A 112,241-nucleotide genomic window follows, 5' to 3' on the forward strand; every position below is an offset into this window, starting at 1 on the left:
AGACAACTCACTCACTCATTCACACCTAGGGACAATTTAAACCGGCCAGTTAACCTGAAATGCATGTTTTTTGGAATGTGGTGGGAAACCGGAGTGCCCAGAGGAAACCCACGCAAGCACGGGGAGAACATGCAAACTCCACACAGGAGGTTCGATCTCATGACCTCAGAACCGTGCCGCAAACGTGCTAACCACTGCTATCTGAAATCATGCGATGTTTTATATTTTGTCCATGAGTACTTTTGTCAGTCAGCTTCCTTTTGTTGCCCCCTGGCTGCGCTGCTTCCAGATGTGTGCCTTCATATTCAAGCATTTAAATGATCACATTTCAGTCATTACTTGATGGCAGGGTTAATAATCTCTCGAGAAGCCTTCACAAAGACTTCTGAAGGCCATGAGACATAACATCAGTGTTCAATAAAGCCATATCTGTCAACTTGTATGTATTTGCTGTACAAAGTACGTTCATTAACCATTTTAAGACGTGTACGACGTACAAGAAAATCTGTACGGAAAACGCAAATTTGTCAATTATGGGTACCATCCGGTATACACAGACTATCACGAAACGGCAAGTCAATCAAGTCAAGCGAGTTCACCGCGGTAGCCTCTATCTCGGTATTGTTTTTTTCGTTGCAAACGAAGCGACATCGGATTTCATGTGGTAGTTGTGTAGTGAAAGGAAGTCCGTCTCTTTTTAGAGAACCGCCTTTTTCGGGTCAGCTCATTAAAGAGAGCCGGCTCTCAAACGGCTCATTTGCTTTGATGCATTATATTACGAGTTATGATGTTGTATAAAGAAGTTAAGAAAAAAAGGAAGTATAAAAGGAGAAAATGAAAAAAGACAGGTTTGTGGTTATCCCTTTAATCAGTATATTACCATCAATAATTTAATGCAGAAAATGAATTAATAATTTGAATAAGAAAATGTATTATTCTACTTAGTTATATTTGCATGTATTTTTTCCTTCCACAGTGAACGTCCAAGCGACTTCATTTTTGAACTTTTTTCATAATAAACCTCATTCATGTCGAGCAACTCAGTATCTCACAACAAAATGTTAATTAACAATATATGTGATATAACGAAACACATGTACAATATAACATGTTAAACTACATAAATAAACACGTTTGAAAAAAAAATATGGTGTAAGATTATTTTGTATTTTGTAAGGGAAAATACAACAGTTTGTAAGGGCATGGAGCCCTGGAGCTCGACAGGTATGCTAAAGCTGTTGATTTAGCGAATCAGATTAGAAGTTGGTCTGATAAGCAACCCCAGAGAAACATCAGTGCTTTGTTGTACGAAAATGACCACAAATATATTTAATTGATATGATATATCTGAATCATAGATCGATATACAATGATTCAAATAATTATTGACATTTTTCTCCATAATTTTCTCCATTAAACATTAAAAAAAGAGAATCTCTCTCTCTCTACATAATTATTGCACTATTGTTACAATGTACTTTTCTTCTTCATTGCATTATAATTGTAACTTAGGACAGTTCCTCTAAGCCCTATGTTCTAATTTTTGCCTATTAATCCCTATAGTCTTCTTTTTTAGTCTTTATATTACATGTTTTACCCTGGAGTGCAATGTCTAATCTCATGGCTCGTATATAGATTCACAACATTGATATCAATGACGATAAAGATAATTTTAATATTTGTAATAACAATTCCAGTAGAGAACAAAGGGCCAGAAGTTATTAATATAGAATAATATTTTCCTCAATCACATGACAATATTTTGTAAAACAAAATACGAATTTATTTTCTAAACAGTGTGACTTTTACTTATTTTCTTTAGTGAAACCGATCTCATCTCGTTTAGCCGCCGTTGACAGAAAATAACTTGAACACGGGCAAATGAAAATTAAAAAATGATTTTAATGTATAACACGCGTAGTTTCCTGAAAAAATACAGCAAAATAGGTCTGCAGAGATGTTAAATGGCCGAAAAAAATTGGGCAATGTATTGAGAAACCGAACACAAAAGTAAAAAGTTGATCATCTGGGCCAGTTTTTCAAGTTTGTTCTTTATTTGAGTCTGGTGCAAAAATAGCTCTTTATTTTTTTCCCTTAAAGTGGGTGAGACATTTTTACATTTTTAATACAAAGACTTTCAGTAAACACGTGGGAGATGTTTCAAAAGACCACACAGAAAAATAAATTTCTTGTTTTTTGGTGCTTGCTTTTAATAAAAAATAACACGTTTGTGTTACTATAATCCCTCTGTTCCCTATTAACCGTGATAAATGAGGGATTACAGGGATTCATTTTGTAAAGTGCTGATTGTGTATGTCCCTTCCCGGACCCAGTACGACCACTAATCACCCGTTGGAAGTAATGTTGTGAAGAATGATGTTTGTTGCATCAGTTTACATGAAGATATTATGTTGAATCAGTCCAATTTAAGGAGTCACTAACACACTTTTAAAAATAAAAATGAAAACATACACGTTTGTATTTTTTTTAACACAATCATCAAAATCAAACCCCGCCCACATTCAACAGTAGCAATGTGAAGAGGGGGAGGGGCTCCAGGTGCTGAGACACGCCCCCTTTTTGACAGGTCGAGTCATGTTTAATTCTATAGCTTTTAATCACAACAAGTCTGAAAAGGTTGTACAGACTACTATTTCCACCATACCCTGATCTAAAACCTTCATGAGGGAAAGGATAAAGTCAAAAACCTTAGGATGCGGGGAATGAAGAAACCCTGGGGCCGCTCGCACATTGTGATTAGATTGCTGAGAAAATTATCCATGTAGTGTATAAAATACGATTTATTTTTAGTTAAATTGACAAGAGAAGTGTTCTTTTCTGTTGCTTCAGTCTTGAGTAAAATAATATATATCATAATTTTGGATTGTGCATACTTAATAAAGTCTAGGTGTTCTTATAGCAGACCACAGCATTTTGGGTTCAATTATTGATATTTTTTCCCTTATTTTTTTCTCATTTGTTTATTTATCATCATTTCAATCATCAGATCATTTCTTCCTCATGCCATGAGGCTCTTTAACTCCACCCGGGGGAGTAAAAGCCCACATTACCCTATTTTTATTACAGTGTGTATTTTCCGTAGCACTATTTAAATACTCTATATCAACAATTTTTATTGGGTATTTTTGTATTCTATATCTTTTATTTTATTTTTCCACACAAGGATACTGCTGGAAGTGTGAATTTCCCTACGGGGATGAATAAAGTATTTATCCATCTATCTATTTGTATAATTACGGGAGGGTTTGTAAAATAAACAATAAAGAACTTTGATTAAAACAATTGCCATGAGTATCAGTAGCCTAGATGGTAAGGCGCCCGCTTTGAGACTGGGAGGTTCGGGTTCGCGCCCCGGCCGAGTCATTCCTAAGACTTAAAAAGTGGTCGGCGGCGCCCTCTCTTGGCTGCGGCTGCATCGGGTCAGATGCAATCGACATTTCGTTCTGTGTACATTGTTACACAGAATGACAATACAAGGAAATTATTATTATTATTATTATTATCAAAACTTCAATTTTGATCTCAATAGTCTTCTCTGATCGCCAGTGAAGAGTGGAATGAAACTATAGAATTCAACCTGCTCACCCAGAAACTGATTCACAAAAAACAGATACTCTTTGAATCAAAAGAACAAAGATAGCAAGCTAAAAGACAAGGGTGCTAGCTAGGCTGTTAGCACCCTGTAGAACAAGGGTCACAAATGCAGTGCCCCCAGGGAACACCTGAGAGGCCCACAAACCAGTTCTGAAAAACCGGATGCTCACTGGTGATACATTAAGATTTTATAGGAAATTAGGATATTGATCTCTAACTGGCTTTCAGTCTCTTGATAATTTGTATACGAAAATAACTCAGTGCCTTAATACAGGGTGTTCCAAAACGTTGACTCAATTTTTTAGGCCAAAGATTCTGACAATTTTCATTGGAATGACCTTACTTTTCACGCCTTGTGTAAATAAGTTACAAGGTTTTGAGTGTAGCGCTTGGCATTTCTATCTTTTCACGTTAGGAAACGCATTCCACTTCAAAAGATAAAGCATTTTGCGGTTTAAAGTATGCTCGGATTCTGTCCCCAAAGAAAGTTCGATTGGCCTTCTTCACAAATTTTTCAGAGAAGGAACCAACAACAACAAAAATTAAGGCCAGGTTTGTGAAACCTTCCTGCATAGTCCTCAGAAGAGTGTTAGAAGAGCAAGTGTGGAAATCCAGATTCCACAAACAACAGTTTTGTCAGGACCAGAACGGAGACAAGACCCACTTGCGTTACGTTTCTCTCAGTTTTATTGTAAGAAAGGAAAGGGTTGCCCCCACGATCCGTTGATCGCCGGGTGCAGAAAGCAAGTCGCTCTGAACGCGGAAGTGGGACTTCCGTGGCGAGCGTTGGCGGTGTCGGGAACGGAAAAATAGGTCAGTAGCAAAAACCTGGTCGGGGCCGAAAGCGAGTTGTAAGCCAGGAAAAGAGAGTGGATGTGGTCGAGGACAAAAAAGGTCGAAAGCCGGAACGGGAGAGTAAACGGTGATCAGGATCAAAAACGGGTCGAAGCCGGGGACAGACAGGAGCAAAACACAGGTTGGAGTCGGGGTCGAAAAAAAAAAGGCTTGCCTAGGGTAAACTGAGGTTTGCAGACGGACTGACAAAAGCGGACAGATAGGAGCGGGTTTAAATAGGGACAGGGAGCCAATCAGAGTCCGAGGCGCCAAATGAGCGGGCACAGGTGCTTCGCATCAGTAATCATTATAAGTTTGGTGGATTCTGAGGAAACAATTGCAATTTAAATCTTACAGGCTGCGGGCTCATTCAGGCTTTGAGGGAAGGTGATGAGGGAAAATCTAAAAGAATTGAAAAGTGTTGACTTTTTTGATGATCACCCGGTTTTTAGTGATGAAACTAAGTTTCACACGAGTGGCAAAGTCTCGACTCGAATTCTGCTGAGTCCATCAAGTAGTTTTTGAAATATAGGCATTTAGAATGGCTACAAGCATTTCGGAACACCCTGCAAGGCAAGCGTTTTAGTGTTGGACTGAGTGTATTTCAACTATGCTTTGCATAATTACTCCCACCTACTAACATAATAATAACATAGTAACAACATAGTAATAACAAGCCAAGTTATTTCAGAAATGCATACGAAACTGGTAGCCCTTTGCGCTAATCAGGAAAGTCAGGTGAAGTCATGTTTATTTGTGACGCCCTTAATCACTAGAAGTCTCCAAGGGCTGCACAGACCGCAGACTATTACAGACTATTATGACGTAATCCCTAATCTAAAACCAACATGAGGACAAGGAAACCTCAAAACCTCAGCATGAGGAAAATGATTCTTCATTGAACTTTGTACATTCCTGCGTATTTTCGCCTCCAAGCTGCCTCAAGTAGTCGGGAATCGTAATAATGAAACATGAATCCCAGTACAACTGCTATAGAAGGTTGAAAAAGTGAGGTTTTGCTGTGTAAATAGAGTGAAATACTTTCTGTAGTGTTGTTTTCCATGAGGAACACGAGACGAGTCCGTCCTCACAGGAAGTTGGTTTTGAGCGTGATACTAGGTGACGATTTGGCTGCGCCACGAGCTGCAGAGTTAGCGGTCGCGCTACCTTTCTCGTGGCTAGCGCTCTCCTGGCTTCCCTTGAGGGCGGCTTCCAAGCGGGACTTGAGGTGAGGAGAGGTTGATACGAGAGACCTGATACAAGAACGAAAAGGAGACATTTGAACTTGTGCTAACAGTGATGCTAATAAGAAAATAAGAGATATTTGGTTGCGAAATACAACAAGGATTTCCTATTCTACTAGCCTGTGTTTGTTTTTTTAAATCAACAGAGGAAAAATGACATACCATATTCATTTTGTGTATAGCGAGCATTTTTTACCTGTTTGCGCAATGACTGATTAGTCAAAAATATCCATGACCATAATCGCAAAACATTGAATGCAAGCACATCTCTCGACCCACGAAACACCTATGGTCTATATGTCAGGGACCAGAAACGGAGACAGGACCCACTTGCGTTCGTCTCGCTCAGTTTTATTGAGAAGAAGGAAAAGGCTTGCACCCACAATCCGGTGATCGACGGTCACGGGTAGCTGATCGGGGAAAAAACAGATCGATGGCTAGGACGGGGGAGCAAAAACGTAATCGAGTTCAGAAAAGGGGTTGGAGCCGGGAATCACACAAGGATCAGGACAGGAGAAAGTCAGGGTTGAAAAGGCTTGCCTAGCGGGACCTGAGGTTTGCAGACGGACTGACCATGGGTGTCAGGAATACGGAGGTTTAAAAAGAGATAAGGTGCCCCGCATCAGTACACATGACACTATATTAAGTAACAATAACCAAATCACAAGTTTTACAATAAATATGGTAATTTTGGATGGCTCGTGAGCAAAGGGGAAGCGCTTCTTCATTTCTTTCCCTGCCTCGCCAACACTAGAATGTGAGTTAAAGCCCCAATGTGTAACATTTGACCACTCGATTCAGATTCAGATTCAGATCTACTTTATTGTCATTCTAGTACACGTGTATACAGAACGAAATGTCGATACATCTGACCCGCACAGTTTCCTTCAATGTACAGATATAAATAAAATGTTGTATTGAGTTGGAGTATTGAGTACTAATAATATACTAAATAATTATGGCTATGTATAGTATTTTACAGTAGTGCAAATAGTGCAAGAGGAGCAGCTAACCAGATGTGCAAAATGGGCAGTCAGGTAAACAAGTCAGGTAAACAGCAACAATAACACTGTAAGTACAATAGTGTAGGATGGCAGGAAAAACATAGCAGGGACCTAAGCTGGGATTCCACTGAGTAAAAGAAATAAACATTTCTCCACTTAAGATTTTTTTTTTTTTTTTTAGAAAATAACATTGTATTTTGCCTAGTATTAGCACAAATGTTTGTTTTTTACTAAATGAGAGTTTTTTGTACCACTAGGAGGCACTAAATCTTGCACACTGTGCCTTAAAACATTGCTGTTTTATGCAATTGCATACCTGTCAATTGGTATGTTTTCCCTGTTTGCTAGTTTTTTTTTTTTATCATTTCAAATTGAGTACGCTGCATAACAATTTTTGTTCATTAGCTCAGGAAGTACAGCGCTCGTCTTGGGATCAAGAGGTCCCAGGTTCGATTCCCGGCTCCTCCATGTTACATGTCGAAGTGTCCTTGAGCAAAACACTGAATCCCTAATGCCCCCAATAAGCAGGTAGGCGCCTTGCATGGCTGACTCCCGATTGGTGTGTGTGTGTGTGAATGGGTAAATGTGAAGCACATTGTAAAGCGCTTTGGGAGGTCTTCATTGACTTGAAAAGCGCCATATAAATGCAGACCATTTACCATTCGGTAAAAAGACCTCATTTTTTTCATCAGACCAATCTTGTTTTGCCCATTTAAGATTCTAATCCGGATTCTCTCAGTCACTGGTATCAGACAACATCATTGTAGATTCCTAATATTGTTTCGGTAGTCCACATAATCTGTTTTGCGGTGAGTTAATAGGTGCTGCATCGTGCTTGAATGGTTTATTATCGCTTAATAAGGGGAAAAACAATCATTATCGTTGGCTGAGGTTAACAGATATGCCCTTACCAATTTCTATAGTTACAGTTAGATGGCAACTCTGGCTGCAAAGAGGAAGCGTCCGGCATATCACGCCTCTTTCAAGCTCAATGTTGCCGATCATGCGGAAAGTCACGGAAATTGAGCAGCTAAATAAAAATTAATTGTGCTAGAGACTAATGTTAAAGAACGAGGGGAAAAAAAGTTGTTCCGAAAGATTAATAAAACCCCAAAAAACATGACAAGGGAAACAACTTTTCGGTGTATCTGATGATGAATCGAACTTTGAAGGACATTAAAAAAATATTGTAAATGTTATCGGTATTGTGTTCATAGTTTACATTTTCAATAATTGATTTGTATCATGGCCGCATGTATTCAACACGTTTATCACTTACAAGCTTAGTTTGAGACAAGGCAAAGTGAAACAAGGTCTTAAAAAATTAGGGGTGTGGTTAATACTCACGGCAGGGGTCGGGAACTTAAGGTTTGCGAGCCAGATATGGCTCTAGTCATGAGTACATGTGGCTCGGAGATAAAATTCTGAACATGTAAATTTCTTCTGTAGCAATCCATTCTTGAAAAAAACGAGTTTGATGCCTGCATAAGCTACATAAAACCAGTAATGGTGGCGGTTCGGTCCAATGCTCCCTCTTATTTTCCACGTGTCTGAGCGTTCACACAAAGTCGGTGAGCCAGGCAACTTTATGGCTGGGCAGACAACTCTGAAAAGGCAACTTTTCGGAGTTGTCTGCCCTGGTTTTCGCTAACTTTTTGTCATGAGTTTCAGACACTAATTTTACCCACCTGAAGCTGGCAGGGTGTTGAGGTCCCAAACGCATAAGGTCCTTGAGCGCCGCCTGGTGGAGTGAGCGGGATGGAACTGATGCCGAGCTCAGTGCGTTCTCGTCCAACAAGAAAGAGATCAGCAGAGGAAACAAGATAGCAACCAAAGAAGCACCTGGCAACACAACAAACAATCTTCTTTCGGATTCAGGATTTGTAAAGTCACAGTATATAAAACTGGAAACTAACGATGGGCCTCATCCGCTGCTTGCACCAGAACCTCAAACGCGGCCACCGCCTCCAGAACCCCCTGCAGTTCCTCCGGACTTTGTGGCCTGCTTCGCTCCACGTTCTGCCGAGCCAGCGCAAATTCCAATGTGAAACATCAGCCAGGGTTCATAATGGAAGCAAGCCGGGCGGCATTACCTGAAGGAATTTGAGCAGTGGCGATGCAAGAGCGCGGATGTGCGGCACCGCAACTTCTTGCGGGGCCCTGAAGAGGGACGAAAGCAGCTGGAAACATCGACAGGATACCTGGAAAGAAGAATTCGATAAATCAATTCAATTTTTGTGTTTATATCATGGCAAAAAAAAGGTTTGTTTAGTTTAACAGCAAGGATTGCGCATTATAGAATCAGATGATTCAATTTTAATACAATTAATGTCTTGAATATGCATTTAAGGAAATAAATACAGTTTGACGGCTATAAGAATAAAGTTTTAACAATACTTTCCTGGAATGAGTTTTATATTTTATGCATTAATACTACATTATTTTCATTTATTCACACTATCACATTCACAAGTATAAGGTGTCCAGCATTATAAAAGTATTCTTACACAAGGTAATAATTGGGATTTAAAGGCAAACATAAGAGTTATATTTTAAAGTAAGCTGATGTATTTGAAAAAATATTTTAACAACAGTGAGGTTTTAAGTATTTAAATGTAAGCATGTTAATAAAGCAAAGTCTTAACATAATAAAAGCAATGTATTAAAATGGTATGTCATGCTATAGAGTGTTTAAAGATGAGAAAAGTTGACTGACGCCTGGGTCCTTGTGCTCCATGGCGGCATTGAAGCGCTGAAGAATGAGGGCACGTAGCGCCGGCACGGTTGCCCACACGTCCGGACCAGCAGCCAGTAGGAAGACTGTCAATGCCGTCAGTAGCGTGGCCTCGTCTGCTATGTCTGAACCTGATCGCCACACACAATCCCGCGGTAAGAGTCTGTTTTTGCACCTTGGCGGGTATATACAAACCTGCGTTCCACATATCAACAAGCGTTTTGAGAGCCGAGCGCAGGATGCCGTTCCACGCGTCTCCGCTTTTCTCTTTGCGACTTGGCCGTGAGCCAAAGACTGTTTTAAGGGCCTCAAGAAGCGCCTGCACTATTCCGGCCACCCCGATACCGGATTCTGCATCCAAAGCTTCCGGGAGAGGACACACTAGGAGTACCTGCTTGACTGGAGCTTCTGTGGAACACAAAAAACGTTTACATTTGAGGTAAGATCGGGTCTAAAAAAAGTCCAGCCCAGCCCAACCAAGGCCCGCGGGATTAAAGCCAAACCCAGCGAGCCTGACCAATTAACTTGATTTGCAGAACTGAACCCGAAACAAATTTCATATTTATTTTGTAAGGACTCAGAAGCAGAAGAGCTAATTTAAGATAATAAATTAAAGCCTGTTTTATGTAACAAAGTCTAAGTTAAACAAGTCTGTGAAAACATTTATATCTTTTTACATTTCTGTGTCTGCAGAGGTTACATTAACTGAAAATTTTCCATCTTTGACGGATTTTTTTGAAAGAGTTGACGGGTAAATTTTAAGGCTGTACGTCGTTTTGACAGGTTGAAAATCAGGCCATAAACCATAGCAGAGGTATGTCTTTAAGAATCTAGCGCGGCACTTTTGAGAAGTAGAGAAAAGGCAGCGAGACAACGAAGAAAAAGGACGAGTGAATAATGGAAAAAAGTCAGCGAGAGAGAAGTCTGGCTAGACCCAAACGTAATGATTGACATTCAGGCTTGGCCCGAACCCGAGCTAAAGATCTTACCTATAACATAAATAAACTGTGAGTGTGTGTGTAGGCGTTACCATGATTCGCCTCAGGTTGTATAACAATCTCCTTGAGCACACCCAACAGCAGGTAGAGGATTGTGGGTAGGATGGACACACTCCCTAATGAGACAAGAAACTCAAATCTGAACAAACGCTTCCAGATATTCATTGGCCGATAACAACATTGACATGAAGACTTTGTCAGTGCGTCACCTTCAGGTGAGCAGAGGGACGGAAGCTGGGAGAGGACGCACAAGGCTGAGGAAACTAGATGACTGTCGCTGTCACTTAAACTCCACACCGAACACCCAGGACCTGTAATCCGCACATATGAACAAAAACGTATTTGCATACGCACAACAAGAAAACAAAATAAATTATTTGCAGTCAAGAAAAAAAACACCCAAATGAAAAAATGTGAAAAACTACTCATAAAAATTAATCCTCATTCATAAACACATGCAAAGTTGCCCCTTAGTTAGTCTGTGCCTTGTTATAAATATATTTTATTTCTATTATTGATTTTGTTTTTATTCTATTTGAATCATGTTGTATGTCTGTGTATTAGGTGTTCCGTGTTGTTGTTTGGGGAAAATGGAAGTTATTTTATTGACTTCTTGTACAATGAATATTTTTATAAAGCACTTTAAGTGTTGATTCATTAGTTGCTGTACAAATAAATTCCTGACCTGCAGTGGCATTTCCTGTCAATTTGGGGCTAAGGGCAGGCATTTTCCTAAGAAGCACTCGGAGGCAGATCTCCAACGCCCCAAATACCAGCGAACGTCCCGGCACCAGGCCGCCCGTGTCTCGACCCTCGCCGAATTCTGGCAAGGTCTCCTTTTCTGACGCGCCGTCATCCGCTGTGAATGCAAACAGCAAAAGGATCAGGTCGCTGTTTTTAAAACAAGAAGCCTTCGAGGTGCATAACCATCGGCACTGCGACGCTTTTCTATGATGCACTCCTGCGCGGCGGTGACTATCTGTCCTAGGAGGTCCAGCATAGCCGCTTGGATACTTGCTGACTCCCGGGTAAGCATCAACCTGTGGAGTACACTGAACAGCTCCACACTGACCAGCTACAAGACCACACAAGCATATGAAACATTTAGTGGGTGAACTGCGCTATTACAAATGGTGATGCGCTGACCTGGTCACTTGCGATCTTAGCTCGGGTCCAGGGAACCTCCAGTAGTGCTTGCAAGGCTTGCAGACAGGAAGTGATAGTTTCCATCTGCTCCTCGGAGTGAGGGGAGCACAGGAAATGAACGCTAAGGCCTGCAGCAAAGAAAGAACGTGGAGGTAGAATGCACAAGAGCCTAACCGGTGAGCAGCGGCTTCATGGCAGTATGTTTACCCAGGATAAGGTGTAGCTGCTCAGTGTTGACATCCTCTGGACTCTTAGCATCCACCGAGCCGCTGCGTCCCATGGTGGTGGGCGTGACTGGCCGTGACAGATTGGCAGGTGCGTCGTCGCACGTCACGAAACCTAAAGGATGCACAAAGTGTGACAGAAGTGAAGTCAGGACTCTTGAGACGTGAGAATAGAGGAAGGAAGGAGAGATGGCTGCAGAACAAAGGTAAGATCTTGAGCGTGCCTTTCCCTCTCTTAAAATGCCGCACAAACTGGCTATGGTTGATGGTCATATTTTCAACTCATTGATGGAGAATTATCGATTATGTGACCTCTGCAGACACAGAAATACAAAAAAATAAAAATGTTTTTGCAGTCTTGTTTAATTTAAAGTTAGTTACAAAAGACAGGCTTTATTAACGATACAATACAAAACAATAAATAAAACATGTCATTATCATAAATCACCTCTCGTCTTCCTGAGTCCTTACAAATAAAATAAGAAATTTTAAATTTGCTTTAGGCTTGTTCCTGCAAATTAAGTTAATTGGTCAAGCTGTGTCAGGCTTTAATACCCACAGGCCCGGGTTAGGTCAGGCTAGATTTCTTAGGCCTGATCTTACCTCTAACTGCAAAAAAAGTGGAAAACAGGAGGTAAAGGAAAGATTGATGAGGATATAGAGGGGTACAGGCGGGAACAAGGAGGATTAAATAGAAAAAAAAAAAAGAGTCTTCATTGACTTAAAACATTGAGGAGACGAGGCCTGGACCTGTGCTGTGCAACCAGAGTGCTGTGGCGTGCAATATAGGCGCCCAGGAAGAAGAGTAGTGACTCAAAGTTTGGTTTGCTGTCTCTGCTGTGAAGAAGGAACCTCCTGTTGTGATGAGGAGGAGGTGTCAATAGGAAAACAATGAGCCTACACAGCACCATTGATTGTTATCTACCTGTTACCCGTGCTTGTGTGTCTCCCTCATCATCAGCACAGTATTGCGTCAGCACACTGTAGTCCTGCAGCACCGCCAGCCACAGGCGGCTCAATTTGGGAAGATCCGATTGCACCAGGGCCAGAAGGGCGGCCCCTTTTTGCTCTGAGCTGCTCATTATGTCGGGACATGTCTCCCTTCGGCTCCTCTGGACGGCCGTGATGTAAACCTGAAAGGTTTGCGATCAGAATTGGTAAGGCCAACAGCGATTCACTCTGCTTACCTGAGCCCAGGCCTTGAGGACCGCCAGCGTTTCCATGGTGACAGTTGCCTCGTTGTACAGCCGAGCGCATGCCTGGCTACCTGCCTGGACTTTGGCTAAAGAGGAAGCCAGGAGCCGGTGCACACGCTGCACATCGCGCAGCTCGCTCAGCACGCCGCTTGAGATCCACGTGCTACACACCTGAAGATGAGGTTTGACGGGGAACAGATGGAATTTTGAGAAGAGTGATGAGGATGACAGAGGGTAGGGTGTAGTGATGAATGAGTAAGAGCAGGAAAAGTGATCAATAAGAAAGAGGGGGAAGAATGAGGAAGCAAACCGGAGGACAGTTGAGAGTGAGGAGAAGTCTGAAAAACACTGAGGAAGTGTGGTGCCTACCTGACATGCCTTAGCGGTCACGTTGGGAGGTGCATCTGCAGAAAAAGCAGGCCTGAGAGCAGCCCCAACCTGCGTGCACACAAAAAGAAAAATACAACACTTGTATGAGCGAGTATGAGGTCTATGCTACTTTTGACAAATGTGCATGTAAAGCATTACATTAGCCTGGTACTGCTCAAGGATGGCGTGACCAGGAAAGTCGGGTTCTCCGACGTCCTTGAAGGGAGCGATGATGACGAGCAGGGCGTCCAGTCCCGCCAGGCGGAGACTCTCGCCGGGGTCCGTAGCAGCCATAAAGGCAACGCGCACCAGATCCCCAAGATGCAGCACCAGAAAGTCTGCAAATAAAAATTGACATAGCATTGTGAAATACATATTGGAAAAGTTGGAATATTGATGAATTTGAATTAACACATTTATGCGTTGACAATTGTAAACATCAAACATCCATTTTAACAAGGCTGCAGATAAATTAATGAAATTGAGATCAAAATTCCAAACTTTGATAAGGACATTTCAAAATGGCTTTCACCATTGGACAAGTGCTGGCGTCTCTCTTGCGCCAACGCCAGGTCAAAGTGCGCGGGGTCGCCTCTTTGGCACTGGGCGATGAGCCGACAAACGCACTCCATGGCGAAGCGACGCGTGGACTGGCGCAGTGCCGCAAACGTCCCTCCCGACTCCGCCCGAGCTCGGAAGGCCGAAGAGTCGTCATCAGCTCCAGGGTCCGCATCCTCATCTCGATCTGCCTCAATGCCGGAACTCCGATCTGCGACGAATAGTCAGTAAACGTTTTGAGTATTGCCGATGTTGACGAAACCCACCAGTGGAAGCAGCCAGGACGTCCTTGCAAAGCTTGATCCAGTGTCCCAACATGCCACTGGCAACGCTTGATGTCATCATGTGGGCCAGGGTCTCCTGGATGTCCTTCCGCAGTCCTGGCTCGGACTCCTGGTCTAGCAAGGAGAAGAGAGCCCCTTCCAGACCCACCTCCTTCATGGTAACGTCTGAAGCAGGGCATCACAGATAATGAACAAAAGAACAGACATACGTAGTAAAACAATGTGTGCTGACCCAGTTGTGTATTATCCCTCCGCTGCAGTTCCTTCACTTGCGTGACGGCGAGCTGGCACACCTCTAGCGCCTCCCGCTGGACCAGCTGCCTCAGGCAGGACACTACTGCCCTCCGTAGACATAGGTGAGAGCTGCACAGGTTGGCCTGACAGTCACACAGGTTTTACATTTGTTCAAAATCAAAGTAGTCAAAGCCTGTACTTGACACACAAACCAAAACCCAAAACATGTAATTACAACCAAGTTAGAACGTAATGTGTTAATTCAAGACACTCTGGCAGAATCCCACCACCTTTCGCTGGGGAAGAACATGCATCCCCTCACACACGCTCACAACCAAACAATTCACAACATGTTGTTAAAGAACTCGTTCAGGTGTGCTGATTAGTGATAGAAGTAAACCTTCTGCATGCGTTGTGTTCATTTGGATTAAAGGAAACACGAGCAACTACTACCATTGAGCTGTGTTAATGACAGATGCACTCAGAGGTACCTTAAAGGAGACATATTATTGCCTTTTTCAACTTTGAAAAGTTCCAAGCAGTGGTATTTGCTTCTAAAATATTAATAAAAGTACTTTGGTTGAAATCCAGCAAACTCAAAGAAAAAAAAAGGATGAAAAGCAATTTCAAGGCCTTGATTTGAGGAGGCACCCTTTGTCTAAAGGCAAGTACACCAGCTTTGCAGGAGTTAAGGTATTGGCAATTAATGTGCTATATTCAGTTTTTTTAAATTACAGAGGGTTACGAAGGCATCAACAGGTCACTAAAATACACAATTGTTGACAACAAAATACATTGGCAACCTAAAATGTAGTGATAGTCAATAGCAACTACTTGAAGTCATAATTATTTTGGAAAACAGTCAACTAATTAATTTTTACCTTGATTGCTCAATTTCACTTCTATTAAGGATTACATTTTTGCACAAGGTATTCAAATGGATTTTTGACATAATATGTTCCCCTTCAAGTGTTTACTAAACCTGACAGTTTACTCTGGTGAAGAGAACACCTACCAACATGGAATATTCCAGCAAAATCTCCTGTAAGAGATGACACAGGTTTTTGATGCATTCACACACACACACACATGCACAGAAACACATTCAATGAGTCTGACTTAGATCCAAGTAGGAAAGAGACCATATATTAATTAATTGCATTGATTAGGCCACGCAGTGTTTTTTAAAAACATTTAGTCTTGATGTTTAACTGCATTACGATCAAGTGAAGAACCTGTTTTAAATCCTCCTAAAGAAGATAGGGCCAAGGGTCTGCTTTTAGTAGCGCCCTATTAAAGTTCTGTTTGGAAATTGTCACCACATTCCAGTTTAATTCAAAATATATAAATCTGGTTTACCTGTGTATCAATAATTGACCCACAAAACAATTTCAAGGCCCATTGACAACAACAAAAAAGTCGCATGGATCCACTTACACACAGTGCAGGCACAAGTGTGGCCAGATGGACGTGTTGTGGGCAGAACATATGCAGCTGCTGCAAGCAGGAAATGGCGCGGGCCTGAACTAGACAGTCCGGCATGGCCTGCATGGCGCCGCATCCCACCAGACAACTAGAGCGCAGCGCTGCCACATTTGAACCCTCGCCTGAATAACAACAGAGATCACATTGTGAATTTTGTCCATCCCAGGCGATGAGTGAAAGTTTCACCTTGTAGGTCCGGGCCCACGCAAGTGATGAGCGCCTGCAGACATTGTCCCAGGTTTCGGTGCACCTCGGGGTGGGTCGGCGTGTTCAGGAGCAACAGGCGCAGCACCAGAGAGACTGAAGGCTCGGCGTTGGTGCGGTATAGACTGCACGACAGGTCTACCAGCAATGACAGACTATGCAGGGCCCACGTCTGTCTCACAACAAGAAAAATCTTAAATACTATACATCAGGGGTCCCCAACAAGGTGCCCGTGGTCACCAGGTAGCCCCCTAAGAAATCCTGAGAAGCTCGAGGACAGGTTTTGAAAACAGCTGAACAGTAACGGGTCATTGTGATTTTCCAGGAAATTTGATTTCTAATTGGCATGATGTTTTAATGGTTGACTGAACCTATTTTAACTACTAACAGTTACGATATAATAAAATAGTAACAACATAGTAATAACATGTTATAATTTTGGACATGCATTTCAAACTGGCAGCCATTTGAGCCAATCAGTGACAAAAATAGTTGTCAGCTTCAGAAAGATTGGTGACCCCTGCTATACACCTATAACATTCTATATACTCGTAAAAATAAACAATAAAATTAGAAAAATAATTGCTAGCGACTAAACACATTGTAAATCCCTTTACTAAATTCCAAGGACCCCAAAGAGAAAACCTTTGATAAAATCCCCAAAATGCAATCTCAACTTTTTGGAACAAAGTAGACCAGGGTGTCCGTGAGCATCAGGTAACCTAGAACACCTGAGAAACTTGTGGCTGGTTCTGAAAATAGCTCACCAATGATGGGAAATTCTTATTTTCCAGGTAATTTGAATTTAAACTGACATAAAAAATTATTGACATCAGTGTCTTTAAATACATGATCAATTATTCCCCAGTTTTTTATTACACTCAGTGCCTTTATATAAGGAAAATGTTTTATTAGTTAATGTGAGCCTATTTTAATCCTACTTCTAATAATACCAACTTAACAATAACAATGTACCGACATAGTAATAACATGATATGTTGTTATTTTAGAACTGCATATCAAACTGGGTGCCCTCCGCACAAATCACTGACAAAAAAGTAGATTTTAGTTCCAAACATTTTGGTAACCAACCAGTGAGTTTGCTCACCTGAATTGAAAAAAAAATCTTGATTTTAATCACATTATTAGCCCACATTTCTAGATAAATAGCTTGTGCCCGTCTTGCAATTGCACACCTGCACTTCAGGTGAAGTGGTGTCCTGACTTAATGTGAAAATGACTCCCAGACACGCAGAAAGATGCTGAGGTGAGCTGATGCCTCCAACGTAACGATGGAGCGCCCCCAGAGCCAGCGCGCAGCCGCTACGAGATGCTGCGTCCCGAGCGCCCTTTAGCCTGAACGGTGACATTTTGTTGTGAGCTCATTGAAAGAATTAGGAAAATCTATCACCTACCTGTCAAAGCAGAGCAGTGAGACTGAAACGGTAAAGCCAGCATCCCCAACGACTTGAACGAGTCGGGACAGCCCCTCGGCTGCCGCACAGCGAAGGGAGGCACTGTTGCTGTCCAGCGCCCCCAGCAGGAGAGACACTGCTAGGACACGGGCCTCCTCCGGGCGCAAAATACCCTGCCCAGGGTCCTGATTGTAAAAAAAATGACTTCTTCAGAAAATAGTTCTTTATAAAACACACAGTATAAATATAAATAAATAAAACAGGAGGAATCAAACTGTTTTGCCACATTTTTTTCTTGAATTTAGTGGGGATTGTGCTGAATTTTCTGGTGTACAAAACATGACTAGAAACCTCCCCCCCTTCCATTCCCGCTAAACTTCTTCCCCTTTCATTCCATCTGCAGACCGGAGAGTCACGCCCTACCCACCCACATTTCAATCCTTTGCTCTAACTTGTTTTCCATTGTAATTAAAAAAATCTATCCCTGTGTTCTTGAGTCAGGTAAGGCCTATGTTTGACGATTCCTGTTTGATGACACCCCTTCGGGGTGCAGGACCAACGGGTCGAGATCTTTAGATCGCGTGTTGGACCCCATGTATGTGGCCAAGACGTGATCCATCACCCCGGCTCTTTCAAGGTAACTTGTGCACGAAATGGACAACATGCTGTCGGGTTTTTGGGAAGATGTTACGATTAGCACGCCTTGTTAAAGTAAATTCCACAAATGATGCCGGTTTTATAGAATCCCAGGTTTCTCACACGAATTACAACTTTGCAATCTCTATTCAACTCCAACTCTCCTTTCTCCACATGGTACCTTTTCTTTTGTTAATCAGAAGCGCACAATTTTCTCTCGTCAACAACGTCTTTTTTTGTATGGGTTTTCCTTGCCATGCAAATAAATCATAGTTTGTTTAGAATCAACCCATGTTGCATTATTTAATTGTCTGTCTACGTGTTTCCTTCAGACTGATCAATCAATATCAATGAACTGCAAAAACGATCATTTAAAGCTAAAATACAACATGTTTGGAGACATGCTTCCTTTAGTTGAGATTGTATTTTGGGGAATTATCATTGGTGTGTCACTGCTGGTCAACTCCATAACCACAGAATTAGATTCTAAACCAAAACAATATAATTTAAAGCAACTCTCATTACATGGGGTGGTCATATTTCCTCATTAAATCACAGTTTGATAAGTAATTATTTGCAGCAACACTAAGGCTCTGTGTTAAAGGGTTTTCATAACAAATGGATTTGTATTTAAGGTTGTGAATGTAAACAAAATCTCATATCTCTTAAGTAACACTTAACATGGACATGGAAAATAGTGTAGTACCTTAAGCAGACAACAAAGAGCAGCACAGACATGGATCTGGACAGTGTGCTGTCTGTGACTCTTCAGTTGTTTGGGAGTCTTCACAAACTGCTCCAGAATTTTAATCCTTGTGCAAACAATGTCAGTCATCAAAACAGGAATGGATCCATCTGGCTTTGAAAAAGAATCTGAGAAAAAAACCTTTGAGCGGAGATGATGTGTGGGAAGAGGAGTCCAAAGAGGCGACAAGCTGCAGCTGACAAAGTAGCGGCAGGAAGAAGAGGAGCGGGGGCCTCATAGCCTTTGTCGCAGAGGGCAAACGGGTCATTGTCCAGAGATCCAACCATCGGAGACACCTGTGGCAAATTATTCATCAAACCTTCGAGCAAAGTTAAAGATGCTGTACAGGACTTGGAACTTTGTTACTCTCTGCTGCCATCCCCTGGCTTAAAGTCAGGATTACAGCCTTAGCTCACTCATGATGCGCGTCCAAGTAAGTGCATTTCTTCACGGTTCACAGATCCCTTAAACCACCTGGGGCACCACTTACTGTGGTGTGTCTTGGGCAAGTAAAGCCATTTCTTAGACGTGCTAAAGTAAGATATTCTTTTTAGGTTGGCGTTTGGACTCTACTTGAAGCAGGCCTTTTCTTACACCCGCTATTTTCACGCTATACTAACAAATCCAACAAAAAAAAAAACGTAAGGAAAAGCACGTCACTCTCCAACACTCCCCCGACACCACATAATGCCTCCTACCTAATGTCTCATCTCATCTCATTAGCTACACCGCTTATCCTCAGTAGGGTCGCGGGGGTGCTGGAGCCCATCCCAGCAATCATCGGGCAGTGGGCAGGGGACACCCTGAACTGGTTGCCAGCCAATCGCAGGGCACACAGGGACAGACAACTCGCTCGCTCATTCTCACCTAGGGACAATTTGGACCGGCCAATTCACCTGAAACGCATGTTTTTGGAATGTGGGAGGAAACCGGAGTGCCCGGAGGAAACCCACACAAGCACGGGGAGAACATACAAACTCCGCACAGGAAGTCTGGAGCTGGATTTGAACCCACGCAGGAGGTTCCCAAGACATGAACTGTGCCGCACATGCACTAACCACTGTGCCGCCGTGCTGCCCTCCTACCTAATGTGTTCCGACTTAAACAGCTTTGCTCAGTTTAAGATAAAAGGAGATGGGAACAGTGGGGGAAAAGAATAAGGGCTCTTTGAACTCAGTTGGGCATTGTTTACGCATACTTAATAAAGAAAATATTGAACTTCTAACTTTTTAAAGAACCTCTCAAACGAGCCACCCCGCCTTTAAGAAGCACATGGATTCTGGTCGGCATTTTTATGATGGTGGGACAAGAACCCAGAGCAGACCAGCATTTTCTATAACGTCCACTAATACCATTCAGGTATCTTAGAGACGTAACTCTACATATGCACAAACATTGCAAAATTTGAATGTTGTACATTTTGGGGCATGCAAACTAATTTGTCATAGGGTCGTGAAAATGCTGTAAAAAGGGGCCCAAAACCATCTTACTCTACACCGAAAACATCCAAGGCAGCGTCTAGTTATTGATCTTTGATAATCAGCAAAAAGTTTATAAATAGTAGAAAACAGCCTAAAAGTTCAGGTTTGCCCTTTTACCTGATCCTCAATGTATCCTTGCTTGCTTTCGTGAAGAGCGGGACTAATCAGCGGCAGGTCATCGCGGTGACAGAGAGACGGTAGCAGAATGAACTCTAAACACGGTTGGTGGAGGTTTTCAGAGGCCAGCAGGTCCGACACGAGCTGGTTCATCACCAAACCGAAACTCTCTGATAGACAGATAAAAATCCCTTTTAGCCCGTCTCACTTGAAGACGGCGAAAGAGAATACGGTGCTGCCACCTTGGTAGACAATTGGCGGCAACACGGCGAGCAGCTCGTACACCCGTAGCCGGTATACCATTGTCCACATCGTCACGGATGAACCGTACGAGCCGACGAGGCTGGGAAGTCTACACATGCAGAAAGAAAGACACATTTAGATCTGGTTTAGGCTTAGTTTGGCTTGATGTGTTTAAGGAACAAGCAGATGCTCACTAACTTCGGCAGCAGGCCTGTGGCGCAAGTGATGGGTGTGATAAGGTGACCAATGACGTCATCTGATAACTTATCCTTGCAGTGAACCAGCAGGTTCTTCATGGCTTAAGACACACACACACACACATTCAATATGCAAAAAACACAACACATCTTATGTGGGTGTCTACTGACCGAAGAGCGCCCCGGCTCGACCCTCCAGGGTCACCTTCCAGGTAAAGTAGTCCCCCCGCCTTAACTCCATCTCTTGCTCTCGGAGGGAGGCCGGAAACACGCAGCGCCACAAGAGGAGGAGACGTGGGAGGTGCTCGTCCACTATCGCTGGGCCTGAACAAATAATTTCAGGGTTGGGATCTAATAAAATATTGCAGACAGTTGATCAAATAATGTTGGATGATCCTTAAATGAGCTACACATATTTCCAGATAATAGTCTTTCTTTTGCCATATTTTTCTCTTTTTTCTTAATCTCTCTACATCTTGCACTCCTCCTTTTTTGTCACATTTTTTCATAACCGGTTTTTCTATTTTTCATTCTTTCTCTTATATGTCGTTCCTTTTATGTTTTTTTCTTAATTGCTTATTATTTCTTTCTCTTTCTTTATTTCATTCTTTCTTCTTTTCTTTATGTCAATGTTTCTATGTTATATTTCTCTTTGCTGTTTTGTTTCTGTTTTTCATGTTTCCTTTTATTTAGCTTTTTTCTTTTTATCTGTACCTCTCCACATTTTATTTTTTATTCTCTCTTTTTTTCCTTTCCTTTGGTTGTCTTTCCTTCCTTCTTGCTCTTGTCTCCTTTATTTCCTCCAATTTTCTTTCTATCTTTTTCACTCACATACTTTCAGTTATTTTTCTTTCTTTCTTTTTGTCTATTTTTCAACTCTTTCTTTCTCCCTTTTCAACTTTTTCATTTTTTCTTTCACTAATTTCAACACAAACGATTTATTTCTCTCTTTTCTCTCTTTAATTATTTTTTCTTTCTTTACCCTTTTATTCTTCCTTCATCTTACTCTCTCAATCTTTCTTTTGTTCTCTTTTTCAGGTGTCTTCTGTCTCACCTCCCTAATTGCCCCCGCATGCATGCATGCAAGTGCACCAGCGTGCAAGTACAGAAGATAAGTAAACATGTTATTTGAAACCCTTTTACTCTTAGCTGTGATTGTAAAAGCTGTATTGTAAGACGTGCTCTCAAACTTGAAGTGTGATCATTATTGGTGAACGAGAACACTAGCTGTGATTAAAACATTCTCTTTTTAACACCAGGACAAGCCGTCATACTAGTTATCAGCCCATACGAAGTACTGTGCAAAGTGAAATGTGTTACCCAGAGTGCAAAGCGAGGCAACGAGCAGCCAGCCGGCCTGCGTCCTCTGTAAAGAGATGCGACTATTCTGGGAGGCTGTACGCAGCAAGTCCTCAGCAAGATCCACAACCACCTACACACGCAGATTGAATTTAGAAAGCAAGACGGATGCAGCCGTCATGGCCGACTCAACTCAAGGCCAACAAACCTTTCCCTTAATGTGCGGGATTCCAAGAGGACAGTGCTGCACGGCTGCCACCAGGGCTGCAACAGCAGCTCCAAACCCGGAGACGGCTTCGGGGCTTGACTTGAGTGCCGCCAGGCGCTCTGAGCAGCGATCCAGCAGTGGCGAGCACTGGGACGGCACCGCCATGGCCACGCAACGCAGGCACCAGGCGGCAGCCAGGCGGGCCGAAGATGCCGGGTGGAGGAGAACCGACACCACTGAGTCCAGGAGGCCTGTATGCACATAAACAAGTGATTCTCAAATTGTGTGGAGGGTCCGGGGGGTTTCTTTTTTTCAGAACAAAGTGCAGTTTCACCTTCACTATGCTAGGGGAGAGTGGCGCTCTCATTACCAAAGTATGTACCGTAAATTCCGGACTATAAGCCGCTACTTTTTTCCCAAACCTTCAACCCTGCGGCTTATTCAGTAATGCGGCCAATTTATGTCATTTTTCTAACAGCCGCCAGCGGCGCTCGAGTACAAAAGGGAAGATTTAGACCGGTGGAATATATGCGCCGAGGAAGACTGCAACTTCTTAGCTTGTGCACAAATTAAGTTAGCGTAGACATATCCTCATCATGCAAATTGCAAAAAGAAAGGCACATGACGTAGCTTTCAAGCTAAAAGTAAACGAGCAGTCCGATAAAGAAGGAAACAGAGCTACTCCACGTAAACTTCACTTTGTGAGCGTGTTGCTAGCGTGTTTTTGAATAAGGGAGCGTGGGACGACGTCTATATGACAAAGCCTCTTTCCCATACTGGGGAAGGCAACTTTGATGACGTCAGTTATAAGGAGGAAGATGAGGACGGTTTATCGTGGTTTCTACAAGCACGGTATGTTTTTATTAACAGACCCGTTTACTGTGTTGCGAGCGTGTTACTAGTAGCGTTTTGCTACCCTTCACAGGCAGGGTTTGGGATGAAAGTTATAATATTATAATTAAAGCTTTGAAAACTCTCTCGGTGTATCGTCTTTCTTTGTAAATATGTGTAACCCATGTATAATATGTATTTGCACCTGTATATTTTTGTAATGTATTTATTTGAGACACTTTTTCTGATATGTTTTGCGAATTAAAAAAGAGGGGCGGAGCAAACGCGGGCTGATGGGAAGTGGGGTAAAGGTGAGTGAGACCTGTTGTCGCGGCGGACAATAGTGGATATATATTTTTCCCACCCTTACCTTTGGAAGTATATACTTTTTTTCCTTGGATTAGTTTAAACGGGTACCCGGACTCTGCAGGTCTGCATCAAACCTTAAGTACCGGTATCATTTTCTGTTCATTATGACGGCTGTGGTTTTTGAACTGTGTACTTAATATTCAGTTACAATCGCAGGACTCAAAGCCGGGTTCGCGCAAATTTTGTGATTGTGTTACATCTTTAAATGTGGGCGCATGCGGCTTATATACAGGTGCGGCTTGTGTAAGTACAAAATCGGTTTTCCTCTTAAAATGTGGTGGGTGCGGCTTATAATCAGGTGCGCTCTATAGTCCGGAATTTACGGTACATGGAGCATTTTTTTCATTTGCATTTCATTTGGTTTAAGATCAAGTAATAATGTAATTGTAATCCTGTGCAGTCCTTTGAGACATTTTTGTGATTAAAGGCTATATAAATAAATGTGACTTGACTTGACTAAATTTGCGTGCTTACACACAATTGTGGACAATTTAAGTCTAGCGGATTCTCAGGTAATATCCTGGAAGAATATTTGAGAGGGATGAAAACAGAATGAGGGAGACAAAGATAAAACTAAAAGAGATAAAGAGAAAAACAAAAGTCTCCCTCCATTTCAGCTCTAATACGGATAATCTCTGTTACTGGTAGCAGACGATAACGTTATTGTAGATTGCTAATATCGTTGCGATACACTAGCAAATGCTATCCTCGATGAAGCATTCATTATTTGTGTGTATGACAGAAAATAATAAGGAAGCCCTGAAATAAACACACACCAAGGCTTAAGCGTCCCATGAGGCCACGTGACAGATACACAAACCTGACTTTTTTTATGCTTTACCTGTGCTGCTGTCAGTCAAAAGTGATGCTGCCGTGGAGCCCAACTCCTGGATGAGAGCTCCCAACTCCAAAAGGCAGCAGACCAGCGCATGTTGACTGGTGGTGATGTCAGCACAGCCAACCTTGCCCTCCACCGTCCCATCAGCCCTCACACCATCTTCACAGAAAAAGCAAGCACGCACAAATAAACATATCGTCCCATAAACCAAAGTTAATTCTTGCTGATGTGCACTGATTACTTAAAAAAAAAATCACTGTACAGTATACACAAATAAAGTTGTGTTACTTGAGCAATTTGTCAATCTGGGAAATGTATTGAATTCATATTCTTACATGTGTTTGGACCAATTTTTTACAAAGATAAGCAAAAATATTCCACACCACTAATTTTTTTTTATCCCTCAGCAAAATTCTAAATGCTCGAAACCACTATGAGATGTTGTGTTTTTGAAAATAACATAATAAAATGTGAAGTATATAGAGTGATATTGTCAATGAATACTTTTTAATGGCTTCCTGATACAAATGTACAATAACACAGCATCTGGTATTACAAACCAAGGGTTTTCCTCTGTTTTTTGTACTGTGTCATCGTTCAAATTTAAAGCTACAACCTGAAATATTCTCTTGTAGTTGCCTTCAAAGAAAAGTCTACCACAGACATTTTTTTCCTTTTGGAGGTAATAAATGAAGGATTGGGATTTGGATACGGTTCAGAACAGAGGCAAATATTTTCTAGCGGGTCAGAGATGTTTTCTATTGTTTTTATATTATATATTTTCTTGGGAATACCTCAACATAACCTCACCCAAGTTGTGCTTGTGCGCCGCTACAGTGGCGCAAAGGTGTTTGGCGGCATTGGCCTGAGCTTTCTCGCCGAGAAGCGAACCCACAGTGCTCCTCAATATGAAGGAGACGCAGCAGCGGGTGAAAGCAGCGTCTCCTAGCGTGGGCGTTGCCCTCACGTTGGACGCCAGGCCCATCAGAAGAGACAAGAAAGACGCAAAGTTGGCCTCCAACCAGGCGCTGCCCATCATGGAAACAAGAACAACGCATGACTGTGGAGGAAGCGGAGGAGGATCAGTGTTCAGGTCAGCACCTCTGTAACGATGGGTGTTAAAAAACATTTTTTTCCTTTGGGAATGTACCTGCGTGACACCAATACGAACTTCTTTGCTCACGGAGCTGGTCCCCTTCAGCATATCTCCGCTGGCCCGAAGAAAGCCTGCACCACCCTTGATGAAGCCCACAGACAAGAGATCCATTACTTCCTCCAGGGCACTGCGACCTCGAGCACTCTGTCTGGGAGATCCTGGAGGGGAGAAAGCAACACAATCCAAGACAACAATTTAGGGTACCAAACTTCAGACTACTGATGCCTAAAACAAGGATGTCAAACTCATTTTCACCGAGGGCCACATCAGCGTAATGGTTGTCCTCAAAGGGCTGGATGCAAATTATAAATGTCACTAAATGAATGGTATGTAAAATAAATGTAACTACTCATTCAAGTAAAATGTATTATTAATTCAAGTCACAAATGTTACAGTTGCATTGAAAAATGTCACTAAACATATGTTTTGAACTAAATTTAACTCTTAAAATTCATTCTTTTTACGTTTTTCGAATCATTTGTTTCTTAAATCCACCAATTGGCGTTGCTATGGGAATACTGGCATGCAGTGGCACTAGAGTTAAGCTCTTAAGGCCGAGCGCGGCCTGAAATTCTGGTCGCCTCATGCCTAAAATGTCAATCATTATGTTTGGGTTAGGGCTGGGCTTCTCTCTCACTGCCTATTTTTTTTTTATTTATCCACCCGCCATTGTTATTTGTTTATTTTTCTTTGTGGAGGATCTAAGCGGTTTATTCCGCCCCCTTCTCGCGCAGCCTACGTCTGCATGCTTGTTGGCGCGTCCACGCTCTCGTGGATGCGTCCACCGGCTACTTTGCGCGCGAGGGGGACAAAATCCATCGCGCTGATCCTTCACAAGAAAAAGAAACTTAAAACAATGACGGGTGGATAATTAAGAAAAAAAAGTCAGCGAGAGAGAGGCCCTCCTCCTGGGAACTTCTCAATCTTGTTTCAAGTCAAGGTACTTTTTTTTTAGTAAAAGAAAAAACGCCTGAGGCGCAACAATAGTAATTCATGTTTAAAAAAAGTCCTGGATTAATGTTCTTACTTGTTGAGGTTTAATTTGTCATGACGAGCTGTAAAGTAGTCTGAGTGGTAGCTTTTATCAAAAGACCCTAAATGTGTGGCTTACGAGGCATGATGTGTAAATATTAAAATTCATTTTGTTCTAATTTTCTATTTTTATCAATAAAAGTAGCAATCGGGCAGCGCGGCGGCGCAGTGGTTAGCACGTGTGCGGCACAGTTCTGAGGTCGTGGGAACCTCCTGCGTGGGTTCAAATCCAGCTACCGGCCTTAGTGTGCGGAGTTTGTATGTTCTCCCCGTGCTTGCGTGGGTTTCCTCCGGGCATTCCGGTTTCCTCCCACATTCCAAATACATGCTTTTCAGGTGAATTGGCCAGTCCAAATTGTCCCTAGGTGTGAATGAACGAGTGAGTTGTCTGTCCCTGTGTGCCCTGCAATTGGCTGGCAACCAGTTTAGAGTGTCCCCTGCCTACCGCCCGGAGATGGCTGGGATGGGCTCCAGCCCCCCCGCGGCCCTAATAAGGATGAGCGGTACAGCTAATGAGATGAGATGAAAACTAGCAATCTGTTGTCATCTACTGGTACAGAAGATTAATTACAATGACTGATGACTGAAAGACAGCACTTAATATTTGCACTTTTTTTTTTTTTTACAACTAATTATCAATTTTTTGTTCCTAGTTGGATTCAATTTGACCAATTTGCTGTGGCACACCCGTATTCTGCAGGAAAAAAATCATTGAGGACAGGAGACAGGTCCAGTATATGAAATCTCCATTAGAACAAATGACAATGAACTCGCGTACCTCCTTGATTTTTGGGATCCAGGGCTGCCGCCAGCAAACTCCCTAAAAGCTTGGCGACCGCCACGCGGGTGTCGTGGTCGGTTCCTTCGAAGCCTCGGAAGCAAAGAGTAGCAGCGTTCTCCAGTTCGCTGGTCCATAGAAACACTGCTTCACGCTGCAGCTCCAGAAGGCACTTTAAGCAAAAATGGCAACATTTTAAAGTGCACCATGATAAAACATCGAGTGCTGGACGCTGGTGTCGCTGGAACCCACTTTGGATGCGGCGCATCGCACTGCCATGGAGCGGTCTGTCAGGCAGGTCCTTGCTGCTTTGTAGACATCACGGTGACCCGAGGCACCACTAGCGCCAAGGCCTCGCAGCATCTTTTCAAGTGATGCCATGATCTCGTAGCGACCTTGTGACTAAAGAAGTTTAAAGGTCAATTTAGGAGACTTTGGTTGAAAACTTAAACCACGATTTCATTTGTTAATCTTTGTCATGGTTGCCACGGCGCCCAATTGGCTGCGCACATGAGTGTCACGGTTGCCATGGTGCCCAATTGGCCCCGCCCGTGTGGCGCCAGCTGCGGCTTGTTGACAGATTGGCCCCCTGTCGGTGTTTAAACCCCTTTTGTCGGTCCGTCAGCAAAATCTCTGTTTTTACACGGAAAGTCCTTTTTCGGCTATCCAGTTTTTGCTACTGTTTGTCTCCCGCTATGATCTGTTTGATCTCGACCACATCTGCTCTCCCGTCCCGAATTATGACCTGTTTTGATCTCAACCACGTCTGTTCTCCCGTCCCGAATAACGACCCGTTTTTTATCTTGACCACGTCTACTCTCCTCTCCTGGCTTTCGACTTGTTTCCGATCCCGATCACGTTTTTGCTCTTCTGTCCCGGCTACTGACCCGTTTTTTTCCGTTCCCGACACCACCATCGCTCGCCACAAAAATACTACTTCCGCGTCTGAGCAACCTACTGCCCGCGACCAGCGATCTCCGAATCGTGTGTGCAATCCTTTCTCTTCTTCGCAATAAAACTGTGAGTAACATTACGCGAGTGGGTCCTGTTTCCCTTCTGGTCCTGACAATCTTGGTGATTACAATTTTACTGGGTTTCAAACAACAAAATAACTCCAACCCCAAAAATATTTATTCAAGGAAGCTTTGATTATAAAAACCATCGAGTGCAAAATGTTAGAAAATAAACTGACAATACAGTTATTCATCCTGTACCTTGTACCTAACAGCAAACGGATAACTTCATATTTCATTGCAACAAATCCTTACCTCGATTTCCCAATTTAACAAATGTTGAAATCATCCATTTTTAAAAATGGCGTATTAACCAATCAATGTCAGCCCTGTCCTACCTCTATTGGCCTAAACTCTAGAAACAGTTGGGTCAAAAATGGACCAACCCAATAAATGGCATGATTTGACCCAACATTGGTGTTGCTTTGCAGAAATAACAACCCCAAAAAGGTGCAGTATTTTAGTTTTGTTGTGCAAGAGGATTCCGAAAGAGTTTAGTTTTTAGAATAGAATAGAATAGAATAGAATATAAAAGAATAGAATAGAATAGAATGGAATACAATGGAATGGAATAGGTCATTTTTGTCATTAATATCAATGTTGTCAAAAATTGTATGCAATGCTTTGACATGGAACTGCAGATTAGAACATGTAATAAAGATTTTATCAGCATAACTAAACAAAACAAAAAATATTTACAATGTAGTGCTTAGAAAACTGGCCTAAGTTATCATAATAATGCAATGAAGTACAGCAAAGGGCTACCAGGTTGATATGCAGTTCTAAAATAATATGTTATTTCTATGTTCTTACTAACTTATTACCAGGTTGTAATCATTATGGGTTAAAAATAGGCTCAGTCAACAGTCAAACATGATGCAAGTTAGAAATCAAATTATTTATAAAATCAGAATGACCCATGTTATATTTTCAGAACCAGTCCGTGGACCACTCAGGTGGATTTAGGGCCAACCAGATTGGAGACCCCTGTTCAATACAATCTGAGTCAAACAATTGGTTGAATTAATCTAGGTATTGGGTTCATCCCACTTTTTATACGTGTTTTTAGTGTGGAGACGGAATTACACGGCCTTTGAGAAGATTCTACTTCACACATGTACCAGTTAATTACTATCTTATAATGAAAAATCCCAAATTATCACAACCCTGGTACAAGCTGTAAAAGATCTGTAAAAACAAATCTGCATTTAATTAACAACACGCACCTCTGCATGCTTTAAGGCTTTGAGCAGGTTGGCCAGGGTGTCCTTGAAGAGGCTGCCCAGCATCCGGCCCAGCTGCTCGAACAAGGCTCCGAGACACGCCACAGCTGCCCTGACACACGCAAACACATCCGACGCACGTGATCTTGTGAAAATCTACCAAAGTGAGTTGTTTTATCACGGAGAAGCTCACAGCTTGTTAGGGAGAGCTGATGGAGAGTCATCTTTGATGCGGATGATGTCATTGCACCGCTCCACCAGTGCGCTGGAAGGGACAGCATCGCCTAGGCGGAAGAGCAGCGCCAGGCAATGGGCCAAAAGTCCCCGGGCAGGCGGGCCCGGTGACCCCACCAGAATGCTGGAGAGTTGCTCTACCAAGCGGCGCTGGTTTTGTTTGATAACACTCTGCAGCAGACGACGAATGGTTAATGTTTATTTACACTTCAGTGTTCATTTTACCTCTGAAAAGTGATTGGTCCCAGGGACTCGCATGCTCAAAAATCTATGGGTCCCAACAGAGATCTATGGGTCCCCAAAATTTAGTGTTATCGCGGTTGAAATTGTAAATCGGCGACAAATATATGATATAAATCTATATATTCATTCAGTTTTAATCATCACAGTTTATTGGTAATACGAATCAGTTATCACTTCAAGATTTTTCAGTTCACAACAATATTGTACATTATACAAAATATTATTGCTGAAATAATTATATGAATCTATATTTTCATTCAGTTTTAATCATCACTGTTAATTGGTAATACAAAGCAGTTATCACTTCAGATTTTTCAGTTCACAATATTGTACACTATACAAAATAATATTGCTGAGATATTACATATTCATGCAGTTTTAATCATCACAGTTAATTGGTAATACAAAGCAGTTTTTCAGTTTATATATACTTCGTGGTTTGCTGTCCCGCCATAGTTGTAATGCCTTCTCAAGGTCCAATCCATTATCATCCTCCGCAGAGCGTAACCAGGAATATAATTGAGTCCATTTGGGCAGAAAAGTCCTTTTCTTGCTAGTATTCTTTAGGTTATTTTCTTTCGTCGAATTGTTCGCTTCAAGACACGTGTTTTCCTTGCCTTCGCGGTCTTCTGAAGAATTTCTCTGCCTTTTTTTCGTGCCGGAATTATTGCCGTTGTTACCACTTTCTGTGTTATGTTTCGATTAGTTACCGACACTGAAGAAATTACCAATTTTTTGTTGATTTGCACCTAATACCAACTGTTTTTTCGGAGGCATACTTCTCTTTCACTCGACAACCGCCACAACAATGACGTTATCTCGAAGCAACGAGATTTCGTTTGCCGAGATCGGCGCGAGACCAAAACAACAATGGCGGATGGCAGATCTGCCTGACAAAAAGTTTGGAGTGCGGTAAATCTTTGTTAAAAAAAAAAGTAATCGGGTAATAATGACAATTTGGTGTCAAAAACGATGCGTCCCGGGGATGCACGTTGATTTGACCCAATGCGTCCCCAGCAAAAATGATGCGTCTAGGACGCAGGGACGCGGGCAAACGAGAACACTGACACTTAATACTCACTTTACACATAAAGCAAACAGTGCATTTGCCCAAATCCTGGAAAAGAAATATTCTCTTTTTCTTAACGACCTGTGAGTGTGGGGTTGTGCTTACCTTCTCGCTGGAAGGCAGAAGCTTCTTCAAACGGCTGAGCCAATCAAAGATGAACTCAGCTCGCTGATGTTCACTCAGCTGACTGCACGCATTCTCATCGAGCAGCAAACTGTGGACGCTGGCCATTTGCTGCTTCTTCGCAGGGAGAAAAACCATTCCCAACTCATTAAATATGGTGACTACATTTCCCACAATGCAACATACTCATGTCCGATATTTGGATTGTTTCATAGGTCAATCATAGACAATTCATCACATCCACTACACAGCATGATCTCCAAATGGAAGAGCAGCTTCAGCGACAGACTGCTGTCACAGTCTTGTTCCACGGACAGACTGAGGAGATAATTTCTTCCCCATGCCATGAGGCTCTTTAACTCCACTTGGGGGAGTAAGCTTTTACTCACATTAAACCCCAGTCCAACATTTGCATAATACCCTATTTTTATTAAAGTGTGTATTTTATGTAGCACTATTTAAATTCTCTATATCAACACGTTATATTGGGTATTTATGTATTCTATTTCATTTTTAATTTATTTTCAACACAAGGATACAGCTGGAAGTGTGAATTTCCCTACGGGGATGAATAAAGTATCTATCCATCTATCTATCTATCTAGCTTATTGGTCCCAGTGCGTTATGTATCAGTAGAATTGTACATACACTAGTAATATTTTTGTTGCAATAGGATGTATTTCTGACAACATCTTATCAGAACTTAAAATAAAGTATACATCGCTTGCAAAGCAAACTCTCCACAAAATCTCCATTCAATGACGTGGAATCCTTCAAGAACTTATTGTTTAAACAGAAGTCAAGCCCCGGTGCTGTGGAATGCTCTGCCCTTTGAGATTCGATCTGCAACCTCAGAGGAACTGTTTAAATCTACGCTTAAAACACAGTTATATTCTAGAGCTTATGGATGACCTATGTTCCATTGCAGCCTGGTCATCCTTCAATGGGGATTACCTCATGTGCGGTCCCTTCTTAAGGTTTCTTCAGTTACCTCATGTTGAGGTTTTTGAGGTTTTCCGTGCCCTCATGTAGCTTTTAGATCAGGGGATGGTGTTACAATAGCCTTTAGTCTGTAATAGCCTGTTGTCTGTGCATCCCTTTGAGACTTCTTGTTGTTAAGGGCTATACAAATAAAGACAATACATTTTCTACACTTTATAGTGGCATTGGTGAGGATGAGTGAAATCCAATGATACAAAGGGTAAGGACATTTTTTTAAAACTTCAGTGACTGGGAGAGTAACTAGCATGATAGCACTGAATGGCTAATGGAAATAGGTAATGACAAAAGCCTAACAAAAATTAAACAAACAAAACAGGTTATTGGAAGCAGTTGTCGGTAAAATATATTGTTTGGAATTCAGCAGTAGTGCCGCAAAAACAATAAAATAAGCCGCTTTTGATGAGTTCTCACCTTGTTTTGACGTCGCAGTTGGCCCAAAAAAAGCGGCGGAAGTGACTTCTAAATAACTTCCGGCTGTTTTTTTTTTACCAAAATAAAGTACAGTCTCCAAAATACACGATAATTCTATGAAGTTTGATATAAAATGTTGTTACTTTCGAGTGTAGATTTAACCAGTTGCTTTTATTGCTCTTTACTCAGTTTTCATACACACTACAATTCCATCTATTTGCAGTTTTTGAATACCAAACTCGGTGGATTTCAATTTTTTTTTTAATAGTAGATATATTTTACAATTTTAAGCGCATTTAGGAGAAAAAATATTACAGGATCAAAAGATTATGGAAAAATGAAAGAGTGAATTAATTAATTCTCAAACTGTTGAATTCCAATTGCAGAAACATAACAAATATGGCAGCAGCAGGAAAATGTGAGATAGAAAAAGAAACTTAAGAATGATTAGCTGTGCTGAATCTCCAAATGCATGTCACAAAAACCTGACCAATCCCCCACAATGTGAGTAAATAATTTGATTTTGTGACTGATGCCATTATTATCAAAAGGGTTGAAACTTATTGAATGCTTTATTGAACAATCATCACATAAAAAACACAATAGGTCATTTAAAGTTGTGCAGCAACAATCACGAAAACCCAGGAAAAAACAACTTTAGGGGATCAAAATTCACAATAAATAGATTCAATACAAATTGTATTTCACACAGATTGCAGTAGTTTTGATTCTGTTCTTATTTTGACATTAAAAACTGATCGCAAATCATATTCTTAAAGGGACAGTATGTATTATTTAGCGACTTAGTGGTTAAAAGAAACCTCATTCATTAACAAAAAGAAAACTATATTTATTTGGATAATGAGCAAAATACACAAACTTTAATATCAACACGCATTTTTTAAAATACTTGTGGGTTGAGAAATGTATTTTTATTTTACATAACACAAGGCTTACCAAGAGGGAGCTGACATCGTGCTGCGACGGGAATCCCTAAAAAACAAAAACCTGTTTTTTTATCTGTTTCCTAGTTTTTTTCTTCTTTTTTGATTCCTTCCTTCTCTCTTATTTCATTTTTTCTTGGATTTTTTTTTTCATTTTCTTTACGTTTTACATTGGGTTTTTTTCCCTTTTTGGTTATTTTTATGTTTTTCCACATATTTGAATGAAGTTTTTACCTGCTGTATTTATTTGATGTTTTAATGTATCCATTGGGAGTGGTGTTCTGTCCATTGTCCAGTGGTTTTACTGGTGAGTCTACCATTGAGTCCGTCATAACCGTGTAATACAACTTGCAAAATCCAGTTAGATCTATTCTTAATAAAGCTTTCTTATGAAGATGTCCTTTACTTTGACTGGAAAATCCCAATCTCAGTTAAGGTTATTTTTCATCTATCCACACCCTTTTCTTAAAAATACAGTGGACAGCGATTACTATGCTGATTTAACAAGGACTGTGTCCTGTTCACAAGCCCAGAATATTCTGTTTATTTCTTATTTTGTTTCTTTGTAATAAAAGTCCTCAAACAAACTCCCTTCAGCTTTTGTTTCTTCATCCAAATACTCAGTCTGAAACATGAAAGTTGAATTGAACACGCAGCGGGACACGGATTGTCTACGCTTACATCTGTTAAGGAATCCGTGAACACATTACAGTGATATATAGTGACAGCAAATAATTGAGAAGCACTGACTTAAAGCACTGGGAAAAATATAAAAACAACCCGAAAAAAAGTGTTGTTATTTAGTTCCCAATGAGAAAGATAACATTTTTTGTATTTCACATTCAGGGTTTTGCGCGACGGAGCGAGTTCGGCGGACGCGGCGTCACCCGGTGCAGATAATGAGATGAGATCTTTTTTTTTTTTTTTTTTTTTTTTTGAAGGGGCGTCGCTACTTCGCAGATTTTCACTTTTAGCGGGTGGTTTTGCTCCCCATTAACCGGGTCTAAAATATAATGATTTTAAATAAATAAATAAATAATATATATATATATTTTTTTCTTTTTGAAGGGTCGTCGCTACTTCGCAGATTTTCACTTTTTGCGGGTCGTTTTGTTCCCCATCAACCGGGTCTAAAAAATAATAATTAAAAAAAAAAAAAAAAAAAGTTATTTATTTATTTTGAAGGTGCGGCGCTACTTCGCGAATTTTCACTTATCGCGGGTGGTTTTGGTCCCCATTAACCGCGATAACCGAGGTCTTACTGTATATCATATCCCAACAATATGAGTTTTTATCGACACTTTTAACAGCAATTAAATACATTCACGATTTCATTATATCATATTCTAACAATATGAGGTTTGAACGATTTTTATCAAATATTTTGATTTTTTTAAACCTTTTGTGAACAAGGAGTTCAGGACGTGTAATCGATAGCCGAGCGAATGGCACTACGAAGTGAAAAGCTTCTGGAACTTTCCAGTATCTACCGTCCGCAGTTAAGCGAGCTGTCGGGGCGGGCATTCCGTCAAATGATTCTCGACGAATGAGGAGTGCAGATTGGATTTAGCAGCAACAAGAATACATCCGAAACACGAGCAACATCAACCTTGCCATTTTTGGGACGCAATATCTGCGATCTACATCCGGGGACTTGTGTTATGACTGATGTTTACATTAGTTGCTAGCTCTGCAAAGATCAAGCGACGGCTAAAGCTAGCAGCTACCGCTAAGCGAAAGAAGGGGAACCGGGTGATCGTCTAGCCATGTTCGGTTGTTTGGTCGCCGGCCGGCTGGTGCAAACCGACGCCGCCCAGATGGCATCGGACAAATTCGTCTTCAACCTGCCGGACTACGAAAACGTGAACCACGTGGTGGTGTTCATGCTTGGCACCGTGCCCTTCCCTGCAGGAATGGGCGGCGCCGTGTACTTCTCCTTTCCGGACCCGGTGAACGGAGTACCGGTGTGGCAATTGCTCGGCTTCATCGCCAACGACAAACCGAGTGCAATCTTCAAAATCTCCGGTTTGACGGCGGGTGCAGGGGGGGCGCACCCTTTCGGCAGCATGGCATCGGCCGCTCCTTCCGTGGCGCAGGTGGGGGTGTCGGTGGAGCCGCTGGAGCAGCTCGCGCAGCAGACCCCGGTGACTGGGGCAGTGGCGTCCACTTCGGACACATTGCGGTTGTTTACGCAGAAGATGTTGGATAGTTTGTACAATTTTGCAGCGTCGTTTGCGGTGACGCAGGCGCAGATGACGCCCAACCCCAGCGAGACTTTCGTCCCGTCCAGCTGCATCCTCAAGTGGTACGAGAACTTCCAGAGACGCATGAACCAGAACCCGAACTTCTGGAAAAACTGAACCGAGAGACGCGTCTTGGTGCACTTTTTTACTTTTTGCGCAACCAGACGACACCACGTATCATGTATTTTGTCAAATGTGTTCAAGTTCTTGTGCCAAAAGAAGCAATCTGAATGACAGTTCAGGAAGTGTAATGAATAGCCGAACATGACGTTTTTTTAAATATTTGGGGTCGCTGAAGTCACTTTGAAATTGTCTTCCCACAATATTGTTTGATGAGTTGAAATAAATCTATTTTAAAGAGAAAAAAACTGGTTTGTTATGTTTTACAGGATCATACTTCGTTTGGAAAAGCTGAAGGTAGAATGTTTTCACCAGTAAGTAACAATGCCCGTATGGGTTTAAAGACCCCTGATGTTTTTTTCCTTTCCGTACTTGTGCGCTTTTATCTTAGCAAAGGTGTTTGGGGCAGAATCAAGAATGGGGCGGGAGGCAGGGTGTAGAGTGATTTTATGCCTGTCCCTTTGGATTTATTGTTAGTGTAGCATGAAAATGGTGAAAGTAAGAAAAAGTCTGTTTGAAGTACCGTATTTTCCGCACTATAGGGCGCACCGGGTTATAGGACGCACCCCCAAAAAATAGTTTTTGGTCCTATATTTTCCATACATAAGGCGCACCGGATTATAAGGCGCTACAATGGGAACGTCGACAAAACAGTCAGATAGCTCAGCGAAACTTATTACCCCCTTAACATTCCCAAAGCTTGCAAAGAAGCAAATACGTGTCGTAGACACGTGCGGATGCGGTGTCCGTACGATGTCACTCAAATGGATCGTTCCAAATATCATTCGGAAGGTTAAAGTCTTGGGATTCAAGAAATGCCAACCATTCCTTAGTTTCTATTTTCTTTTTCGCTCGCAACTTTACTGTGCATATGACAACAAACACTTGGAATTGAGTTTCATTTAAAAAAAGACCCATCACAGAGATCACTCTGAAACAAGATACTGGGAAAATATATAGCCGGAGTAGCTCACCGAAGTCGTTGCGTTCAAAAATAATGTGCAACCATGGTCCTCTTATATCCGTAAGTGTAGTAAATCCAGGAGAGTAAAATATTTACAAATACAGACTGGTAAAACATGTTTGCTCTATGCCGTAGACAACCAAACTTGCTATTCACATTCATCTTTTTCGGCCAATTGCAGGCTTTGTTTTGCCCCTTTAGCCTATGCGAGCCTGTAAATGATAAAAAAGATCCGCCCCCTTGACCTCCGAATAACTTTAGCCAATAGTGATCGATTCAAATGATGATTGACACATAGGTTAGCCAATGAAATGCCGGTATAAAAATCCCAGCATACACCGCGGACTACTTGGCGTTCGGGGGGAAATCTAGTCGGCGGCTGCTTGCCTTTGTTGCGAGACCTTGCGACTTAATATTGATCCATATATAAGGCGCACTGTATTATAAGGCGCATGGTCAGTTTTTGGAAAAAAAAAAAGGCTTTTAGGTGCGCCTTATAGTGCGGAAATTACGGTAATCTCAAAGAGCCTCAATCGCCAATCCAAAATCCCCACATAGATTAAAAAAAAAATGATTTGAGTGCATCTAAGAAATGCATGCGCATCATGATGAGCTAGACTGGCTGCAATGATGACACAAGACAGTATATAGCGGCAGCGAGTACAAAAGTTCCAAATTCCGTACAGCCCCTTTCAGCCAGGCATTCCAAATTTGACAAGCTGGATCAGATTTCACCAACGTGGTGCTTACGGGCACCGGGTAGCCCACTAAGAAAACCTGAATAGTATGCACACCAGTTGTGAAAGTATATCTTCAGCAATGGGTGACTGAGATTTTCTAGGAAATTTGATTTCTAACTGGCATGAGAAATTGCTGTGCTCTATGTCTTTAAATACATGATAAATTCTTCCACAATGCGATTTAAAATGGGTTCATAAATTCTACATAAGTAAATCATTCTATGCCCTTGAACAAGGCGAATGTTTCAGTGGTTGACTAAGTCCATTTTAACACCTAATAATTACAACACAATTGTCAACACCAGAACGGAGACAGGACCCACTTGCATTGCGTTTCTCACAAGTTTTATTGGAAGATAGAGAAAGGGTTGCGGCCACTATCTGGTGATTGCTGGACGCGGGAAGCAGGTCGCTCTGATACTCGGATTGCGCTCCGAACGCGGAAGTGGATCTTCCGTGGCGAGCGATGGCGGTGTCGGGGACGGAAAAACGGGTCAGTAGCCGGGACAGGAGAGCAAAAACGGGGTCGGAAGCGAGTAAGCCGGATTAGGAGAGAAGACGTGGTCGGGGACAAAAAGAGGTCGAAAGCCGGGACGGAAGAGTAGACGTGGTTAGGATCAAAAACGGGTCGAAGCCGGGGGACAGACGGGAGCAAAAAAGAGGGACAGGTGGGAGTCAGGGTCGAAAAAGTCTTGCCTAGTGTTAATTGAGGTATTGTTCCCGCTTATTTTGTCCTGTTTAATATCAGTTTTCAGTTTAGTTTCCGTCTATTTTTGTCCTGTTTATTATTTTCTCCAGTTTCCGTTCCTGTCTAGTTTGTCCTGTTCATTTTCAATATCCTGATTCATGATCTATCCTGTCTGTCCTGTCCTGTCTGGTATTGACCCCATCCGTCCGATATCCACTCGGGCACTTGGAATCGATCTCATCTGTCTCTGGCTTCCTGTCTTTCCACGCCAGACGGCTGCCCAACGTGCATGACTCCCCATTTCCCGTAAAATGAAAAAGCTTGTGTGAGAACGTCACGCGTTTGGGTCCTGATCCTGTTCTGGTTCATTACTGTTATAAGGCAAAACCAAGGCATTTTATTTCTGTGCAGCCCAATACCAAACGACCCACGGCCCGTTACCAGTCCCCCGCCCAGTGTTTGCCAACCACTTCCCTAAAGTTTACCTTCTTGTCTTCTAAAGAGTTGAAATTTCAAGCAGATTTCAATGAAAACACGACTAATCATGATTTGACTGTCTTTATTTTGCATGAATGTAACTTGATTCTCGTCACGATAACCATAAAGGCAAAAAAACACTATATATCTTGTAAGAATACAATAAATATAAAAATATAAATACACAGTATTGCACATGTCGTATTTAAAGTGCCGCGTTGCCATGGCAACCTGACCCAAACATGCTTTCTTCCGAAGTGTAAAAAAAGGTGGGAGTGCAATTTGAGAGAGATCACCGGTGCATGCTGACGTCATTTCCGCTTGCTTGGAGGGATTTCCCCGAGTTTTGCGGTGCGCTCGCGCCTGTAGTTCCATTTGTGTCCACGTGGATGCGCCAGCCTCAAGACGCCAAGCGTCCGTGCACCTTGAAGCTGTAGAGGCAAGTGTAGTTGGGGTCCCCCCAGTTGCTGTGCACGCTCAACCTGACGAGCGTGCTCACACCTTCGTTCTGCAAGAACATCGGAGAACATTTCTCCTCAATGAGAGGTTTTCTGTCATGGAGCGTGTCCTACTCACTGCCACTTGGAAGTTCTGGAACATGCCCCCGTTCTCGTTATATCTGAAGCTCCCCAGCAGAACGCCATCAGACTCCGAAGACTCCAAGCCCTGCGGAGAGAAGGAGTCAGGGCCGCATGTGACATAGTATAATAGTGTCAGGACCAGAACGGAAACAGGACCCAATTGCGTTACGTTTCTCACAAGTTTTATTAAAGGAAAGAGGAAGGGCAGCGCCCACGATCCGGTGATCGTTTGACGCGGGAAGCAGGTGTTGTGGAATAGAAACTTGCATTTGTAGAATAGATTTGCATACATTTGTTCAGGAGACTTGCTGACATGTAGAAAGACTTGCTTAACTTTGGGAGAAATGTTGCTTACATTTCGGGAAGGTCTCGGCGGACGAATTAGTATAAACAATCCTCCTTAAGGGAGGACAAGAGATAACGGCAAAGGGCAAACTGACCCAAACTTAAAAGCATTTCCAAGAATTGATGATTACAGAATCCGTGGCATGTACACGTGAAAGGGACGGGCTACACCGTTTACACATGCTGTGTTGAAACTATAAAGACCCACGCATATCTGAGATTCTCGGAGTTTTGTCTTGTTGAGATGGTTGCAACAATAAACAAGAGCTCCCTCTCACGCCATTGATTCCTGCATTCTCTGTGAACGCGTATGAGACGAATTCTTGATCATCATTATCTTCTTCAACACAGGTCGCTCTGAACGCGGAAGCGGATCTTCCGTGGCGAGCGATGGCGGTGTCGGGAGCGGAAAACAGGTCAGTAGCCGGGACAGGAGAGCAAAAACGTTAGCGTAATCTTCCGTACGAAAGATTACGCTAACGCGAACGTACGATTAGCCTGGGTAAGCTTCATGTTTACGTTCATGGTAAGCATTCAGGGTGTTGGAACGGATTAAAACGATCTTCCGTACGAAAGATTACGCTAACATGAACGTGTAAAAATAAAAAAATCAGGTCGTTTACACGTCATTTAGCACCGGGGTCTCCACAACAAGTGTTGAGCGGTTAAAGGATAAAGAAACGATTTATGAATAAACTCCCACATTTTCTTCATATTTTGCTATTATTTCTTTCTTAAATGCAATAGTTGTACGCACTACTCTTCTTTTTTCACCTGTAGCAACTTTGTTGCTTGGGCCGCCCTTTTTCCGAGGCATAATTAGGGGTTAAAACACTCCGTTCACGGATCTTCAAAACGAAAGCAAAAAGAAGTGCGCGGTCACGTGACAACAGTTCTTCACGAGGGGAGGGTGCAATCTACACCCATACGCCGCTCATCATCGCCCCTAGCGTACCGGCATTCGAACTCCGATTTTTTGAACGAAAAGCGAAGCAAGAATTTCTCGAAATTTTTGGTCGAGAATCGATTTGTTCGAACTGTGAGGCGTTTGAAAACCGAGGTTCCACTGGTATACTGATTAAAGGGATAACCACAAACCTGACTTTTTTCATTTTCTCTTTTTATACTTCCTTTTTTTCTTAACTTCTTTATACAACAATCTCATCTCATCTCATTAGCCGTACCGCTTATCCTCATTAGGGTCGCGGGGGGGCTGGAGCCCATCCCAGCCATCTCCGGGCAGTGGGCAGGGGACACCCTGAACTGGTTGCCAGCCAATTGCAGGGCACACAGGGACAGACAACTCATTCGCTCATTCACACCTAGGGACAATTTGGACCGGCCAATTCACCTGAAATGCATGTTTTTGGAACGTGGGAGGAAACCGGAGTGCCCGGAGGAAACCCACGCAAGCACGGGAAGAACATACAAACTCCGCACAGGAAGTCTGGAGCTGGATTTGAACCCACGACAGGTTCCCATGACATGAACTGTGCCGCACAAGCGCTAACCACTGCGCCGCCGTGCTGCCCTATACAACAATAATGATTCGTAATATAAAAGCAAGTGAGCCGTTTAAGAGCCGGCTCTCTTTAATGAGTTGAGCCGAAAAAGCCGGTACTCTAAAAAGAGACGGACTTCCTTTCACTACATAACTACCACATGAAATCCGAGGCGGCACACAGTAGCATCAAACCGCTCGCTTCGTTTGCAAAGAAAAAAAACGATACTGAGATAGAGGCTACCGCGGCAAACTCGTTTGACTTGATTGATTTTCCGTTTGGTGATAGTCGGTGTATACCGGATGGTACCCATCATTGAAAAATTTGCGTTTTTCGGTATAGATTTTCTTGTACATTGTACACGTCTTAAAATGCATAATAAACGTAATTTGTCCAGCAGGTACGGGGTACTCACGTAAACGGAGAAATCCTTGGGCGAGTGTGGAATTTTCCCAGTGGGTGAGATGCTCTTGGTGATGTGGCCCATGGTGACGCTGGTGACGACCACCGGGTGCGAGAGCTCCACCGTCAGGTTGCCCTGCTGCCCGGCGAAGGCCCAGCAGTTACCCGGGTTCAGCTCCGACGCGCCCTGAGGAGACAAACGGGGCCGCGTCAAAGAGGCCGAAGACCGGTAACCGGCACCAGAACGGACTTCACCTCGATGACCACTTGCGCCCTGACGGCCTGGCGGAAGTCCCAATCCCAACCCAGGATGGACAAGCGTAGAGTCTTAACCTTGTGTGGCGCCGACGTGCCGCTGCAGAAAACTTTGGCACCTGTTGACCCGAAAACAAGCGCGCCCCTGCGGCGTCAAGGTTTGTCTCAAAATGGTCTTTTCTTTGACATGTTTCCAGCATTTTTGTCTTTTGTCATGTTCATCATATGTTTGGCTGGTGTCTACCGTAGTCTTTCATTTTCCTTTTGTCTGTTTTGCTTGTCAGATGTTTGTCTTCTGTCTATCACGTTTGTCTCATTGTTGTCTTTTTTTCTTTCATGTTTGTCTCATATTTGACTCATCTGTCATGTTTGTGTCAAACTTGTCTTTTGTCGATCATGTTCATTTCACTTCAGTCATTTGTTTTTCATTTTTGTCTCATTTATGTCTTGTCTGTCATTTTTTATCTCACATTTGTCTTGTCTGTCATTTCTGTCAAATATTTGTCTCCATCGAATTATGTTTGTCTCATTTTTGTTATTTGTCTTCAATGTTTGTCTCATATGTGTTTTGTCTCTCGCCTTTGACTCGCATTTGTCTTTTGTCTGTCAGGTTTGTCTCACATTTGACTTCTGTCAATCATGTATGCCTCACTTTGGTCTTTGTCTTATCTAATGTGTCTCATGTCTCATATTTTCCTTATCCATCCTTTTTGTCTCACATTTTTTGAATGTTTCTGAAGCCCGTCTGTCTATCATGTATGTCTCACTTTGGTCTTTTTTCTTATCAAATGTGTCTCATTTTTGCCTTATCCATCTTTTTTGTCTCACGTTTTTTGAATGTTTCTGAAGCACGTCATGCATTTGTTTTGTTTTTCTACAAGTTGTGTCTCACATTTATTCTTTGCCTATTTTAAATTTGTATTTTGTCTTTCATGTTCTTCCTCACATTCATGGGTTATCTCTCATATTTCTAACACATTTCCCCCTTTTCTATGATTGTCTCGTTTGTCTCATCTCATCTGTTTGTCTATAATATTGTCTCAGATTTTTTGCCTGTCCCAATTGTCTTTTTTCTATAATATTTGACTGAAATTTGTCTTGTATGTCATGTTTGTCAAATATTTGTCTTTGTCGAATTATGTTTGTCTCACTTTTATTATTTGTCTTCAATGTTTGTTTTGTCTCTCATGTTTGTCTCACATTTGTCTTGTCTGTCGTTTTTGTCAAATATTTGTCTTTGTCGAATTATGTTTGTCTCTCTTATGTTATTTGTCTTCAATGTTTGTCTCATATTTGTTTTGTCTGTCAGGTTTGTCTCACATTTGACTTCTGTCTATCATGTATGTCTCACTTTGGTCTTTTTTTCTTAGCAAATGAGTCTCATTTTTGCCTTATCCATCTTTTTTGTCTCACATATTTTGTATGTGTCTGAAGCCCGTCATGCATTTGTTTTGTTTTTCTACAAGTTGTGTCTCACATTTATTCTTTGCCTATTTTAAATTTGTATTTTGTCTTTCATGTTCTTCCTCACATTCATGGGTTTTCTAATGCATTTGTCCTTTTTCTATAATTGTCTTGTTTGTCTCATCTCATGTTTGTCTATAATGTCGTCTCAAATTGTTTGCCTGTCCCACATGTCCTTTTTCTATAATATTTGACTGAAATTTGTCTTGTCCATCATACTTGTCTTATATTTGTCCATCAGGTTTATCTCATAGTTATCTTATCCTTCTTATTTGTCTTACATTAATTGTTTGTGTTATATGCCGGGCAGTCATTTGTTTTGATTCTCTACAGGTTTTGTGTCTGGTTTTTTGCCTCTTTTGTCTATCATGTTTGTCCTTCATGCCTGTCACGCGTTTGTTTTGTTTCCATCGATTTTGTCTCACTTTTGTCTTATGTATAATTGTCATAATAAGGTGAGAGGCTAAGTCATCCGGGAGGGACTTGGTGTAAAGCCGCTGCTTCTCCACATTGAGAGGAGCCAATTGAGGTGGCTCAGGCATCTGATAAGGATGCCTCCTGGTCGCTTCCCCACGTGAGGTGTTCCGGGGATGTCCCACCGACCTATTTGGCTGGAGGGACTATGTCTCCAGGCTGGCCTGGGAATGCCTTGGGATCCTGTCGGATGAGCTGGATGAAGTGGCTGGGGATAGGGAGGTCTGGGCTTCCCCGGTGAGGATGAGCGGGAGAAAATGGATGGATGGATGGGCAATTGTCGTAATGTATGTACTAGATTAATGTTCTGTTGTTGATATCACACAATTGTATTTTTCTGTAATGTTTGCCTCATATTTGTATTCAGGGTTGGGTAGGGTTACTTGAACTTGATTACTTTCAATTACTTTTGGATTACTCCAATACCAAATATGCTAATGTAACGGGTGTAATAAATAACTTTTGTTTTATTGAAATTCCTGCTGATATATGTGTATAGTTTTTGGTAAGTGTCCTGCAATGATGAGTCCAACAGTGCCACCTGCTGGTATGGGGTGGGGTTTGGTTTTGGCTTCTGACATGTGACCGGGAGGCGGGGTTTGTTGGCAGTCTACAGAGAGAGCTGCTAACGGTAAGACACATCTTTTGGTGCTCCACAAAATAAGTTAATTTTAAACATTATAACCACAGCTGACAAATCTCTCAACATGCACAGTAATGTGATTGATGTTGTCAAGCTGTTTGGATTTATTTTTGTTTTGTTTCTGTTTTACCAAAATGTTAATTCCCCTTGTCGAGTCAAAGAGATCAAAGCCAGCAGAAAAGGTAATGTTGTGACTCATTTCATCTGCAGGTAAATTGTACCCGTTTTTATACTCATTATTGTTCTTATTTCTATTTTCTCATATATATTAAAAAGGATGATGTTGGTTAAAATTCAGACTAAAGAAAAATATGTTGAATTCATTGTAAACGTTAAAAATCCACTATACGATCTCTTTTTAAAGGTATCTTGTTAAAATGGATGTAAAAATGTATTGTGATATTCTAAAATGTATTTTATGTAAATTGAAAAGAAAGCTCTTTGATATGCTTTATGCTAATGGTGTGACTCATTTCATCTGCAGAAACTGTAATTAAAAAAAACCTCATCATCCAGTCCAGCGTGAATGTGGATCTTTGGTGGAACAGGAACACCGCGGTTACACTAATAAAAGAAACTAAATATGAATCAAATGATGACTCACAACACGTGGTAAGCTTTCGCTCCTGGCTTTGATCTCTTTGATCTCCGGCAAAACTAACATAAAATGCGACAGAAGCAAATATTGTCCCAAATATATTGTTTGTCTCTCATGCCTGTCACACAGGTCGTGTCTATCACGTTACCTGTCTATCCGTTTGTATCCGACTCTGTCTGTCTGTCTGTCTGTATTTGTCTTTGGTCAGTCCCTTTTGTCATTGGAATGTTAGATGCTTCTTCAGGTTATAAAATTTGAAGGTGATGCACCAAGACGAGTAAGTATGCATGCGCTCACCCGCCGACTCAAGGGCGTAGTTTGGAACGGTTGCCCACAGCGGCACCTTGTCATCTTTGCGCATCCGTTCCTCGTAGTTGTGAACAAGCGCTTTGATCTCGTCGAACTTTCCCGAAACTTCCTCCAAAAACTCGTTGCCGGAAAACTGCTGGGACGACAGGGCCGTTACAAAAGTCGCTATATTGAGAGCTCTCCGGCGAGCATGGTGGAAGGCAATCATACCGGACTGGAAGGGTCGGAGCCGCCCATCATTTGTCGTATGAACGGCCCGCACACTGAAACAGGAAGTGAAAGATCTATGACACAGTTCAATTTCATTTGTGGGCGAGAATTTTATCACAACGACAGGGTTTTTACTTAAAATGGATCAGGAGTGGTGCCCATGTTCCCTCTAATTTTCCACGGGTCTGAGCATTCACACAAAGTCGGTGAACAACGCTTGAAACAACAGTGAGCAACGGCAATCCCAAGTGTGGCAAGATAATTAATGATCAAACATGTCCAAAACTTGACATCACGTTACATTTTGCTGAGTTTCCGGCAATGCAAAATGATTTTTCTCTTTTGAATGAATTGACTCATGTACGATTGCCTACAAACGTCGTTTGTTCTTACAATTCTTTCGCAAGATATCCATTTCTTTTTATTTTCTGATATATTTTGTCGCATAATATTAACATTTTTGGGGGCTTATTTCGTCGGTTGTAAGATACAGAACTGTACTTAATCACATTTTTTAGTGGAAGTACAATGTTGGCAACAAGATTCACTTGATATCATTGGAAATTATTTGAATGCAACACAAACTTTTCTTCTTTTTTTGTGTTTTTTTTCTACTTTTTTTTAAAATTCCTTTAAAAAAATCTCATTGTGTTTATTTTTTCCGAGCTGTTACTTTTTTCTTTTTGTTCTCTATTTACTTTTTTTCCTACATTTCTTTCTTTTCTTTTTTTCTGGCTTTTTTCTAAATTTTTCCTTCTTTTTTTCTCTTCCTTTTGTTTCTTTTTTTTCTCAGCTTTTCACTACTTTTTCATTTTGGTATTTTTTTTCTTTTTTGTTCTATTTCCCCATTCCTTTAAGTCATTTTGTGCATAATTTTACATAATATTTGGTCGTGTTGGGATTAAAGAAGCAAAAACAACTTGAGCCGTTTAGTGAGCCGAGCCGAAGAAGCCGGTTATCGAAAAACTCTACTAACTTTACTCAACTTCGACTCGACTTCAAAATACCGCATTTAGGACACAACGTCAGGGGAAGCCGTGTATTTTTACCTTCATGCACTGTAACTTTGACTTAAGTCGCTTCTTAATTAGTAATTTTGAGCCCTCATTTTTATGCGCTTGCTAGATTTTCTTGTGCGCTGAGAATGTGTGAGCAGTGCGCAATTGCGCACGCGCGCAGCTTAGAGGGAACACTGGCGGTGCCCCTGTGCAGTGTTAAGACTGTTCCTGTTAGGTTTCAACAGACCTCCCATGACTAGTGGGCTCCAAACGGGGTTTGAACTGGGCAAGGTTGTGTCCAATCACCACATACCTGTGCCCAATTATCCTGCACCCTTTTAAAAACCATTTTGATTTTGTCGGTTTGTCATTTTTCACTTAGTTTGCCATTGTCATACTGGTTTTAATTGTATGCCACTTTTGTAATATCTGCTGTTCATATGTCAGATATGTTTTTTTGTTTATGGTTAAGACACTTTTTTTCATTTTTTGTTCCTGTTTTTTGTCAATGAATATGATGATCCCTTGTTGAGCACACCTGCCTCATGCTCCTCCGCATTTGGGTCCACCTCTGACATCATGACAGTTTCTTCCTTCTTTTGGAGGATATCTATTTAGTTGTTTGTTACTTTGTTACTGGGTTTGGTTATTCAACATCATTTCTTTAATCTGCATCTCCGCGTAATGTGTCCGTTGGCAATTGTAACAAGCTCAATCTGAATTTGAGACTTTGAATTTACCATGTTCCAGGACTCGGATCTTCTCATTGGGAAAAGAGCATTAAAATACATTTTGCAAAGATCTCTTTACACTAGAAAAGTGAAGAGTAATGACTAAAGAGGACCCTCTCCGGAATAATACATGCCAGGGGTCTTTAACATGGTGCCCGCAGGCACCAGAAAGCCCCTTGAGACTACCTGAGTAGCACGCCGACTGTTTCTGAGAATACATCATGGGTCATTGTGGTTTTCAAGAAAATTTGATTTCTAACTATCGAACCATTTCAACCTGGTTTATTTTAACCTGGTAATAACATAGTGATAAGATGTTATTTTCAAAATAAGGATAGTGGGATGTTTGGACCTGTTCTAAGGGATGGGCAGGGCACCCGTATGATGCGGCAGGGGTAAACCAGTGACAGCTGTCGGGCCCTGCTCTTGAACAAAAGAGTGTGTTGTGTCACCCTGACCCGAGTGACATGGCTGCTTTCTTGTGCCCCGTTTCATCTGGAGGGACAAAAGCATGACCAACTTTGGTGCCGAGGTGCCTAACTTGTTTGGGTGCTTGGGCATTTGGGTTGGCCATGGTCCAAAAATGTTTGTGTGTGTTTTTTGCTACTTTTCCCTTTTTTATTTTCTTTATATTTGTATGTGTTTGTCTTGCTGTCGGTCACCCCTCTTGAGGGATATGATAAAGGTAGATAGATAGGTAGATATGTAGATATTTAGATAATAATTTATTTAGATAGATAGATAGATAGATAGATGGAAAGATAGATAGATAGATAGAGAGAGAGAGATGAGAGAGAGAGAGAGAGAGAGAGAGAGATGCGGCAGGAGGTAGAGCGCTCGTCTTGGGATTAAGAGATCACAGGTTCGATTCCCGGCTCCTCCGTGTTATATGTTGAAGTGTCCTTGGGCAAGACACTGAATCCCTAATGCCCCCAATAAGCAGGTTGGCGCCTTGCATGGCTGCACGGCCGCTATTGGTGTGTGAGTGTGAGTGTGTGTGTGAGTGCGTGTGAATGGGTAAGTTTGACGCATTGAACATTGTAAAGCGTTTTGGGAAGTCTTCATTGACTTGAAAAGCGCTATATAAATGCAGACCATTTACCATAGATAGATAGATAGATAGATAGATAGATAGATAGATAGATAGATAGATAGATAGATAGATAGATAGATAGATAGATAGATAGATATCAAACGACTAGACCTTTTCACTAATTAGTAACCAAAAGTAGCTTTTGACTTGAAAAAAGGTTGGAGACCTTATATACAATTATTTTTTTTACTGGACTAGAGATGATTAAACGAGGGTAGAGATCAATGGTAGGGAAATCTAGTCCTCTTTTCAATGTCTCCCTCGTCCAACACAGCAGTACTACGGTTCTCCAGGACCAGACCTTCATTTAGGACAGGGGTGTCAAACTCATTCTAACTCGGGGGCCACAAGATAGAACAAACATTCTTTCGGGGCCGGACTAATGCGGAAGGAAGAATGAAAAGGAGAGATGGACCGAATGAAAGAAAGAAAGAAAGAAAGAAAGAGGGAAGAAATGGAGAAAGAAAGAAAGAAAGAAAGAAAGAAAGAAAGAAACTAGTAGATTGAGGAGAAAGAAAAAAGAGAGGGAAAGAAATAAGAGAAAAAGAGGGAGAGAAAAAGAGAGAGGGTGGGAAAAGAAAGAGAGAAAGGGAGAAAGTAAAAGAGAGATAAAAGAGAGCAAGAGAGAGAGAATGTAAGAAACAAAAGAGAGCGAAAGAGAAATGGTGAGAAGAGAGAGAAAAAGAAATCCAAACAGAAATAGAAAGAGAGAAAGAGAGAAGGAGAGACAGAGAGAAGGGGAGAGAGGAGGAGGATGCAAGAGAGAGAGAGAGAAAAGACGGAGAAAAGGAAAAAAGGAAGTGAGAGCAAAAGAAGGTAAAAAGACACAGATAGATAAAAAGACAAAGAGGAACAAAAAAAGAAAAAGATAGACAGATCAAGTAAAAGAGAGAGGGATAGAAAGTGAGGGGGAAAAGGGTGGAAGAGAGAGAGAGAGAATAAAAGGAATACAAGTAGAGCGTTTGTGTCATGTCCTGCACGGTTGTCATGGCACCCAGCTGGCCCCGCCCCTTGACACCGGCTGAGACGCATTGGACCGATTGCTCTTGGAGTACTTAAGCGCGCTCCTTAGTACTGTGCGTTGCTGGAACGTTTGGTAAACCTGGTTAATGTCATGTCCTGCACGGTTGTCATGGCATCCAGCTAGCCCCGCCCCTTGACACCGGCTGAGACGCATTGAACTGATTGCTTGTGGAGTACTTAAACTCTCCTTTTGGGACTGCCCGTTGCTAGACCATTGCTTTACCTTGTTGAAGACCTGTTCATGCCTGTTTGATCTGAGTAATGCCTAGTTTGTAATTTTGATTGCCTTTGAACCTGTTTTGTTTTGTCTTTGGTCCATTTGTGTGTTGGACAACTTTTATTTCTCAATTGAAGTGAAAGATCGGCTACGCAAATGAGTTCCGACTTCCTGATTCCTGGTTCGTTTTGTGATAGTTAAACTCCGTGAGACTTCTGTTAAAAGCTGTTAAATGCCTAGTTCTGTGAATCTGCCCGTATTTGATCCTGTTTTGTTTTTGGTATGATCCGTTTGTTTGTTTTTGACAACTTGTCTTTTGTTAGGATTTCTAATCCACTCCGCGACCATCGATCCCCGGATCGAGTGTGCGCACCCTCCTCATCCTCCCCCCAATAAATTGTGAGTACGTCCACGCGAATGGGTGCTTTTTTCCTGTTTCCCGCTCCGCTTCGTGACAGTTTGTGAGAGGCGCCAAACATCAAGTGGACATATTTCAACCTGCAGCTCGTTTTTCTCTTGTTGTTGTCTCGCGGGCCGGATTCAATCCCTCAGCGGGCCTGATCCGGCCCGCGGGCCGCCTGTTTCACACCCGTGACTTAGGAGTAGTTTGCATACTTACAAATCCACAAGACGGGGATGAGAAAGGGAATGAAGTAGTTCCGTGCCAAGCGAATCACTCTGCTGGCTCTGCCTGCCGCCCGTCTGACGTCTACAAAAGAACAGCCCGACTGCGGGGCCTCGTCCTTGGGCTCCCCCGTGACGAACCGGCGGGTGCGCTGCAGAGCGCGGCTCCGAGTCCAAAGCTTTCTGTGAGGACAAGGTGTTTTAGAGGTCTCCTTCGGCAAACACAGTTAAATCAAGATATGTCCAGGTTTCTCGAGAGCTTGGTTATGAAACCTCCGAAACATGGAAGACCACAGTCCTCCAGGACTGGACCTTGACACCTGTGCAGTGTTCATTTTAGCAGCGAAAAGTGATGGGTCCCGGGGACTCGCATGCTCAAAAATCTATGGGGTCCCAACCAATGTTCCCTGTAATTTTCCACGGGTCTGAGCGTTCACACAACGTCGGTGAGCAACGCTTGAAACAACAGTGAGCAACCATAATCCCAAGTGTGGCAAAATAATTACCGTATTTTCCGCACTATAGGGCGCACCGGGTTATAGGGCGCACCCCCAAAAAATAGTTTTTGGTCCTATATCTTCCATAGATAAGGCGCACCGGATTATAAGGCGCTACAATGGGAACGTCGACAAAACAGTCAGATGATTCAGTCCAACTGATTACCCCCTTAACATTCCCAAAGCTTGCAAAGAAGCAAATACGTGTCGTAGACACGTGCGGATGCGGTGTCCGTACGATGTCACTTAAATGCGTCATTTCAAATATCATTCGGAAGGTTGAAGTCTTGGGATTCAAGAAATGCCAAACATTTCTATGTTTCTATTTTCTTTTTCGCTCACAACTTTACTGTGCATATGACAATAAACACTTGGAATTGAGTTTCATTCACTCAACTCATCACAGCAACATCAAGATCGTTCTAAAACAAGATACCGGGAAAATATAAAGCCGCATAACTCACCTAAGTTCTCACGTTCAATAATGATACGCAATCATGGTCTTCTTACAACCGTGAGTGAAGTAAATCCAGGAGAGTAAATTATTTGCAAATACAGACTAATAAAACATGTTTCTTTATGGTGTACTTTTGCAAGCTTGCTAAGCTTGCTACGCCATTGCTAAACTCGGCCAATTGCAGGGTTTGTTTTGGCCATCTAGCCTATTGGAGGCTCTGAATAACTTCAGCCAATAGCGATCGATTTCACTGATGATTGACACATCTTTTTCGGCCAATTGCAGGGTTTGGTTTGGCCATCTATCCAATCCGAGGCTCCGAATAACTTCAGCCAATAGTGATCGATTCAAATGATGATTGACACATTGGTTAGCCAATGAAACGCCGGTATATAAATCCCAGCATACACCGCGGACTTGCCACGCCATTGTTAAACTCGGCCGATTGGAGGGTTTGTTTTGGCTCCGAATAACTTCAGCCAATAGTGATCGATTCAAATGATAATTGACACATTGCTTAGCCAATGAAACGCCGGTATATAAATCCCAGCATACACCGCGGACGACTTCGCGCTCGGGGGAGAATCTAGTCGGCGGCTGTTGAGTAAGTTGCGAGACCTTGCGAATTTAATATTGAGCCATATATAAGGCGCACTGTGTTATTGCATTCTGGAGATGGAATAAGAGCTTGCTCTGTCCACTCCACGCATCGGCCCGGTATTGCAGTACCTCCGGGAACGGTGCATTCGCAATGATCGCAACAAGGCTTTAGGGCTAGGACCTTAGCTTAGCCTTTTGGCTGAGAGTAAGTGTCCCGGCTCCTAGGCTTTGTAGCGTATAATGAACTGACCGATAACGGATAATGGATAATGAATAACGAAGATAGATCAATAACCCTTAAACCCCCATTCTCCTTCGACTCAACTTCAAAATACCGCAATTGGGACACGTCAGGGGAACCTGTGTATTTTTACCTTCATGCACTGTAACTTTGACTTCAGTCGCTTCTTAATTAGTAATTTTGAGCCCTCATTTTTGTGCGCTGGTTCGATTTTCTTGTGCGCTGAGAATGTGGGAGCAGTGCGCAATTGCGCACGCGCGCAGCTTAGAGGGAACACTGGTCCCAACAGAGATCTATGGGTCCCCAAAATTTAGTGTGCTCCATGCCCCTACAAACTGTCAGATTTTCCCTTACAAAATACAAAAAAATATATTTTTTTTCCAAACATGTTTATTTATGTAGTTTAACGTGTTATATTGTACATGTGTTTCCTTATATCATATATATTGTTAATGAACAATTTGTTGTGAGACACTGAGTTGCTCGACATGAATGAGGTTTATTACAAAAAAAAGTTCAAAAATTGAAGGCGCTTGGACGCTTACTGTCGAAGGAAAAGATACATGCAAATATAATTAAGTAGAATAATACATTTTCTTATTCAAATTATTAATTTGTTTTCTGCATTAAATTATTGTTGGTAATATACTGATTAAAAGGGATCACCACAAACCTGTCCTTTTTCATTTTCTCCTTTTATACTTCCTTTTTTTCTTAACTTCTTTATACTACATCATCATTCGTAATATAATGCATCAAAGCAAGTGAGCCGTTTGAGAGCCGGCTCTCTTGAATGAGTTGAGCCGAAAAAGCCGGTTCTCTAAAAAGAAACGGACTTTCACTAGACAACTCGAACAAAACAACGGATCTGCCTTACGAAAAGTTTGGAGTGCGGTAAATCTTTGTTAAAAAACGCTAATGACAATTTGGTGTCAAAAAAGTTGCGTCCCGGGGACGCACGTTGATTTGACACGATGCGTCCCCAGCAAAAACAATGCGTCTAGGACGCAGGGACGCGGGCAAACGAGACCACTGCCTGTGGTCTGGACGGTCTTTCTGTTCACAGCTCCACTTTGCCACATCCAATATGGCAGCGACATTGACGCTTGTAGATATGTTGAAGTGGGCCAACATGAACACACCTGCTTACCTGTACGGCGTCTCCTTGTAGGAAATGACGGGCAGACCGTCGCTGGTGTAGTAGCCCGATGACTCCAGGCGGGAACTTTTTCTTATCATGGCTGGTCAATGAAACACAAAGGAGGGTCTGGGTCAGATCCTGAGGGAGTAACTCCTACTATTCCATATAATCAGGGTTGGGTAGGGTTACTTTAACTTGATTACTTTCAATTACTTTTGGATTACTCCAATAACAAATATGCTAATAAAAGACAAAAGAAACTAAATAGGAATAAAATGACCCCATTTTTGGCAGGCTTGGGGAGTAACGGAATACATGGAACGGCAAAAATGATGTTGGCAAGCCGGATTGATTTTCATTTTGTTTCTGTCGCATTTTATGTTAGTTTTGCCGGAGATCAAAGAGATCAAAGCCAGGAGAGAAAGCTTACCACGTGTTGCGAGTCATCATTTTATTCCTATTTAGTTTCTTTTGTTTTTTATTAGCATATTTGGTATTGGAGTCATCCAAAATTGAAAGTAATCAAGTTAAAGTAACCCTACCCAACCCTTACCAGGGGCCATCAACGTGTTGCCCGCAAGAACATGTCATGGTTCATTGATGAATTTTTATTGCGAACTGGCATGAGAAATAATTGAAATGATCTATGTATTTAAAGACATAACCAATTCTTCAAAAAATAGCATATACAGTGGAACCTCGCTAGTTCGCGGTTCCACTTTCGTTCAGAGCTTCGCAGGTCTAAAAAATATTCAAAAATTAAGAATATCAAAAAATATTTAAAAATTAATAATAATGAAAAATATTGAATTAAAATTACAAATGACATTATTTTACAAAATTTGAAGACAAAATATTCAATTAGAATTAGTAATTGCATCATCTCATCTCATTAGCTTATCCTCAATAGGGCCGCGGGGGTGCTGGAGCCCATCCCAGCCATCTGTGGGCAGGGGACACCCTGAACTGGTTGCCAGCCAATGGCAGGGCACACGGGGACAGACAATTCGCTCACTCATTCACACCTAGGGACAATTTGGACCGGCCAATTCACCTGAAATACATGTTTTTGGAATGTGGGAGGAAACAGGAGTGCCCGGAGAAAACCCACGCAAGCATGGGGAGAACATACAAACTAGAGTGTAGAGCTGGATTTTAACCCACGCAGGAGGTTCCCAAGACATGAACTGTGCCGCACATGCCCTAACCACTGCGCCGCCGTGCTGCCCTTCTAATTGCATCATTTTAGAAAATTTTAAAACACAAAGAAATGCACGTATACGCTAAGCATCACGCAAGCTGATTGGCCAGCACACGCTGAATACTCGACTCCCCATTGGCCCATTCACTACAGTAGCCCAAGCTTCTCCCGATGCCCATCAGTCCAGTCGGATAAATGTTAATTTCTTGCGCAAAACGACGGACTAATTATGTTAGCTAATTGTAGTGTTTGCTTGTTTTTGAAAGCTGATAACGATTATTGGTTGTTCGTAAGTAAATTGTTAGGTAGAACAGTGTTGTAGACCCTCAATTGTTATTGTAAACAGACAACATACTTTACAGTTTTTTTTTTGTTATAACATTAATTTCTCTCTCTCTCTCTCTCTCTACCCGTATTCTATATGGTGTACTGTATACCTGTATATGTTTTTTCAAGCATTTTTGAAGGGGCGCCGCTACTTCGCGGATTTTCAGTTTTCGCGGGTGGTCTCGGTCCCCTTTAACCGCGATAACCGAGACGTCACTGTACTGTAATTTGTAAATCCCTCAGTGCCCTTATTCTTGGCAGATATTTTTTGTAGTTGATCCAACTTCTCATATGAGCAACCGTGTAACATAAAACACAGTAATAACATAGTAATAACATAAGTTGTTAAATGCATCAAATTTGCCAGAAGCCTTGTGTCATGATGACTGATTTGGATCACCTGTGCCCGCTTGTTTGGCTACCTGATTGGTTCACTGTCCTTTTTAAACCAAATCCTGTCACTCGCCTGTTGTCAGTCCGTCAGCGAACCTCTTTTTCTACAAGGCAAGCATTTTAACTCTGACTCCCGCCTGTCCCGCTTTTTACACCCGTTTTTCCACCCATTTTTCCATTTGTCTCCGACTACGACCTGTTTTTGACCCCGACCACGTATGCTCTCCCGTCCCGGCTATCGAATCTGTTTTTTCCGTCCTTGACACCGTCATCTCCCGCTCCAGAAGATCCACTTCCACATTCAGATCACGATCCGATTGTGTGAGCGGCTGGCTTCCCGCGTCCAGCGAGCACCGGATCGCGGGCGCTGCCCTTAATCTTTCTATCAATAAACTTGTGGTTAACGCTACGCATTTGGGTCGTGATTCTGTTCTGGTCATGACACCTTGACTTTCACTACATATGGATGGATACAACTGTTGCATCTATCATATACGGACTGTAGCATTTTCTTGGTGGGGTAGAATATAAAACTTACATTTCCTGGACAAATCAACCCTATGCACATGAAGGTTTTTCAGAGAGTAAGCCGGAGTTTGCAGGTATCATTCGTTCATGTACTATTAGTCCCATTTAGGTACATATTATTATTATTCATCTGCAGAGAATTACCTCTATCGCAGCAGTACATGGGGGAATTTCTGCGACACCCTACAAGCACCAAACCCATCGAAGAACTTGTTTCTGTATCCTGAACGCTTATTGGAGCAATCCGAATAAATGGTTTAAATAAGTTGCACGGTGGTTATTTGCTCTCACTCCAAAAGCAGGCTTCATTGCTGTTTACAGCCTGTTCAGAAAGTGTGCTTGTATGGGGTTTGCCACAAGCATTGACTTACACTACATATGGACGGATACAACTGTTGCATCAGAAATATTTGGAGGGTTTTATTTTCACTGAGAGTCAGAAAATAAAGCGAAAATGTCCGGGAGAAATTAACCCATATAAATTAAGCTTTCTTAGAGAGAGAGAGAGAGAGAGAGAGAGAGAGAGAGAGAGAAGGGAGAGAGAGAGAGTTTATGTGTACGATGTTTTTATGTACTACAATGCTTTGCAGATTTTTTGTATTGTTATATTTCTCTATATATGGTACTGCCTTGACCTCTGATTGGCTCCCTGTCACTATTTTAACCCCCGTCTTTCCGTCACCTGTTGTCAGTCCGTCCGCGAACCTCACTTTACTCTAGGCAAGCTTCCGACCCTGACTCACTCCTGTTTTGGCTCCTGTCTGTTTCCCGGCTTCGGCCCATTTTCTGATATCGACCACGTTTTTGCTCCCCTGTCCCGGCTACTGACTTGTTTTTTCCGCTCCCGACACCGCCATGGCTTGCCACGGAAGTGCCACTTCCGCATTCAGAGCGACCTGCTCCCCGCGACCAGCGATCACCGGATCATGGGTGCAATCCTTCCTCCCTTCTTCCCAATAAAACTGAGAGAAACGTACGCAAGTGGGTCCTGTCTCTGTTCTGGTTTTGACAGTATATATATTTATATATACCTAATACAGGTTGTTATGGAACGCATTAAGCCACATAAGTCAAATTTGTGGCCCGCGGGGGAAATGTGGACCCAAGGCAATGCTGAGAGAAGCACAAGAGAAAAATGAGCCCGAATGACCGTTTTAAATACAATGGATGTTTCCAAAGCCAGGCACCACACACAAAGTATCCACCGAGTTATGGACTGGCTGTTAAAGACAATAAAAAAAATACAAAATAAAAATACATTTAAATACAGAAGTTTAAATACGTATTAGCTATTTTCTGCAGTGGATATGAAATCTAACAGCAAATTTCCCATATTCAGGTAAATATTTTAATAAAGAAATAGAGAGTAGAAAGACATTTAAGTCATTAAATCAATCACTTAATTCATGTTAGTATGCTATTCTTGTCACTTTCGAGTCTGCATGAGTTTCTCTGCGTTAAATAAATCATAGTGGAAATTAATTCAATTGCTCTTTTTTTAACAAACCCACTGTTGATAAATGCTACGAGAGATTAAATGTTAGTGTCAGAAAAAAATATAGAGAGGGGGAAAAAAACTTCCATAATCCTTTTATATTAAAATCTTACATCTAAGGATCCTAATTTAATAGTGAGCCTCCGAAAAGACCTCCAGCCCTCCAGCTCAGGCACACTTTTTATGCCATTACTTACTAGTTTCCCATACCCCCCATTCCCGTGATTTTTTTTTTACCATGTGGCCCACGAGTTAAAATAAGTTGGACACCCCTGCTATAGTATATATGAATATGTATGGTTCCAACTTTACATAAATTTACTTAACGAACGAATTAAGCTTTATATCGAGAGACAAATATATTTCTTTATTATGCTCCTCCTAGCGGTCAAAGCATGCACAACACAATATTTGCACACATATTCTTAATTCTGTCTCAACTAAATATATGTTTTTAATTTTAAAATAATTTTGTTGAACCTTCGAACAAGACAAATCACAAAATGCAACAATGACGTCACACGTAGCCCCGCCCCTTCCCCGTAACCCAAGCGTCAATCAAGCCTTGCAAAAGTTGCTTTTTAAGTGTTTTAGTTTCTATTTTCTACTCACATTTCTACTTGTAGTGGCAGCCGACTGTTGTATCGGAATCCCCGTGAGGAGGTGTTGCCAACTTACAGGGCTTCTAACCGGGAGCAGCCGCCATTTTTCGCCGGTCGGGAGAAACTGCGATCGTCGTGGCGCCACAAAGGCCGCCGCCGCCATCTCCTCACCTGGTGACGTCATCGCTTGTTGCCGCTCCTTCGAGCCCTGTGACGCGTGACGTCATCACTTTGGCTCAAGGTAAGCGAGAAAGTGATCGTGCTGCCGAGGAGCTAGAAAACGATAGAAATCTTCAAAAACAAAAAAGAAAATTAAATGAGGATTTTGACATTTCGTGCTTTTGTCTGACACAGGTGACACTCTTGATGATCACCAAAGAATGGACTCAGATCCCCCGGTTTTGTCTAACTAGTTTAAATACTTTAACCACAATTATGAACATTACATTCTCTACTATCAATGTGAGAAGTGTGAGATCAAAGATTAAGGCTCACAGTGTTTTATCGTTCTTAAAAACTATCAGAACAGATGTGTTTTTACTACAAGAATGCTGCATCCCCTTTCTAAAAAATTATAAACAGTGGGAAGAGATTTGGCCATATCCTTCATTATGGAGTGGCTCGAATGAAAACCGTAACGATGGGGTAGCCATTTTAATAAACAACCCTCAACTCATCATAAAGGGGAGTACTGTGATGAGAGAAGGACGCGCAATCTTAGCAAAACTTTCTTATATAGGGAATGATTTTAACCTAATTAACATATACGGCCATGCCGACAGACATCTCAGGTACGAACTTTTAGAGGACATCCAGTCGCATATGCTAGGCCATCAACCACTAATCGTGGGAGGAGATTTTAATTGCATCCTAAGTCGGAAGGATAGAAAGAGGACCGATGAGGAGTTTAAAGTAGATAAAACATCAACTTTATTACAAGACATGTGCCGGACATTTAAACTGGTGGACTGTTTTAAATCCATACATCCAGGAGAAGAGGGCTTCACCTGGTTCAGTAGTGACAATGCCAGAGCCTCTCGAATAGACTACATATTTACAAGGGGTTTAGCACAGAGTGATGCAAGATTAATTCCTGTTTTTTTTTCGGATCACTTGCTATTGTCCTGCTCTCTCTCATTCTCTTCAGGTATGACTGTTGGGAAGGGTTTGTGGAAGTTAAACTGCTCTTTGCTGGAGGATGAGGCTATAGTCACACAATACAGAGAGCTTTACAAAGACTGGCAGACCCTTCAAGACTCGTATGATTCTCGAGCAGAATGGTGGGAAATGACAAAGAAACGAACACAGACCTTTTTTAAAAATGCAGGGAAAAACAAGAAACTTAAAGAGATGAAACGCATGTCGGGTCTACAAAGAAGACTCCAACGCTATTTCATCCTAACAGAAAAGGGGATGGACTTTAATGATGAAATCAAAGAGACCAAACAAGAACTAAACGCTTTGGCGGAAATAAAGAGTAAAGGCATCATAATAAGAAGCAGAGAAAGAGAAATAGAAGAAGGGGAAAAATGTACACGCTACTTTTTTAAAAAAATTATGAGCAAAAATGAGGGGCTTTTTAAACTTCAAAACGAAAACGGGCAAATAACAAAGGAAAGTAGTGAAATAACCAGATTGGTAGAAGACTACTACAAAAAATTATTTGAAAAGAAAGAAACACATGAGAATGAAATGGGGCATGTATTGGATCATATTTCAAGATCAGTGCGTCAAGACCCCTTTTTAACGTCAGACTTTACCCAAGAACAACTGAATGATTGCATAAAAGCTATGAAAAAAGGCAAATCACCTGGGGAGGACGGACTCAACCTCGAATTTTACCGGACTTTTTGGGATATTTTAGCACCAGATCTGATTACGGTTTTTAACGAATTTTCCAGTCGAGACAATATGCCAGACAGTTTCAGAATAGGGATAGTTACTCTATTGCACAAAAAAGGAGACAAAATTGACTTAAAAAACTGGCGACCTATAACACTTTTAAATGTGGACTGTAAAATTTTCAGCAAGCTTCTAGCGACACGAATGTCTGTAGTCTTGGGAGACTTGGTTGATCCAGACCAAACCTGTGCCATTGTGGGAAGGAAGATCAACGACAGTCTCATGCTGATCCGTGACACCATTTGTTATGCGAGAGACAGAAACATGCGACTAGCGGTCCTAAACCTAGACTTTGAAAAAGCCTTTGATCGAGTCTCGCACCAATACCTCTTCAGGGTATTGCAAAAATGTGGTTTTCCCCAAAAATACATCAAGTGGGTAGGACTGCTATACCGAGACATCTTTAGCAAATTCATGATTAACGGGAATTTATCGGAAGCAATCGAGGTCAACTGCGGTGTACGTCAAGGTTGCCCTATGTCTCCGCTTCTCTATGTTCTTTGCATTGAACCTTTGGCACAAATGTTAAGAAAAGATAGATTTGTCGAAGGGATCAATATCCCAGGAAGTGGGGGACAAATTATCAAGTGTGTTTTGTACATGGATGATTTTAATATTTTATGTACTGACCGCGCATCTGTTGGAAGAGCCCTTGACTTGACTGACCTGTTTGGAAGGGCGTCTGGGTCAAGGCTAAATAGAGAAAAATCACAAGTAAAGTTTTATGGAATGTGGAAAGAGACAGAAAAGGCAGGACTCCCGCTGACGGTATTAAAGACAGACCAGAAAATCCTAGGGATTAAATTCAATGCGGATGGAGGAGGCGAGACCAACTGGGATGACATGACAAGGAAAGTTAAGCAAAGACTTGTTTTTTGGTCACTGAGAAAAATGACAATAGAGGGGAAGGTCCTTATCATCAAAGCGATCATCCTACCAATGCTTTTGTCAATCAGTTTAGTTTTTATGCCCAAAAGAAACGTGCTATTACAACTGGACCGAGCCATCTTTCGCTTTGTCTGGGGATCAAAGTGGGAAAGGATAAAAAGAGATACAATGAAAAAGAAAAAGGAAAAAGGGGGAAAAGGAGTACCTGACCTCCAGCTTTTCCTGGGAAGCAAATATGTCTCTCTCCACTTCCAAAACGCTGTGGGCCCACCCAACAACCCGAAAAGTCAAGCAATGACCCGGTTTTGGATGGGCTCATATTTGCGGAAGCTAAAGCTTGTACCAAACAATCGTTTGATTCCAGTTTCATTTAACTTGCCACCAACACATCTCTTTATTAGGGATTTTTTAAAGAAGTTTGATTTGGAAAAACAAGAATGTCACAATTTACAAAACCACAGGGCCCTTATTGCTATTGTGCAAGAGCGAGCAACAGTAAGCCCTGTGCGGGGGCTTGCGTTTGGCGAACCTACAACGGTTTGGAGAAACGTGAATCATCCTGCCCTCCCAAACAGACTAAGAGACTTGTCATGGATGGTGGCTCATGAAGTTCTCCCAGTCAGAGCCGTAATGCACCACCGAGGTATGTCGGCGACTTCGACGTGCCCTCGACCTGGCTGTGGCGCCCAGGAATCGGTGAGGCACCTTTTTTGTGAGTGCAGCGCTGCCGAGGTCTTGTGGACAATGGCCGACCAACTAGGAAAGTTCCCGGACTTGCCAGCAGGGGAGGTCCCTGATGCACAGTACGTGCTTTACGGGGTGAGTCGGTCGATGAGGTCTCAGAACGACTTTGCCAGGGACTGGCTCACTCTCGCAGCCATCAAGGACGCCATCTGGACCTCCAGAAACCTGTTGGTATGGAGGTGCAGGCAGACCCCCCCTGTGGCTGTGCTACAAATGGCTGCGGATACCATACAATCTGCGAGCGGCGGGGCTAGGACGCAGCCATAAAGAAGACTCGTCTGCACCCACCCAGAGATGGGAACCGGAACTACACTGTGGGAGTCCCGGCAGCAACGGGAGATATACTGTGGAAGTCCCGGCAGCAACGGCCTGAGAGGACCCACTGTGGGAGTCCCGACAGCAGCGGAAGCTACACTGTGGGAGTCCCGGCAGCAACGGCCTGGAGAAGACCCAAAAAGAGGACTGTAAGAGTGCTGTTTGGGAGGGTGGGATGGCAGAGCTACGCCCTTGCACAATAGTATTGCCTTTTACACGCTGGTTAACTACTGTTGAAAGAAAATAACTCTGAAATTGTTTAATTCATGTCGGTTTTGTTTTTGCTGCTGTTGGAGTCGGTGGATTTTTTCAGACCGAGGACAATCAACTTTGGCCTGGACGGATCTATTGACACTAACAAAGATGTTATATAATGAAATTGTGAATATGCTTGATTGCTATTGAGTTTTTCGAGAAAGGTTGTTCAAACCTCACATTGTGTTTGTTGTTAAAATCGTCATATTGGAATATAATATTGTGAATATGCATGATTGCTGTTGTGTTGGTCATAATTGTTTTCTGTTGTTGGTGATCTATTGACACTAACAAAGATGTCATTTAATGAAATTGTGAATATGTTTGATTGCTAATAGGATTTTCGAGAAGTTTTTTTTTTCAAATCCTCACTATGTGTTTGCTGGTAATAACATCATATTGGAACATAATATTATGAATGTGCTTGATTGCTGTTGTGATTGTCATGATTGTTTTATTTTAATATTAGTGTCAATAAATTTGTTCAAACCAAAAAAAAAAATGTCATATTGTCAGATATAACAAAATTGTGAATATGCTTGATGGCTGTTGAGATTGTCGTATTTGTTTTGCTGCTGTTGGTGTCGGTGGATTTGTAACAAAGATGTTATACAACGAAATTGTGAATACGCTTGATTGCTATTAAGATTTTAGAGAAGGGTTGTTCAAACCTCACATTGTGTTTGTTGTTAAATGTCATATTGAAATATAATATTGTGAATGTGCTTGATTGCTGTTGAGATTGACAAGTTTGTTTTCTGTTAATAGTGTCAATGAATTTGTTCAAACCATTAATTGCTGTTAAAAATGTTGAAAAAATTGTTAAAATGTCATATTGTCAGATATAACGAAATTGTGAATATGCTTAATTGCTGCTAAAATTATCGAGAAAAATTGTTCAAGCCTCACATTGTTTGTTTGCTGTTAATAGTGTCAATAAAATTGTTCAAACCAAAAAAATTTCGTGCTTTTGTTTGTTTTGTTTTTGGAGAAAAATATGGTATTGAAAGCTTTGCGTTTTTCTGGAATTCACAATAATCAAACCTACTCACCGACACTACCGCTTTACTCATCAGACTACCACTTTTCTCCCCTTACCAATTTTCAGAAAAATTTTCCGCTTCCAAGTCAAACAACAACAAAAAACCCTTGAAGACCTAAAGGTTTGCCACTTCCGTTTTAAAAACATGCCAAATTCAAGCACTTTTAAAGCACTTTCAAAGCCAATCCTGCAATTTCTCCGGTACCCCGCATAATTGACTCTAGAGTGTGTGACAAGTAGAGGGCAATGATGCTTCACATAACAACGCCATACAAACTAATGCCAGCTGGCGTTAGTCACGAGGGAAGAAGAAATGCAACGGCACAGAGAAATTGGGTATGTCGGGGTCATTTTTAAGCAGACTCGATTTATTCATTCATTCATTCATTATCTCTACCGCTTATCCTCAGTAGGGTCGCGGGGGTGCTGGAGCCCATCCCAGCTATCTTCGGGCAGTGGGCAGAGGACACCCTGAAGTGGTTGCCAGCCAATCGCAGGGCACACAGGGACAGACAACTCACTCGCTCATTTACACCTAGGGACAATTTGGACCAGCCAATTAACCCGACATGCATGTTTTTGGAATGTGGGAGGAAACCGGAGTGCCTGGAGGAAACCCACGCAATCACAGGGAGAACATGCAAACTCCACACAGGAAACTTCGATCTCATGACATCAGAAGTGTGCGGCACATGCGCTAACCACTGCGCCGCCGTGATACCCCAGACTCAATTTATTTTTCTTTATTCAATGTGTTGTTTATCGAGTCAGACTGCTGGAAAAAAATCGCAACAATTGCAAGCATTTACAGGCTCTTCACCTAAAATTTGAACACTTTTGAAATCTTGTTAAAATTCAAGCGCTTTCAAGGCTTCCGTACCCTTGTATGAACCCAGAAACAAGCACATGTGGTTGTTTTTGAATATTTAGAAGATGGTGCCATGAACCAGAACAGGATCAGGCCCCTAACGCGTGAGGTTTCTCACACAAGCCTTTTATTTGACGGGGAATGGGGAGTCATGCACGTTAGGCAGCAGTCTGGCGTGAAATGATAGGAAGCCAGAGGCCGACGAGATCGATACCAATTGCTGGAGTAGATATCGGACAGATGGGGTGGATACCGGACAGAACGGGACAGACAGGAATTATAATGAAACAGGATATCGAAATAAAACAGGGCAAACTAGACGGGAACGAAAACAGGAGAGAATGATAAACAGGAAAAAAATAGACGGGAACGAAACTGGAAGACGATATTAAACAGGACGAAAATAAACGGGAAAAATACTGAAAAGGGAATGCCAACAGGAAACAGGACCGAGTCAAAACCCACGTCTTTCGGGGCAGAGTTTCGTTGACAGACCGACAAACGAAGAGTGAGAGCACTGAGCTTAAATAGACGTAATGCCAATCAGTCAATGAGCCGCAGCTGGCACCACACGGGCGGGGTCAATTGGGTGCCATGGCAACCGTGACAGACGGATTGTAATTTGCGCGTAAAGAGTGCACAATTGAATTTATCGCTTTTTAATGTCAAAAGGTTGGCATGTAGGGCGGCACAGCGGCTGGGTGGTTAGCACGCAGCCCCACAGTGCGGAGGTTCAGGATTCAAGTCCAGCTACCTCAGCCTCCCCGTGTGGAGTTTGCATGTTCTCCCCGTGGTCGCGTGGGTCTTCTCCGTATGCCCTGCGACTGGCTGGCATTCAGTTTAGGGTGTCCCCTGCCCACTGCCTGTAGATAGCTGGGATGGGCTCCAGCACCCCCGCGACCCTACTGAGGATAAGCGGTGCAGGTAATGGATGGAGGTTGGCATGTATAATTAAATATAAACTTGGTTGTGCTCCTTCCAGTTAATTTTAAACATATTTATAGTATAAGACCCTGCATGGACCAGCATGCAGAGATGGGAAACTCGTTGCTGTCATGGACTTTTTGAACAATTTTGCAGGCTCAAGGTGTCGTTGATGCCATGGACTTTCTGGACAAATTTCGACATATTACCTGTCTTTTTTTATTGATGTTCATTATGTTTTGTGTATTGTTGTTAACCAATGCTAAATCTATTGTATCCTGGTCATCCTGGAGGGGAGATTACCACTTGTGAGGCCCCTTCTCATGGTTCTTATTTTCCCCATCCTGAGGTTTTTGAGTTTTTCCTTGCCCGCATGTTGGTTTAAGATCAGGGGTGTCATGGTAACCTGTACCTGAGACACTTTGTGATTAAGGGCGTCACAAATAGTTGTTGGGCGGCAGTAGCTCAGGAGGTAGAGCGCTCGTCCTGGGATCAAGGGATCCCAGTTCGAATCCCGGCTTGTCCGTGTTACATGTCGAAGTGTCCTTGGGTAAGACACTGAACTCCTATACCCCCAATAAGCAGGTTAGCGTCTTACATGGCTGCAATACAAGGCCGCTATTGGGAAATGTGAAGCACGCTGTAAAGCGCTTTGGGAAGTCATTGACTTGAAAAGCACCATATAAATGCAAATGATTTCATTTCATTTCACTTGACTTGACCCACAAAACACAAAACTTGTCAGGACCAGAACAGAAACAGGACCCACTTGCGTGACGTTTACCACAAGTTTTATTGAAAGAGAGGGGAAGGACTGCGCCCACGATCCAGTGTTCACTGGGCGCGGGAAGCAAGTCGCTCTTATACTCGGATTGTGCTCCAAATGCGTCAGTGGATCTTCAGTAGCGAGCGATGGCGGTGACAGGGACGAAAAAAATGGGTCCATACCAATTGCCCGAGTAGATACCGGTGGATACCGGACAGAACGGGACAGACAGGAATGATAATGAAACAGGATATCGAAATAAAACAGGACAAACTAGACGGGAACGAAAACTGGAGAGAATAATAAACAGGAGACTGGGAGAGTAAGGCGTGGTCGGGGTCGGAAGCGAGTCGTGAGCCAGAACGGGAGAGTAGACGTAGTCGGGAACAAATAGGGGTCGTAAGCCGGGACGGGAGAGCAGACGTGATTGGGATCAAAACGGGTTGTAGCCAGAGACAAACGGGAGCCAAAACGGGACAGGCGGGGGTCAGGGTCAAAAAAGGCTTGCCCTGTATACACGGAGATTCGCAGACGGACTGACAACAGGGGATTGACAGGACTCCGTTGAAATACTGACAGGGAGCCAATCAGAACCCGCGGTAGTTGGCGCCAAATGAGCAGGCACAGGTGATTCACATCGGTAATCATGACAAAACTAACACCAAAAGTAATAAACATTATTTCTTAAATTATTGATAGACATTACATATTTAATAAATGTATGAACCTACAAAGAACAAAGTTTAAAAATCGGGAATGAAATATTTAAAATAATGGAATACAATAAAGAAATTGTACTATTCTAGGGGAATCTTTAGCTGGATCATTTTTCTCATTTATTAGCTATTTATTTTGTATTTGTGTGTATGTTTGAACGTGTGTGTGTGTGTGTGTGTATATTTAAGCATTACTGGTATTTTGAGATTCATTTCACCTTAAAAGTGCTATACAAATACATTTTATATTTGTTTTAAGGTGATTATGCAATTCCTAGTTAACGGCAGTTAATGGGGAAGAGGAACCGACCTCGACATGCAAAAATAAAGTATTTATTCACATATAGGTCAACCCTCCTAACTGTCTGAAAATCATTGTGTTGAAATTAAAATGTTGTTCTAGCCTGGAGGAGGGTAATGTCTTTCTGGAAGAACTGCATAGTCAGTAAAACCAAAAGCGCTTAGTCCGTTTCTTGGCTCGCTGTTATTGTTAGATGCTCCAGCTTCCTTTCAGTGCCACTCACTTTTCACAGCTGAATGTCACCAAGTTCTGTGATTCGGGCATCTTACACTTTGTTGCCAGTTTTCTTCTCTCGCCACTCTTGTTAGCCACTTGACTGCAGGATATGGGTAGCAGTTATTGTTATTGCTAGCTCCTTCCTCTTTATTCTTCAGTGTCACTCACCTTCCACAGGTAGTCGTGCTAATGTCACGGAGTCGTTTTTTATTGTTACAGGTCAGTTTCCTTCTCTAGCCACTCGTGTTAGGACCTTGGTTGCAGGCCATAGGTATGGCGTATAACTGCCTAAAATAATGATTAAAGCTCCTCCCCAAAAAACTACGACTCAATCATCCTGGAAGGGGGGTTACGCCATGCTGAGGTTTTTGAGTTTTTCCTTGCCCTCATGTAAGTTTTAGATCAGGGGATGGTGTCATAATAGACTGTAGTTTTCAATGGTCTGTACAGTCCTTTTAGACTTCTTGTGATTAATGGCGTTACAAGTAAACATGAATTGACTTGACTTCTAGAGTGACTTACCTGATTGGTTGTGAAATATTGTGATCCTGGCCATACTTGTTCTGGTCTAGGTGAGTAAAATGTCAAGCTTCTGATTGCCCAAAATTGCCAAGTCAGCTTTTGTTGGCAGTTTTCACATCTGGGGTAACTTACCTGCCTGCCTGTAAAAGATAATGTTGATATTCAATGTTGTTCTGGCCTGGAAGAGTGGATTGTCTTTCTGGGGGAAAAATGCTGATTCAACAAAACCAAAAGTACGGAGTCAAATTTGGGGATTTTCTCACATCTCGGATAACCTACCTGACTACCTGTGAAAGACAGTGGTCATATCTAAACTCCTTCCCATTTTTCCTGGGTGGACAGAGACACTGACAAACAGACAAATAGATATACATACTTATGAAATCAATGAAAAGAGTCATAGAAATTCTATCCTTGTGGTAAATTATAAAGAACTGCTGAAAAGGGCCCCCTACTGGTCGTGATAACCCCATGCAAAGGAAATTGATGACATCATTACATAAACTTGACAAAAATCATTTTTATTGTCTCCAGTCCATCACTTTGTTCGTCAAACATGCGTAAGGAAGGGAAAAAAAGTCCATAAAATCGAGCGATCCTCGGCGATACTGTCCTCATCGCCCGTCAACTTCCTGCCCAGACAGGAAGTAGACGTCTCCACGCGTCTGGAGGGGGCGGAGTCAGGGAAATTCCAACATTGCTGTCTTTGTTGTGCTTTGTTTGAAAAATAAATTCCACACTGTGGACTTTCGGGAGAATCGTCCCCTTTTCCGACCTGTTCCGTCCAGGTGTTGCCGTGACGACGGCACACTGTCTCAATTCAAGGCACTTGAGTGTCATGGCAGACGCACCCCGAAAAAATAAAAATATATTTTTTTGAATGCAGCCACCTTCACAATCAGTTTTAAGTCTTCTCAGTGTGTTTCTGTGTGTGTGCGTGTTTCCAGGTATTCATGTGTATATCGTAACAGACATGGGTGTCCAAACTGTGGCGCGGGGCCTTTTGTTGCCCACCAACCATTTTTGAGCGGCCCGCAGTAAATTTGTTTCATAAAATAGATATTTATAAATTGCAAACTAACTCCATGCAGTAGCTATTGAAATTATGTTTACAAACAAAACATGGAATATGTTTAGCTTGTTACATTTGAGCAGAAAATTTACATAAAAGTACCAATTTAATTTTATTTATTAAATTAAATTGGTACTTTTATGTAATTTTTCTGGTATGTCGCCACGAGATGAACACATTTTTACAACTGTGATAATAACATTCACATTAATAATAATAATATTACTTTTTTATGAGAGAGCGAGTGAGACAGAGAAAGAGAAATCAATAAATGAAGCGAGGGATACAAAAGGAGAGAGCTAGGGAGCGACAGATTAAGCGACAGAAAAGGAGAGAGATAGAGAGCGATAGATAGATAGATAGATAACAAAACACTAAATAGGATATACACACAAATACCATGTTCTCTGTTTGAGTTATTGTGTTTTTTTTTCATTGTGTGTATGTTTTCGCTGGCCTTGCAGTCTGATCATGGTTAAGGGTTCAGCAGGGGTCGCCATTTCAAAACAAGAAGGGAAAACAAAGCTAAGCTCAGCTAAGAGTTTCTGATTAGCAGCGGCGGAGGAAATAGGGGCGGGGCCAAACGCAGTGGCGATGTCACCTATGTCGTCCAATCAGAGTCAAGCTTAGGGAGAGGCACGGAAGCCAGAAGCCAGGGAGGCGGGGCGGGGCGAAAGAGATCAGGTCTGAAAAAGACGAAAAAACATTTTCGTATAGTGCATCAAGATGAAAGAAAATCATACAGTCATCAACACAACCCAGGAAATCATCAGCTGCTCTCTGCCCAGTCTGGAGGACATTGTCCGTTTGTACTACCAGTGTGACTTTTTGTGACCGCTAGCTTTTAGCAGCTCATTACATTGAAAAGAAATTCATACATTAAATCCGACTCTGAGAAAAGTCAAATGAGCGCAACGAAATTGTGATCACCAGCGGGTCCTCTGTGGATTATTATTGGGTTCCAAAAGAGACTCGGGCGGCATCTGGGAGAAGGTAAGAGCGGTGCTATTGGTCTGGCTTACTGCTAACAGCTGGGCTAACAACTTGTCAAAGACGCTGCAGTGAACCCCGTATCTTGCCAACGGCAGGTCCATTAGTCATTAGACGGATGATTTGGAGCAACAAATTCGGGACGGTTTTATTTTAACCGTCATGAAGACCTGTCTCCATCCGAGGACATCCGACGCTAACACACAGCTAGCTGGCTGCTCTCTAAATTGCTTTCTTACACTGAAAGGAAAAGCCCTTCGATTTCATTTTACTTTTGTATGATAGCAATAAAACCACTTATTCAACTAAAATGATATGTTGTGTGTTATTATTTGTCTATGATCTATGATTGTTATTTTGTCGTATGCTCTCAGTCAGTAATGAGGTCATCTCGTAGTAAACTTAATCCTTCGGGGGCTTTTATGAAGGTGCGACGCTACTTTTGGATTTTCTTTTTTCGCTGGTGGTCCTGCTCCACATTAACCGCAAAAAACAGGGGATCCCTGCAATTCCAATCGGAGCAGAAACAGGAAGTGGGTGGCTCACTTACTATTGGACGGCGGGTCTTTGCATTGACCCTCTTGGATGGTGATATCGTCGATTGCGACGTCGCCCTCAATGCCGGCGCCACGAACGCCCTCCAGCACCACCTGATTGGAGGAATTTGAGGCGCTTAGCTTAGCCGTTAGCAGTCGACTTTCATAGAACAATTTAAAACCATTATTCACTGTGCTCATCAACATAAAATGGGGATGCAGGATCATTATTGGACCGATGTTCATGGAACGGATAACAGCAAAATAAATTCCCCGATAATTGAACACTTGGAGCCGATACTATGTTTTGGAGATGTGTTTACAGAAGAAAGTAAAAAATAAAAAAATAAACATTATTATTGTGTTAGATTTTGTGAGTGTGACTTTGATTTTATAGTAGACTGCAAAAATAAAGTAGCTTATTTTGGTATTATTTTATTAATTTCAATATATTTCAAATGCAGTTGTGGTCAAAAGTTTACATACACTTGTGAAGAACATAATGTCGTGGCTCTCTCGAGTTTCCAGTTATTTCTACACCTCTGATTTTTCTCTGATGTAGTGATTGGAACAGATTGTTATTTCTCACAAAAATTGTATGAGGTTTGTTTTTTTATGACTTTATTATGGGTTAACAGAAAAAGTGATCAAATCTGCTGGGTCAAAAATGTACATACAGCAGCGCTAATATTTAGTGACTTGTTTACCTGACTGCCCATTTTGCACATCTGTTCAGCTGCTCCTCTTGCACTCTTTGCACTACCGTATAGTACTCATAGCTTTATTTAGTATATTATTTAGTATTTCAATACTCAAACTCAATACTACATATTTATATCTGTACATTCAAGGAAACTGTGCGGGTCAGATGTATCGACATTTCGTTCCGTATACATGTGTACAAGAATTACAATAAAGTACTGCATATCTGAATCTGAAAAATATTTGATAACATGTCCCTCGGCCATTTTCACTTCATTAGGCACTTTGGGTATCATCCACAAGCTTCTGGCAAGCTTCTGGTTGAGTCTTTGACGACACCTCTTGACAGAATTGGTGCAGTTCAGTTAAATTTGATGGCTTTCTGACATGGATTTGTTTCTTCAGCATTGCCCACAAGTTCTCAATGGGGTTCAAGTCAGGACTTTGGGAAGTCCATTGTAAAACCTTAATTCTAGCCTGATTTAGCCATTCCGTTACCATTTTTATGTGTGTTTGGGGTCATTGTCCTGTTGGAAGACCCAACTGCTCCCATAACCCAAACTTTGGGCTGATGACTTTAGGTTATCTTGAAGAATTTGAAAGTAATCCTCCTTCTTTATTATCCCAATTACTCTCTGTAAAGCACCAGTTCCATTGGCAGAAAAAAATCCCCTCAGCAAAATACTACCACCACCGAGCTTGACGGTAGGCATGGTGTACTCAAAAACTAATTATAAACATAAATGATACATTTTTTTCTATTTTTAAGATGTGAAACCTGCAAAGGAGATTTCATAGGAATCCTGTCCGCTCTTTTGACTATTACATCATTGTCGCTATAGGCAAATCATTGTGCTGTTCTTTGATTCCACACCCTTGTGTAACCTAGGATATGTACTAAAAAGAAAAGGCTCATGGGTGGGCCTCAGGAACAGGTTGGAATTTCTTATCTGAAGGCTTCTATCCCTGTCCTTGCAAGTTCAAAATCCACTGATGTTTTCTCTCTTTATTTTGAGTGTCTACTAAAGTTTAAACTTATCAATCAACTTACTTCATACAAAAATCTTACGACAATAACCTATTGAATGTATTTGGATTACTTGGAAATCGGCACTGGGGTGAATGTTGATAGCTGCCCGGCGCCAACGGTCGCCTTGGTTACCGCTCAGACTCCAGACCGAAGTCTCCGTCGTCCCTTTTTGCCGCAAGAGGACGTTCAACGAACCTGCGGGCAAATCGCAAAATTTCTGTGAAACCTTGACGTCATTTAGCACGGGCTAGCTAGCGCAGTGCTAACTCACCTATGTGCTTGCCATACATGTGGTAGTAGAAGGCCAGGCAGTAGGTGGCGCCGCTTTTGGAGCCCGTGTTGAAAGAAGGCGAAAGTAGGCGGGCCTTGTCGCCTTCCATCCTCGGGCGGGAAGTTTCGATGTAAACGTAGTACCCTACGAAACATCAGATTTATGTTACACTTCTATAATTGTGTATTACAAAGATAGACATGCTCAAGAATACTGACTATTTTCCCCCCATTCTTTCCCCCTAAATGAACTGCAACAGTGCAGCCGCAACCTATTAACCCTGGTCACCGACTGCTGTGACCTGGGAGAGCGAATTTTTTTTCGGGCCCGCCAGCTGTTTTTATCCGTTTGGTCCACCAAATAGTGAACTGTACTTGTGAGGCCGCAATCTAATATTCTGGTTGACAATTGCTACGAGCAGGAGCCAGCAATGTGCATCCTAGTCAAACCAGGCAGCTATTTTATTGCCATTCTGTCCATCAAAAAGTTAAGTGCACTTGTAAGGCCGCAACTTAAAAACCCCAGTCGACTATTGCAAGCTGGGACCGGCCTGGCAGCTCTTTTTTGTTGTTCTGCCCAACAAAAAGTGAACCACATATATGTGGCAATATATTACCCGCAGTCGCCTATTGCTGCAAGCGGGGCGAGCAGAGCACATTTTGCTCATTTTTGTTATTATATCCACCAAAAAGTGAATTGCACTTGTAAAGATGCCTATTGCTACATGCTGGGGCCGGCAGAATGCATTTTTGTAGTTCCTGGTAGCCTTTTGTTGGTAATTTTTGAACTGCACTCGTTTGGCCGCAATCCATTATCCCCAATCGCATATTGCTGCAAGCTGAACCCAGCTGAGCGTATTTTTGTCAGGCTTTGCGGCTCTTTTTGTCATTCCATCCATCAAAACGTGAACTGCACTTGTGATGCAGCAATCTATTATTCATCGGCGCGTATTGCTGCAAGCAGGAACCAGCAGAGCGCATTTTTGTTTAGGCCTGTCAGTTCTTTTTTTCCGTTCTGTCCACCAAAGAGTGAACTACACTTGTGAGGCTGCTCTCTATTAACCCAATCAAATATTGCTGGTAGTGGGGATTGGACAAGTTCATTTTTCTGCCGTTATGTCTACCATAAAGTGATCAGCATTTACAAGGTCGCGATCTTTTATCCCTGATTCACTATTCCTGTGAACGCAGGATAGCAGAGCACAATTTTGTCAGGCCTTTTTTGCCGTCCTGTCCATTACACAGTGAACTGCACTCGTAAATCCAGGATCTAATATCCCAATCGCATTTCGCTATCCTCAGTCAACTGTTTCTGAGATCAGGGGCCGAGAGAGCAAATTTGTGTCATGTTTGGTGCCTCTTTTTTCCGTTCTTTATGCCCGTTGTTTAAATGGACAACTCCCATTTTGCCGCGATCCATTATCTCCGGTCGACTATAGCTGCGAGGTGGGCGTTGCAGAGTACCTGGTAAAAATTGAGACGTGGGGGAAAGTTGGTGGATTTTTATATATCGTGGGTGTTTTCCGTCCTGATTAACCACAATGAACAAGGGATTACAGTAAACACACACATATTCCGGGAAGGTTGTCGCCACCTACTGGTTGCACCCGGAAAAGCGGTCACGCCATCAGATATAATGGGATTATTATTCGTGACAAAGGAAGCGAACGAAATCTTGCAGGAGATACCCACGTGTTTCAGTACCATGTGACTCATCCATTGTGTGCGTGTTTATAAAAGTGGATTTGAAAGAGCAGGCGGGGTTAACGCCAACGCGGTTGAATAAAAAAGAGGAATTTATTTGAGAAACAGCAAGCGTGCGTGTGCATGTGGGATTAAAGTACATGAATTGTTATTATTTTGCACTTAATCTGCTTTAACAAGACATCTTTACATATAACCATTTAGTTTTTCCGTGCCTAACAAACCCACACGCAGACACGCTCAACTCACTCAAAGTGGCTTCAGTAAATTCATTCGGGAAATTTTGCTTTAAGGGTAACTCGGAAATGCCCAAAATCATTACGCCGTAAAGCTAACGTGAGAGAGCAACATTTGTACCTAGGATATAATAATAATTATGAGTATATTTATTCATGAAGGATCATGTACGCTATTCCAACGCATCATTTCGTTAGGACATTTGAATGTGATTGTGATTTTCATTTCCACCTTCGTTTCTCATGATCACATTTTTTCCAATCCATCCTGCTTTCTGAGGTTTGTTTAATTGTTTTTACTGTAAGACAGTTTATTGTTGATTTTGGCCGTTTGTTACCTTACTGATCATTTTTCAGATTAAATACAATCATTTTTGAGTACTGTGAGGTTTCTGCTTCCCTGCATTTGGGTACACGGGCAAAATTACAACATAGCCACTAGCAGTTAATGCTAACTCATTTGCAGGGTTGGGTAGGGTTACTTTAACTTGATTACTTTCAATTACTTTTGGATTACTCCAATGCCAAATATGCTAATAAAAGACAAAAGAAACTAAATATGAATAAAATGACAAAATTTTGTGCAGGCTTGGGGAGTAACGGAATACATGGATCGGCAAAAATGATGTTGGCAAGCTGTTTGGATTTATTTTCATTTTGTTTCTGTCGCATTTTATGTTAGTTTTGCCGGAGATCAAAGAGATCAAAGCCAGGAGAGAAAGCTTACTACGTGTTGTGAGTCATAAATTTATTCATATTTAGTTTCTTTTGTCTTTTATTGGCATATTTGGTATTGGAGTAATCCAAAAGTAATTGAAAGAAATCAAGTTAAAGTAACCCTACCCAACCCTGCTCATTTGGCACGTAACTTAGTGTGACAAACGCTAACTGTTAATGCTAGCATTGCGAAAATGGACGGTAGCTGCTAATGTTAGTGTCTTTGTATGATGCTTGATGTCTAATCACACTGATTTTGATTAAAAAAAAAACCTTTGAATAAGTAGATAGATAGATAGATAGATAGATAGATAGATACTTTGTTCATCCCCGAAGGGAAATTCACATTTCCAGCAGCATCCCTGAGCTGAGAACAAACAATCGAGAACAATCGAAAATAACACGGGAGCTGCTGGAGTGGCTGCCATTCGTGACGGCGCCGGAAGAAACGATTCAATTTGAATCATGTACAAACAAACAAACAAAATATTTATGTTTCAATAAGTGGAAAATGGGGGGAAAATAATTTCTCATACTGAAATAACCAGGTAAAACTAATTTTAAGTTACCTGTCCAAATGAAGTAGACACATTTCCTAAAATGTCAGATTTTTAATTCTATCAAAACATGAAAGAAAAATTGTCATAATTTGGAAATAAAATCAAGATTAGGTGATTCACATTATTATTACTGTCATATTTATCATTATTGTATTGTTTTATATCATCTATATTATATTATGTATTTATTAATATCATCATAATTATTTTAAAATTGAAAGATAATACTCATGAATTTGCAATAAAATCAAGATAATGTATTTATGGATAAATAAATATTTAATTATGTTTAGAATAGTCATATTATATTAATATATATCATTACTTTAATTATCTTAAAATTGTGATATATTTTCTGCAACTTTGCTTTCAAGTCACTATTTTAGATCATTCTGAAGGTCTCTGAGGCTACTTGGAATTTTCATTTTAATCCACCCAACAAAAGTTTGGTTTCAACAGCCAAATGTCGATGCCAGCTACCAATACCACCGATGCATAATATATACCACGAACCAAAATACTTCTTAATTTTAAAAAAAGCTAATTAATCACTGTTATTTTTTGGTTCCCTGAAATTATCGACAGTATAAGTTACAATCTTTATTTTGAATGTGTATTCCCCGTTTGGACACCAAATACTACTACAAATACTATATCAGCCACCATGGCAAGTACCAATACCTACAAAAACCGATACTGATACTCGGTATCCGTCTTCATCTATTTCTTGCCCAAAATACAGAATAGACAATTTCTGAATCGTGTGTCTTTGAGACCTTGTTTCGATCCACGCCGGTCGGCGCTGGGTCCAGTATTGGGCGTGTACTTTGTGTCCCGGGAGGCGGCGCTATGGCGCGTCCAATCAAAATCGTCGTTTTTGTCCTGAGAGAACAGGCACAAAGCCTCGTCCTCGAAAGCACACTGGAACTCCCCTGCACACAAGTTTGCTGTTAGTGACAGAAATCTACCTATACCTCTGTATTTCAACGACTCTGTATTCAAACAGATTGGTAAACGGGAGTCGTTTTAGCTCCGGTGTTCGAACTTCAACATACAGAATTTTGCATGTACTTAAAACCCTCTTTCTACTTTAATCGTTACCTATGTTCCTGTTCATAGCTTAGAAAACACTGGTCTACTCATCATTCCAAGAGCCAAGAAGAAATCCACATGTTCGAGAGCGTATTCTATTCATGTCCCTGTGCTGTGGGATGCTCTGCCTTCTGAGATACGACCTACAACTTCAGTGGAAGTTTTTAAATCGATGTTTAAGACATACTTTTATTTTATAGCTTGTAAGTGATGTTGACCTCATAGTATTCTTGTCCTTGAGGGAGAAGGATGGCCTGGTTGTTGCACAGTGCATGCATTTTAAGTCATTGTACCGGCACTTAGACCTGATGTACACCATTATCTAGAACAGGGGTGGGCAACTTTTTAGAGGGTTAAAAAAATGGGGCCGAGGGGCCGATCTAGGAGCCCAATTAATCTCTTAAAATACTTCCCAAAAGTCAAAATACTATCAATAGACTAATAATAAACATCTGAAATACATGGTTAAAATTAAATTATTGTAAATATTAAAAACACACTAAAACTAATTAAAAAAAACTCCTTAGAAATTGTTTAATTAAATAGAGTGAAATAATTCCTACACATTCCTGATCATATTACAATGTCCCAAAATAGTTACCCAAGAACTCTTAAAACGATAACATACACCAAAACTACAGATAAACCTACTTAAGTACTAGATCAATATAATACAAATAAGACCTTTTGTTTATTGAGCTAAACATATATTTAATTTCACCAAACTAAACCCTCTGTCAATGGTAAATACACCAATATAGATTAGTACATTCAATAAATACATTTACATGCAAATATTCAAATATACTTTTGAACAAAGTACCAGAAAAAAGTTACTTTTGATATACAAAATATGTGACAAGTTACCTAAAAAAGTTTGACTTAAAATATATTGGATTGATTGAAATCCTAATTTGGAACCATAGATATCAATCAATCAATGAATCCATCCATCCATCCATCCATCTATCCTTTAATCCAGCCATCTATCCATCAATCTATCCATCAAACAATCAATCCAACCCCCAATCTATCCAACCTACAATCAATCCATCCATCCATCCATCCTTCAATCAATCAACCAATCAATCAATCCTTCCATCCATAAATCCATCCACCAATCAATCAATCCATCCATCCATCCATCCTTTAATCCACCCATCTACCCATCAATCAATCAATCCATCCATCAATCAATCAATCCATCCATCCTTTAATCAATCCATCCATCCATCAATCTATCCATCAACCATTCCAACCTTCAATCTATCCAACCTTCAACCCAACCATCCATCCATCCATCCATCAATTAATCCAACCTTTGTTCCATCCATCCAAAAAAACCCAATCACCCACCCATCCATCCATCTATCCATCAATCAATCAATCCAACCTTCAATCCATCCATCCACCCATCAATCAACCCATCCATCCATCCATCCATCTATCCTTTAATTCAGCCATACATCCATCAATCTATCATCTATCAATCCATCCATCAATTAATCCAACCTTCAATCCATCCATCCATCCATCCATCCATCCATTAAAAGTCACCTCAGTAATTTTATATAATTAAAAAAATGTACGAATAATAATTAATGACTGTTTCAAGATGTAACATCAGTTAAAATAAACGCAAAAGGCAAACTATTCATTGCATTGGACTCCCCAAAATCTAATTTGAAAGTTTGAAAATGAATTCTGTCATTTCCCCACTAGAGGGAACTACAGTACGACAATCACTGAATTCCAAGGGTAACTGAAACCTAAAAATTCATGCCAGGAGGGGTGAAAGTCATCCGATTGCAAAGAAGTACTCACTGAGGTGTGGATTCACTGGCGCTGCAGAGGGAAACAAGACTGGTTCAGAAACAGAACACACAAACACGCATCGCTGTTTTTGTGTGTCTTTGAGCTCTCAAGCCGACAGGAAGTAATACCGCTGTAGGCGATGAGGCGTTCCGTGGCGTCTCCGTCGCCGTAGCGCGTGATGGGCGTCAGGCGGACCAGGTAGGACTCGGGTTTCACCAGTTCCGTCAGGTTGTGGGTCAGCAGCTGCCCCTTGAGGATGTTGGACTCCATGGGGATTTCCTGCTCCCACCAACGGCCTTGCCCCACCTGACAAAAACGCGAATGTTAGCATTAGCGCTAACACCCAACCTAACCAGGGTGGGGAAGTAACCGAGTGGAAAAAAACTAGTGTACAGTACAGGGGTCAAATAGGCATTATAACATGAAATTTGACTTTTTGGGGGTCCTGAAATTGCTTCGATATTTCCTCGCCATATTGCGATTCGTTTCTTATCGCCTTGGATTTTTTTCTGTTTATTTACATCGCAAAAATTCAGTATCATTTTAAAAGCGCCAGTACGCTCAAACTAATCCAGGGACTTCTGTTTCCTGGGCCCTGATAGGAGCAATTCAAATGAATCATTTACATGACTAGTGACAAACAAATGTGGCTTTAAGGAAGCATAGACTTACACTACAGATAGATGGATACACCAGATCTGGATCGTAACTTTTTTCGATGTGGGGGCAAAAAATATAACTGAAAATGTCCCAGAGAAATCAACCAATACACATAAGAGTTTACGTGTATCATTCGTCTCTGTACTACAAGTCCCACAGTTCCTAGTGGCATTAAAATATCCCAGGTGAAGTAAAAAGATTTCTGGTGTTACACACACATACATACTGTTATCCTTTGTTTGTCGCAGTTAATAGGGACCAGAAGCCCTCGCAATATTCAAAAATCGAAGAAGTATACCCCCCAACCCCTATTTTTGACATGCTGTCTACCAGCCTTCGCTCGGAGTAACAGTCGACCAGGAATAATGTCTCGCGGCCACACATGTGCTCTGTAGCCAGAAGGAAGGAAAACAAAGATGCCATGCACTACATAAATTTGCTCTTTCAGCCATGGTCCACTGAGGATAAAGGATCGCAGCTAAAACGGTGCAGTTCATTTTAGGTGGGCCACGATGGCATGCTTCAGAAGCAATGGGAAAAGAGCATTCTGCCAGCCCCTGCTCTCACCAATAGTCGCCCAGGGATAATGGATTGTAGACACAACTTTGCATTATATTTTACACAAAGTGACTTCTGACAAAAATGTGTTGTGCCAGTCCCCGCTTGTGGCAATATGGACTAATTGATTGCAGCCAAATGAGTGCAGTTCTCTTTTTGGTGGACGGAACTGCCAGGACCCCAAAATGCACTCTGCCGGTCCCCACTCACTGCAATAGGCAACTGGTAATAAATGATCGAGGCCAAAACAGGGCAGTTCATTTGAGCAGGGCCACAATGGCACCCATCAGCCGCCCAAATTGAGAAAAAAGCGTTATACCTACCCCTTGCTCTCAGCAATAATTAAACGGGGATAATGGATAGCGAACACAACAGTGCATTTCATTTTAGGCGGGCCTGAAAAAAGCGCCTTCTGCCTGTCCCCGCTCGCAGTAATGAGTGATCTGGTCTCAGCTTAATGAGTGCGGTTAATTTTATGGAGAAATAAAGTTACGGCTAAAACAGAGCGGCCAGGCCTGATAAATGTATGCTCTGCCTGTCCGCACTCACAGAAATTTGTGATTGGGGATAATAGATTGTGGACGCACGAGTACACTTTCTTCTAAGCCCGACAAAAATGCGCTCTATTGCCTCCCACTCATAACAATATGCGATATATTTCAACCTGCTATGCACAATGGCTGCAAAATTAATATGAGTGGTTATGGAACGGACTAACCGCAAAACTCGAGGAAATTCTGTATTCGTTTCCTGAAGTCACCTGGCAAATGCCGAGTCTGTAGGCCAGGATGCGGTCCACGCCGGCCGGCTCCATTTGGGTCCACTGCAGCGTGAAGCCGTACGTACGGGGCCGGTTTTGCCACAAGGCGCCGGGCGTGTCGTAATAGAACTCTGCTGGGTACGCCTTCCCTGGCGGAGGTACAAATTAAAGCGGTTGATTATATATTCATCATGTGTGGCGGTTCAAGATGTGCATGAGACATTCTTGTCATTTGTGAAATATTTTGAGTTGAAAAAATTAGGGGTCATGTCCAAACTCTCATGGTTTACCGCCCGCAGTCCTTCTCCAAGAAATGGCAGCATTACCCTCTCACTATTCCTCTCCCCAGGTGATTTCAACAGACAATTAGCCACCTCTACCATAAATACCCTGGGCTCCCACCTCATGTTGCCGATGTCTCTTTGATTCCTGAAGGAATTCACTCACCAAAACCAAAAGCTTTTTCTCCCATTATTTCGTTCTTCAATTCCCTCCTCGTTCCAAGCTCACCCACTCCAAAACTTGCCACTCCAACCCCAATTTTAAAGGTAATTCCAAATCTCCCTTTCAAGATAAAGCTTCTCCTCACAAAACTCCTTCCTCAGTTCCCTCTTGGTCCCAAGATCACCCACTTCATCCATCTTTTAAAGGTACTCCCAAATCACCCAATCGTTCAATATTTTCAAGAAGACCCCCTCTCAAGTTCTCATCTCAAGCCTTCCTCTCAGGTTGCCTCCTCAGCAGTTCTGGTCCCACACTCCCTTACCCCTAGTAAAAGCTTTTGTTGTTGATGAATAAACCCCCTTCCGTTGGGGTTTGATCACGTCCCTTGTATACCATCTCCTTATTTTCCTGCATTTGTGTCCGTCCGACATCCTCGTGACAATTCATGTCTCATTTATCGAAGTGTTCCAAAAGTCTTGGGCACATTTTGACATTGAATATCTCTGAAACTATCAAGGATATACCAACACATCTAATAAATTCAGAAAGCTTGTAATCTCAATTTTTACTTGGCCGTCTGACATTGCACTGTCAATTGTGGCAACGGCTTCTGTTATTTGTGCCTTTTGCCCATCCACATTTCTTGGAACAAGGTGCACATAGACCATTCCATTCACAAATCCCATCAAAAAAACGCATGGTGTGTGAGATCTGAAGATCTGAGTGGCCAGGATATGATCATTCAGCCCAGACCGTCCAATCTGTTTGTCTAGCAGTGTTGGGTTCAGAAATCGTCTTGCCCTGAGGCTTGAGAGTGGTTGGTGCCCCATCCTTTAGGTAAATGAAGTCACCACTCTTTCTCTCAGTCAATTTATCCATTCAACAGTTAAGAACATATGGGGACTTCAAATGTGCCTTCAAAAACGGAATACTCTTTGATTGTTTGTCTTATTATACTTTATCTTTAAGTAGAATAGGGATTCTTTTCATGATTTATATTACTGGTAGTGGTAACATTTTAACTAATTATTTTTTATTTTCTTATTTTTTTTTATGAGGATGAGAAAATGAACCTTTAAAACCAATTAAATAAACTTATTGGCAGATGAAGCACAAATTTACTCATTTTATATATCTTTTATTATTTTTATAGTTTTTAGAAACTGATTGCCAGTTGGTCAAGAATTTGTTTCTTAAAAAAAAAATGAAAAAAGTTATCTTCAAAACTGGCTAAATTACCGAATTCAATGAGAGGACATAATTTTACTCATTTGGTTTATTTTCTTGAAAAAAAAACGTAATAGGATTTTTTAAAAATAGCTGACAATTGGCCCATAATTTATCTTGGCAATTTAAGTTTTTGAAATTTCATTTTGCACACTTGGTAGTTTATTCTTTTTTTAATTTCATTTTTTCGCCTAATTTTCTCACAAAATTGACAGATGGTACATAATTGTACTAATTTTATTTTTTTAATAATGAAAATAATGTTTAAAAACTGACTGTCAGTTAGCCAATTTTTTTGGGCGGGGATGACTGTTTTTTTTCAAGTATTGTATAATAGCTTTTGCACAAATGATAGTATTCATTATTATTGTTATTATCTATATTTAACTTTGTTTCCTGCTTAATCTTCTCTTAACATGGCCAAAAAAATAGAAGTAGGCAAATTAATTGACTGGCAGATGAAATATAATTTTCTTTCTTTTTATTTTTTATTTTTCCGAGAAAAAAACGTATGTTAGAATAAAATGAGAAAAATGAAAAGATTAATTATGATAATAATGATTAAGAATGACGAATATCGACACATGATGCAGAGGGGGTAAACCAGTGTATGTTGTCGGGCTTCGCTGTTAGCAAAGGTTTGCATGGCACAGCAGCTCACCCCTTGTTGAGCTGTGGGCTTAATGTTCGGTGTCAGGTTGAGAAGAGTGAAGGGGAATGAATGTTTGGTGAATGTGAGTGAGTTCTTGACTTTACCGACCTCCTACTAGGGGGATATGGCTTCGGTATGTAGATAGATATACAAGAAAAATGATTTTTTGCCCACAAACCTGTGTTTAATAATTATGAATAATAATAATAGTTTATTAAGTTGTTGTTATTTATTTTTGCACAAATGCTACTTCTAAAACATTTGAAAATGTCACTTCTGCTCTAAATCACAATCGCTGTCCTTGATGGTGAAAATGTTTTTTTTTTAACAATTCGTTTTTAAGGTCAGTATAGCCTTCACCTCAATAACCTTAATCTTGTTTTGAGACACTCTTCCTGCATTTAGAAACAATTACATTCTTCCTTGCACTTATGCATGATGACCTTATAACACTAGTCCTGCTTATTGGCTAGGTACTCTATGTTAAAAACTCAAACATGTCTTTTTGAGGGGTGGGAAGGGTGTTGGGGGGCTAAGGAAGATGAGCATCACACAAGGTCATCAGATTATGACTGAGGTTTTGAGTTTTTCCTTGCCCTCGTGTAGGTTTTAGATCAGGGGATGATGTCATAATAGTCTGTAGTTTGCAGTCCTTTAATACTCCTTGTGATGAAGGGTGTCACAAATAAACATGACTTGACTTGATTTAATGACCTAACACTTATTACTAATCATCAAACACTGTGACCTTCAACGAGTGTCATGACCTTCATCCCGTGTTCCCTCCTTAATCTATTATCACGAGGACCATCGTCCTCAAACCATCGCCTGACTTCGATTTCGCCCGACCATCTTGACCTTCATCCTGCGAAAGCGCCGTGTGCTGAGATGGCTTTTCCTCTTCAAAGGAGCTGTGCTGCATTGCGCGATGTTAAGGAGCTTAACTCAGGAAGTCTCAGCGTGCTGACAGGCAAAACTCAAAGAGCTTTCTCAGGGTGTTGATGTGCGGCTTGCCTGGGATGTGATGAGTGCAGACGCCGATACTTATGACAGTGGGGCGAAAATGACGACTCAAATCCTCACACATACTCAACCGCATCTTAACACTCGGAGTAGGAGGAGCTCAAAGAGCAGAGCGTGAGAATATTGGTGTCATTTAATCTCCTCGGGATGAATGTTGGATTTTGAGTTGCGGCTCCGGTCGTCTAAACGACTCGTCGACTTGGTCAAAAGTTTAGTTTGCACTTCTGCAGTAAAGATTTAAGGCAGGGGTCGATATCCTGTGGCCCCTGAGCCATATGTGGCTGTTTTCACCTGCAAATGCCCCGCTGGCTCCAACAGCCCTGGTCGCTGATTGGTTCCCTGACTCTATTTAAACCCCCGGCTTCCAAGAGGAAGCTGTCAGACCGTCCTGCAGCCTATCCTTTTGCTAGGCAAGCTCTGTGCCTTCCGACAATCTCCTGTCCTGTTTTCTCCTGCCTGTTACCTTTTGCCGACCTGTTTCTGGACCCATTTCTGCCCTGTTCTTCCGTCCCGGCCATCGACCTGTTTTGCCCTGTTTCCTGCCTGATACTTGTTGCCGACCTTTTTTCTGGACTCGTTTCCGCCCTTGCTCCCCGTCCCGGCTATCGACCAGCTTTACTTCCATCAGCTACCTGTGTCCAACGATCATCGGATCGTGGAAGCAAGCACTGCTCTCTTTCTCAATAAAACTGAGTAAAACGAACGCTATTGGGTCCTGTCTCTGTTTCTGGCTTGTGACACAGAGATACAATTTAACTATTTCACATTTCTCTGTGGCCTTCTGACATTGGTTGACTTCATCTCAATTTTGGTACAAAGCAACACTGACTAGATTATGGTTCGGTCCAGTACAAATAGGGCACGTTCTTAACTACAATTTACAGTCAGGGTGTCACACCAACATAACATTGTAGCAATACAGTGGTACCTCCAATTACGAATGTCTCTACATACAAAAGTTTCAGGTTACAAAGTACCTGAACGGGAAAGTATTGCCTCAAGTTACAAAGGAGTTTCAGGAGTTACAAAGTCAAAAATACAGTACGCACTGCCTTTCGCAGCTCACACCCAGAAAAAGTGTTGACAGGTCGGGCTATCGCTCATTGTGATGACGTCTGCCTCACGCATTTCCGACAGATTGTCAAAAGCCAGCAAAAGCAGACATTATTGGATCAGTTTTTCTAAAAACCGAAGGCAAAAACACAGCGGAGGACCAGTGAATAAAGTGGCAAGTTAAAAGGTAATTTTTTTTTTTGTTGTTATTTCCTTCAATTTTGGGTTTTTTTACATTATGTGCCTCTTGTTTTAAATTGATTGTGCGGTAATCAAATTTTTGTATTTGGTCTCGAAATAAATGGTGTGGCTATCTAAAAAAATGTTTTCTTTAATTTTTTTTGCTTTTATGGCTCATTGGGTCAAAAAGCTGATTTAAGGAGTTGTATTTTAAATGGTTTGAATCAAAAGTCACTAACAGAAAGTTTTTTGAATCAAGTCAAGTCACATTTATTTATATAGCCCTTAATCACAAAAAATGTCTCAAAGGACTGCACAGGATTACAATTACAAAATTACACAATTACCTGAACTTAAACCAGCATGCGGGCAAGGAACAACTCAAAAACAAGTAGAGTCGAGTTATAATCAGGAAGTGCGTTGGGTCACAGACAGGAAGTGCAAAGTCACAATCAAGGAATGTCTAGCACACCAACTAGGAAGGGTTATGTCTGTCAAGTCGAACAGAAAGTCCAAAGGAGTGGAGAGTCACAAATACGAAGGGCATTGAATGAAACAGGAAGTCGTAATTTGCCAAATCTATAGTCTCGAAATGAAAGTTTTGAGTCACATTCAGGGCCAGAGAAAAATGAAATACTAATTGACAAAAGGAAATTAAAACTTTAGAACCAGGAAGTACTGAATCAGTCACCAAAAGTTTGTAAAGTCATAAACAAGAAATGCATTGAGTCAAATAGGACTTCATGATCTGCTCACAGTAAATTTGTTTACTTAGAACATTACGTATCAATAATCTCAAAAGGAAAGCTTGTAGTCAAAATCACGGTTGGAGTCGAACAGGGAGTACTGATTCAAAAACAGAAATGGGAAGTATTGAATCAGTCACCAAAAGTGTGTAGAGTCACAAACAAGAAGTAAATTGAGTCAAATAGGAAGCCGCAGTTGGCTAACAATGAGTTTTGTTGAGTCAAACAAGAAGGTTGTTGAATTAAAAACAGGATGTGTCCATAATCTCAAAATTGAAATTTGGAGTCACAATCAAGGTTTAAGTCAATCAGGAAACACAAATTGATATCTCAAAACCAAGAAGTATTGAGTCAACCATCAAGAGTGTGGAGTCACAAACAGGATGTTATTGAGTCAAAGAGGAAGCGCTCATTCGAAAGCAGAAATCACTTCAAAACCAGGAGGTTTTGAGTCAGCAACCAAAAGTGAGAGTCAAAAATTTGAACCAAATAGGAAATCATGATTATATAACAGAAAATATAGTAACTCCCAAAAAAGGGTGTGTCAAATCGAGAACAGGAAGTGAAATTATTTCAGCTTACCTGTGACCAAGAAAGTACACCTCCCTGCTCCGGCCTCGTTGCTTATGTCGCAAGTATACTCTCCGTATCCTTCACGGTTGAGTGCTCGGACCTGGTACTGCGTCTCGTCGCGGTGCTCATCAAATTGACCTACGGTCAGGAGACGGGAGCCAAGCTTCCACTCGTAGCGCAGCAGACGGGCCGGGTGGGCGCGCAACAGCCTGCACGTCAAGGAAAACGCCCGGCCCAGGGCCTGCCGGACCTCCGAGAACTCCGGCTCCACCACCGGTGGGACTGCACGATGCCACGGCACAGGATATATTAGGCACTAATTCCAAATACTTACACAAGTTTAAATGTTTGTTGCTAGGTTACCCACACTGCACTAGGAGCTGTATAAGCGCCTGCCTTGGTTTGACGTTGAAACCGTTGTACTGGCTGGTCTTGCAGCAGTAAATCCCTCCCATCTCCCGGGTCACGTTGGCAAGCTTCAGGATGCCATCGTGGCTTTCGGTCTGGGCGGCGTCGTCGGCCACCAGGGGCGGCCCTGCTGGCGGTCCAACCGGCAGCCCGATGTCTGTCCCTGGTGCTGCTGCAGCCGCCGCCACTGCTGCCACGGGGCTATCCTCCATGCGAGACCACAGGATGACAGGTTTGGGTTTTCCCGACACCAAACACTGCAGCTCCACCGCCTCGCCCTCCTGGGCAATTATGTGAGAGCGCCCACTAGGCACCGTCAGCTCCGGAGGAACTACAACCAAAAGCCAAGTTAATCAAGTACGAGACCACTCTGACCAGCGCCAAAGAACCCCGCTTTCCTGCCTCACCGGTGGTGGATGAGATGTTCACGTCTATGCTAATCTCAGGACTTCCTCCGTCCCGGAGCGACGCCACGCAGGTGTAGGTGCCGAAATCTGTGAACTTGAGGTCGATGATGTCCAAGTTGGTGATGCCAGGCGACATCTCCACGTCGGTGTGCGTGATGACCATTCGTTCGGAGCTGCGAAGAGGCCGCCCGTTCTTGAGCCAGCCGAACTGCAGTTCCTCGGGGGGTGTGGCCTCCACCTGGCAGCTGATCTTAACTTCACGCCCGATCTGGATGTGGTCATCGTTGTGGTACGGGTCCGGAGTGATCCAGAAGCGAGCTTTGCGAAGACCTGACCAAGAAAAAAGGGCAGAGTCACAAACAGAATGTAGGAAGATCGGTAGACAACAAACAAGTGGAAGTCAAGTTAAGACACTTTTATTTGTATAGCACATAATCACCAAAAATCTCAAAGGGCTTCACAAACAAGGAGTCCCAAACACAAAGTGCCAGGTGTAACAAAGAGGAAGTGTATTGAGTGACAAGAAAAATATTGTCGTAAAAAGTCATAAACAGGAAGTGCTCCGTCAAACTTCAAATACTTCAAAGGGTAGACGTATGATACTAATACATACATTAATTTGCACTGTCAGATTATGTTTACTACGATCATTTTTTGTGACTTAATACACTTTCTGTTTGCAACACCATGCACTTCCCATAAGAACAGGAACATTTTATTTGAAGGTGATTTTTTTTTTTTTTACAAATCTGATTGGAATTTTTGGTTTTCATTTTGTGAATGGACTTTCGGAGGGCGTCTATGATGTGAATAAAGCCTCAAAAGGAAGTGTGTTGAGTCAGAAAAAGGAAATGAAATGTCACAAAACGGAAGTAAGTAAAGTCACAAACATAGAGGTCTCTGTCAAAGAGGAAGTGTCATAAAACACAGGGAGGAAACTGAATACAACCGATAGAAAGTGGGTAAGGTCGCAAACAGGAAGTTCTCAGTCAAACAGGAAGCGTCTTTAACCAAAAACAGGAAATGGAATGTCACAAACATGATGTCAGCAGTGTCACAAACATGAAGTTTTAAGTCAACAAGGAAATGTTTTCATTTCCATGGAGGAAACGCAATGTCAAAAACAGGAAGTCGCTAAAGTCACGAACAGGAAGTTTGAATTCTAAGTGGAAATGTCTTCATTTGCAGTCAGGAAATGATATGTCACAAAAAGGAAGTCAGTAAAGTCACAAACAGGAAGTTTGAAGGTAAATAAAAAATGTCTTCATTTACAGTCAGGAAAAGGAAAGTCACAAACAAGAAGTCGCTAAAGTCACAAACAGAAAGTTTGAAGTCAAAGAGGAAACGTCTTCATTTACAGTCAGGAAACGGAAAGTCACAAACAGAGAGTCCCCAAAGTCACAAACAGAAAGTTTGAAGCCAAAGAGGAAACGTCTTCATTTACAGTCAGGAAACGGAAAGTCACAAACAGGAAGTCGCTTAAGTCACAAAAAGGAGTCAGTAAAGTCACAAACAGGAAGTTTGAAGGTAAATAAGAAATGTCTTCATTTACAGTCAGGAAACGGAAAGTCACAAAGAAGAAGTTGCTAAAGTCACAAACAGGAAGTTTGAAGTCAAAGAAAACATCTTCATTTACTGTCAGGAAATGGAACGTCACAAACAGGAAGTCGCTAAAGTCACAAACAGGAAGTTTGAAGTGAAAGAATGTCACAAAAAACTCATAAACAGAAAGTTCTAAGTCAAACAAGAATTGTCTTCAGGAAATGTGTTGAGTCAAGAACAGTAAGTACCATACTTCATAGCATACACGCTTGTATTATGTGAGCGCACGTTTGCGTATGTATACGTGCGCGCTTGTGTCCGTAAATAGTGGTCCGACTCACGCGTGTTGGCGTGTGCGTCACTTGAAGGCATGTTACATAAGAAGCAGGCAAAAGTACACACTCCTACTACACTCATTGTCTTAGTCGTGTTCCAGGAGAGACTGCGTAGGATGCCTACGCAACCCCCACCCCACAAAAAATTTTAAAACGTGTCTGCCTGAGTGTATTGGTGTATGTTTTTGACTGTATCTTATAGCGGGGGCTCACCCCGGACCAGGACGTTAGCCGACTTCCTGGCCGCGTTGCCCACGTTGTTGTCAGCCTGGCAGGTGTAAGCGCCGCCGTCCTCCACAGCGACGGACTGGATGGTAAGCGAGCCCCCTTTAGCCACGCTTCTTCTCGGGAGCGCCTCGCCGCCGGGACGGAGCCATTTTAGGGTAGGCGGGGGGTCCCCGCCGGAAGCCGCGCACACCAGGGTAACCGTCTCGCCGGGGTTCACCACCAGGGGGTCGTCCATTAGGAGCTTGATGGAAGGGGGGGCTAGTGTGCATAGAAACCCGCAGACCATCAAATTCTGAGCGTGCGTTTGGGTTTTTGTGACCCACCTGTCTTGTTGTTGAGGCTGAAATGCGCGATTTTGTCGGCGATGTCGCACACGTTCCGGACGGAGGCGATGCAGGTATAGTTGGCGTAGTCCTGAGGACGGAGGTTCTTCAACTTCAGGATCTTTGTTTCGCCCTTGAATACAAACAAGAACGCTGTATTATATATTATTTTTAAATGTTTGAAGTAGTGCCCTCGTCTCACTTTTGATTTGGAGTTTTCTGGATCACAGTACACCCCTGCCATACGTCTTTTTAATTTCACAGTGTGAAATAAGTTGTTTGTTTGACCCCCTTGTTATGGCATTTACCACAAAGTACATCAACACCAAATAAACATATATAATTCTAAATTAGTCTTCGTTCCTTTTTCCACAATGTCTTTTTCTTCATTCAGTTCAGAATCTTGTGTTCTTCGTGAAGATCTTGCAACTCCGCCATTCAATACTGTATTTTTCCTACTGTATTCTCTATCGGTACAAAGCTGAAGTGATGCTAAATAAAGAAACAAAAACATGATAACCACTGAAGCTTGTGGTTATCAAGAAATACAAAGAAGGCACACAATTCGCTACCTTCGTAAAGTTTTCATGGCAGTAACCTATTAATGATCAGGACTTTTATTAAAAATAAGGAGGTCCACAAAGATAGTACTTTCTTGAGGCCGGTGCCCTAATTCTCCGACCCGGAATGCGTTTGAGGTCTTGCGGTCTTTGGGGGCTTGCAGCCGGGATCCGAGCGCCAATCCTGGAGAATGCGTTTTGGGGCGTGCTTTCTTTGGGGGCTTGTGTTGGCCTTATTTCTTGTTTTATTTATACTATGAGGTATATTTATGACTAAACATTAGTGTACCTCCAGGACAGTTCCAGTTGATTATATGGGGGTTTGGTTGCATTTAATGACTTTGGAACGGATTAAACCTGTTTCCATTCATTGAAATAGCGAAACTTGTTCCATTTTACAACGTCACTGCTGGAACCAATTAAATTTGTAAGTAGAGGTACCGCTATATATACATATATATATATATATATATATATATATATATATATATATATATTGAAAGAGAGAGAGAGAGAGATGCAGATATATTATAGGAAAGTCATCAAAGGTCAAATATTTATTCATGTAGTCTATAGTAAAAGGGTTTAAAATCAGAGGACATGTGTCCTTTAAATTCATAATGACAACTTCGCTTAGTGCCAATGCTAATCAAATAAGTGGCTTATTCAAACGCTCGCCGGATATAAGCATCTACAGGTAACACCCGACTCACACCTAGGATCTGTTCCAACCAACCAACCATTCATTACAATCCAATACTGAGACGGTATCTAGTTGATGAATGTATTGGTATATTGCTGCGACGGCTGGCTGCAAAAATTGTCGTATGTGTTGCCGGGATGCTACGTGCTGCAGTAGCAGACATCGTATTGGAAATGAGCCTCTGCTGGCTATGGTTGTAAGTACGGGTGGATTTGAGTCAAGCAGGCCATAAGTCAGATGTTACCTGAAAGCGTGGGTCTACCTGAGTAAAGAAGGGCTCGTAGATATCGACCCCGGCGTCGGCTCCCTGCGACAGAACCTGGCGACCTCTTCTCCAGGTGTAGTGGACGGGCGGATTGGAGGTGGCCACGCAGCGCAGGAAAACTGTCCTTTCCTGGTAGAACAACTCCTTGGCGTCGCCCACGCTTTGATGCACCGTTATTAGAGGCTCGTCCAGAACTGTCAAGGCGTATTTGGAGAAATGGAGTTACTTTGAGGGTCCCTGAAGGCAACACTGATGATGCCTTCAAGAAGAACTCAGTGTGCATGCCCTTACAGTATACGTCAACTCGTATGGATCGAATGGCTGGTGTCCCCATCCCGTTGTCCGCCTTGCAGTAGTAGCGTCCTCCCTGGTGACGGTCGATCCTTTCGATTTTTAAGGTGTTGTTGTGCACCCATGAGTCCCCCTGGCGTTCCGACGCTCCGCCAGCAGTTTTGGTCCACCGGACCTGTTGAAGAAACAGGAATGGATCAACAAGAAGTGGACAAGCAGGAAGTGACCAATGGAGAGCAGATATTTTTGTTTTAACGATTGCACAATATCAGAATTTGTGAATTATGGATAATCAATCATCTCCATATAAAGATCCTACCCATCATGAATAAGAATGAAATCAAGAATAAATGGGGAAGAAACAAAAATGGAGAGAATTTTTTTCAAAACCTCACTTCAATGACAAAAACAAGTCCACAGCTTTCTTATTTGTCATATAATTAGAAGATTATATTATTTGGTCAAACTAAAAGTGATCAAGCAGGAAAAGTGCTAGCTATATAGTTAGATAAATAGCTAGCAAGCCAGCTAGATTGTTAAATACATAGTTAGATAGCTGGTTAGCTAGATAGCTAGTTATATAGCTAGAAAGTTTCAGTATATAGCAAGCAATTGAAGAAGGAAAAGGTTTTCATCCTCTGCGTGTTCGTTTTACATCTCAGTGAGTCAAAATAGAAGCTGAAATGAGCAGTTTCTTTGAAAATTTTATTACAGAATATTCCAGGCACAAATGAACTGCAGGACAATGGCTTAAGAATTCAAAAGTGCACAGTAAAATGGCTGCCTCCACCTTTTATACTAGGAGGACTCTCTATGAGTCTTGGGAGTGTGGAGGGTCTATGGGGTCAGGAAATGGGGGTGTGATGGGAAGTAGCATCTGTTGAAATTGTTATCATTCCTGTAGCATTGTATATTAGTAGTAAAAAAGTTTCAACTTTTTGGGTGATAAAATGCTCATATTTCATGCAGACTTTTCACTCCCCCTTTGGCCTGGGAGAATATTAACAACCAGTATAAATACATTTGTGTGGGCTGGATTTTGCATCTTTTTTTCCTAAGGGTACATTTTCCCAATACATAAATAAGTAAACATAACTGATCAAACCAAAAGTTATTCAACACGAAGTGATGAAAAGAAAACCAGTCAAGCAGTAAGTCCCTAAACTCTCTTTTACCACACTTCTCCCATCACTGACTTTGATTTCACCTTAAAACAAATTCCGCAAGCATAAACAGTGCGTGACAGAAGCGGATCTATTTTTAGCATCCGCAGAGGCAAATACCAAGGCGGGAAAACAGATGCTGAAAGACCGAGAAAAGACCCAAGCGCAGGGAAAAGCTAATAATTGGCGACAAGCGTCACGTCCCGTGACCGGCTCATTCTACTTGATAGTGAAAAGCGTGACCGGGCTGAGAGACAGTAACGCTAAAGACTTTGCATCAGTGGAATGAAAATGATTTTTAACCATAGTCATTATTCCAACTCATATTTTGAGGTCATTTGCATAGATCACGGATGCCAAAGTCAGTTTGGCTCTGGTGCCAGATCCGGACTTTGTTTTCTCAGACGAGCCGGATAAATAGAAGAATGTCAACTACAATTTTTTAGCACTAATAATATTCTTTATCATTCAACTTGCATTGGTAACCAACCCTGCATATTACATTCATGACACTTTTCTAAATACAAAACATTTATTTGCCAGTTAAAAATGCCTATCGCTCTTTAAAGCCCCAGTGTATAATTTTTGAGCACTAAATGGTCCTGTTGTCCAATCCGGACCAAAACCAGAGCCTCAATTAGCAACAAGATGGCAGACAAATGTGGCGGCAACCTAAGTAGGATTTCCACTATGCAATAGAAATTCAAATTTTTTGATCTATGAGTTTTTAAATAAAAATAACATTGGTATGATAATTCATGTATTTTTGCCTAATATCCAAATCAATGTTTTGTTTTCACTGAATCAAAGTTTTTTTTCTACCAATAGGAGGCACTAAATATTACTCACTGTCCCTTTAAAAAAATTGACCACTTTTTGAAATTTGAATGACAAAATAAAATCTTGACTCGAGACTAGTATGTCAGTCCGCGGCTGCTTTTTTTTTTAAGTGAGGCTATATTTCTGGTTGTTGTTTTTAATATTCTGGAGAGAGATTCGTGCAGAAAAATAAAGTGTGCGGTAAAATCTATCGCTTTTTGATGTTGCTTTATTTCAACAGATGAGTGAATGCAGTTTTACAACCGAACCAAATCACCACGCTAAACTCAACACTGCCCTCCAGCAGCCGGAGAGAGCATTTGTTTTGCATTTTTAAAAACAATCATAACTTTTGATGGAAATGACCTAAAGCACTGTTTTTTAACCAGTCTGTGCACACTAGAGTGCTGAAAGAAATTTTGCAATGTTATCTTTCCAAAAAGGATGCCATTGTTCAGTATCTTTACTGTCTTCCAGCGATCAGCCTGGAAACTGTAAAATTCATCCATATCAGTAGGTGGCAGCATATTACATTTTTTTAAAAATACATGTTGTCTGCTCATGCGGTAGTACAGGGAAAAAATACTTTTTAAAAAACAAATGATGTAAAATGTTGAAAGTAATGTTGCTGATTTTAATTGTTTTACTTGTTCAAACTAAAAGAATAAATAAAAATAACATAGTTAAATAACATATTCCACCAGAATATGTATATGTATGTGTATATATATATATATATATATATATATATATATATATATAATTTTAAGTATTGTTGTTTTTACTGTTCAAAAACAACATAAAACGATAGTAAAATGTAAAAAAAACTATTTGGAAAACGAAAAAAGTTAAGATTTAGTAAAACCTTTTTGTTCCACGGACAGATACTATTTTTCTCATTTTAAATATTATTTTTTGCCATGTTTTCGAGAAAACAAAGTAAATAAAATAACCCTCACAATTGAAGAGGTTAAAATATCGTAAAAAAACAAAACTACGGCAGAATTATTCACTAAAATCAAAACAATTGTATTACCTGCCGAGCCACGGTGACCACAAATCATAATAAAACGTATACGTATTGTCAATTTAGGCAAAATGATAATTAAACATTTAAAAACGTGAAATTGTTGCAAGTAATTTTGTTTCAACTATTTCTTAATTATTTTCTGAGTCTGTGCTCAAAAAAGGTTGGGAAATACTCTCTTTTTTGACATACTGAGAAATTCATAGCGGGCCAGATTAAATCATCCAAACGGCCGGATCTGGCACGTCAGCCCTAGGTTTGGAATCCCTGGCACAGATGAAGGCCTCGACTCGGAAACCAGTCCTTTTTTTTCGAAAACTGACCTGCGGACGCGGGTGTCCAGTGGCCAAGCATACGAGTTCCAGGGTTTCTCCTTCTCGGATGGTGTAAACACGCTCGCTGTGTCGTTCCTCCTCTACGTTGCACGCTTGCCCCGAGTGCACGATGCGGACTGTAGGTGGCGCTGCGGAACACACATGCAAACAGTTAATTGAGAAGAACTGGAGTTAGGTTTGAAAGAACAATAGGATGCAATAAAATAAGGTTGTTGTTTTTTTTTGTCAGTTATCCTTTAAATAAGGCAAGGTATTTCTTTCACAGTTTTGTGTGCTTGTTTAGGGTTGTGATGGCTTAACCCTTGGGTCGGCAACCTTTTTGAGCCATAAAAGCAAAAAATGTTTTTATTTTTTATTTTGAAAGAGCCACACCATCTATTTTAAGACAAAAATCAACAAAAACCCCAAACTCGCTCTCCAGTCAAACTCTAATTCTTCGGCACATTTGATTCTACTGTGAGATGTCTGATGATTTAATAAAATCCATGAAATAATTAAAATGCCAGAGACTGTGTCTCAAACGGATATAAATATACCACGTAAAATTCGTCTCCCTCTGGCAGTTACTTTAGAGTGTTGATTATCATTTTTGTCCTAAATAACGATTTCAAAACCAGGTGCGAGCAAAGTTCTTTGGGAAAATGTCACAAAATACTGCAAACAAGGATACCAATGTATTTACCTTCACTGCAGACGACACAGAGCAAGGAGAAGGAGTGTGTGCACCCTGTGTATAGCTACTTCCTAACGCTCACCTTATCAAATTGCTCTAGGTCAGGGGTGTCAAACTCATTTTAAACCGGGGACCAAACGATAGTAGAAACATTCTCTCGGGGGCCGGACTAGTAGATTAGAGAAAAAGCGAGAAGGGGAAAGTGAGAGAAAGAAAGAGGGAGAGAGAGTGAGAGAGAGAAAGAGAGAGAGAGAGAGAGAAGGGGAAAGCGAGAGCGAGAGAGAGAGGGGAACGCGAGAGGGGAAAGCGAGAGAGAGGGATAGAGAGAGAGCAAAAACCAAGAGAGAGAGCGAAAAGAGAGAGCAAAAAGAGAGAGAGAAAAAGAGAGCGAAATAGAGAGGGAAAAGCAAGAGCAAAAGAGTGCGAGAGAGAGAGAGCGCAAGAGAGAGAGAGCGAAAAGCGAGAGAGAGCGAAAAGCAAGAAAGAGCGAAAAGCGAGCGCGAGAGAGAGCGAAGACCGAGAGAGAGAGAAAAACAAGAGAGCGCGAAAAGCGAGAGCGAAAGAAAAACGAGAGGGAAAGAGAGAGGGAAAGAGAAAAGCAGGAGTGAGCGAGAGAAAAGCGAGAAAAATGAGAGGGAAAGAGAGAGGGAAAGAGAAAAGCAGGAGTGAGCGAGAGAAAAGCGAGAGTGAGAGAGTAAAAGCGAGAGCAAGAGAAAGAGAGAGAGAAAGCGGAAAGCAAGTGAAAGAGAGAGAGAGAGAGAGAGAAAGCGAAAACCAAGAGAGAGAGTGAAGCAAGATATAGAGAAAGAGAAAAGCGAGAGAGAGAGCGAGGCAGACAGATAGCGAAAGAGAAAAGCAAGAGAGAGCGAGAGAGAGCAAGAGAGAGGTAGAAAGAGAGAGAAAGAAATACCACTCCAGCATCTTTGTGAGAGGCACCTGCCTTTGACAACATCAAGTGGACATATTTCAACCAGCAGCTCGTTTTTCTCTTGCGCTTCCCTCAGCATTGTCTCGCAGGCTGGATTCAATCCCTTAGTGGGCCTGATCTCTGTCTTTTTCTCTCTCTACATTTTTAGCTAGTTGAGTAGCTTTTTAATAGCGTTCTATCCAGCTATTTAGCTAGCTTTTTACTCTTTTAGCTAGCTATTTAGCTCACTTTTAGTTTTTTATAGGTTTACATTTCTAGCTCACCATAAAGCAACCTTTTTAGCTAATTATTTAGCTTTATAGTTGCGTTCTAGCCAGCTATTTAGCTAGCTTTTTACTCTTTTAGCTATCCATCTAGCTCTCTTTTAGTTTTTTATAGCTTAACGTTTCTAGCTAACCATAAAGCTACCTTTTTAGCTAGTTATCTAGCTTTTTAATTGCGTTCCATCCAGTTATTTAGCTAGCTTTTACTCTTTTAGTTAGGTATCTAGCTCCTTTTTAGTTTTTTTTTCATGTTGGCGTTTCTAGCTAACCATAAAGCTACCTTTTTAGCTAGTTAGCTAGCTTTTTAATTGCGTTCCATCCAGCTATTTAGCTAGCTTTTTAATATTTTAGCTAGCTATTTGGCTCCCTTTTAGTTTTTTTATGTTTACGTTTCTAGCTAACCATAAAGCTACCTTTTTAGCTAGTTATCTAGCTTTTTAATTGCGCTCTATCCAGTTATTTAGCTAGCTTTTTACTCTTTTAGCTAGCTATTTAGCTCCCTTTTAGTTTTTTTATGTTTACGTTTCTAGCTAACCATAAAGCTACCTTTTAGCTAGTTATCTAGCTTTTTAATTGCGTTCCATCCAGTTATTTAGCTAGCTTTTACTCTTTTAGTTAGGTATCTAGCTTCTTTTTAGTTTTTTTTTTCATGTTGGCGTTCCTAGCTAACCATAAAGCTACCTTTTTAGCTCGTTATCTAGCTTTTTAATTGTGTTCTATCCAGTTATTTAGCTAGCTTTTTACTCCTTTAGCTAGCTATTTAGCTCACTTTTAGTTTTTTTATGTTTACGTTTCTAGCTAACCATAAAGCTACCTTTTTAGCTAGTTATCTAGCTTTTTAATTGCGCTCTATCCAGTTATTTAGCTAGCTTTTTACTCTTTTAGCTAGCTATTTAGCTCCCTTTTAGTTTTTTTATGTTTACGTTTCTAGCTAACCATAAAGCTACCTTTTTAGCTAGTTATCTAGCTTTTTAATTGCGTTCCATCCAGTTATTTAGCTAGCTTTTACTCTTTTAGTTAGGTATCTAGCTTCTTTTTAGTTTTTTTTTCATGTTGGCGTTCCTAGCTAACCATAAAGCTACCTTTTTAGCTCGTTATCTAGCTTTTTAATTGTGTTCTATCCAGTTATTTAGCTAGCTTTTTACTCCTTTAGCTAGCTATTTAGCTCACTTTTAGTTTTTTATAGCTTAACGTTTATAGCTAACCATAAAGCTACCTTTTTAGCTAGTTATCTAGCTTTTTAATTGCGTTATATCCAGTTATTTAGCTAGCTTTTTACTTTTTTAGCTAGCTATTTAGCTCACTTTTAGTTTGTTTTATAGGTTTACGTTTCTAGCTAACCATAAAGCTACCTTTTTAGCTAGTTCTATCCAGCTATTTAGCTAGCTTTTTACTCTAATGGCTATCTTTCTAGCTCTCTTTTAGTTTTTTTATATGTTTACGTTTCTAGCTAACTATAAAGCTACAATTTTAGCTAGTCATCTAGCTTTTTAATTGCGTTTTATCGAGCTATTTAGCTAGCTTTTTACTCTTTTAGCTAGCTATACAGCTCCTTTTTAGTTTTTTATACGTTTTCGTTTCTGGCCAACCAAAAAGCTCCAGCTATTTAGCTAGCTTTTTACTCTTTTAGCTAGCTATACAGCTCCTTTTTAGTTTTTTATACGTTTTCGTTTCTGGCCAACAAAAAAGCTCCAGCTATTTAGCTAGCTTTTTACTCTTTTAGCTAGCTATTTAGCTCCATTTTAGTTCTATCTATGTTTACGTTTCTGGCTAACCACAAAGCTTCCTTTTTAGCTATACAGCAAACCATCTAGCTAAGTTTCTATTTTAGAAATTCATATCGAACTGGGTGCCCTTTCCGCTGATTAGTAACAAAAAGTATCTTACTGCTTGAAAACGTGTGTCTTGGGCAAGTACAGCCTGGTGGCGCCCATCCTTCTCTTTCACCCCGTCTCAACCCGGGATCTTTAGTGTGTTGGGCGAATGTGCTAACCACTGCACTCGGGAAATATTATTTTATAAACCAGTCCGAAGAAGTTAATTGTAGCGTCATCTCAAGTTAAAAACTGCAAGGCAGCAAGAAAGACCGAAGAATAGGTTGAAGGTACAAGTGAAAGAAAGCAGGTAGGGGAGGGGCTGAGCTAGGATGTCCTACTTTGCTGTTTCTATTTTTAGATTTGGATTTTTTTTTTTTTTGGTCTCTTCTGAATGCTGATGCCACCAAGCGTGCACACACAGTTACACGCGTGTGCACGGAATATACATAGATCTATATGATGCTCAGTGTTCACACTATTAGCAGTGTTACTGACCCGAGGTAAAAGGAGGTAAGGGTGTCGCACGTTCTCCATCGCGAGAGGCAGCGTTATGTAAGAACACTCCTCTCACATAAAGCCTTCTTTTTCTTAGTCGAAACCTAATACACCCCCCTCCCTTCATACTCGTGAGGGGTCTTTTGCGAACAAAACGGCTCTATGAGTAAACGACGAGAGCCGGCTCCCCATCAATGAGGAGCCGGCTTCATTCGAAAGGTGCTCTCTTTTTCTCTCTCTTTGTTTCCCTCTCTGTGTCTCTTATTTCCTCTCTCTTTTTCTTTCTCTCTCTTTCTTTTTCACTCACTCTTTCTTTCTCTTAATTCCTCTCTCCCCTTATCTCTCTATATGTTTCTCTTTTTTTCTCTCCCTTACCGCTTACTCACTCTTTCATTATCTCCCTTTCTCTCATTTTGCCTCTCCCCTTTTGCCCTCTCTCTAACTTTCTATTTCTATGTCTCTGTATCCCTCTGTTTCTCTCTGTTTTATCTGTGCCTCTCTTTCCATCACTCTCTTTCTTTGTCTTTTTTCTCTCCCTTTATCTCTCTTGCCTGTGCAGCCCTTTGAGACTCTTTGTGATTAAGGGCTATACAAATAAACATGACTTGACTTTTTCTCATTTTCTCCCTCCCCTTTTTCCATCTTTCTATCTTTCTTTTTATCTCTCTCCCTTTATCTCTCTTACTCGGTGTCTCCCTGTTTATTTATCTCTCTTTCTCCTTCTCTTTTTCTTTCTCTCTTCTTGTTTCCAGTTTTCTTTTTTCTATCTCTCTCATTCTGTATTTTTCTTTCTCTTATTGTCCCTCCCTCTTTTCCTTTCTCACTTTCTCTTTCTATCTTTCATTATTTTCTCTCTATTTTTCTCTCTCTTTCTCTCTCATTCTCCCTCTTGCTCTCTCTTTCTCCCTCTTTCTCTTTCTTTCTCGCACTTTATCGCTGTTCGTCGCTCTTTAGCGCATTCCCTATCTCTCTCGTTCTCCTTCTCTCTCTCTCTCTCTCCTTCTCACCCCTCTCTTTCTCTCTCTCTCTTTCTTGCTCTCAATCTCTGGCTCTATTGAAGGCGTTCCTGATTGGTCAATATGAGCGGCGCCATCTTTCTGTCATCTTTCTTATCGTAAACAATTTGAAAAGTGAAATTGGGTAAAAAAAATCACTGTGTATTAAAACAATAAATAGAATCTGGTGGCATAGTACATTTTATAAATGAATCAATGTGATACCCCTATAAACCCAGAACAGTCTCATTAGCAACAGTAGAACAGTAAATAAAGAGAAATGTGATGTGCAATTTTTGTAATACATTCAGTATTATTAGGACTAAATATATCGTTTAAAATGTTTTTTAAAAATCTGAAGAGCTGAAAGTGTGGGCTCTTTTTAAGTGAGCCGAGCTGAAACGGCCTGTTCTCTTAAAAGAGCCGGAATTCCCATCACTACCTCCTCCTCATCTGCACTCATACTCTTCACAGTCAGTCAGTGGGCCGGACAAAAATAACCGCCGCCTTCTGATTGGTCGACAGCCGCACACGCTCATGCATACGTAATGAAGCCACCAGAGGACTGAATGATGAATGGAAGCCCAAGAAAACACGCACACGCACACGAGCACGTCCTTTAACACAACAGCCAACCAATTGGAGAGCAGCTAGCATAACGACCCGTCAGTCACAGAATGAAGGGGTCAATCGCTCCTCCAGCTATGTGAAGCGCCAGGCAATCAGTGGGAGCCAATCAGGGAGGACTTTACATGCCATGCAGAGAAAAGACGCAGAAGCAGCATGTGACTCATGCGCCTTACTTGGGTTCATACAGCGGGGTTTTCATGTGACTCACGAGGGTGTGCGTTTGCATGCACGCGCTCGTGAGTGTATAAGTGTATAAAATGAGGGAGATGGAGAGAGAAAGAAAGAGAGAGAGAGAGAGAGCGAGAGAGAGAGAGAGATAGAGAGAGAGAGAGAGATTAAAGAGAAGAAAGGGGAATGTGAAGGGAGTGACAGAAATAAAGTGAGACAGTGAGACATATGGAGAAAGAAAGACCAAGGGAGAGAAAAAATAAAAATGGAGAGAGAAAGAAAGAAAGAGAGAGAGAGAGAGAGAGAGTGAAAGAAAGAGTGAGAAAGAGAGAAAAAAGTAGTGTGAAGGGGAGAGAGAGCGAGAAAGAGTGAAGGGGAGAGAAACGGACAGTGAGAGATAGGGAGAAAGAAAGACCAAGGGAGAGAAAAATAGAAAGGGAGAGAGAAAGAAAGAGGGAGGGAGAGAGAGTGAGAGGGAGTGAGAAAGAGAGAAAAAAAAGGAGTGTGAAGGGGAGAGAGAGTGAGAAAGAGTGAGAGGGAGAGAACGGGAGAGTGAGACATAGAGAGAGGGAGAAAGAGAAAGAAAGCAAAGGGGATAGATAGTAAAAAAGAACGAGGGAGAGAAATAGAGTGAAAGAAAGAGAGAGAGGGAGAGAGAGAGAGAGAGAGAGAGAGACAGAGAGAGTGACAGAGAGAGAGAAAAGGAAAGACATAGAGGGAGAAATATAGGGATGGAGAGCGAGAAGGAGAGACAGAGAGAGACAAAGAGAGAGGGAGAGAGAGAGAAGAAGAAAGGAAAAGAAAGCAAGAGAAGGACAGAAAAAGGGAAAAAGATAAGGAGAGCGAGAGAAAGAGAGAGCAAGAGAGAGAGGAAGAGTTAAGGGGAGAAGTAAGAGTTAAGGGGAGAAAAATGGAGATTGAGACACAGAGAGAGGGATAAACAGAGAGAAAGCAAAGGGGAGAAAGAGAAAAAAAGAAGGAGGGAGAGATAAAGTGAGAGAAAGAGAGAGATAGAGTAGTAAAGAAAAGGAATGAGTAAGAAGGAGAGAAATGGAGAGAGAAGGGTGGAGAGAGAGAGAAAGGGAGAGAGGTGGAAAGAGAAAGAGAGACAGAAAGACAGAAAGAGAGTAGGAGAAAGAACAAGAAAGAGAAAAAAGCAGGCATGAAGGGGAAAGAGAGAAAGAAAGACTGAAGGTAAGATAAATTAAGAGTGAGACATAGAGAGAAAGAGAGGAGGAGAAAGAGAGAGGAAGCAAAGGGGAAAGAGAAAAAAAGAAGGAGCGAGAGATGGAAAGATGAAAGAGAGGAAATAAAAGAAAAAGAAGGAAAGAAGGATAGAGAGAGAGTGCAATCACTGAATGCACCAAGAAAGTCCACGCTGAATAAAATGGGGTGCTTCGAAAAAAAGCAATAAGTTCCTGCATCCCCAATGTCAAGATGAGTAGCGAGCCTTTCTAAAAATAGCTCACCAGTAATGGAGAACTGTGATTTACACACATTTATTTACTCAGAGTTCAATTTAAATTGGCCTTGGATTTTTCCACAACCTATTTTATGCTGAGAGCATCATTGGTTATGAATATGAATATTAAAGGGACAGTGTGTATTTTTTAGCCTTCTTGTGGTACAAAAAATGTTATTTTTTTAAAACATAAGTAAGACTACTTGAGCTACAATATCAATGTGCATTAAAAAAATGGCCATGGGGTTGTTCTGAGGCGGCAGAAAGCATTTGGTTTGCATTTATTTCAAAAAATTACAACTTTTGATAGAAGTGATCTAGCCCAGGGGTCTCCAACCTTTTTAAGCTGATATCATTTCCTAAAATAGCAACTTAGCTAGATAGCTTGCTAAATAGCTAAAAAGAGTGAGCATGAGAAAGAGAGAGAAAGAAAGGAGTGAGAAAGAAAAGAGTGTAAAAGAGAAAATGAAGGAAAAGAAGGAACGAGAAAAAGACAGAGAAATAGAACAAGGGTGAGAAAGAAAGAGTGGGTGAGAAAGAAAGACAAAAAAGAAAGAAAAATAAAGAAAGAAAGTGAGAGAGAGTGGAAGGGAGAAAGAAAGAGAAAATAAAAACAAAAGTGGAAAGAAAGAGAGAGAGAGGGGGAAAGAAACAACTGAGAAAAAGGAAGGGGTGGCAGAGGGAGAGAGAGAGAAATTCTAGTTTCTTTGTGAGTGGTGCCTGGCTTGGTGGACATATTGAAAACTGCAGCTCATTTTTCTCTTGCGCTTCTCTCAGTATTGTCTTGCAGGTTGTATAAAATCCCTCAGCGGGCCTGATCCGGCCCACGGGCCGGCTGTTTGACACCCGTGATTTGATCCAAACCGACAAAAATTTGTCCAAAAAACTATGTCCAAAAAAGAAGCGAGTCTTTCGGTCAGGTGGTCGTCTGAAAATAGCTCACCGATGCTGGGTCATTGTGATTTTCTGGTAAAATGATGATGAAATGACTTTTGTTGGTTGACTGAGTGAACTTATAGGTATTTTTAATGATTTTCCTGGTAATAACATAGTAACAACATAGTAAGAACATAAGAAGTTGTTATTTTCAATATTCAAATAAATAAATTCCAGTTCATGGGCTTCATGGACTGAAAATTATTTTCAAATATCGATAATTTTTTCAAACAAGTAATTCAGAGAGAAGAATGAGATTTTTCTAAAACATTTTTAAAACATTTTATTGATTTCTTTTTTACAGGAAATTCAACAAAATAAATTCTAATTTGTTGGTTTCCTAAAGCAAATGAGAAAAAATGTGTGTCTTTTTTGCTAGCTAGGGAGCTACCTTGTTAGCTTTGTAGCCAGCTATCTTTTTAACGATTTAGGAAGCTAGCTAGCTAGCTTTTTTATATTTATTCTCGCATGCATCTAGCTAACATTTTAAGCTAATTTCTGTCCTCCTGTTTAGCTAGCTACCTAGCTTTGTTTTTAGCTTTTATATCTGGTAATTTAGAGGGCTTTTTACTCTTTAAGCTAGCTATCTAGCTCCCTTTTAGTTGTTCACCTGTTTACCTATTTAGCTGACTATAGTACTTTTTAGCTATTTACCAAGCTATCTAGGTAGCTTTGTACATTTTTTTCATGTTTTCTAGCTAACGTTTGACCTTTCTAGCTAGTTATCTAGCTTTTATTGCTTTCTATCTGGTAATTTAGCTAGCTTTTTTCTCTTTTAGCTAGCTATCTAGTTCCCTTTTAGTTTTTTACCTGTTTACGTTTCTAGCTAGCTATCAAGCTAACTAAGTTGCTATTTTAGAAATGCACATCAAACTGGGTGCCCTTTGCGACAATTAGTAACAAAAAGTAGCTCGACGCTCGAAAAAGGTTGGAGACCCCTGGCGCGTAATCACAAACCAAGACCCCAACAACCTCACCCAAGTAGAATGCCCAGCAACGCTGAGGCTGACGACACCAAGCCGTTATGCTTGTTAAACAAGAAATAATAATCATCAAGAAAAGCTTGCTACTAACGAGATTCTATACTTTAATATCCTCATGTTGAAGTTTTTGAATTTTCCCTTGCCCTCTTGTAGGTTTTAGATCAGGGTATTGTGTCATAATAGCCTTTCCAGCCCTTCGAGACTTCTTGTGATTAGGTTCTATACAAATAAATAGGACTTGACTTGTGTAAATGATGGAAATTCTGCTGTAACATTGAAATTGTCATGATTACTGATGTGAATCACCTGGTGCCAACTGCCTCGGACTCTGATTGGCTCCCTGTCCCTATTCAAACCCACTCCTTTCTGTCACCTGTGGTCAGTCCGTCTGCAAACCTCAGTTTACACTAGGCAAGACTTATTCAACCCTGACTCCCACCTGTTTTTGCTACCGTCTGTTCCCCGGCTTCGACCGTTTTTCGATCCTGACCACGTCTACTCTCCTCTCCTGGCTTACGACTCGTTTCTGACCCCGACCACGTTTTTGTTCTCTGTCACGGCTACTGACTGGTTTTTCCGTTCCTGACACCCCCATCGCTCGTCGCAGAAGTGGGACTTACGCGTTCAGAGCGACCTGCTTCCCGCGCCCAGCAATCACCGGATCAAGGGTGCAACCCTTTCCTTTCTTCCAATAAAACTGAGAGAAAAGTAATGCGAGTGGGTCCTGTCTCCGTTCTGGTCCTGACAGAAATGTGTGATGTATAGTCACTAATGTAAGATCGCTTCATTTTTTTTCTTATTATTTTCGTCATTTATAATGTCTTCATTCAATTGATTAACTTATTTATTCATTCATTTAATTGGTTTTAATTATTCAGGTTTTCCATTATCTCATCCCTGTTTTTTTTCTGTATCCAGAAAAAAGACTCGTCACATCAGTTCCTGTTAGAACCGATTTGGATAAAGACTTCATGAATTGGGGAATTTCCTCCTAAGGTCTCTTAAGACTACCTCAGGTTTTGAGGTTTTCCTTGCCCTCATGTAGGTTTTAGATCAGGGGATGCTGTAATGATAATCTGTTGTGTGTTATAATCTGGTCTGTGCAGTCCTTTGAGACTTCTTCTTGACATATATGGAGACTTTCTCCGATTTATTCCCTTAAAATTAAATTAGATGAGCCGTAGGTTTTTCACTTTTTATGCCTAGTGCATTTTCAATTATGTCAAACATTGTTAAATTTTGAGTGGCAGGGGGGATGAATAATTTAATATTAATCAGGAGCCATTTTAGGTTCGGAGCTATAGTGCCTGGCTGGTTAAAATTTAAAACCTAATACATAATAAAATCATCAAAAAAAATCTACCTCTGTTTGATGACCAAAAAGATAGGAATTCAGTATCAAAAATGTGTACTTTTTAAAATAGTAAACGGTTTACAGATGAATCATCAAAATGTGACGATAATGTAGAATAGAAGAGAATAGTCTTTATTGTCATTGATATCAATGTTGTTAAACATTGTGTGCAGCGAGATGAGACATGGCACTCTGGGGTCAAACACGAGACTTTTAAGAGGAAAATGATGAAGACGGTGAGGATAAATAGGCAAGAGGAGAGGGGTGGGCGCCACCAGGGTGTGCTTGCCCAAGACACACCACATGACCCGTGAGGTTAAGGGATCCAACTGACCAGTGCTTAGGAAACTGGCCCAAGTTATAAAAAGAATTCAATGAAAAGGAATATGTCATGTCCAGCATGGTCGCCGTGGCGACCGTCTGGCCCCGCCCCCTGGGCACCGTCTGTAGCAGATCGTCTAATTTGCGTGTGTGCTTCTTAAGGGCGGGTTGTGGGTATTGCCGGTTGCTGGTTCATTGCGTTTTCTGTTCTGCATTAATGTGTTCTGTTTGACTTGTGGAAACCTGTGTTTGCCCGTTCTTAGTAAAAGCCTGTTTTGTGAGTATTCCTAGTCTGAGTTCCTGTTTGCCTGTAAGCCTGTTTTTGTTTTGTTTTGTCCCTGAGTGTTGGACAACTTTTATTTTACTAAATAAAAGTAACTGGTCGTTACGCGATTGAGTTCATCCTTCCTGCCTCCTGCCTCCGATCCGGTCCGGTCCCGTGACAGAATAGAGCATTGTAACAATCTAATGTGGTCAACTCATGAGGAGAAAATACACAATTCTGAGAATACATCTATTCTGGATGTTGTGACGAGAGTGGTTCTAGGAAGGAAATGGACTGAACCATTTCAGGGAAGTAAGTTCTGCAATCATGGAAAAAATATCTATGCTGAGGAACTGATGTAAAACGTTTTATTCCATGTATTTGATTGTGAGTTTTTGTTAATCTTTTGAAGTAATGCCTTTTAAAAGGATTATCCATCCATCCATCCATCCATTATCTGTACCGCTTTATCCTCAGTAGGGTCGCGGGAGTGCTGGAGCCCAACCCAGCTATCTTCGGGCAGTGGGCAGGGGACACCCTGAACTGCTTGCCAGCCAGTCGCAGGGCACACAGGGACAGACAATTCGCTCGCTCATTCACACCTAGGGACAATTTGGACCGGCCAATTAACCTGATAATGCATGTTTTTGGAATGTGGGAGAAAACCCACGCAAGCACAGGGAGAGCATGCAAACTCCACACAGGAAGGCTGGTAGCTGGATTTTAACCCATGACCTCAGAACTGTGCCGCACACGCGCTAACCACTGCGCCGCCATGCTGCCCATTATTATTATATTTTATTTTTAATTTTTATGGTTTATTATTGCAACATCCATCGCAGCCTGGTCCTCCTGGAAGGGGGATTACGTTATGTGCGGTCTTTTCTCAAGGTTTCTTCGTTTACCTCATGTTGAGGTTTTGAGTTTTACCTTGCCCTCGTGTAGGTTTTAAATCAGGGGAGGGTGTCATAAGTTTCTTCGTTTACCTCATGTTGAGGTTTTGAGTTTTATCTTGCCCTCATGTAGGTTTTAGATCACGGGATTGTGTCATAAGTTTCTTCCATTACCTCATTTTGAGGTTTTGAGTTTTTCCTTGCCCTCATGTGGGTTGTAGATCAGGGGATAGTGACATCATAGTCTGTAGTCTGTACGGCCCTATTTGAGAATCCTGATGAGTAGAGGGGCCCCAAATAAACATGATATGATTATTTCTGTCACTGCCTCGTTTATCATATTTCATCCTATCCTTTATCAAGGGAGAGAGAGTTTTAAAAATGTTTCGGTCGAATTTGGAGGTGATTGAAGACCTCCAAAAACAGGCTGGCTACGCCCCTGATTTCAATGAACTTTACTCGGAATGATTTGAGATACAATTTTTAGGAGTCAGGCATTCAGTTCACACCTCAAAGCCGTGGCAATTTTTGGCTTCTTCTCATTGAATAAACATTTTTGTTTTCACCTAGCTTCGCTGCTAGCAAGAATTTTGGAGTTACCAAAGAAGATGATTTGTTGCTGTCATCTGCAAGTTCGTCATCGCCCAAACATCAACACAAGCCCAGATGTTGGCGCCTAATCCTCCCCACGCACGCACGCACGCACGCACGCGCCTATGACGTAAAATAGCATGTAAGCCACCTGGGTCACATGATTGCACACCGGAAGCGCCGCGATAACCAATTGCGTTCCGCGCCACTTCCGGTGTGTGCGGTGCCAGGTCACCTTGACAGGTGTTTCCCGCGCAAAAAGGAAAAAACAGTAGTCACGTGACGCGAGGCTCCCTTTTTCTGACGTCACAAGGATGGAGGGGGGTGAGATATGCGCGCGCACGCGGCTACCTGTTGTCCCGTGCACGCGCACGCCATCCATCAACGCAAGGTTACGCGTGCACGCGCGCCTCCCGTGTACGCACTTACCGTACACGCCCTGTCCGTGCACACCGAAGCCGCTCAAGAGCCACACGAGCGCCACCAGCGGGCCCATCTTCACATCCTCCCCCCCGGGACGAACTCGTCTGTCCGGCCTCCTGCAGCCGCTCGCCCCCTTCCTCCGCCTCCTTCTCTTGCTTCTTCTCCTCACCTTGTCTTCTTCTCCCTTCCTCCCAAAGTCTGAGTCTCATGCAAACATTCGGGAAAAAAACATGTCCCCTTCAGGGGCCCCCTCCGGGTGGCACGTACACACCGGTCAGGTCGTCCTGATCATGCCGCCTGAGGTGCAGCGGCGGCGGGTAGCGGCTTCACGCGGATCTCCTTGGTGCTGACATTGTGGTCATAAAAAAAGAGCCGTTGGCGAGCTCCGGCGTCCCCGCTGACCGGCCGAATGAGCCCTGCGGCGGGTGTGATGCTCCGCGTCCCTCCCCGGTGCCTCAGCGCATCCTCGCGCTAACGGGCTCCGGTGTGGATGACAGCGGGTTGTCGCGCTCTAAAAGGCCGCAGAAGGGTAGAGGAGGGTCGGCCTGAGGATGGACCGGCGGTCCGCTCGCTTGTCGCTTCGTTCGTTCGTTCGGTGCTGGTGGATTTTTACCGGTGAGACGTCAGAGGGAAAACCAAGACTCCCGTAATGCGATGAAGATGTACTTCCTGTGTGGCCTTTCAAAATAAAACAGGAAACTGTAATGCAGTGATTCGACCTAGAATTGACCCCAAAAATATTATAGATCAGGCATACCTGTCAAGCTCCAGGGCTCCATGCCCTTACAAAATTTTGTATTTTCCGTTACAAAATACAAAATAATCTTACACCATTCATTTTTCAAACGTGTTTATTTATGTACTTTAACATATTATATTGTACATGTGTTTCGTTATATCATGTATATTGTTAATTAACATTTTGTTGTGAGATACTGAGTTGCTCGACATGAATGAGGTTTATTATAAAAAAAAGTTCAAAAATGAAGTCGCTTGGACGTTCACTGTAGAAGGAAAAAATACATGCAAATATAATTAAGTAGAATAATACATTTTCTTATTCAAATTATTTATTTATTGCATTAAATTATTGTAATATACTGATTAAAGGGATAACTGCAAACCTGTCTTTTTTTATTTTCTCATTTCATACTTCATTTTTTTCTTAACTTCTTTACACAACATAATAATTCGTAATATAATGCATCAAAGCAAGAGAGCCGTTTGAGAGCCGGTGTCTCTTTAATGAGTGGAGCCGATAAAGCCGGTTCTCTAAAAAGAGACGGACTTCCTTTCACTACATAACTACCACATGAAATCCGAGGCGGCAGACGCATGCGCACAGTAGCATCAAACCGCTCGCTTCGTTGGCAACGGGAAAAAAACCGATACCGAGATAGAGGCTACCGCGGCGAACTCGTTTGACTTGATCGATTTGCCGTTTCATGATAGTCGGTGTATTGCGGATGGTACCGATAATTGACAAATTTGCGTTTTTCCGTACAGATTTCCTCGTACGTCGTACACGTCTTAAAATCCATAATAAATGTACTTTTTACGGCAAAAACGTACAGGTTGACAGGTATGGATCAGGGGTCTACTTTTTTATTACTAATTAGCACAAAGAACATCCAGTTTGATGTGAATTTCTAAATTAGCAACTTAGCTAGATGGCTTGCTAAATCGCTAAAAAGTGAACAGGTAAAAACCTGAAAGGGAGCTAGCTAGATGAAATAGTAAAAGGCCAACTAAATAACACATAGAAAGCAAAAAAGCTTTATAACTACTTAAAAAGGAGCCCAAAGTGTGCTTGATAATCAGTAATAAAAATATAAAATGTTAGCTAGATAGCATTCAAAAATGTTAAAAGCTAGCTAGATGGCTTGCTAAATACCTAAAAAGTAAACAGATGGATAGATAATATGAAAAAATCCAACTAATTCGGCAGATAAAAAGTAAAACAAGCTCGATAACTAGTTAAAAAGGAGGCCTAAGTGTGCATGATAACTCGCAATAAAAAGATCAAATATTAGCTAGATAGCATTCAAAATGTTAAAAGCTAGCTGGATGGCGTGCTAAATATCTAAAAAGTAAACAGATGGATAGATAATAAAGTAAAATCCAACTACATCGCCAGATAAAAAGTAAAACAAGCTTGATAACTAGTTAAGAAAGAGGCCAAAGCGTGCTTGATAATCAGTAATAAAAATATAAAATGTTAGCTAGATAGCATTCAAAAATGTTAAAAGCTAGCTAGATGGCTTGCTAAATACCTAAAAAGTAAACAGATGGATAGATAATAAAGTAAAATCCAACTATATCGCCAGATAAAAAGCAAAACATGCTAGATAACTAGTTAAAAAGGAGGCCAAAGCGTGCTTGATAATCAGCAATAAAAATACAAAATGTTAGCAAGATAGCATGCAAACATTTTAAAAACTAGCTAGATGGCTTACTAAATAGCTAAAAAGTAAACAGAGGATAGATAATATAGTAAAATCCAACTAAATAGCCAGATAGAAAGCAAAACAAGCTTGATAACTAGTTAAAAAGGAGGCCAAAGCGTGCTTGATAATCAGTAATAAAAATATAAAATGTTAGCAAGATAGCATTCAAAAATGTTAAAAGCTAGCTGGATGGCGTGCTAAATATCTAAAAAGTAAACAGATGGATAGATAATAAAGTAAAATCCAACTACATCGCCAGATAAAAAGTAAAACAAGCTTGATAACTAGTTAAGAAAGAGGCCAAAGCGTGCTTGATAATCAGCAATAAAAATATAAAATGTTAGCTAGATAGCATTCCAAAATGTTAAAAGCTAGCTAGATAGCTTGCTAAATAGCTAAAAATGTAGGGAGCTAAAAAGGTAACCAGGTAGCTAGCTAAAAAAGCACACATTTTTTTCATTAACATTATAAAACCCACAAATTGGAATTTTGTTTGTGGTATTTCCTGTCAAATAAATTCATAAAAAGATAAATAAATTAATTTGACTAAAACATGAAAAGATACTCATAACATTCAATTAATCAATTGCTTGAAATAATTATTAAAACTCGAATAGATTATTTTTATCAATGAAGCCCAAGAACTGGAATATCTTTATTTGAATATTTAAAATACACATTTATCAAGTTATAACTGTGTTATTACTATGGTATTACCATATTAATTATTAAATCGACAGTGTTAGACTCAGTCAACCAATAAAAAAAATCATTACGCTAGAAAATCACAATGACTCAGCACTGGTGAGCTTTTTTCAGAACAGCTCCGCTGGCACCTCAACTGTCTTTACACTTTCAAAGAACAGAGACAGGACCCACTCGCGTAACGTTTCTCACAGTTTTATTAGGAAGAAGGGAAAGGAGTGCACACATGATTCGGAGATTGCTGGTTGCGGGGTGTAGGTTGCTCAGACGCGGAAGTGGGACTTCCGTGACAAGCAATGGCGGAGTCAGGAACGGAAAAAACGGGTCAGTAGCCGGGGTGGAAGAGCAAAAACATGGTCGATATCAGAAAATGGGTTGTTATTCGGGACGGGAGAACAGACATGGTTGAGATCAGACAGATTGTAGCGGGAGAAAAACAGGAGCAAAAACATAGGACTGGCGAAAAACAGATTTGCAGACGGACTGACAAAAGGGGAATGACAGGACAGAGTTTAAATACTGACAAGGAGCCAATCCGTCGACAAGCTGCAGCTGGCGCCACACGAGCATGGCCAATTGGGTGCCATGGCAACCGTGACACAGGGGCGGGGCCAATTGGGTGCCATGGCAACCGTGGCAGTTTACAAAGTCTCAATATATGTCAAGCCAAGAAATATAAAGGTTTCACTCCTTCCACAGGTTGGTGTACTTGTTTTCTTCGATTTTTGTTCATGTGTCTATTGTGAAGCGTTTTTAGGGGGTTGGCTTCTATGCGAGTTCATACAGTAATTAGTAACTGTTTTCTGGTGTCAGTGTGCTGCCCTGAAGACCTAAGTGGTTAAGGGATCTGGGGGGTAACTGAGTTACATTTTAAATGAAGTAACAAGTAATGAAAACTACTGTTTACAGCAACCTGCTAAACACTGATCACGAGTGATAAAGAGTAAGACTATAAATACTTTTACACAATTGACTATAAAGGATTTTATCCGATCGAATGCAAGTTACATTTAATGCAAAAGATATTCACTGGCTGGACTGTGGTGCGATGTCAGGGCACCCTGGTGGAAAATGTTGTTTACAGGAACGGCGGGGAACGGGACGTAAGGCTGATAATATAATCAGCACATCCAGACGCAGAAAGGCCCTGATGATGTAGAAACGCTCGGTGTTGTTTTGAGTATTCCAGACATCGTGACGCTCTTTGACGAGATGGTGAAGCCCAGGGGGGGCTTCCTTGGCACGCCCATGGGAGGAGTTGGCGCGCCATTATGCAGGGAGAAGATGGCCAATAGGAGAGAGCTAAAGGACTTGAGAAAAAGGCTGCCCAGAGACTCCAACGACACTAATTCGTCAGTTTTTGACGGAGTACACTTAGTTAAATTGTCAATGAAATTAAATCTGCCCCCGTGTGAAAATGTCGGCTTTCTTGTTCATCTTTTCCTTCAAGAAACGAGCGCGCATAATTTGTTGGGTGAATGTAGGTTGTGTTTGGTTAACGGAGTCAG

The 112,241-nt window shown here is 41.5% G+C and overlaps 4 protein-coding genes and 1 pseudogene across 5 annotated transcripts; 2 read left to right on the top strand and 3 right to left on the bottom strand.

Moving 5' to 3' along the window:
- Window positions 1-3,522: 3,522 nt before the first annotated feature.
- heatr5a (HEAT repeat containing 5a) lies at window positions 3,523-32,835 on the bottom strand. The gene is made up of 42 exons (XM_088354572.1): window positions 32,793-32,835; window positions 31,362-31,496; window positions 29,904-30,115; window positions 29,714-29,822; window positions 27,727-27,876; window positions 27,475-27,646; window positions 25,659-25,822; window positions 25,319-25,568; window positions 24,512-24,667; window positions 22,471-22,721; window positions 22,284-22,395; window positions 21,135-21,287; window positions 20,965-21,064; window positions 20,766-20,875; window positions 20,524-20,693; window positions 19,067-19,221; window positions 18,887-18,992; window positions 17,545-17,729; window positions 17,326-17,485; window positions 16,112-16,301; window positions 15,878-16,047; window positions 15,456-15,482; window positions 14,439-14,583; window positions 14,189-14,371; window positions 13,897-14,133; window positions 13,524-13,702; window positions 13,365-13,433; window positions 12,987-13,166; window positions 12,725-12,932; window positions 12,550-12,654; window positions 11,783-11,914; window positions 11,576-11,703; window positions 11,357-11,504; window positions 11,115-11,288; window positions 10,639-10,740; window positions 10,462-10,545; window positions 9,627-9,839; window positions 9,414-9,562; window positions 8,791-8,898; window positions 8,614-8,716; window positions 8,386-8,539; window positions 3,523-5,702 (listed from the first exon to the last, which is right to left on the bottom strand). The coding sequence occupies exons 2-42, from the start codon at window positions 31,485-31,487 to the stop codon at window positions 5,537-5,539; spliced, it is 6,195 nt and encodes a 2,064-aa protein (XP_088210698.1). The 5' UTR covers window positions 31,488-31,496; window positions 32,793-32,835; the 3' UTR covers window positions 3,523-5,536.
- A 2,373-nt stretch (window positions 32,836-35,208) lies between these two features.
- hikeshi (heat shock protein nuclear import factor hikeshi) lies at window positions 35,209-36,342 on the top strand. Its single transcript, XM_088354300.1, has one exon. It carries the CDS (start codon window positions 35,503-35,505, stop codon window positions 36,094-36,096), a length of 594 nt encoding a protein of 197 aa, XP_088210426.1. The 5' UTR covers window positions 35,209-35,502; the 3' UTR covers window positions 36,097-36,342.
- Window positions 36,343-39,033: 2,691 nt separating this feature from the next.
- Window positions 39,034-58,100, bottom strand: LOC148352112 (SUN domain-containing protein 3-like). 2 transcript variants are annotated; one of them, XM_088354298.1, is made up of 9 exons: window positions 57,930-58,100; window positions 53,383-53,473; window positions 50,433-50,620; window positions 45,752-45,804; window positions 45,530-45,674; window positions 42,054-42,172; window positions 41,812-41,985; window positions 39,545-39,634; window positions 39,034-39,476 (listed from the first exon to the last, which is right to left on the bottom strand). In XM_088354298.1, exons 2-9 carry the CDS (start codon window positions 53,469-53,471, stop codon window positions 39,369-39,371), a joined length of 966 nt encoding a protein of 321 aa, XP_088210424.1. In that variant the 5' UTR covers window positions 53,472-53,473; window positions 57,930-58,100; the 3' UTR covers window positions 39,034-39,368. The 2 variants fall into 2 exon arrangements, with proteins under 2 accessions (XP_088210424.1, XP_088210425.1); XM_088354299.1 differs by lacking the exons at window positions 53,383-53,473; window positions 57,930-58,100 and adding an exon at window positions 51,399-51,503.
- LOC148352113 (U2 spliceosomal RNA) lies at window positions 52,051-52,135 on the top strand (annotated as a pseudogene).
- A 9,778-nt stretch (window positions 58,101-67,878) lies between the features above and the next one.
- On the bottom strand, window positions 67,879-108,203 carry mdga2a (MAM domain containing glycosylphosphatidylinositol anchor 2a). Its single transcript, XM_088354451.1, has 17 exons — window positions 107,588-108,203; window positions 94,373-94,512; window positions 91,041-91,215; window positions 90,747-90,943; window positions 89,222-89,354; window positions 88,884-89,156; window positions 86,794-87,123; window positions 86,346-86,717; window positions 85,988-86,260; window positions 80,081-80,229; window positions 78,231-78,408; window positions 78,112-78,132; window positions 75,972-76,127; window positions 71,980-72,123; window positions 71,779-71,903; window positions 69,991-70,090; window positions 67,879-69,136 (listed from the first exon to the last, which is right to left on the bottom strand). Exons 1-17 carry the CDS (start codon window positions 107,652-107,654, stop codon window positions 69,048-69,050), a joined length of 2,922 nt encoding a protein of 973 aa, XP_088210577.1. The 5' UTR covers window positions 107,655-108,203; the 3' UTR covers window positions 67,879-69,047.
- Window positions 108,204-112,241: the final 4,038 nt, after the last annotated feature.

This window comes from Urocampus carinirostris, chromosome 15, assembly GCF_059441175.1.
Source record: "Urocampus carinirostris isolate Australia breed hairy pipefish chromosome 15, RoL_Ucar_1.0, whole genome shotgun sequence".
NCBI classification, from domain to species: domain Eukaryota; kingdom Metazoa; phylum Chordata; class Actinopteri; order Syngnathiformes; family Syngnathidae; genus Urocampus; species Urocampus carinirostris.

Coding starts and splice junctions, on each gene's coding strand:
- heatr5a (XM_088354572.1), bottom strand. CDS start 31,487: ATGGCCAGCGTCCACAGTTTGCTGCTCGATGAGAATGCGTGCAGTCAG. Junction 17,730..18,886: donor CTCTTTGTTGTCTGCTTAAG/GTACTACACTAT, acceptor TTTTACAATCAG/GACCCTGGGCAGGGTATTTT. Junction 13,167..13,364: donor TGACCGCTAAGGCATGTCAG/GTAGGCACCACA, acceptor CCTCATCTTCAG/GTGTGTAGCACGTGGATCTC.
- hikeshi (XM_088354300.1), top strand. CDS start 35,503: ATGTTCGGTTGTTTGGTCGCCGGCCGGCTGGTGCAAACCGACGCCGCC.
- LOC148352112 (XM_088354298.1), bottom strand. CDS start 53,471: ATGATAAGAAAAAGTTCCCGCCTGGAGTCATCGGGCTACTACACCAGC. Junction 45,675..45,751: donor GCTCCGACCCTTCCAGTCCG/GTATGATTGCCT, acceptor TCGTCCCAGCAG/TTTTCCGGCAACGAGTTTTT. Junction 41,986..42,053: donor GGGCGCAAGTGGTCATCGAG/GTGAAGTCCGTT, acceptor TTGTCTCCTCAG/GGCGCGTCGGAGCTGAACCC.
- mdga2a (XM_088354451.1), bottom strand. CDS start 107,654: ATGGGCCCGCTGGTGGCGCTCGTGTGGCTCTTGAGCGGCTTCGGTGTG. Junction 89,355..90,746: donor ACGAGCCCTTCTTTACTCAG/GTAGACCCACGC, acceptor TTTGTATTCAAG/GGCGAAACAAAGATCCTGAA. Junction 86,261..86,345: donor TATACAGCTCCTAGTGCAGT/GTGGGTAACCTA, acceptor GGCATCGTGCAG/TCCCACCGGTGGTGGAGCCG.